Source organism: Eucalyptus grandis, chromosome 8, assembly GCF_016545825.1.
Source record: "Eucalyptus grandis isolate ANBG69807.140 chromosome 8, ASM1654582v1, whole genome shotgun sequence".
NCBI lineage: Eukaryota > Viridiplantae > Streptophyta > Magnoliopsida > Myrtales > Myrtaceae > Eucalyptus > Eucalyptus grandis.
In genome coordinates this window covers 50,371,425-50,476,367 of record NC_052619.1, presented here as the reverse complement: position 1 = coordinate 50,476,367, position 104,943 = coordinate 50,371,425, and the positions used below count along the sequence as shown (strand labels likewise).

Sequence of the window (104,943 nt, the reverse complement as noted above, 5' to 3'; positions counted from 1 at the left end):
GGGGGGAGTATTGGAAATGATACAAATTACTCTTCTCCAGAGTTTGTATTTGCTGACTCCTAGGGATACTTGAATGTCAATGACGGCATCTTTGTCTCAACACGTTCGACATTTCTTTCGATTGGCCTTCCTCATTTGTGGCCATGTATGTATGATTGATGGTTGTTGATTCATTTTCAACGCATTCCTTCTGTGGAATTTTCTTCTGTCTTTGACTATATGACCATTAGCAGCATTGAGCAAAGTCATGTACTTCAAGCTTCTATGGAATCTGAGATGGACAATTAAAACCTCAAATTCTCTGATGGCAATTACTTCTTGGGAGAGCATGCGTCTGGAGCACGAAGTGAGGTTTCTAGGCCTTAAGTCATCATCAGAATAGGAGCTAGAGATCGTTTCAACTGTCTGGATTAGTAGTCAATTCAAAGGAAGATAAGAAATTTCTTCTTTGTGCTTCTTGGCTCGTTGAAGCTAGAAGTCCTATTAATGAACTCGCAACATCCTGCCTTGAGCTATCATATTATGCATACTTCAAGTTCGATAGTATGTCTGTGCCTATTACGTCCCATCCTTCGTCTCCTTTTAAAACAAGATCTTTTCTGTTTGCCCTTGCTTTCTTGAAAGGGTGTCTTCGAATTTGGCGAGTTCACACGATGTGCCAGCTTCAAATGCTTCTTGTCTCACTAAGTCAAAGGGGATGATATTCTAAGACACGAAATGAGTGAGTCGAAAAGACAAACATGTTTAAATTTAACATCTTGTTTTGACAAAAGTTTTTGGTAATGAGATTTTTTTTTTCAAAAGTATATATCTTTGGGGGGAAGAAAGCATGAGGAAGCCCAGCCCTTAGTATTCTCATTGGATGATATTTTCTTTTCATGGTTGGATAGCATCACCGGGCTAGTTTGGAATACCGCTTTATGCTCTCAAAACAAAATATTAGAACCGTATATTAGATTATTGGAATGGAAAATGCAAAGTAGCACACTAAATATGATAAGAAACATGAAATTATAAAAACAAGCAAAACTCATGAAAACTCCTACGGGAAATGAGCACTTTGATAGTGTTGGCTCTGAAATCAAGCACTTGAGAGCTCTTTGCCTCTAGTAGACTCGAAGTATTTGCATGAGAGGACCACTTCATGGAAGCTACGGAAGTGTAACCCATGCAACCAAGAACGATGCTTGCGAGGTAAAGCCCTTATGAACAGTTTTATCATTTCTTCTTCGGCTAGCTAAGGGTAGGTTTGCATCATAAAAGCCTTCCACCGCCTTGCATATGCTCAGAAATCCTCCATTGGTCTTCTTCTAAAGTGAACCAAGTTCTCGTAAGGCAGTTCAGTTCCAATCTGGTTTTGGTATTGATGAAGGAATGTGGAAGACAGCTTGTTCCAATCCCTCATGAGGTTGATATTTGTTGTGACGAACCATTACAATGCAGGCCCTGTAAGGCTTTCTTGGAAGGCTCGAGTTGTGAATGACATTGGGCTATAGTACTAACTCATTTCAGCATGGAGATATTACAAATGGGCCACGAGGCAAGTCGTGCCGTTATACTTGCGGAGATTAGGTATCCACATTTCTCCGGGGGTCATGATACTATGAGGGCAAGACGGGCCTACAGTATCCTAGTTAGGCCATTGGTTTTCCCATTGCATATTCATTGCAATGGTAAACTCCGTTGCTTTAGGAAAACTAGATTCTCTTGAGTTCATCTCGTTACTTTCTTCCGGGTCAAAATTACCAAACGAGGATAAGGCGTTTACGTCATCCTCATGGTTAGGTGACAAGCTTAGCAATTGATTGGGGGACAAGTTATGGCGGACAAAGACGAATGCTCCCTCTTCTAATGGTCTTAGGATCCTCAGGGGATGCTCGAAGTGCGGGTGTGGCGACTCATTGATTGCTAGGTTTTGCCTACGTTCAATGGTAGGCGTTGACTCGTGCTGCTTAGGTTTTCTTTTCTTGACTTCAGGACCTTTTGAGTAAAGATTTTCGTTTTGCTAGTTGGATTTTGTCAAGGGAAGTAGGAGATGGTGGAGCTTCGCTCCCTAGGTTGATGGGGGTCAGCATTCTTTGGACCCTAGCTCTTGCGATAAGCTTGAGAAGCCGTCCCATCATGCTTCAGCTCTGAGTAATGTTGACTTCATCTGCGGGCTCCTTGCCTTTCCTAGTGGGAAGCTTCTCAGCAATAAGATACTGCTCAGTCATCCATTTATCATGCAATGCTTTATCAACATCCTCTTCTCCAGTCTCTGCGACTATTGGCTCCTCGTGCTCCGCAACTATCAGTTCTTCGTAGGGCAGGGCGATGTTGGGGCTAATGTCAATATTATACTCTTGAAGAAAAACATCAATTAGTTCCTCCCAGGTTTTAAGGAGATTAATCTTCCTTACAATGTACCATCGCAAGACGGAGCCAGTCAGGTTTGGTTGGTATGATTGAATCATCATTCGGACTAGGTAGGCTTGCAAGTAGGTCTCTGGGTGAGAGGTATCAGCATACTTTTCGCATTCAGGTGCCTTGAGCTCTTCAGGGAACTTAATGCCGGCGTAATTAGACAAGTCCATGGGATCTTGCTCCTGCAGATGGCTTAGTTTTTTCATGATCTTTTCAAGTTGTCTATCTTGTTGGTTATCTTCTAGCAAATTCGCAGGTGCTAGGAGTACGCTTAAAGCAGCTACCGAGTTGGGTTTGACTTGAGTGGATTCCATTTGCTTTGAAAATTGTTGAAGGATAATGGACATCTGCCCTACGCCTTCTTCAATGCTGGCAAGGCGATTTTGTACATCATTCTGATCAAGCCCTATTATGTGAGGCCATTCGCGTGTGGCTGATAGTCGGCGATTCATAATTACCTGTTATCGCAAAAAATCATGAATGAGCATGAAAGTAGACAAAGATTGACCCATGGCAATAGTCTAACTGCTTTTACTTATCAAAAGAGGATTTTATAGACCGCCAACTTCTGACATCTAAAACTTCGAATTGAAATGACAGAGTGAAATACTAGATATTAAACAAAGGTCTCTAAACAATGGGACAAAACTTTTACAATATTAACACTAAGAGGCACATGATTGCCATTTTATATACGACGGGGAGCCTTGTTCTTGCGCAGATGCTTGCTTCCTCGGATTGGTTCTGAGACATGTATCCAGCCTATTCCCAAATCTCTTTGTATAAGCTCTGCTTGCTCGTGCCGGTTGCCCTCGCTGATTGGGTGAGGGATTGATGGCTTCAATTTTGTCGAGATACGATAATTGTGGATGTAAGAGTTAGAGGCATGGTGGGCTTTTTCCTGTCCCTCAAGCCTTTTAGGAACCACGATTCTTTTGCGATGGCACTTGCTCCATGTTTCCTCAATAATTGCAATCTCGAATGCGTAGTCACGGCTTTGATGGGTAAAACGGAGTGGATGTATTTTCATCCTGGAAAGCGGCGGGATCTCCTGAAGGGCTCCATACTGTCAGGCCACCCTATATGGGTAATAAGGGGTGCCACCAGTGAGACCAAGCAACGGAATTGGATGGCTACGTCTGTAAGCCAAGTGAGCTCTCTTTTCATGAAACCAACTGGCACACCATTGGAATGTCTCAGGAATGGGGTTTCTTAAGAAATTTATCCAGTTAAAACAGTTTTGGTTGTGAATATACGGTTCTAGGATCACAAATTTCTGTAATGGATTTTCGAAATCATTTTCGGATGATTGCATGAGGCATCGAAATTCGCTTAGGTGAGAAAAGAACCAAACTTGCAAAATTTCCGGGGAGGCCCGCATGATTTTTTCCGTGTTTTCCTTAAAACAATTAAGAGATAAAACCGTTTTGGCTAAAATCATGTTGACGCAATTTTGCCCTCTCGAGACCGATCAACCACCCATGCCATTGAGGGACTTATGTCATTTCTTTGATGGGGAAAAATGATGAACTCGAAAAAGGCTAGAAGGAAAATTTCACTTTTGGGTCATGGGTTAATTTTCAAAACAGGCAATCAAAAATGCTAGTGGGCAGGTGTTATGGTTGTTTTCAAGAGTTTGCCTCACAACATGGACTTCAGTTCTTAAAAACGGTGCTAATCCACGCAACGGGTCAATGCTTGTTGGTGGCCTAACAAGCCAATTCTTAAGAAACTTTCTAGTGATGATGCTATATTCTTCCAAAGTTGGGGTTAGCTCGAACCTCTCGAACATAAAAGTGGATGTCCTCGGGCACCAGAAATGTGCCATGGCTGCAGGACTTCAGGATGAACAGAGATTTGGAACAATGATAGGAGGTGACCGATTTTGGCTTTCACGTGCTCTTGGGAAATTGGTCCAATTGACCCCACCATCTAAAGAGCTCTGTTTTAGGAGCGGGAATAAATTGGATATTGTCTTCTCCCATCGCATATAAACTGGGACTTGAAAAACCTACCCTAAATTGCCATGGGCCAATAAAAAAGACTGAGTAAAAGTAAAGAAATTACTTTGCTTTTAAAGAAAATGGCAAACACAAGAACATGCGCATGGGATGTGCGGCTCGATTTCTAACTGAAAAGATTTGTTGAAATAAAAAAGGTATCCGCCCATTGTAGTCTCGCTTTGGCAGCGTACCCTCTTAACCTCGGCTAAAGAAATTCGGGGAAAGGAAATGCAACCTCTACAACGCAGTCTCACGTTTGAGGCCGTATCTTTCTTAACACCATCCTAGATTTCTTATGGCAGCCCGTGTCCGGCGGCCGAGTTGTGTGCCATGTGTAGTGTTAAAACAGTAAAGCATGCATAACAGTTTATAATCACAAAATATTTTATTTTAACATAATAAAATAAAAACTACTAACCTGTATAGAAAGAAAACCAAATTAGCAAAGCATTTAAACAAGATAAAAAAGGCCTAAGTCTTCAAATCTCCAGCGGAGTCGCCAAGCTGTCGCGACCTTTTTTTTTTGCGCCCCCCGTGGGGTGGGCACCTTGCGGAGGCTAATGGTTCGGCTATGTTTATTAAGCGTAGCTTGGACTCTCCCAAGTCTACCAATTCACGACTTAATGGTTTGATGTTTTTAACTTGTGAGTTAATTTTAAAACGGAGTCGCCACTAATCGATTTGGGGTGGGTCGATTAGAAACCCAAGTGAAGTATCGGGAGAAATACTCGCTCTTGCGCAACTAGAAAAATTAGGATCGGGGACTTGATTACACTAGTTAATCACTAATGCCCTTTCGGTACCTAATCTTGTTTAAACTCTAAGGCTTTTTGGATTTTTGAGGGTTTTCCATGCAATTGTAGAAGAAAAACATTTTTGGATCATTTTCTCATTTTTTGGACATAAAAGCATTTTTTTGATCTTTTTTTTGAAAATAAAAATCATTTTTTGGCTTTTTATGACTTTTTGGCTTTTTTGGGAAAATATGGATATTTTTGATTTTTGGTTTTTTATTGGAAAATAAATTATTTTTTTGATTTTTTTGATTTTGAAAATATTATATTATATTATAATAATATAAAAACGAACCGGGTCGGATCTCGGGTTGGGTCCGACCCGAGTCGTCCACTCAAGATCGCGGGCCCAGCCTAGGATTTTTTCCTTTTAAGCGAAAAAGCCCAAGTTGATTTTGGCCCACTTCACAAAAAATTGCAGCCCAACACTACCTAGCCCACGCGCGCAGGCCCAACATAGGGAAACCCTACTCAGATGGGGGTTTCGCTCGACCCGACTCAGACTCGATGGGCACCTCTCTCTGCTCAGGTCTTCACGGTGCTGGTGAGGGCGGCTAAGGCGTCAAGATGCAAAGGGGAACGGCGGACTGGGCGTGACTGGAGGTGGTGGTTGGCGTCTACCGTTACCTGTTTTACGGTGGTGGCGCGTTCTACGGCGGTGGCGCGACAAGGCGGCGAACGTAGGCGGTGACAAGGGTCTGGGTGCGGTGACAACGACGGGGGAGCAACGACGGCCCTTCAACTTCCCGATTTGGCGTGGTGCAGCAGATCGATCGCGGCAACGTAGTTGGGCACAGCTTGAGGCGGCTAGGGGTTTCGGCAGAGCTTGGTCGACGACGTCAGGAGGGACGGTAGCGACGGCGGGTCCTCGGCTTCTTAGATCTGGCACCAGGACGACCTCCTTCTCTGGCCGACCTCACTCAGCCCCAAACCTCCTCCTCTCCGGCCGACCTCTGATTAGATTTGGGCTCGCTCGCTCTCGAACCTCCCCCGAATTCTCTCGGTGGGAAATTATCGGAGCTTGCGTGCCTTCGACCTTCCTCGGTGTGCTTGTCCTCCTCTGGCCTTCGTCGGGGGGCCTATTTATAGGCGGAAGGGGTGCCGGTCGACGGAGGTTTGGTCGTCGGTTGGCATGTGCCGATCGGCCTTGGGTGCGGCCGAACCAGTGTCCCGTCGCTATCTCACTTCGTCACACGTCGTCGTCGCAGCGCGTGGTCTGCAGAAGCGGAGGAGGAAGGAGGAAGGAAGAAGAAGAGGGGAAAAAAGGCCTCCTTGCGTGGGCCGAGCCAAAGGGGCCCACACAAGAGAGAAGGAGGGGTTGGGCTTGCAGGCCTAGCCCTGATGGGCTGCTCTCTTTTTTATTTTTTCTGTTTTTATTTATTTTTTGTTTTATTATTATTTATTATTCGAGAAACAGGACAAAATAAAAGAAATTATAACCTAATTAAAACCTAATCAAAATTTTAGGTGTCAACAAGTATTAGATACAAGTGTACAAGTTTTGCACAATTCACTTGCATGTGTGACTCCTTCATCAAATTCCTCATGTCATAAATTTGGGTTACATGTGAGAGGGGCATTAAAATATTAAGGCTCCGTTTTCGGAAAATATGATGCTTCTAGAAAATATTTTCTAAAAATCATTTTTCACATAATAACAATATTTTCCAATATTTGGCTAAAACATGAAAATGATTATACTTTGTTAGGTATTCTATTTGATTTTCCTCTCGTGCACTCATTTTGATCATTTTTTATTTTATTTTATTTTATTTGTTCCTTTTTATTTTTTAGAAAAATCGAATTTTTAATTATTTTCATTTTGCATTCCTCAATCGATTGTCGACCATGGTGATAGCCGGCGAGCTTGCGCTCAAGCCTCGCTGCCCTTTGGCGATGCTCGAGTATCACCGATTTGATGAGGCCCAAGCCTCATGGCCCTTTAGCAACGCTTGAGTGTTGCAAATCTGGCGACGCTGAGCCTCACATTGACAACCGGCTAAAGAAAAAAAGGAAAAATAAATAAAAATTAAAAAATTTAATTTTAAAAAGAAAAGTAATGCAAAATAAAAAAAATAACTAAACAGATTAGTGAAAGAAAGAGTAGTGGAAAATGTTTTCCTTTTCAAAAAGTGGAAAACATTTTCCTCACTTTTGAATGAGTTTTTTTTTTTTTTCCATTGGTGGAAATGTTTTCATTGACTAGTTTATTTTTTGTGAAATGAACATTGAAAAAATTAGAAAACGTTTTTCTGGAAATTATTTTCCATGAAGGCTCTGTTTGTTTTGCGAAAAATTATTTTTAAGAAAATATTTTCAGAATTTTCTAGCATTCATTTCATGGAAAGTAATTGGTTGGGAAAAATATTTTTCATGAAATGAAAAAGTCTTCTAAAATAGAGAAAATATTTTCCTCACATGCTCTCTCTAATCTCACATCCCTACAAGCCCGCACTTCTTTCTTTTATTTTTATTTTTTCATTTTTAAAGAATTTGAATTATTTTTTCTTTTTCTTTTCTTTGTTTTCCTCTTCTTCTTTCTCAGTTGGTCGCCAACCTCCTCACTTGCTTTCTCTTATCTCACACCCTTCCAAGCCCCCACTTCTTTATTTTTATTTTTCCAAAAAATTAGAGTTGTTTTTTCTTTTTCCTTTTTCTTTTCTTCGTTTTCCTCTTCTTCTTTCTTGGTCAATCACTGGCCTCTTCACTTGCTTTCTCTCATCTCACATTCCTAAAGCCCGCACTTCTTTCCTTTATTTTATTTTATTTTATTTTATTTTAAATTCGAGTTATTTTTTTTTTGTTTTCCTCTTCTTCTTTCTTGGCCGATCCCCAGCCTTCCCACTTGCTCTCTCTTATCTCACATACCTACAAGCCCCCACTTCTTTCTCTTTTTAATTCTTTATTTATTTTTCTTTTCTTCTTTCTCAGCCACTTGCTAAACACAGCGATGGCGACAACCGGCCATAGGCAAGGCTCTAAGTCGGTGAGCTTGAGGCTCACCAATCTAGCGAGGCCCAAGGTCAGCGAGCTCGAACCTATGGCGAGGCTCGCACTCATTGGCCTTGGGCCTCTCCAGATTATAGAGCAAGAGACTCTCACTTGCCGATTAAGTAAGCCCTCGAACTTGACACCGACGCTTGCTGATTTAGCGTGCGGAGAACCCGGCTCGCAAGAGGTGGGTGAGCCTCGTGCTTGTTGGTGAGCTTGAGGCTCGCCTATGGCGGGCTGGCCATCGCCATGGCCAACAACTAGTTGAAGAAGAAGAGAAAAACAAGGAAAATGAAAAGAGAAATAAAAATATTTTAATAATAGATTTTTAAAAAATAAAAATAATGAAAATTCGATTTTTAAAAATAAAAATAATAATAAAATTATTGAAAAAGAGTGTATGAAGGAAAATATTTTATATTTCATTTTTAAGATTCACCAAAATCCCAAAAAATAATTATATTTTCTTGGAATATAGCTTTCTTGAAAATATATTTCAAAAGCGCCACCTTTATCGTGAAACGAGAGAAACATTAGAGAGTTGGTATTTTCTATGCTTTATCGAAGTAAGCTAAACATGAGTAGGCAATCATCAACGGAAAAGGAGATGGTCTGCCGTGGGCTATGCTAATTCTTTCCGTCTTGTCTCTATCCACTTAAAGAAATGTGAGAAGGCAATCATCATTACATCGTAGCGAGGAATAGTAGCATGCCGAAGTAAACATTGGTTGATGAAATTGATTTGTGTAGCTTTTATAAAGCCGTTTCCTACCATGCCACAGCGAAATAGGACCAAGTTAAATAAAATTACCATTTGAAGTATTTTTATGATGTTGTTGGGATTGTCAAGGACTAGTTAATTGCTAATGTTGTCCTCTATCGACTATGACTATTCCTATTTGATCAGATTGTGTGATTACGGAATTACAAAGGTTTGTGACTTTTGAGAGTCATTATCATTAAAGTTTGTATGTATGAGGATAAATTATTAGACCAAGCCCCCCATTCTCATTAAAGCTTAGTAAGATTTTGAATTCCTTTGTAAAAATGAGAAATTATTTCGTGAGAAATTATAGGGTAAACACATGTGGGTCATTGATTGTAATTGGAGATTGAAAAACATTGAGAATGTTTTAATAACTCAAGTGTAAATGTAATCTTCATTGTATCGTTTAATTTATAATGTAATTGTTTGTTGTTCTCCCCATGAACATAAGTCATATCGACGGACTGAACCATGAAAATTCGGCATTCGATTTATTTTTTGTTATGTTAAATTTATTATTCGATCACTTATTGTCGTAGCATTGTCCTTCCTCTTGGAGATCTTCTTGAAAAAAGAAGAACATGGATATGGCACGTGGAACCGGACGCAACTCCCTAATGTTGAAAACGTATGATTTGTTAATAGATTCGCACTTCTCCAATGCTAGAATGTCTCTCCCACTTTGATTTTATCGGATGGCGTAGCCCTAGGATACAGATATGGTCTAAGAGAATCACCGATCCTAGTAAATCCATTGTTACCAGACTCACTTGCTTTGAAGAAATGTTTCACCTCGGGCTCATATTTGATCATGATCTTATGTGGTTAGGGTGTAAATATTGTAGGATCTTCGAGAGAAAAGGAGAGAGAATTAGTATGACATCCTGAATTTCAGGTTTTGATTTCGATTGAATAAGATGGGCCTTTCGTCAATGTGACTATAGTGTTTTCTCCGAGTTGACCACTCACGAGATAATTGGCCTATCTGGTGAAGCCATTTGGGGATTTTAAACGTAATAGACTTGAGAATTCGGCCAGAATTGATTGCTCGATCGTGCTTCAGTCACGCAAGGGTCATTACGGCATTGTCAAAATCGATAAGAGATCGGAGATAGGTCGATTCAACTGAGATATGTGATCAAATGTGGGTGATGCCACCTGATTGCAAAATTCTCATCGATCGGCACTAAACCGATTTTCTGTCGTTTTGGTTACCCTGTGCCCATATTTGAAACATTGAGATTTTTACGACCATTGAGAGTCGCCAATGTGTCGGATGGGTTCATTGTGGTTCGAAGAAAATCGACCACGGGTCAATTGCACCAAAAATTTCTAGAAGCTACCCGATAGGTAAGATTACACTAAAAGTGTGTTTGATTGAAAATAACCGCGATTGAATTCGATTTCAGAAATTGGAAGTCCCGTCGTGTCATGAGTCATTCTAAGAACGTCGACTCACCTTTTGAGAAAATTTTGGAGAGTTCGGGATTTTTCAGGGAAATTGGGATAGACGATTCGGAGAACGAGCGGAAATTCATATTGGTCAATTTGAAGAGATATTTGGCATCTGGTGTAAGTGAATCGGTGAATTGAAGTTGTTTGGGCTTTTCTGATTTCAAATCGGACCTCAACCGAATTTATTTGTTCAGAAAATTGAATGTCAAGAAAATTGATTCAGAATTCGGTTTTGAGATAAATGCGTGAGATAAAGAGGCCGTCTTATCTTGGTGTTCGTTTAGACTCCAAATTTCGGATTGGATGAAGAGTTTGGCCCGGAATGACCTTTTGTCAAAGCTGTTTTATAGTCGATTAAAATTTTAATCTCAATTTAGTTTTTTAGGTTATTCTTCTTTTATTTCTTTTGGACCTGCGCTCTCTCCCCTTCCACGCACGTTCTCTTTTCTTTTTCCTCGCGCGTGATTACCATCCACACATTTCTCTCTCTCTCTCTCTCTCTCGGTTCATGCCCCACCGACGTCTCTCTGCAAAATTCAACTCTACTTTCCCCTGTTTGACCGAGTCCTTACTTATCCCTTAAACAAATATCTCTCTCTCTCTCTCTGGGCGACGTGGACGAACACCCTCCCCTGTCCCATTCGGTTTTTGCTCTGTTCGCTGTCCCCCTCATCAAGACCGAAGGAGTCTTCTTTCCTTTTGTGCTGTTGCTGTCCACTTCCCTCGAATCACTTACCCCACCGAAGCCCCATCTTCGTCCGTCGCCATCTCCACGCGCTGCTTCGCTTCAAGTCAACGACAACACCTCTACTGGACCGAATTTGCTGCCTCACTCGGGCCCGTCTCCATGATCTTGAAGCCATCCTCACGACCACCTACATCGGCCCACCCTTGAAGCCGTTTAGCAGCCTAGTTCAGCGGGTCCAGCAGCTCGCTCCAGCAAGTTTAACGGTCACAAGTTGGTCCGGTTCATGGCCGTTTTGGCCACGGGCCGCTCTCCACTCCCGGTGACTGGATCCAACCTGAGTCATGCTCAAATTAGCCCCGTGTCAGCCCGTTTCGGTAATTTCCAGAAAGGGTTATAAGGCTTGCGTGGCAATTTTGGGTCCGTCTTGACCCCAATTGGCGGAATCGCTTCGGAGAGAATCGAGCTTCGCCTCGTGCTCATCGTTTTGATCCGAGCTAATCTTAATTCAAGTGAGTTTTGCTCACTAATGCCTTCTTAGTTTGCTAATTATACTTAAGGTTGATTATATTTAATTAAGTGCAATTATGTGGTTAGATTAGAGTAGATTAGTGATTATTAGATAATTGTGATGCATGTTAGTCAATCGGATTGTGCAATTAGCGAGTAGACACGTAATACTATTTATTGGATGCTTCTTGGGATTTTTCCCGACCCTTATCGGGTGTTAATTAGGCAATTCGGGCCTAAGTGAAATTTTTAGGAATTAAATATTAATTTTCAAAATTAATTATTTAATTATTTATTTTCTCGAAATTCAACCGGGATGACCAGTGACCGGAATTTTATGCTGATTGCAGTGGGGCTTTCTGTTTATTTAATTAAGCACTGGTTTGTGGAAATTTAGTGAGTTGATGAGTATGTGGGGATTTATCCCAAAATTGATTAGCGTTGGTATTCAATTAGAATTTGACTGTGAAAGGTTGAGAGTAGAACCTCGAAAGCTGCCAAAGTATGGTCGTGCCAGTGGGGCCGAGTTTTGCAACTGAATTTGGAATTGGTCGCGTCCGTTGGGTTATAAATTGCCACCTCACAAAGGTCGCGCCTGTTGGGCCATAATCTGCCACCTATTAAAGGTCGCGCCTGACAAGGCCGTAATCTGCCACCTATCAAATGTCGCACCTGATAAGGCTGTAATCTGCCACCTAGCAAAGGTCGCGCCTGATAAGGCCATAATCTGCCACCTATTAAAGGTTGCGCCCATTAGGCCGTAATTTGCCACCTAAAGTGTGACATCCCGATTTTCCAATTCTATTTTCAATAAATTGAGACGGGCATTTTGTTGGCACGCATATAGTTCTTTTCCTTGAGTCGGCCACTCATGTGAAAACTAGTTTATTAGGTGAAGCCGTTAAAAAATTCTAATGCACTAGACTTGAGAATTTGACCAAGAATCGACCTTTCAACCGAGCTAATCTGCAAGGGTCATTACGGCACAAATAAAAATTGATTAGAGACTGGAGATAAGTCGACTCGACAGAGGCATGTGATCAGGTGTGGGTGATTCCACAAGATCGCACAATTCTGGTCGATCGGCACTAAACCGACTTTTCTGTCGATTGGGTACCCTGTGTCCGTATTTGAAACCTTGAGGTTACCCCAACAACCGAAAGTCGCCAATGTGTCAAAGATGTACATTGTGGCTTGAATTGATCAACCACAGGTCAAATGCATAAAATTTTTTAAAAGCTGCCCGATAAATCAGGACGTGCTAGTATCGTGCCGAAGTGAAATTAACCGTGAAATTGAGATCGAATTCAGAAATTGGAAGTCATGGTGTGTCACAAATCATTTTAGAATCATTGACTCGTCTTCGGAAGATTTTTTTATGCAATCAGAGTTTTTTAGCAAATTAAATCAGAGAATGGCTAATTTGGCTCGAGAAATTAGTAGGCCCGCCCTTGATCGTGCTTTTGGGACTTAAGTTGATTCTATAGACAAGTGAAGATGTGAATTGAAGTGTGGTGACATTGGATTAATTTATGGACTTTAATTGGACTCAATTGGAAGAGAATTGATTGGAATTGAAGGAATTGTTGTACAAGATTTCATGCCTCGGTGGAAAATGAAATTGAACCTATTGGAAGAGATTGTGGGAGATTGGAGATAGTGGAAGATGACATCACCTTATGTCATGGTGGTTGGGGCCAAGTGATGGGAGCTTGACAAGTGGAAGGTAGAGATTTGATCTAAAAAAGGCACCCATCAACATCATCTTCAACCTCTAGCTTCTTGGAATGGGAAAAGAGGAGAGAGAGGGGGATTTCGATCGGACCTGCCCCGACGCCACCCCCTTCGCCTGCTCGGTCACTTGCTCACCGCCGCACGTCGCCGTCGCCGGTGCCGCTCGTCCGCGCACGCGCGCTCGCGCGCTTGCTGGCCAGCCGTCATGCGTTGCTTCTCCCTGCTCGCACGGCCCCGAGCTTCCAGCACCTTCGTTCAATTGCTGCCATCGTCGCTAGGGCCACCGGAAAGCCGTCGGAGCCATCGCCAGCAACCGTTCGAGCAGCCACCGTCCTCCTTCGCCGGTTTCGCACCCGAACCTTTGCCGAGCCACCTCCGTTTGACCTCAAACATCAGCTGGTTTTGTGGGTATGGCATCCCGGTTTTGGCCAGCTTCCCGACCCCGAATGCTTGGCCCACTTTGAGAAAAGTTGTTCCCCTCGGCGTCCCCGTCGTTTTGGTCCGCCCAGCTCGCTAATCTGGTGAGTTTAGCTCACTAAATCTTGATTAGACAATTAATGATGCCCTAAGTGTGCTTAGTCTAAATTAAGTGAGTTTAGGTGGGTAGTTTAGTATATTAAAGTATGAATTGGATTAAGAGATTTGTTTAATTTAAATGGTGCTTAATTAAGGCTAAGAGAAGGTTAATTAATGATAAGCCTTGAGGGGACATAATAGGATTTTAATTTTGAATTATTTAATTGTTTCAAATTCTGGAATTTACAATATTATATTATATTCCGAAATTTATATTAAAAAATGGAAAAATTATTTTTGACCCCAATTGCTCATAATTTCGTGCCGATCACTGCTGTGTATTTAGAATTTGAATTTGATGACTGATTGTGGCAAATGGAGTGTGATTGCGATAAATATGGATTCTTTTTATAAAATCTCAAGTGTCAAAATTTGATGGAAGAACGACCGTGATTGACCACCTATTAAAGTTTGTGCCCAGTGGGGCCATGATTGGCCACCTATTAGAGGTCGTGCCCATCGGGCCGAGATCTACCACCTAATTAAAAGTCGTGCCGAGTGGGGCCGTGATTGCCACTGGTCGTTAAACCTTCCTATAGGGTCGTGATTAGAAGCAGCGATTGATTTGCTAGAATAACATGTAATTGGTCGAGTCGATTAATCGCTGAGACGATCCAAGTGGTTGAATTGTTCTGATAATGTGATTGTGCCACAGTTGTTTGATTATCATAATTACACGTGGTTGAATTATATAAACTGTGCTAACTTGCAGATGAAGACTAATGCGAGGTAAGTTTTCTTGATGTTGTGGCTAGGCCACTCGGGGCGTATTTTCTTTCTAATATGGGTTTAGGGGGTTGAACTTGTTGAGACAATGTCTCATCCCGGTTGTGAGATTAAAATTTCAGGTCCCTGGTGGACGGAGCGGACATATAACTTTGGTTGGCCTTGAGGAGTTGCAGAGGTGAAGTCATAAGGATTGGAGAACGTGTCCGACTTATAGGTCATAGGACAATTCCTTTTTAAGAGCCGGTCTTTTGTAGACTTTTGGCCGTAGATCTCTGTTTGTAATTTTGTTGAATTATGAAAGTGTTATGTTGTGGTTTTGCTTCCTGCTTTTTTATCCCGTATTTCATTGTCAGGGGTTTTATAATACGTTCCACTTGCGCACTAATAAATGAATGGGGTCGGCGACACTCTTGGGAATGTCGCATTTGCATGACCATGGTGGGATGTTGGCGCGCTCGAGGTTTAAGGCATGACATAAAGAATAGTCGAGTGGGACCGTAAGCCATTGAATATTAAAAGTTGCCGAGTGGGACTGTGTTTTCCCCCTATTCTTAAGTTGTGTCCTAAGGACCGTGATTTGTAATTGGGAAATGAGAAGGAATAATTGAAATGACCGGAAGTGGTATTGTTGACATGAAATCGACTAGATCGATTGATCATTGTTTTGATCTGATGTTGTGAATTGATTGATTGAATGGAAATGACCGTGAGTGGTCTTGTTGGCGTGTAATCGACTAGGTCGATTTGATCGATGCTTTGATCTGTGATGTGATTGCTTGGGTGCCTATTTGATCTGTGCTAATATGCAGGTGGAATCTGAGGTCAAGGTAAGTCCTCTGGTGTATGTTATGCATAGGCAGCCCTAAGGTGTATTAGTTTACTAATCGGGTCTTAGAGGGTAGAATTTGCTGAGAGGTGGTCTCAATGGTTATTGAATAACCATTTCAGGAACTTGATGAGGAGCCTGAGGAGGAGGAATCTAAAGAGGAGAACCCTAATGTGGAACTAGATGAGAATGAAGATTTTGGAGAAGAAGATGACCATGAGGAGGATCCTGAGTATGACTCGGATGAGAACTGAGATCCCATCCTGTTTTGTCAGACCTTGATTATATATGGATAAGGGTTAGATCATACCCCTGTGAATATTATTGCATTATATATTATGAGGTGCTTGTATAAAAGAGTAGTTGAGAATTTCAGTATGAAAATATATGGCTTACTTTTCTATCCTATTGTTTTATTGTTTTGGGATTTATAACTGTTTCCGCATGTACATGTATAAATGAAAGGGTCGGCGATACATAGTCCTGGGATATCGCATTTTTAAAATCAACCAAAAGTATGGGATCTCCGCGTGCTTGAGGATCGGGGCGTGACAATTAGTTCATCTATACTCAATTGAAGAGAAGGGTATTTATATCTAAACAAAATGCATAGAAAAGAAAATAATATAATCTAATAAGGAAATCAACAATTTTAGAAAATAACAAAATATTAAATAACATCCCCGATATCTAATGATATTTTTAAAAGTATTATCTGATAGAGAATTCTCTACCATCCATAAATATACAACAGCATAGGGCATGCTTCACTCCCTATTAATATCAAAAGAGCAAACACAACCTTCTTTTCTCTCCTTAGTCATGCAATTGTAATCAGGCATGCGCGGCATTAGTCACTACAAGAATATCCTTTGGAGATCTTCTCAAAAAAAGAAGAATATGGATTTGGCACATGGAACTAGATGCAACTCCCTAATTTTGAAAACATATGCTTTGTTGATAAATTCCCGCTTCTCCAATGCCAGAATGTCTCTCCCACTTTGATTGCATCGGATTGCGTAGCCCTAGGATATAAATGTGGTCCACGAGAATCACCGATCCTAATAAATCGGTTGTTACAGAACTCACTTGCTCTTCAGAAATGTTTCACCTCAGGCTCATATTTGATCATGATCTCATGTAGTTCCTTGCCACCTCTACTTCTCCAAGAGCAATCACAAGCGGAATGTCGAAAAGACATAAATATTCTAGGATCTTCAAGAGAAAAGGAGATAGAACCAATTCATCTATACACAATTGAAGAGAAGGGTATTTAAACCCAAACAAAATGCGCAGGAAAGTAAATAATCTAAAGTAATAAGGAAATCAACTATTTTATAAAATAAAGAAATATTAAATAATCTCCCCAATATCAGATGATATCTTTAAAAGTATTCTCTAATAGAGAATTCTCTACCATCCAGAAAATTTACATCAGCACAAGGCATGCTTCACTCCCATAAATAAAATAAAAAAAGTTGCGGTTCCCCTTGGCAATTACGAGCTCAGATCTCATCCCAAGTCAACCACTTTTTGGGGATGTTGACTAGTAGCTAATAAAAGACGGTGCCGGCCTTAATTAGGCCGCAGTTTTAGTGCTTATACGGCTTTAACTTCAGATTAACAAAATGGCGAAGCTAGTTCAAGGTCAAATGATGAAATTTTGTTCTCTGTACACGGTCTTATTTTCAATACACCCCATATGCCTACTTATATTGGAGTACTAAGTGCCCTACAATAGTCAAATTAGATTAAGCTCGAAAGAAATGAAACCATTGTCCACCTTCCAGAAGTTCTCATGGCCGTGGACACGAGCATGGCTACAGTAAACAGCGTTTTTTTTTTTTTTTTTTAATTGTTAATATGATATGTTATCGTATTGTTAGACTGATATAAAATCTCATAATTTGTTGTTCTTCCCATCTTTTCCCACTTTATACAGCAGGTATTTCCCAATGCTTTGATTAGCTGGGCTTCATCCAGTGACCACAACTTGAGCTCTGAAAAAAGTATCATAGCGTCAAGGCAATTGCCATCGCAGTGTTTGTAGGAATAATAGCATTGCCGGCGTAAGGATTGGTTTATCAAATTGATTTGTGCAGTTGTATAAGGCCTTTTGATACTACGCCATGACAAAATATGACCAGATTAAATTAAAATTATCATCTAATGTGTCTTGTAATGTTGTTAGGAGTGTCGAGGGGTAATTAGTTGCTAATGTCATCCTCTATTGACTGTGACGATTTTAATCTGATTATATCGAGAAATTATAGAATCACACAGGCTTGTGGCTCTTGAGAGTCATAATCTTAAAGTTTGAACATTTGAGATGATGGACTAGCAGACTGAGCGCTTCTTTTCTTGTTCTAGAGACCTGAAATATAATTTGCTTTAGCTGCATACCTATGTAGCACCATTTGTGTTTCCGATTGTGTTCAACTAGCATTTCAGGTAACCATCAACTAATTTGACTGGAAATCGGCTTACTTCCTTTTTCTTATAAACTTCATATGCCATTGCAAAATTTCTATAACAAAAAATTAGAAACGCTTCATTTCATACGGCAAGAGGGGTAGGGGCATGAATGAGATGAAGGTACTATCGTATACCAATATACAATTTGTATAGGTGCATGTAGCATTTGAATTAAACGATGCAATAGATATTACATCTACACTCGAGTTACTCAAATACTCTCAATGTTTACCAATCTCCAATTGCGCCTAATAACCCACATGTGTTTAGCCCCACAATTCCTTACGAAATAATCTCTCAATCTTACAAAAGAGTTCGTAAATCTCACCAAGCTTTAATGAGAATGAAGGGCTTGGTCTACTAATTTATTCTCATACATACAAACTTTATTAATAATGACTTTCAAAAGTCACAGACCTTTATAATTCCATAATTACCCAATGTAATCGGATAGGAATCGCCATAGTTGATAGAGGACAACATTAGCAACTAACTAGCCCCCGACTCTCCCAACGACATCACCAAATACTTTAAATGGTAATTTTATTTAACTTGGTCCTATTTCACTATGGCATGGTAGCAAACGGGGGTATAAAACTGCACAAACCAATTTCATCAGCCAATCTTTACATCGGCAATGCTACTATTCCTACGGACGCAATGATGATGATGATTGCCTTGTCACATTTCTTTTAAGTGGGTAGAGATGGAGAGGATTAGCATAGCCCACGGCAGGTCATCTCCTTTTCCATTGATGATTGCCTAGTCATGTTCGATATAATACAATTGTTTCTCTCAAGTTGTCGTAGCCACATTTGCGGCCAAGTGCTCCGCGAGCTAATCCATTAATTAAACCCATCTCTTTTAAAATACTCCGACAACGCCGCCCATGATTGAAGATTTCTACACGGTTAAAATCGAACTTACGAAGTTGCAAAGGAAAAAAGTCGTACGTCTGAACGTCCTTCCCTTCGGTCAAACCACGACGATTAACAACTTCGATGATATCCTCTCATGTCCCCTCGACGCCTATATATATATGCATGCAAATAACATACTCATCTCATTCTCATCGCAAACACAACACAACACGAAGGTGACACGACTTCACCTCACAGCACATTCATATCAAATCTTTAAGTAACGACATGTCTTCGGCCCGCTTTGTCTTGCTCTCGCTCTGTTCCGCCCTCCTCCTCCGGGCCACCCTCGGCGCCGACCCTCTCTTCCACGTCTGCTCCACCCCCGAGGACTTCACCGCGGGCAGCCCGTACGAATCCAACCTCAACAAGCTTACCAGCTTCCTCTACACCAAGACCCCTTCCTCGGGCTTCGGCCCTGGCTCCATCGGCCAATACCCAGACCAGCCCTATGGCCTCACGCTGTGCCGGGGTGACACATCGCCATTGGACTGCGAGGCCTGCGTGGCAGACGCTGTCGCCGAGATCCGCCGCCGCTGCCCTCGCAACAAGGGGGCGATAATCTGGTATGACAACTGCATGTTCAAGTACCTTGACACTGACTTCTTCGGCCAGATCGACAATGCCAACAAGTTCTATATGTGGAACCCGAAAAGCGTGAGCGACCCGGAGGCGTTCAGCGGTAAGGTAAGGGGGCTGCTGACCGGGCTGGTCGAGGAGGCTTACACGGTGCCAAAGCTGTACGCGACTGGAGAGATGGGACTGGAGGAGAAGACGAAGCTGTACGGATTGGTGCAGTGCACGAGGGATCTGTCGGCGACCCAGTGCAAGGAGTGTCTCGAGGGCGCAATCGGCGAGCTTCCGAGCTATGGCAACGGGAAGGAAGGTGGGCGAGTGGTTGGCGGGAGCTGCAACTTCCGATACGAGATTTACCCTTTTGTCAATGTTTAAGAGTCCTCGCTCAAGGACCTAAATAGGTGTGGTTTAATGATTCCCTAGCTAGGGTGTTCCCAGTGTAATACATGGTAAATAAAGTGAAGGCGAGTTTGGGAATTTTCCTGAGACTCTTTTATCATTCGAATGGTTTATATAGCTGTAAATAAAAATTTGATGTCTTCATCAATATGTCATGAATAATTTCTTACATAAATGTTCTTGCTATGTTTTAAGTTAGCGTAACTGGGGCTATCCACGAGTCTATATTTTGCAGTTGTGGCAACATAGAAATTACAGTTCTTGTGTATATATGATGATAATCTGACCATCCACAAGTTGATACGTAAAACTTTTTAGTCTACAACGCCATTTTGCCAATATTTTGTATGTGGAAAATGTTTCCGGAATGGTTGGTGCAGAACCTATTATTATTTTGGAAATACATTTCCCGTTCGTGACCATTCAATACCCTAGGTAAAGAGAATTTCCATGGTTGTGTTCAATTATTGATATATCCAATCATATCCTCTCTCTCTCTCTCTTTTTTTTTTTTGAAATGTATTACTATGACTCGAATGTTTACTTTTAAAATGCCAAACAAATAACTTACATGCATCGCGCGATTCTTTAAGTCTTTCGTATAGAATAAGTAAAGCCTAGTAGAGTTGATCTCTTCTCCATGGTCACCAACACTATTGAGTAAGGTTTATATTTTCCTTCGATCAGGATCTTGGTGGGCACATGCTCTTACACCACCCACGTGTAATGTTAAATACATAATCCCAAAAATAAAAAATAAAAAGAAGTGAAGGAAAAATAGAAATCCACAATTCTTACTCCCTACCCTTTGGGAGAGAGGTTCCTTCGATCAGGATCTTGGTGGGCACATGCTCTTACACCACCCAAGTGTAATGTTAAATACATAATCCCAAAAATAAAAAATAAAAAGAAGTGAAGGAAAAATAGAAATCCACAATTCTTACTCCCTACCCTTTGGGAGAGAGGGAGACCTTAGGGAGAGAGGGAGGGAGAGAGAGAGAGAGACCGGGGGTGTCTTTGACAATCCTAACAGAGAGGTAGGGAGTAGGGGCGTGTATGGTCCGGGCGGGCGGTTCCCGATCTAAAACTGGGAACCGCCCGCTAAGGACCGGTTCTGAAAAATTGGAACTAGGATCCACTCGTTTGTTGCATGGATCCACTGGGAACTGCATCCGCCAGTCCGGTCCGGTTCCCGAGTGGATCCATGGAACCGATCTTGACGCGAAACAATTTTGGTTTTCAACATAGAACGACTACGTGACATCAAAGCAAGCCAAATAAAGAAAAACCAAATTTAAGTACGTGGAACAAAGATTCATTTGCTGCAACTATAAATGCAACCAATGAAGGAATGGATGTACGTAAGTTGATATAGAGGCGGAGAGAGTAGTAAATGTTCAGGAAAAATGGGTCTCTCCTAAAGCTATGAACTAGACATATCCCTCATCGGGTTCGGCAAAATATCACAAGTTGCACAAACAAATCAAAGGAGGTGAAACTAAACAAGACTTTATTGAATACATCACCTTCATCATTATATTAATATATAAACTAAACAACCAAAAAGCATAAGAATTTCCCAATATTCAGCTTTGTATTCATCTCGGCAACATGAAACAATTGCCAAAAAACAATTGCTTTGTATTCAGTTTTAGTAATTTTTTTTTTTAATATTAAAAGGGAACCGGTCCGGTCCGGTGGGTGGGCGGGTGGATTCGCCCATGGAACCGGGAACCGGACCGGTTCTCACCAGTTCCCAAAATTGGAACCGGGAACCGGACCGGTTCCCACCGGTTCCCAAAATTGGAATCGGGAACCAGACCAGTTCACTCAAGAACCGCCGGTTCCGAGCGGTCCGGGCGGTTCCTAGGTATTTGCACACCCCTAGTAGGGAGACGTGGGGCGGGTTGACTCGGCAGCGGCGAGGGCTTCAATGGTCGGGATGGCGGCTTCCTGAGGCTGGCAACGGCGCTCGGCCAAGAACATTTGACTACATGAAAAAGAGGGATAATAACCGAAGGAGTCATAAACTTCTCAATTTTGTCAATTTAAACTTAAGCCTTTATGGGAAATTTTAATGTAATTCTTCCGACCAATTGTAGCCGAAAATTGCTGACATGGCATTCGATCAACATGAGCTATCCTACATGGCAAGCTGATGTGGAGTTATTGGGGATCACCATGTAGTAATATTGGACGGTAATTTCTGGAAGAGTTACATTGGAATTTCAAGTAAAAATTTAAGGTCATATTGACAAAATTAAAAAATTTAGAATCGAATTGGCATTCATATAATAAAGTTATGACTAATTTTGATAATTTTATCCCAAAAAAGGAGAGTAGGGTGGGGGGATTTTTAGCCTTGAGAAAATCCACTCATGCAGACTCCAAATAATTATCGCGAAAACGTAAATCTATATACCCAAAGGTAGATTCGACTAGTCAAGAAAATGAATATTGTCACCACTTGACCAGCCACCTCTTGGGACAACCGAGGCTTAGTTATTTGAGTTTATAACACATAATTCTAATATGAAAGTCTATGAAAAAAAAAAAATATACTCACTCGTTGTGAAAAACCAATAATTACAACTAAAAATGTGCTCGTTTTATCGACCGATCTATGACATTTTATATTAATCTATAATACGATCACTAGATATGATCATATCGAGAAACAATAAGAAGAAGAAGAAAAAAACTGTCTACCATAGTTATTCACGTGTCCACGGCCATGAGAGTCTACATCTTTCCGGGAGCGGAAATGGATTTACTTCTTTTGTCCTTATTATAATTCGACTATCATGGGCCTACGTAGCAATCCGTGACATGAGGTTCCATGCACCTTCTTGAGGATAATACCACTAAAAAGAATTGTCTCATATTGAATTATCCAAAGATATACTCGAAATTCCGAAGGGACAACTGTTGACTTTTGAACTAGTTTTCATTTCGTCATTTTGTTTTCATTATGATACCTACGTAGCAACGAAATGTGTGACCCTTCTTCCTCTTCTTTTTTTTTTTGTAATAATTGACGAGATAAGGAGCAATTTTGCCCCATGACCGCAACTATTCTTCTGTAGCGAATTGAAATTTAATGGAAAAGTTAGTGGATGGCTGCCATTTCTGGTCCTCGACATAGGTGGTGCGCTTTGCTGGTCCTCACCATCCACTCGAATCAAAAGCCAATACCGAGAAAGACCCACCCCCTAAGAAAAAGAAGAAAAGTACAAAAATAAGAAACTTCGATTTCTAGAATTCAAGCTCAGTAATTGGTCGTGCCTCAAAAGTGGACTAAAAAAGCAAGTAAAAAACAAATCACTTGCTTAGTGGTTCAAGAATAATGGCTATTAGGCCGAACCTGCGAGTCGCGGCAGCTCTCGGTCGAATCTTCACCTCACTTTGGCTTGACAGATTCGATCATACTACAACCAGAGCTTACATTTTTAATGTGATTTCTTATGTTCACTTAATTGTTTCTTGAAATGTGTTCGATTCTTACTCAAGTAGAATATATTAGAAAATGCAAGAATTCATATTATTTAGACAGCTTTGCAAAATATGACTTTTATAAATTCATCAGCCTCTCAATATATGTGCATGTTTCACTTTTGATAACTATGTCATGCGCACCTATGTGATCCATTTGTTTATCATACCCTTCGAGTATTTGCATAGATCCTCTAAATTCAAGATCCAAAAATCTATTCACATTGTCAAGATAACTCGCTTAATATTAATTAAGATCAAGGATTGAAGCGATTGAATATCGACATATTATTGCTCTTTGAGGATTGACTCAATTGCCTTTTCCAACTTATCCAGCACTTCATTTGGTACTTCCATGATGTACAAGGAAAAACATGTTGTCTTTGGCTACTTTTTCACTCTCGGTGCCAATCAACATCGTTTATCGTCCACAAACAGTTTGTGACGGTGTTATTGGTTGAAACATCTCTGGAGAGTTGATAAGGTTCGTGCCACTCAATTGAATAGTCAAAGTCAACATTTTCAGCTCTATTATATATATATGCATGCAGCATACTCTTCATATTCTCATTGCAAACACAACACGAAGGTGACACGACTTCACCTCACAGCACATTCATATATGTTGACACCTCATTTAAATTTAGAAGATAGAAATAGAAGATAATCTTTGATTAGAGGAAAACTTTTTAAAAATAATTTTGAATTCAAAAACTCAACCGTGTAATTTTAGAGCCACTTTGTTGTTGAGAAGTTGAGCGAAAATCTTCACCGGCGGAAACAAATTTGAGTTTTCACTTTATAAATAGAGGGTGCGAGACGTGAAAATGGGAGGGGGCTTCTCTTCGTCTTTCGTCGAAGAAAAAAAAAAAAACTGAAGGGAAAAAAAAAAGTGTGGGGAGGCTTCTCTTAGTTCGAAAATCAACACAAAAGAAGAAAAAAGAAAAGTTTTTTGAGAAGAGAAGCAAAAGTCAGCAGCAGCAGAAGGAAAAACTTCTGCTGAAATTACAGCCGCTACAGTGATCGGCAGAGAGAAGTGACGTGAGGGAGAGAGAAAGAAAAAAATAATAAAGAAAAAAAGTTGTGCACTGTTGATCTTCTTCATGGGTTTCCTTCTCCGCGAGTCCCCACGCCGCTCCGCTGCAGCCCATGCCGCCGCGCCCCTGCGCCGCCCGCTGTCAGCCTCCATCTGCGAGCACCCGTGCTAGCCCTGCTGCTGACGCTCGTATCCGGACCTCCGTCATGCCTCCACAGCCGCGAGCACCCCCACGACTCTGCAACCCGCTCGCCACCAAATCTCGTCGGTGCCTTCACCGCTCTGCCCCCGCGCCGGCCACTGCACCATCAACGCCGCTCGGAGCCCGACGACCATCGCCCTGCCCATTGTACCAGTCGTTGATGCTGCCCCGATTCACTGTAACGCCGAGTTCCCACGCCGGCTGCCGCGCCAACTCAATCGACGCCTCCGCTCGTCCGTCCGCGACCCACACCAGTGCCGGCGACGACGATTGAAGAACAGTCCCCGAAGTCGCGATGCTTCCTCTGATGCCCCTGCTCTCCATCCGTCGCCAACGCCGTTGATCCAGCACCTCCGCTGCAACCTCGAGCAACCAACGTCCCTGCATCTCCACGAGCACCGCCAAACTCCCCTCCGACGAAGTCACTGCCTTGCTGCACCACGACGCCATTGCTCCGCGCCTCTGTTCTTGCCCGAGTCACTGATCATCATCGTCACTCGCCCACTGTTCCAAATTCCGCCGCCGACGCCCGCGACTCGCCCACCGTTGGAGTCCTCCGCCTGCAACGCCCTGTCCGCGAAGCTACCGCCGATTCAGCTCCGACCGCGACACCCCTGTTCCGCCGGTTGTCCCTGCTGCCCGGGTGCCGCCCCGTTCCTGTCGATCCGCCTTTGCCGGAGTTCCCTTTGCCAAACCAACGATCAGTCCTGGCCAGCCGTACGAGCTGCCGAGCTTCTCTTTTGGAAGCAAAGGGAAAAGGAAAAAAAAACAAAAGAAAAAGAGAAAAGCAAATTAGGTAGTTTGTTTTTCTTTATTTTATTTATTTTGTTATTATTGTTCAATTTAGAATATTGAGATGTGTTTTTTTTTTTTTTTTATAAATCTCGTAGGCATTAACTACATGTATATTATCCCAAATTATGGTAATTATTAATTTGACCCGTAAGACGCGGGACATTTTTTTTAATTACTTTAATTTTTAGGAATTTTGATAGCATTTCAATTGTTAAATCATTATAGAGTTAAAATAATTGTTAATTTAATCCGTGAGACAACAGATTATTTTTTTTCGGTTATTTTAATTCTTATCTTCATTCTTTTAAAATAATTACTTGTTTGGAAAGATTAAAAAAATCAAAAAAATCAAAAAGTACATAAAAATCTAAATATTGCATTAGAGCATTTAGGTTTAGTAAATTAAGACTGTATTTTTAGGGTTAGTAAATTAGAATTGCATTTATAGGATTATAATTTTTAGATTATACTTTTAGATGGGTGATTTTTGTTAGGCTAATTTTAAATAATGTTGGCATGTCTTGATTTTTTATATAGCTTTTAAGATAAGATATAGTTTAAGTTAAATTGATTCCTAAAATAAATTAGAATATCATTCACTTTAGTTAGTCTAATTAGTTTTTTTTTTAATTCCAAATTTCAATAAAAAGAATCCAAAAATATTAGGTACATATTAATTAATTTGCATAATAGGTTTAATTAGAATTTGTTTATTAGTAAAATATTGTCATATCTAGAACTTAGGTGCTTAGGTCCATACACATTTCATATTAAAGCAACACACTTAGATGTTTTTAGATTAAGTCAATTTTCATTTAGTAAAACAAAAAGAGGAACAAAAAATGTTATGCATGCCATATGAGTTATAGTTTAATTGTTTTAAAAAGAAAATACTAAAAGATGATCATTGCACCATTAAGTTACTTTCTTTTCAATAAAAAACATTATGTCATTAAAAAAGAAAGAAAAACTAAAGATCATTTCCTTGGTTAGTTAATAGGTTAATTCATAATTAATCTCATTTCATATCATCATTATTTAGCATATGTTGCATATATGCATTAAAAAATGAATCATCATGAAAAAAAATCATAAAAGAGTATGCATGTAGAAATACCATGTCATTCATCCCATATCACGTAACACATGCATATTTAGGATTATATAAATTAGATTGCATACATATAGTGATAAGTTTAAGTCATACCATATGAATTGCATCTCGCATGTCATTAAAATAAATTCATGCATATTAAGTTAAATTAAGATTGCATATAATTAACATTTTTGAAAGAAAAAGAAAAATTAGGTGTCATGTCATTTAGAAATCATGTTTAGGACATGCATTTTTATTAGCATTTTTTTTTATTTGAATGTTATTTTATTGATTGTGCACCCACATGACCACAATTTGTATATCAATAGCTTAAGTTTAAATTAATCAACATTGTCTGCAAAATATTTTTAAAATTAAAATAAAAAGGTACCGAAAGGGCGAAGACTAATTTAGCGTAACCATGTTCCCGGACCTACTGAATCTCTAGTTCGCAATAGTAAAGTATTCTCTCATACTTTACTTGGGTTTCTAACCAGTCCTAATTGGTTAGTGGCGACTCTAAATTGAGTATAATTACATGTTTGAATAAATTAATTTCTTAACATCAAGTCGCGATTGGTATGATTTGAGAGGGTCCGTGCCAAGTCTTCGGATTTAGTAATCCATTAGCCCTTTCGAATAATTCACCTTTAAAAAATTCGGGAAGGTCGCGACTATATCAAATCTTTAAGTAATGACATGTCTTCGGCCCGCTTTGTCTTGCTCTCGCTCTGTTCTGCCCTCCTCCTCCAGGCCACCCTCGGCGCCGACCCTCTCTTCCACTTCTGCTCCACCTCATGGTAAGGGGGCTACTGACCTGGCTGGTCGAGGAGGCTTACACGGTGCCAAAGCTGTACGCGACTGGAGAGATGGGACTGGAGGATAAGACGAAGATGTACGGATTGGTGCAGTGCACGAGGGATCTGTCGGTGACCGAGTGCAAGGAGTATCTGTAGGGCGCAATCGGCGATCTTCCGAGCTGTTGCGACGGAAAGGAAGGTGGGCGAGTGGTTGGCGGGAGCTGCAACTTCCGATACGAGATTTACCCTTTTGTCAATGTTCAAGAGTCCTCGCTCAAGGACCTTGGCGTGGTTTGATCATCCTCTAGCTAGGGTGTTCCTAGCGGAAAATACGGTAAATAAAGTGAAGGAGAGTGGGGAATAAATCCGACTCTTTCATTATAAGAAAGAAATTGTGTAATATTCAAGACGAGAAAATAAGATATCTCTTTCATTCCCTATCCAATGACCAAAGTTTTGAGCTTCATATGCTTTCTTGTTGCAGTCGTTTCTAATTTAACTTCCTTTCGTGCATCCCATATGTGAAATTTTAACTACTATAGTCTTGGCTGAATTTTGTGTTCTCTTGAGCTTAGTCCAGATAATCCTGTTAAGGTCAGACCTACCTCACTTAACTCAGTCCAATTATAATGCAATTTATGTGGGCTTAATATTACTAAATGATAATGCTTCAGATGTGCAGATGCTATTTTTATTTAGGAATCAGGATGAATCCATAATTTTTCTATGCGATGAACAAGAGATGGTTTGGAGAAACTCCAACTAGGAAAATAAATATTGCCACCACTTGGCCAACCACCTTTAGCTACCATAACTAACTAGTATAGAACATCATAGTACATGGATTTATGACGTTGTAAAGGCGTTCGCTCTATATAAATGAATTTAGATTCAAAATTTCCTTAAGCACAAAATTTTAATTTACGACATTTTGCTCACCTTAACTGAAAAGCAAAACGTTCTAAAATATTTTTTGTCTTTTACAATGTCATTTTTTTTATAATTGTAATCAAGTGCAAATGGAATTGTTTTGTGTATTTTGTGATATTTTACGATGACCAATGGTGTTTTAACCACAAGTATGTGGAAAACGTTGTAAAAGTGAGAAGTGCCAAAAAAGTTCTAAACCTTTTGTTTTTGTGTCGATTTAGTCATAAACATTTTTATGTTGTGTCAATTCAGTCGTTTCTGGCCAATTTTGACCGGATTTTGCTGACTAGATGATGGCCGGCTGACGTGGCTTAATTGGTGCTGATATATACAACTTTTAATAATATTTTAATATTCTTTTCTTTTTATTTTTTATTTTTTTATTCTCTTCTTCCTCCAGCCGGTCGCCGGACCTCGGCGACGGCCAAAGGCGACGGCTAGTGAGGTCGACCTCAACCTCGACCTCGTCGGCCACCTCGCCATTTGATGAGGGCGAGCCTCGATGCCGCACGAGGCTGCCCTTGTGAGGAGGCAGCCTCGAGTTGATGAGGTGGTTGTGCCGCATCGCGAGCATGCCCTGCTACATGTGGGTCCCATCAAAAAGCACCATCCGGAACCTCTGCTGCTCCCTCTCCATGGCGCCGGCACCGCCCGGGTTCTGGTTCTAGTTACCGAGGGTCTTCACCATCTTCATGTCCACCACCTACACGATCGGCTTCACCTCGCTCTCCCAAACGAGCTCGCACTCGCAGATCTTCCATATTGCGCCCTTCGTCAGGTTCACCACCGCCGACATCTCTCCGAACTAGCGAGAGGGGGATGCCGCCATTGCTAGGGTTATGGTAGAGATGGGTGAGAGGAAATTGATCGCGACGGATTGAAAATCGATAGCTCAAGCGAAGCCGCCTCCTCGCGCCGAGCTGGTGGGGCTCGCCGCCCAGGCCTCGAGGGTAGCCTCGCGTCAGGTGGGCGAGGCTCGCCCTCACCGAATTTGGCGAGGTCGAGCTTCGTTGGCCTCGACCCTCACTAGATCCGACGAGGGCGAGCCTTGCCACCCAGCGCAAGACCGCCCTCGCGGGCACTAGCGAGGTGGCTAGTGAGGTCGAGGTCAAGGTCGAGGTCAACCTCGCCAGCTGTCGCCTCTGGCTGGTGGCCGAGGTCCGACGACCGACTAGAGGAAGAAGAAGAGAATAAAAAAAAAAAGAAAAATATAAAAAATAAAAATAAAAATATTAAAATATTATTAAAAAGTTGTTCACATCGGCGCCGATAAGGTCACGTCGGCCGGTCGGCGTTCAAATCAACAAAATCCAGCCAAAATTGGTCGGAAATGACTGAATTGACACAACTTAAAAAGGTTTATGCTAAATTGGCACAAAAAAAAGTTTATGACTAAATCGGCACAAAGACAAAATGTTTAGGACTTTTTTTGACACTTTTCCCCGTTGTAAAATGTAAGATCTTATAATTTATGGTGTCATGACATTTTAGAATACACAAAAGTATTATTTTTTCTTTAATTGAATGAGGCCTCGCTGATTTTCATAACTATACTACAGCGTTATAAAACAAAAATAATAGATTTATAGTACCATCAAAATCACATTCTATAATTTCAAAAACTCTTCCAGTTGCCCACTCTTTGAAAAAGTTTCATGCGTTCATAATTGCAAAGTCCTTATTCCAAACCTATAAGCCGTAGATGATCCCTCTTAAATTATGGATGAGACAAAGGGCTTTGGTTGATTCAGCAAGTTGCTGATTCGCATGCCTTCGAAAGTGCAATATACGCTCTCCGAGAGAACTACTATATTCAATAAGGCAAAATGACGCAAATAATTTACATACGTTCTTGTTGGAAATTCAAAAACATTTGAGTATTTCATTACTGGGTGATTTGTTGCCAGAGGTGAGATAGATAATTCTTCGTAGCATAGATAATTGGCCAAGTCATAACAAGATCAGAACAAAATTGAGATAATCAGCGACACTGACTAAGAGGACGCTGGAAACGTGTGTGATTAACCGACATCACCAATTCTCTAGAATTTTCAAATTCTGTTTTGCCCAGTAAACGCAATTTAGCAGTCAAATGAACGTCATCTGCTATTGTCTCAGGGGATGTTATCATGCTCTGCGAATCGGTCATCAGTAAAATTATAAATTTGTTACATTATTTTATGTGCTGATGTTGGAAATCATTGTATTAAGCAAAAATAAATAATTACACAAGAAATATATTCGTTTCTATTAAAATATTGCGGATCACTTATATACGTGCTTTATGTGCTTTTGATGTACATGCGGATCTCTTTTTACCTATGTGCTTAAACTTTTGGGGTGAACTTTCTAATATGGTATTAGACTTAGTTTCTACTCCAATTTTATGGTATTAGACTCATTTCTATTAAAATATTGCGAGTCACTTGTTTGCATGATTTACATACTCGTAGGCTACGTTCGTTGTCTGGATTTCTAATAAAGATAAGACTGGATATGATAAGATATGAAATTCATGGGTTTTATTATATCTTATCTATTGTTTGGTAATTGCAGCAATAAAATTGCGTATATTCGCATCATATCATGTACATTGTTTGGTATAAACGATATATAATTTATAAATGAACAATTTTTTTTACAAATAAAGACGGTGAAAATATCTCGTGATAATTTTAATGTTTTCCAATTTCCAATTACACCAAATAACCCACAAGTATCGAATCACATAATTTCTTTGTAATAATTTTTCAATCTTTCAAACGAATTCGCAGATCTTACTAAGCTCTAATGAGAATTAAGGACTTGATCTGCCAATCTATTTTCATGCATACAAACTTTAATGATAATTACACTCAAAAGTCACATACCTTTGTAATTCCGTAATTACCCAATCTAATTGAATAGGAATTGCCAGAGTCGATAGAGGAGAACATTAGCAATTAACTAGCTGCCGACACTCCCAATGACACACAAAAATACTTCAAATGGTAATTTTATTTAACTTGATCATGTATGGCATGATAGCAAACGGCCATATAAAACTGCACAAATCAATTTCATCAGCCAATCTTTACATCGGTGACGCTACTATTCCTCCCTACGGTATGATGGTTATTGATTTTTTCACATTTCTTTAAGCGGGTAGAGATGGAGAGAATTAGCATAGCCACGGCAGCTCATCTCCTTTTCCGTTGATGATTCCCTAGTCATGTTTAGCATACTTTGATGGAGTCATTAGACCTAAAGCAGACCTACATCTTCCTGTATAATTTACCCTTTTAATGCCTATTGAAGGTTCCTGCGTCAACTTAGTTACACAAGTGAGAACAATTCCTTGCGAAAATGGACCTTCTCTCCCCCAAAATGAATCCGATACATAAGACTACTTCACGAGCCATCTTTGGTTCAATATAATACGATAGTTTCTCAAGTTGTCGTAGCCCACATTTGCGGCCGAGTAATCCGCGAGCTAATCCATTAATTTAAACCCATCTCTTTTAAAAAACTCCGACGCCGCCCATGATTGAAGGTTTCTACACGGTTAAAATCGAACATGTGAAGCTGCGAAAGAAAAAGTCGTAAGTCTGAAAGTCCTTCCCCTTGGTCAAACCACGACAATTTCCACCTTCGAAGATGTCCTCTCATGTCCCCTCACCGCCTATATATATATATATATATATATATATATATATATGTGCATTCAAATAACATACTCATCTCATTTTCATCGCAAACACAACACGAAGGTAACACGACTTCACCTCACAGCAATTCATATCAAATCTTTAAGTAACTGTTAAGGAGTATAAATCAAAAACACCGACTGATATTAAAGGAGAAAGAACAGAAGCTGAGATTGATATTAAAGGAAAAAGAACAGAGGCTGAGATTAGAAAGAAGGGAGAGCTGCAAAGCAACAAAGTAGATAACACAGACTGGAGAAGACACGACAACTCAAATAAACGATCGTGATGAAGAGTGATATGGATCATCATCAATGGTGAAGAATTTGTGATGAAGACCGACACGGATTGCCAACTCATGAAGACTCGTGAGCAGTTATTCAGTTGAGAAATAAAACAGATTGAAAAATAGTCTTGTGAAAGTTAGTTTTTCTGTTGTATCTTCGTCTTCTTCAATAGGAAAGACATATAAGGAGTCTTAGCAGAGTCATTTTGAGCTGAGCGAGAGTATGCAAGAAAATAGATAGGAGATTCCTGAACATGAATGTTCTATATTTTTTACAGAAGAAGAAGAGATAGAGAGGAAGAGCATGTGTACAAATCTTGCTTGTTCATTGCCGATTCAAGATATACAGAGTATGTATTACAATCATATAGAAACAAATGAAATCAAAGTTTCTTGATTGATCCTCCTGGGTCTTCGACACATCTCTCCTTCTTCACATTGTCAAGTTCTTTTTAGTTCTTCGCCCTGTTCCTTCATCTTCACAGCTTCAATTATGTTTCTTCATCTTCATATCTTCAGTTATGTTTCTTTATCTTCACATGGTATCAAAGCGGTAGATCATACCTGTTAGAAAGGCCTATTTAGCAATCATTCATCAAATCAAAGTGAAGAAACTGAAGTTGCAGCAGATCGTAGTATCACGGTAATTGAGGTTACTATCATACTATCTTTGCCGTTATCATCTTCTTCAAAGCTGAAGTGAATAGAATAATGGCAGGGAGAACACAGAAGTATCCTTTCCCAATACATGTGAACATCTCTAATTTTGTCACAATCAAACTTGCCGAAGATAATTTTCTGTTATGGCAAGCACAGATCCACAGATTTTTGAGAAGTCAGGAACTCTTTGGCTTCATTAATGGTGATATTCCATCACCTCCTCGAATGCTGCAGATTGAAATAGAAGGGTGTGAAACTGAAGTTATTGTTGGAGAAATCCTCTTGAAGTGTTTTGAAGTTGACAAAACGTTTCCATCAGTCTAGTCCGAAGGCTTGCGACTCGCTATTTAAAGTCTGAAGACCTCCGGACAGCCGACTCAAGACTCAAAGTCTATCCTCATTGACAGCTTTCTAATCCGTTGAAGAAAGGCTATCCAATCCTGATGTTTTATTAAGGATGTGACCTTATCGACTAGAGAAGATCTCTTTGCTGGATATGACATGATGGAATCCTTTATTTGATCATAATTGATTCGAAGATTAAGGATCCGATGATTGGCAAAGTATACTTGGAAGGTTCTACTTATGGAAACCGAGATCCTGATTGTATGGGCGAACATGATTGATGGGCTATCGACATGTTCCTTTAATAGCTCGAATGATCTTCCTAATTAATTCCGTCTAACGGGTAGATTGGAGGAATTCCTTTGGTAAGTGCCAACGGGTATGATGGCATGAAGGAGTATATAAGGAAGACGTTCTAGTTGTTCGAGAGTGTGCATGATAGAAGAATTCCAAAGTCTGAAGCTCCTTGTTCTTAGTCAATTCATTTGTTGAGCGAAATCTTGTAAACAAAAGAGAGTCTATATTTGTGAGAAACCTTGAGGAAGTGTGGTAGAACATCTACACTTGTGGAATCAAGGAAAACTCTGCTGTAACTTCTTTTTGTTCATAGTGAAATCCAGCCCCGGTGGGCTGTCGGTGCGGAAGAGTGGATGTAGGCTTGGAATAAGACGAACCACTATAAACCTTGTGTTCAATTTTCTCTTCCTTACTCTTTACTTTACTTTGATCGTATTTTATTAATCAAAAGAGAACTTCCTTTCTATCGTTTGCCTAGAATCGCTTCCGTATCTCGAAAAATTATTTGTGCACCTATTCACCCCCTCTAGGTGCTTATACTAGCTATCTCAATTGGTATCGAGCACTGTGTACTCACTTTGTTTGAAGTGTTTTACTTCAGTTAAAGATCCATGGCTAGTATGTTGGCTTTAGGGCTGGTAGAAGGGCAAAACAATACCAGACCGCCTTACTTTGATGGAAAGGATTACAACATATGGAAAAACAAGATGAAGGCGTTCCTAAGATCAAAGGATCCTCTGGAATGGGATGTTGTAGAAAAATGAATCATTCCTAAAGCTGCATCTGTCTCAGAAAGAGGAAAATATACTGTTGAGTCTAGCGAAATGACTCAGGAAGAGATAATCAAGAGACAAGCTCTTGAGGCAAAAGCAATTTATTCTTTATATTGTGCTTTATCTCCTACTGAATATAACATAATATCTTCTTGTGTTACAGCTAAAGAAGTCTGGGATAGATTACATATTACCTATGAATGAACCAATCGAGTGAAAGAGACTAGAATCAACATTCTCCTCGGTCAATATGAATCCTTCAAAATGAAATCGGGAGAATCTATAACGATATGTTTAGTCGTTTACAGAAATCGTGAATGGTCTTGAAAATCAAGGTCAACCAATTTCGATCCCATGAAGGTAAACAAGCTATTGCGTGGACTCTCCAAGGATTGGAATCACATAAAGACCTCAATCGAGAGACCCAAAGAATCATGCCACTATTTGTTGATGAGTTGGTCGGGACTCTTCAATCTTATGAAGTGAAATTAATCAATGAAGACGAAGACCCTAAAGGTAAGAAATCCATTGCATTAAAATCTAATGATGATTCTGATGTTACAGATTTTGAAGACGATATGGATGATGAGGAGCTTGCTCTCATGATAAGAAGATTCGAAAGCTGAACGAAAAGGAAGAAGATTCAATCCAAAGAAACAAAGTTTTCAAAAGCAAATGAGACTAAGTTTGTTGAGGATGATGAATCAAACAAAGATGTAGTCTGTTTTGAATATAAGAAAAAGGGACACATCAGACCCAACTGTCCTCTTCTGAGGTAGAAGAAAGGAAAAATTGAAAAGTATCGAAAGGCTCTTAAAGCGAAACCCGGGTGATACGAGTGTGAAGAAAGTGATGATGATTATGCCAATATATGTCTAATGGCACAATCGGATTCAGATTCAAACTCCGAGACAGATTCAGATTCAGAAAGTGAAATTGAGGTAAGTAACTTCAAAATCCCTATTAAAGTTTCAAAATACATTGATGAATTGTGTTTTAGTCTTAAGACTTCTCTTAAAAGAATTTCCGAACTCAAGAAGGAAAATTCTGCTCTAAAACAACAGGAAAATATTTTGAATGGAAAAGTGAAATGTTTAGACAAGAATGTTTCTTCTCTTAAAGAAAGTGAAGATAATCTTTTAAAAGAAAATGCATTCTTGAAAAGTGATATCTCAAATATTTCCAAAAGATTTTCTATAAGATCCGAGAAACCGGAAAAAATTCTCTCTCGTTCAAAGACCTTATTTCAATAAATCTGGTTTGGGAATGACTCTTGAAACCATTCCTTTAATTGATTTTCCTAAAGTGAAGGAAAGAATCAAACAAAGACCCACAAGAGATGCTTACAAAAATCATTTTAAAAGGATCTTTGTAAAACCAGATCGCAATGCTCTCGGATGCTCAAAGTGCAATAGTGCGAGATCATTTTGAAAAAGAATGTCCTATGATTTGGAAACCTGTTAAAAGGTATGGGCAAAAACTGCATATCATACTAACACCAATGGACCCAAGAAAATATGGGTACCAAAGAAGGTTTGAGTTTCTTTTTTAAATGCAGGTCACTATCAAGAAAAATGTAAAATGGTATCTCGGATAGTGGATGCTCAAGACACATGACAGAGACTCAAATTACTTCATAATGCTTGTTCGAGTAAATGGTGGAAAAGTCTCTTTTGGAGGAAACAACAAAGGAAAAATTGTGGGATTTGGAACTGTAAAGATTGGAAACCTCACAATCAGCAATGTTTCCTTAGTGGAAGGACTTAATTACAATTTGCTCGATTAGTCAACTATGTGATACCGGTTTCAAAATCAACTTTCAAGAGAGAATATGTTCAGAATTAGTAAAGATTCTACTCAGTCATTCATGGGTCGAAGACATGGAAATATCTACCTCTTGGATGTGAAACCAGATGAATCGCAATGTCTAATCTCAATCCAAGACGAAGCAAACTTATGGCACAGAAAGCTTGGGCATATCAATATGAAGCAGATAGCCAAAATTTCAGCAAAGAAGCTTGTTCGTGGTCTACCCATTTTATCATACCAAAAGTCTGATCTATGTACACCATGTATATTGGGAAAACATGTAATAAATTCCTTTAAACCAATAAATCAAGTTTCCACTAACCGTGTACTGCAGCTTCTGCATATGGATCTTTTTGGACCAACCAGAACACAAAGCATTGGAGGTAAGAAATACTGCCTAGTAATTGTGGATGACTACTCACGATTTACTTGGGTATATTTATTGGCAAGTAAGTCTGAAACTTTCTCTTACTTTAAAAAAATTTGCTAAAAAGGTTCAAAATGAAAAAGGGCTATGTTATTTCAAGTATAAGAACAGACCATTGAGGTGAATTTGAAAATCAAGATTTTACAAAATTTTGTGATGAATCTGGCTTTCAGCACTTGTTCTCCTCTCCATTTACTCCAAAGCAAAACAGAGTTGTGGAAAGGAAGAATAGATCTCTTCAAGAAATGGCTAGAACTCTTTTAATAGAAAGCAATATCTCTTCACGTTTTTGGGCTGAAGCAACTTCTACATCATGTTATATTATTAATAGAGTTTTTCTAAGACTTATTCTCGAAAAACCCCTATGAACTATTCGAAGAAAAGAAGCCTATTGTTTCATATTTTCATGTATTCGGATGCAAATGTTTTATACTGAAAATGCAAATGATCGAGTTGGTAAGTTTGAAGAAAAGTTAGATGAAGGCATCTTCCTTAGATATTCAACCACAAGCAAAGCGTACGAGTCTACAACAAGAAGACTCAAACAAAGGAAGAATCAATGAATGTTAAATTCCAAGATTCTATGCAAAATGAATCCATTCAGACTCATCTTGAAGAATTTGAACCTGCTCCGACTCTACAAAGTATAAATCTCAGAAATAGCTCGAGAATTTGAAGGACCAAGAACAAGTGACTGTGAAGATTCAAGTGAAGGAAGTGACCATCAATCGACAAATTAACCAGAAACTGGAAACATAAGTCCAGTCATCCCAAAGATCTTATTATTGGCGACATCAATGAAGGAATTCGCACAAGATCCAAAAGGCGCGAAGAGTCTAGTGTCAGTGGCTCTTATTTCTGAAATAGAACCCAAAAGCATAGAAGAAGCTTTATCCGATGAAAGCTGGATTGAAGCTATGCAAGAAGAGCTCGTGCAATTCAAGATTAATGATGTCTGGGAATTGACTCCTAAACCAAAAGGTAAGTCTTTATTGGAGCTAAATGGGTTTTCGGAACAAGATGGACGAAAGGAAAAGTCATAAGAAACAAGGAAGACTCGTGGTCAAGGGATACACACAAGAAGAAGGGATAGACTATGATGAGACTTACGCACCAGTAGCAAGGTTAGAAACAATTCGATTATTACTTGCTTTTGCTTGTTATAAGAATTTCAGGTTATTCCAAATGGATGTCAAAAGTGCCTTCCTAAATGGATTCATCCATGAGGAAGTCTATGTGGAACAACCACTTAGGTTTGAAGACCCAAGGAAACCGACTCGGTATTCGACTCAAAAAGCCTTATATGGCTTAAAACAAGCACCTCGAGCTTGATACGACGGTGAGTAAGTTTTTAATTGAAAATGGTTTTGTTAAAGGTAAAGTAGACACTACTCTTTTTATTAAAAGAGAAAGCAAGAGTTTTATGCTTGTTCAAATATATGTCGATGATATTATTTTTGGATCCTCTAATGAAAATCTGTGCAAGAAATTCTCTAAGACTATACAAGATGAATTTGAAATGAGCATGATGGGTGAGTTAACATTCTTTCTTGGACTTCAAGTGAAATAACTGAAGGAAGGAACTTTTATTCATCAAGAAAAATATGCTAATGATCTTGTTAAAAAGTTTGACCGACAATTGCAAAAAGGCTGATATACCAATGTCAAGTTCCTTGAAGATAGACAAAGATGAAGGATGAAAGAAAGTTGACCAAAAGTTATACAGAGTATCATCGGTTCACTTCTTTATCTTACCGCTTCTAGACTCGACATCTTGTTTAGTGTTTGCATTTGTGCCAGATTTCAAGCGACCCTAAAGAATCTCATTTAAATGTTGCAAAGCGTATTATCAAATATATTGCATCAACTTCAAGCTTTGGTCTCTAGTATCCTAAAAGGGGAGACTTTACTCTTCTTGGATACTCAGACGCAGACTTAGCCGGATGCTGAGTTGATAGAAAGAGCACCTCAGTACACGTCAACTACTTGGAGGCAAGACAAAGGTGTCTTGGTTTTCAAGGAAGCAAAGTACGGTAGCTCTCTCACGAGCAGCGAGTATGTAGCTCTCGGAAGTTGTTGTTCACAAATTCTATGGATAAAACAACAGCTAAGAGACTTTGGAATTGAAGATTCATGCACGGAGATTAAATGTGACAACACCAGCGCAATCAATCTCACCAAAAATCCAATTCTTCACTCAAGAGCAAAGCATATAGAGATTCGACATCACTTCATTAGAGATCATGTTCAAAATGGAAAAATTACGATTTAGTTTGTTGACTCAAAGAACCAACTCGGATATATTTACAAAGCCTTTGGAGAAAAATCAATTTGAAATTATCCGTTCCGACTCAACATTTTGAGGTTTGAAGAAGTTAAAGTCTAGAGACTCTCGGACTCGACAAATAAGACTTTGACCCAAGACTTTGATTGTAAGTTATTCTCTCTCTAATCTCATCTTGAAAAGGTACGTTCATCAACCGTGTTTGATTATTGTTATCTCAACCGCTATCTTTAATTGACGTGATTATTGCAACGTTTCCTTTTGAAAAAGGAGTTATTTTGAAATGACCATTTTTCGAAAAAAGACAGTTATTTTTAAGGCATCTTTTCACTTTCCATTACGACGTTTGGTATCCCCTCCTTTCGACTGTCTTATATACAGTCGGTTTCTTTTCGCTTAATTCCAAACCCTAAAAAGCACCAATCTTCAATTCCTGTTTTCCTCTCTTGTTTAATCTTCGAAAAGTTGTCATCTTTCTTGGGAAAGTCAAGCAAGGAATCTTTCAAAGACTAAGAAAGATGTCGTCTTCAAGAAAGTCTTCGAGGATCGCAAAGGGGGACCACGGCGAATGAGTGAGGGGCCTATGCACGTCGATCTCACCAAGAAGAAGTGTCTCCAAATCAGCAAAGCAGAGCCCACAACATTCTCGCAGCGCGTCTCCTCCATCTAGTCCTCAAGGTGTTGATCATCAACAAAAGGAAGAAATCGTTGAAGATGCAGATCTTGTAAGAGTTCAAAGGCCCTCTTTTATTTATAAGCTGTATCGTGCTTTAAAAGGGACTAGTACTCCATTGAACTATGTCGATGATTTTCTTAAGGACAAAGGATATGGAAATGAATATATCTTTTTGCGAAAAATGGAAAGTTTGGGAATTGCTCGTAAATGGGTGGCAGAAGAAACCCTTGCGAATATCCCAAGTGATCCTCGTGATTGGGGATTTAATCCGATAGATGGGAATGATGATGACAAATTGTACATCCAATTTCAACCGAGAATGGGTGTTGCGGTGGAAAATCGTGGAAAAAGGGGAGAGTTGTTTAGATCGAAGGAACATAAGGATCTATACTCAAAATTGCTGAAGCGTGGGGTGATAAACCCTAGGAGTGTGGATTTTGATTTTCTGGATGCTATGAATGTGAACTTGAGGGAAAAGTTCGGTTATCTTCAACTTGAAAAATTCTGCTCTGACACCACAGAGGCCTATCCTTAACTAACTGCATATTTCTATTCAAATCTTAGTTTCTTGGATGCGAATAGATTCTCTTTCAGTGTCAAAGATCAAGACTTTGTAGTGGATATGGATATATGCTAGCAGATGTGTTAGGAGTTGAGAGAGGAAGATATCAACGGATCAAAGTTTCTATTGCTCGTGCTACATTGGAACTTGTTGAGGACAGGAGAACAGAGGAAAATATTTCCTACTTAAGGATGAGTGCGTTCAACATTTTGCTTCACAAGATTGTGATCAATTGCCTCAGACCGAAATCAACTTCCAAGACTGATGTTTCAAGTTCAGAGGCAAAGCTGATGTATGCTATCATCACTGGGAAAATGTTTTCTCTTCCTCACATTGTTATGTTCCACATGTATAGAGCAGTGATGAAGGATAGAGGTCAACTTCTTTATCCAGGTATTGTGACGAAGTTATTCAGACATCTGAACATTCAGCCTCCGCAAATTTTATGTGCTCGATCATGCGATCATATGGTGGTAGGACTGAAAATGGTGACTAAAATGCGTCTGAAGGAACTAAGCAAGGCGTTGGAGAAATTCAAGGAGAAGACTCCAGTCAAAACTCATCAAATCTCTTCTGCAGCAAAAAGAAAAGGGAAGGAGCCCATGGATGCTCCATCCAAGAAAAGAAGAGCTCTCATCGTTGATGATGAAGATGATGAGGAAAACATAACTATTTCTGCAATAGCATTGAAGAATCTGAGTCGTTCTGTTCCAGAGAAAGACTAAGAATAGTGGACCAAAGAAAGAGAAGAGAAAGAAGCCGAGGAAAAAGAAACGGAGGAAAGAGAAGAAGAAGAAGAAGAAAGAGATGCTAAGAAAGAGAGAGTTGAAAAAGAAGAAGAGGAGAAAAGAGATCAAGAAGAAGGAGAACATGAGGAGAACTCTTCTCCACCTGAAGGCATGGAAACAGGGGGAGATCAAGAGAAAAGAGGAATGTCCTCATATCCTGCAACCAGTGAGGGAGTCAGTCGCTCTCCAGTAGATCCAGAGGACATCTATGCCTCTCAATTTCCTGAGGAAGGTCATGATGTTTCATCGCCAAATCTGCGTGATTATGCTGATCTGCCATCGTCTGCATTTACTCCATTAGATCGTGCCGACGCCAGTACGCAGACCGATAATTCAGCAGATTTTCGCAGAGTTATGGATATTCTCTTGGAGATGCAAGGTCAGATATATGCATTGGGATGCGAAGTTCAGAACTTGCAGAATGCAGGTCAAGCTTCTTCGGGTTCATTGAATGATTAGATCCAAGCCCTTTCTTTTCAGATTCAGGCTAATGCTAAGGGTGAGGATGTTGCACAACTAAAGGAAGACTTGAAAAGGTTGGAAGGCATCGTTCAGTCAATGGGAGATTTCCAGCTTGTTCGTGTTCCCAAGCATTCTTGACTCCACTCCATTTTCATCTCAACCTTTTTTATGCGACAAAAAGGGGAGAGATGCGAGATTTGAAAACTTTGAACTTAAATTTGTCGAGCTTTTGGCTTGTTTGGTTTGTTTTGATGTTTGACTTGACTTGCGTGTCTGGATGTGGACTGAATTTGGGATTTGGATTTGATTGCTTATATTATTAACTACTATTGATATCTTATGGATGGCTTTATTGCATACTAGACTAACCTATTTTCTGTGGTTGCGATTCTAGTGTTATTCATTTAGTTATTTATTTCTATAGGATATGCATATGTGTTTGAGAAATGTTTTGCGTCAAAGTTGTCCAAATCTGCAGAAAGTTTTGTCACCATCAAAAATGGGGAGATTGTTGGATAAATCCTCTTGAAGTGTTTTGAAGTTGACAAAACGTTTCCATCGATCTAGTCTCGAAGGCTTGCGACTCGCTATTTAAAGTCTCGAAGACCTCCGGACAGCCGACTCAAGACTCAAAGTCTATCCTCATTGACGCTTTCTAATCCGTTGAAGAAAGGCTATCCCGAACTGGATGTTTTATTAAGGATGTGACCTTATCGACTGGAGAAGATCTCTTGGCTGGATATGACATGACGGAATCCTTTATTTGATCATAATTGATTCGAAGATTAAGGATCCGATGATTGGCAAAGTATACTTGGAAGGTTCTACTTATGGAAACCGAGATCCTGATTGTATGGGCGAACATGATTGATGGGCTATAGACATGTTCCTTTAATAGCTCGAATGATCTTCCTAATTAATTCCGTCCAACGGGTAGATTGGAGGAATTCCTTTGGTAAGTGCCAACGGGTATGATGGCATGAAGGAGTATATAAGGAAGACGTTCCAGTTGTTCGAGAGTGTGCACGATAGAAGAATTCCAAAGTCTGAAGCTCCTTGTTCTTAGTCAATTCATTTGTTGAGCGAAATCTTGTAAACAAAATAGAGTCTATATTTGTGAGAAACCTTGAGGAAGTGTGGTAGAACATCTACACTGTGGAATCAAGGAAAAGCTGTGCTGTAACTTCTCTTTTGTTCATAATGAAATCCAGCCGGTGGGCTGTCAGTGCGGAAGAGTGGACGTAGGCTTGGAATAAGCCGAACCACTATAAACCTTGTGTTCAATTTTCTCTTCCTTACTCTTTACTTTACTTTGATCGTATTTTATTAATCAAAAGAGAACTTCCTTTCTATCGTTTGCCTAGAATCGCTTCCGTATCTCGAGAAATTATTTGTGCACCTATTCACCCCCCCTCTAGGTGCTTATACTAGCTATCTCAGTTATAAACCCAGATTACACTGATTGGACAAAGACTGATCAGCTGATATCATCCTGGATAAGCGGAGCTGTTTCCGAAAACATTGTGAGCCTAATCATTGGCTTAGAAACATCTTATGAGGTATGGCAAACCTTGCTAAATAGATTTACACAAAAATCTGTGGCTAGGGAATTTGAGTTGAGAGGAAAGCCGCAAGCTTGTCATAAACGAGATCGATCTCTGGTGTATCTTAGAGAATATAAATCGATCTGTGATCAACTCAATGCTATAGGAAGCCTATAGATGAAATAACAAAGCTATTTGGAGTTTTGGAGGGTTTAGGATCTGAGTATGAAAATTTTAAAACCACTATCTACTGTTTAAAACCTCAACCAGATTATGATGAGGTGATATCTCAGCTAGAAAGGTTTGAAGAGAGGTTACAAAGGTACTCATTGAGTTCATACAATCCCAATCTGGCATATTATAGTCAAAGAAAAATAGAAGTTCAACAAATGGAAGAATTTGACAGAGAACCTATGCAGTACAATTCTGGTTTTGGAACTTTAAGGGTGAACAGTCGTGGAGGCCGTAGCTCTGGAAGAGGAAGATTCCCTAACAATAGAGGTCGAGGCTTTAGATATCCTAGAAGAGGTTCAATTTACAGACGAAACAATATCAATTACATACAAGAGGGTCAGAGAGTTAAACAATTTCACAACCCCTCTGGTTTTGTTACTAATCCAGGATTTTGCCCTTACACTGGTTCCTCACAAAGATATCAAGAAACAAGATCCTATCCCAACTCAAGTCTAAACTTTCCCAAAGATTTATAGGATGAGAAATCAGCTGACAGCATGAGATTAGAATGTCAAATTTGCAAGAGACCAGGACATGATGCTTTACATTGCTGGTATCGTTTTGATAATTCCTATCAAGCTGAGGAAATCCCAACAGCTCTAGCAGCGATACATCTCAAAGACTCCAAAGGAAATGAGTGGTATCCAGACACTGGTGCAACTACACATATCACGGCCGATCCTGGTATACTTCAGAATCCTTCTAGATATACCGGTTATGACACTATTATGATTGGTGATGGATCATGTTTACCTATCACCTATACTGGTAACACATTACTACACACTGAAATGAATTCATTGCCTTTAAATGATGTGCTAATTGTCCCTGATATAAAGAAGAATCTTCTGTCAGTATCTAGACTAACAGATGACTATCCATGCTTATTTGTTTTTGATAAATTTGGTGTCTATGTAAAGGACAATTGCACCAACGCAACTCGCTGCTCGTGAGGAAAATTAAAGGACTCGTATCAAGTGAATTCACGTTACAACAAAAGCATTCCTAACCCGAGACACACGAAAGCAGTAGGAGAGGATACATGGCATCAACGATTAGCACACACTAATTCGAATGTCTTGAAGTACCTGCGGAACCAACAACTGATTCAGTGCAGTACTAGAATGCAAAACATGTGTAGTAGTTGTTAAATTGCTAAGACCACAGCTTTGCCATTTCCTTCATTAGAATCTGTATCTACTATGCCCTTACAGAAAATCCATTGTGATATCTAGGGACCTTCACCAGTTACTTCTTTTCAGAATTTCAAATACTATGTTCTTTTTGTAGACAATTTCTCTCGGTTTAGCTGGTTATATCCATTGAAATTGAAGTTAGACTTTTATAATGTCTTTGTTCTATTTCAAAAGCAAGTAGAGAATCAATTTGAGTCGAAAATCAAGATATTTCGGTGTGATGGTGGAGGAGAATTCATTAGCCACAAGTTTCAAACTCATTTGCAGAACTGTGGTATCAAACAACACATCTCTTGTCCTTACACACCTGAATAGAATGGCATTTCTGAGAGGAAGCATCACCACATTGTTGAACTAGGTCTTGCCATGCTTTATCATGGCAGAGTTCCACCGAAGTATTGGGTAGATGCATTCATAACAGCTAACTATATTATCAATATACTTCCAACACCAAAATTGCAGATGCAAATCACCTCACGAAGATTATATCAACAAGAGCCAAGTTATGATCATCTCAGGGTGTTTGGATGTGCATGTTATCCATGTTTACGACCCTATGCTCAGCACAAGTTTGATCCAAGATCACTAACATGTGTGTTCATTGGATACAGTGAACGTCATAAATGTTACAGATGTCTTGTGCCTACAACAGGTCGTGTGTATATTAGTAGACATGTTCTATTTGATGAAAACTCTTTCCCTTTTACTAAGACATGTTTAACAGAGTATGCACCACTCACATCACTCTATCGGTTATGGGCAGAAGAGACTCAACTTATGGAATCAGGAAGCAAAGAAATAGCTCCTGTTTTCTTACAGACTTATGCAGAACATTTGCAGACTAATGCAGATATCACTACAACTGATTCTCAACCTTCACAGCAGGTTACAATACCATATATTGATCATTCATCATCACTATCAAATGTAACCCAACCACATGGTACCTCTATAACAGCAACACAAGATGAAGTCTCTTCACCAGTACAGAACCAAGACATGTCTTCATCTGAAACATCAACATCCGATAATATGAGTGTTGAATCTGAACATGCCATTCTTCCTCATGCCTCACAAGCAACAACTTCGAGTCATTCTATGCAGACTCAATCAAAGTCTGGTATTACAAAACCTAATCCCAGGTATGCATGCCTTGCTGTATATGAAGTACCCACTAAACCAAGATCAGTTAAATAAGCTTTAGCACATAAAGGCTGGTATAAAGCCATGACAGAAGAAATGGATGCACTTTATCAGAATAGAACTTGGGAATTAATCCCTAGAACTAATCAAATGAATGTGATTGGTTACAAGTGGGTGTTTAAAACAAAACTTGCATATGATGGTAGTCTTGATAGACCGAAAGCTTGACTAGTTGCTAAAGGTTTTCATCAAGAAGAAGGAATAGACTTTACATAGACTTTTAGTCCTGTTGTCAAGCATGCTAAAATTCGAATAGTTCTCTCTATTGCAATGATGAAACACTGGCCGATTCATCAACTCGATGTTAAAAATGCATTTTTACATGGTACCCTTAATGAGACAGTTTACATGGAGCAGCCTCCTGGTTTTCAAGATCCCAAGAAACCTCATCATGTTTGTCTCCTCAAGAAGTCCCTCTATGGACTTCAACAAGCTCCCGAGCCTGGTTTGACAAGTTCAGAACTTCCTACTTGAATGTGGATTCTTTTGCAGCTCAACCGACCCATCCTTATTCGTATTTCACACCGGTACTGATACGATTCTTCTACTACTATATGTTGATGACATTGTCTTAACCGGAAGTTCCTCTCGCTTGCTTTCTAATCTCATCCATTCTCTCGCCTCAGCTTTCATATGAAAGATCTTGGTCCACTACATTACTTTCTTGGCATTGAAGTTAAACATACTTCGATCATCTATTTCTTTGCCAAACTAAATATGCTATTGATCTTCTTACTCGAGCTCATATGTTGGACCAAACCTATCTCAACTCCTCTCGTCGTAAGACCAATCATTTTGAAAAATGATTCTACTCCTCTATCCAGTCCTATTGAGTATCGAAGCTTAGTTGGCGGTCTTCAATACCTGACTTTAACACGTCCTAATATTGCATATGCTACGAATTCATTATGTCAAAAATTACAGACACCTACTATTGCAGATCTTCATAAACTCAAGAGGGTTTTGCGATATGTTAAAGGTACCATCAATCTCGGAATTTTCATTCATTCTCGAAGCTCCTTACTTCTATATGGTTTTTCGATGCGAGTGGGCTGGATGTACCGAAACCAAAGATCAACAACTGGTTTCGCACATATCTCGGCTCTTATCTCATTTCTTGGACAGCTAAAAAGCAATCCACAAATCATCGATCCTCTACGTGAAGCGAGTACCGTGCTCTTGCTTCCACCTCTGCCGAACTTACTTGGATCAGTTTTGTTCTTCGTGACATAGGATGTTCTCTCCCTCGTCCAACACATCTCTTTTGTGACAATAAATCAGCCATTGCTCTTACTGCCAACCCAGTTTTACATGCTCGCACTAAACATATTGAAGTGGACTTCCATTTTGTTCAGGAAAAGGTCTCCTCAGGGTCACTACGTGTAAGATATGTTCCAAGTGTTGGAGAAATCTTCTTGAAGTGTTTTGAAGTTGACAAAACGTTTCCATCAGTCTAGTCTCGAAGGCTTGCGTGACTCTGCTATTTAAAGTCGAAGACCTCCCGGACAGCCATACTCAAGACTCAAAGTCTATCCTCATTGACAGTCTCTAATCCGTTGAAGAAAGGTTATCCGAATCGGATGTTCCGTCAAGGATTTAATCTTATCAACTGGAGAAGATCTCGTGGCTGGAGAAGACGTAACGGAATCCTTTGATTGATCGAGATTGATTCGATAAATTGAAGATTCGATGATTGCCTAAATATTCTTGGAAGGTTTTACTTATGGAAACCGAGATCCTGATTGTATGGGCGAACATGATTGATGGGCTATCGACACGTTCCTTTAATAGCTCGAACAATCTTCCTAATTGATTCCGTCCAACGGGTAGATTGGAGGAATTCCTTTGGAAAGTGCCAACGGGTATGATGGCATAAATGAGTATATAAGGAAGAAGGTCTTAGTTGTTTGAGGTGTGTGCGATAGAAGAATTCCAAAGTCTGAAGCTCCTTTTTGTTTAGACAATTACTCTGAGCGAATACTTGTATACAAAAGAGAGTTTATATTTGTGAGAAATCTTGAGGAGGTGTGGTAGAACATCTACACTTTTGTGGAATCAAGGCAAAGCTGTGCTGTAACTTCTCTTTTGTTCATAGTGGAATCCAGCCAATAGGCCGTCGGTGAAGAAGAGTGGACGTAGGCTTGATATAAGCCGAACCACTATAAACCGCGTGTTCAATTTTCTCTTCTCTCGCCTTACTTTGATTATCGTTTGTCTCAAATCCATCAACTGTCTAGTATTGTGCAATTATCGAAGAAAAATCTTTTATATACCTATTCACCCCCTCTAGGTACTTATACTAGCAATATCAATTGGTATCGAGCACATGTACTTACTTTATTTGAAGTGTTTTACTTCGTAGTAAAAGATCCATGGCTAGTATGCTAGCACCGGGGCGATGGAAGGGCAAAGCAATACCGACCACCCTACTTTGATGGAAATGATTACAACATCTGGAGAACAAGATGAAAGCTTTCCTACGATCAAAGGATCCTCTGGAATGGGACGTTGTAGAAAAGGAATTACTCCTACCACCGCATCGAGTCTACGAAAGAGGGAAAGAAACTGTTGAGACCAGCGGAATGACTCGGGAAGAGATAATCAAGAGACAAGCACTCGATGCAAAAGCAATTTACTCCTTATATTGTGCTTTGTCACCAACGAATATAATAGAATATCTTCTTGTGTTACAGAAAAGAAGTTTGGGACAGATGCATATCACCTATGAAGGAACAAATCGAGTGAAGGAAACAATAATCAACATTCTTCTTGGTCAATACGAAGCCTTCAATGAAACCAAGAGAATCTATAACCGACATGTTTAGTCTTTTTACGTATATCGTGAATGGTCTTGAAAATCAAGGTCAACCAATTTCGATCCCATGAAGGTAAACAAGCTACTGCGTGGACTCTCCAAGGATTGGAATCACATAAAGATTTCGATAAGAGAGACGCAAAGAATTATGCCACTATCTCATCGTCGACGAGGCGATTGGAACTCTTCGATCTTATGAAGTGGAACGGATCAATGAAGATGAAGATCCAAAAGGTAAGAAATCCATTGCATTAAAATCAAATGATGATTCGATGATACAAATTCTGAAGATGATATGGACGATGAGGAGCTTGCTCTCATGATAAGAAGATTCGAAAACCGAATAGAAAAGGAAGAAGGTTCAACTCAAAGAAACAAAGCTTTCAAAGACAGCGGACCAAGTCTATTGATGATGAGGAACCAAGCAAAGATGTAGTCTCGCTTTGAATGTAAGAAAAAGGGACACATCGTACCCAACTGTCCTCTTCTGAAGAAGAAGAGGGAAAAGCTGAAAAATTTCGAAAAGCTCTCAAAGCCGAAACCTGGAGTGATACGAGTGTGAAGAAAGTGATAATGAATATGCCAATCTATGTCGATGGCACAATCGGACTCGACTGGATCGACTCGGACAGTGAATTTGAGGCAAGTAATTTTAAAATTCCTGTCAAAGTTTCTAAATACATTGATGAACTGTGTTTTAGTCTTAAGACTTCCCTCAAAAGAATTTCCGAACTGAAAAAAGAAAACTCAGCTCTAAAACAAAAGGAAAACGTTTTAGTAGAAAGAGTTAAAAGTCTAGACTTGATTTGTTTCCACTCTTATAGAAAATGAAGATAATCTTTTAAAAGAAAATGCTCTTTTAAAAACAGACTTATCAAATATTTCAAAGAAATTTTCAATAGGTCTGAAAAACTTGAAAAAATTCTTTCGGCTCAAAGACCTTACTTCAATAAGTCTGGTCTAGGTATGACAGCAGAAAACAATTCCCTTGATTGATTTTCCTAAAGTAAAAGAAAGAATTAAGAAAAGACTCTCGAGAGAGGCTTACAAAAATCATTTCAAGAAAGTTTTTGTAAAATCTATAGGTAGAAATGCTCTCGGATGTTCAAAGTGCAACAGTCCAGGATCACTTTGAAAAAGAGTGTCCTATGGTTTGGAAACCTTTAAGAAAATATGGGCTAATACTGCTATGTTACTAACACCAAAGGACCCAAGAAAGTTTGGGTACCAAAGAAAGCTTGAGATTTTTTTAAATGCAGGTCACTTTCAAGAAAAAGGTAAAGTGGTATCTTGATAACAGATGCTCAAGACACATGACGGGAGACTCAAATTGTTTTATAAAGCTTGCTCAAGTAAATGGTGGAAAAGTTTCATTTGGAGGAAACATCAAAGGAAGTATTATGGGATTTGGAACTGTGAAAATTGGAAATCTCTCAATAAGTAATGTTTCCTTAGTGGAAGGACTCAATTACAATCTTCTCGGATTAGTCAATTGTGTGATACTTGGTTTCAAGATCTTCTTTCGAGAAGGAATATGTTCTGGAATCAATAAAGACTCTACTCAGTCTTTCATGGGTCGAAGACATGGAAACATCTATCTTTTGGATGTGAAACCAAATGAATCGCAATGTCTTATCTCAATTCAAGACGAAGCAAGCTTATGGCACAGAAAGCTTGGTCATGTCAACATGAAACAATTAGCCAAAATCTCATCAAAGCAGCTTGTTCAAGGACTACCCAACTTACCTTATCAAAAGACTGATCCATGCACTCCATGTATTCTGGGAAAGCAGGTAAGAAATTCATTTAAGCCAATAAATCATGTCTCTACTAATCATGTACTGCAGTTGCTGCATATGGATCTCTTCGGACCAACTAGAACACAGAGTATTGGAGGTAAGAAATATTGCATAGTAATTGTGGACGATTACTCCCGTTTTACTTGGGTATATTTCCTTGCAAGTAAGTCCGAAACCTTCTCGTATTTTGAAAAATTTGCTAAAAAGGTTCAAAATGAAAAATGATGTGTTATCTCAAGTATAAGAACAGATCATGGAGGTGAATTTGAAAATCAAGATTTTACAAAATTTTGTGATGAATCTGGCTTTAAGCATGTGTTCTCCTCTCCATATACTCCTCAGCAAAATGGAGTTGTGGAAAGAGTCTTCTTAAGACCTATTCTAGAGAAAACCCCTTATGAGTTATTCAAAGATAAGAAGCCTATTGTTTCATACTTTCATGTATTCGGTTGCAAATGTTTTATATTGAAAAATGCAAAAGATCGAGTTGGTAAGTTTGAAGAAAGATCGGATGAAGGTATCTTCCTTGGATATTCTACATCAAGCAAAGCCTTCAGAGTCTATAACAAGAAGAGCCAGTCTGTGGAGGAGTCAATGAATGTCAAATTTCAAGACTCAACGCAAGATGAATCAAGTTAGACTCATCAAGAAGAGTCTGAACCTGCTCCAGACCTTCCAAAGCTTACAACTCAAGAAGCATCTCAGATTCTGGAAAACCAGCATTAGGTTGTTCGTGAAGATCCAAATAAAGAGAGAGATCATCAACCAGACAAATCAACAAGTAACTGGAAGCATAAGTCCAGTCATCCCAAAGATCTTATTATCGGTGAAATTAATGAAGGAATTCGCACCAGATCCAAAAGGCGAGAAGAGTCTAGTGCTGTGGCTCTCGTTTCTGAAATTGAACCAAAGAGCATAGAAGAAGCTTTATCTGATGAAAGCTGGATTGAAGCTATGCAAGAAGAGCTCAGATAGTTCAACATTAATGATGTCTGGGAATTGACATCCAAACCAAAAGGTAAAACTGTTATTGGAGCTAAATGGGTGTTCAGGAACAAGATGAATGAGAAAGGAAAAGTCGTACGAAACAAAGCAAGACTCGTGGCCAAGGGATATACGCAAGAAGAAGGAATAGACTATGATGAGACTTACGCACCAGTAGCAAGGTTAGAAGCTATTCGACTATTACTTGCGTTTGCTTGTTATAAGAATTTCAGGTTATTCCAAATGGACGTCAAAAGCGCCTTCCTAAATGGATTTATCCATGAGGAAGTTTATGTGGAACAACCACCAAGGTTTGAAGACCCAAAGAAGCCGACTCGGTCTTCGATTGAAAAGGCTTTGTATGGTTTAAAGCAAGCACCTCGAGCTTGGTACGACAGATTAAGTAAGTTCTTAATACAAAATGGTTTTGTCAAAGGTAAAGTAGATACGACTTTATTTATCAAAAAGGAAAACAAAAGTTTGTTACTTGTTCAAATATATGTGGATGACATTATTTTCGGATCCTCTAATGAAAATATGTGCAAGAAATTTTCTAAGTCTATGCAGGATGAGTTTGAAATGAGTATGATGGGAGAGTTAACATTCTTTCTTGGTCTTCAAGTAAAACAATTGAATGAAGGAACTTTTATTTATCAAGAAAAATATGTTAATGATCTTGTCAAAAGGTTTGGACTGGAAAAGTGCAAAAAGACCGACATACCGATGTCAAGTTCTTTGAAGATAGACAAAGATGAATAATGGAAGAAAGTTGATCAAAAGCTGTACATGAGCATCATTTGTTCACTTCTTTATCTTACGCTTCTAGACACGACATTTTGTTGAGTGTTTGCATCTCAAGCTAGGTTTCAATCGGATCCTAGAGAATCCCATCTCAAAGGTCTTTGCGAAACGTATCATTAAATATGTTGCTTCATCATCAAGCATCGGTCTTTGGTATCCTAAGAAGGGAGACTTTAATCTTCCGGGATATTCGGACTCGATCTGGCCGGTTGCGAGTTGATAGAAAGAGCACTTCGGGAACTTGCCGCTTGCTTGGAAGGGGACGGTGTCTTGGTTTTCAAGGAAACAAAGCACTTTGTGTCTCTTTCAACAACATGTAAGCGTAGTATGTAGCCCTTGGAAGTTGCTGTTCACAAATTCTATGGATAAAACAACAGCTAAGAGACTTTGAAATTGAAGACTCATGCACGGAGATTAATTGCGACAACACCAGCGCTATCAACCTCACCAAAAATCCAATTCTCCACTCAAGAGCAAAGCATATAGAGATTCGACATCACTTTATTAGAGACCATGTTCAAAATGGAGATGTTTCAATTCAATTTGTTGACTCAAAGAACCAACTAGCGGATATATTCACAAAGCCTTTGGAGAAAAATCAATTTGAATCTATCCGTTCCAGACTCAACATTTTGAGGTATGAGGATATCAAAGTCTAAAGACTTTCAGACTCAGACATACAAGACTTTATCAGTAAGATAGTCTCGGTACGATCATCTGACTGTAAGTCTTTCTCTCTTTAATCTCATCTTGAAAAGGTACGATCGTCAGACTGTGTATAAATTGTTGCTATATTTAATTGACGTAATTATTGCATCGTTTCATTTTCAAAAAGGAAGCTATTTTTGAAATGGCTATTTTTGCGGAAAAAGACAGTTATTTTGAAAAGGCATTTTTTATTTCCTTTGAGACGGTTCGTTTATCTCTCCTTTTTAACCGATCGTGCACTGTCGATTCCTCTTCACTTTACTCTCAAAAACCCTAGAAAGCATCGATCCTCCATTCCCGTTTGTCTTCTTTGTTTAATCTTCAAAAAGTTGTCATTTTTCTTGGGAAAGACAAGCAAGGAATCTTTCAAAAACTGAGAAAGATGTCATCTTCAAGAAAGTCTTCGAGAATCGCAAGCAGGGGACCACGGCGAATGAGTGAGGGGCCTACGCACTTCGATCTTACTGAAGAATAAGTGTCTCCAGAACAGCAACCGAGCCCACAACATTCTCAGCAGTGTCATTCTCCTCCATCTAGTCCTCAAGGCGTTGATCATCAACAATAGGAAGAAATCATCGACGATGCAGACCCTGTAAGAGTTCAAAAGCCCGCTTATATTTACCAGCTATATCGTGCCTTAAAAGGAATTCATACTCCTTTGAACTATGTTGATGATTTTCTTAAAGACAAAGGACATGGGAACGAATATATCTTTCTGCGAAAAATGGAAAGTTTGGGAATTGTTCGTAAAGGGGTGGCTAAGGAAACCCTTGCGAATATCCCAAGTGATCCTCGTGGATCAAATCTGTAGATGGGAATGATGATGACAAATTGTATAGTCAATTTCAACCGAAAATGGGTGTTGCGGTTGAAAATCAAGGAAAAAGGGGAGATTTGTTCAGATCGAAGGAACAAAAGGATCTGTGCTCGAAATTGCTGAAGCGTGGGGTAATAAACCCTAGGAGTGTGGATTTTGATTTTCTGGATCTTTGTGAATGTGAACTTGAGGGAAAAGTTCAGTTATCTTCAACTTGAAAAGTTCTACTCTGACACTACAGAGGCCTATGCTTTGAATTAACTGCATATTTCTATTCAAATCTAAGCTTTTGGATGCGAATAGATTCTCTTTCAGCGTTAAAGACCAGGACTATGTTGTGGATATGAATATGCTGGCAGATGTGTTATGAGTTGAAAGAGGAAGATATCAACCAATCAAAGTTTCCATTGCTCGGGCCACATTGGAACTGGTGAAGGACAGGAGAACAGATGAAAAGAGCACCTACTTAAGGATGAGTGCATTCAACATCTTGCTTCACAAGATTGTGATTAATTGCCTCCGACCGAAATCAACTTCCAAGACCGATGTTTCAAGTTCGAGGCCAAGCCGATGTATGCCATCCTCTTTGGGAAAATGTTTTCTCTCCCTCACACTTTGTTATGTTTCACATGTATAGAGCAATGATGAAGGACAGAGGTCAACTCCCTTATCCAAGCCTTGTTACTGAAGTTATTCGGACATCTGAATATTCAGCCTCCGCAAATCTTTTGTGTTCGACCATGCGATCATATGGTGGTAGGTCTGAAAATGGTGACCAAAATGCGTCTGAAGGAACTGAGCAAGGAGTTGGAGAAATTCAAGGAGAAAACTCCTGCCAAATCTCATGAAATCTCTTCTGCAGCTAAAAGAAAAGGGAAGGAGCCCATGGTTGCTCCATCCAAGAGAAGAAGAGCTCTCCTCGTTGAGGATGAAGATGATGAGGAAGACATCACCGTCTCGCAATGGCTTTGAAGAATTTAAGTCGTCTGTTCCACGAAAGAATCGGAACAAATGATGAAAGAAGCAGAGGAGAATGAAGAAGAAGAAAGAGAAGCTGAAAAAGAAGCAGAGGAGGAAAGACTCCGAAGAAGAAAGAAGAGAAGAAGGAGAACCCGAGGAACACTCTTCTCCACCTGTAGGCATGGAAACGGGGGAGATCGGGAGAAAGGAGTGAAGTCTTCATATCCTGATGCAAGTGAAGGAGTCAGTCGCACCTGCAGACCCAGAGGATGTTTATGCCGCTCAGTTTCTAGAGGAAGGTCATGAAGTCTCATCACCAAACCTGCGAGATTATGCTGATCTACCGTCGTCTGCATTTACTCCATCAGATCGAGCCGAAGCAAGTACTCAAACGATAATGCATCAGATTTTCGCAGAATCATGGATATTCTCTTGGAGATGCGAGGTCAAATTTATGCCTTGGGTTGTGAGGTTCAAAACTTGCAGAATGCGGGTCAAGTTTCTTCCTGTTCATTGAATGATAAGATACAAGCCTTCTCTGTTCAGAATCAGGCCAATGCCAAGAGTGAGGAGATTGCACAACTGAAGGAAGACTTTAAAAGGCTGGAAAGCATCGTTCAGTCTATGGAAAATTTCCAGCTTGTCCGCGTTCCCAAGCAATCTTGACTTCATCTCAACCTTTTTAATGTTGACAAAAAGGGGGAGAGATGCAAGATTTGATCAAACTTTCAATTGTTAAACTTTTAACTGTTTGTTGGATTGTTTTGTTGTTTGAACTCTGTTTGACTTTGTTTTGTGTCTAGATGAAAACTGAACTAGACTTGAACTTGACTGCTTCTATTAACTAGTATTGATATCTTATGGATGGCTTTATCGTACACTAGACTAACCTATTTTCTGTGGTTGCAGATTCTAGTGTTATTCATTTAGCCATTTATCTTTATAAGATATGCATATGTGTTTGAGAAATGTTTTGCAAGTCAAAGTTATCCAAATTTGCGGGAAAGTTTTGTCACCATCAAAAAGGGGAGATTGTTGGAGAAATCTTCTTGAAATGTTTTGAAGTTGACAAAACGTTTCCATCGATCTAGTCGAAGGCTTGCAGACTCGCTATTTAAAGTCTGAAAACCTCCGGACAGCCATACTCAAGACTCAAAGTCTATCCTCATTGACAGTCTCTAATCCGTTGAAGAAAGGTTATCCAGAACTGGATGTTCCGTCAAGGATTTAATCTTATCAACTGGAGAAGATCTCGTGGCTGGAGAAGACGTAACGGAATCCTTTGATTGATCGAGATTGATTCGATAAATTGAAGATTCGATGATTGCCTAAATATTCTTGGAAGGTTTTACTTATGGAAACCGAGATCCTGATTGTATGGGCGAACATGATTGATGGGCTATCGACACGTTCCTTTAATAGCTCGAACAATCTTCCTAATTGATTCCGTGCAACGGGTAGATTGGAGGAATTCCTTTGGAAAGTGCCAACGGGTATGATGGCATAAAGGAGTATATAAGGAAGAAGGTCTTAGTTGTTTGAGGTGTGCGCGATAGAAGAATTCCAAAGTCTGAAGCTCCTTTTTGTTTAGACAATTACTCTGAGCGAATACTTGTATACAAAAGAGAGTTTATATTTGTGAGAAATCTTGAGGAGGTGTGGTAGAACATCTACATTGTGGAATCAAGGCAAAGCTGTGCTGTAACTTCTCTTTTGTTCATAGTGGAATCCAGCCAATAGGCTGTCAGTGAAGAAGAGTAGACGTAGGCTTGATATAAGCTGAACCACTATAAACCGCGTGTTCAATTTTCTCTTCTCTCGCCTTACTTTGATTATCGTTTGTCTCAAATCCATCAACTGCCTAGTATTGTGCAATTATCGAAGAAAAATCTTTTATATACCTATTCACCCCCCTCTAGGTACTTATACTAGCAATATCACCAAGCGACTATCAACTTGCTGATATTTTCACAAAATCTCTGCCTCGCCTTACACATTTTCAGCTGTGCATCAAATTGGGTATTGGTTCTCCACCCATTCCCAATTTGAGGGGGGATGTTAAGGAGTATAAATCAAAAACACCGACTGATATTAAAGGAGAAAGAATAGAAGCTGAGACTGATATTAAAGGAAAAAGAACAGAGGCTGAGATTAGAAAGAAGGGAGAGCTGCAAAGCAACAAAGTAGATAACATAGACTGGAGAAGACACGACAACTCAAATAAATGATCGTGATGAAGAGTGATATGGATCATCATCAATGGTGAAGAATTTGTGATGAAGACCGACACGGATTGCCAACTCATGAAGACTCGTGAGCAGTTATTCAGTTGAGAAATAAAACAGATTGAAAAGTAGTCTTGTGAAAGTTTGTTTTTCTGTTGTATCTTCGTCTTCTTCAATAGGAAAGACATAGAAACAAATGAAATCAAAGTTTCTTGATTGATCCTCTGGTCTTCGACACATCTCTCCTTCTTCACATTGTCAAGTTCTTTAGTTCTTCAGTTCTATTCCTTCATCTTCACAGCTTCAGTTCTGTTTCTTCATCTTCATATCTTCAGTTCTGTTCCTTCATCTTTACCCAGATCGACAATGCCAACAAGTTCTACATGTGGAACGTGAACAACGTGAGCCACCCGGAGGCGTTCAACGGCAGGGTAAGGGGGCTGCTGACCGGGCTGGTCGAGGAGGCTTACACTGTGCCGAAGCTGTTCGCGACTGGAGAGATGGGACTGGAGGATAAGACAAAGCTGTACGGATTGGTGCAGTGCACGAGGGATCTGTCGGCGACCGAGTGCAAGGAGTGTCTCAAGGGCGCAATCGATGAGCTTCCGAGCTGTTGCGACGGGAAGGAAGGTGGGCGAGTGGTTGGCGGGAGCTGCAACTTTGTATACGAGATTTACCCTTTTGTCAATGTTTAAGAGTCCTCGCCCAAGGACCTAACTAAGTGTGGTTTGATTATTCCCTAGCGGGGGTGTTCCTAGATAGTAAATAAAGTGAAGGCGAGTTTGGGAATTTACCTGAGACTCTTTCATTAGTTTAATGGTTTATATAGGCCGTTTGCAAATAGAAATTTGATGTCTTTATCAATGTGTCATGACTGATGTCTTATACAGATGTTATCATTATATTTTAAGTTAGCATAACTAAGACTATTCACAAGTTTATATTGTGGGACTGTTATGACATAGAAGTTATAGTGTACGCGCGTGTATATATATAATGAAAATCCAATCATCCACAAGTTGATGCATAAAACTTTATCATCTACAAATTATATGGCATTTTTCATCGCCATTTTGCCAATGTTATGTATGTAGAAATGTTTTCGGAATGGTTGGTGCAACTTTTTTCTTTTTTTGGACGGTGGTGCAGAACATATTATTATTGTGGAAGTACCTTTCTCGTTTGTGACCATTCAATGCCCTAGGTAAAGAGAATTCCGGTGATTGTGTTCAAATATTGATATATCCAATCATATCATGTGCTTGGCCGAATTTTGTATTCCTGGGTTTAGTCCAGATAATCCTATCAAGATCAGAGTTACCTCACTTAACTCAGTCCAATTATAATGTAATTTATGTGAGCTTAATACTACTAAATGGTAATGCTCCTAATGTGTAGATGTAATTTAATATTTTTGTTTGGGAGTCGAGATCGATCAACAATTTTTCTATGCAATGAATGGGGTCACCAATAATTTGGTGTCACCAAGAGAAGTTTTGAGAAATTCCCACCAAAAATATAAATATTGTCACCACTTGACCAACCTCTATCATAAATAACCACATGTAGAACGCCATGGTATATGGATTTCCAACTTTGTGCAGATGTTTACTATATCTAATCTAATTTAGGTTCAAAATGTCCTAAAGCACAAAATTTTAAAATTTACGACATTTTGCCCATCAAAACTAAAAAGCAAAACATTCTAAAGTTCTTTTTGTTTTTTACAATGGAAAGGAAAGGACAAGACCACCTTTCATACATTTCTACTGGTCCAGAATTCGAATGTCATTTTTTTTTAAAATTGTAATCAAGTGCAAATGGGATTCTTGTGTATTTTATGATATTTTACAATGACCGATGGTGTGTTCACCACAAGTAAGTGGAAAACGTTGTAAAATGCAATATCTTATAGTTTATGGTTTCATGACATTTTCTAATGCATAAAGTATTAGTTCTTTTAATTGAATGAGACCACGCTGATTTTCATAACTATACTACATTGGCATAAAACAAAAAACAATAGATTCTATAGTATCCTAAAAATCCCATTCTATAATTTCGAAAATTCTTCCAGTTGCCCACTCTTTGAAAATGTTTCTTGGGTTCAAAATTGCAAAGTCCTTGCTCCAGACCTATAAGCCGTAGATGACACCTCTTGAACTAGGGACGGGACAAATGGATTTGGTTGAATGGACGGGTGACTGATTCACATGTCTCTAAAAGCACAAGATACGCTCTACGAGAGAATTACTGTCTTTAATAGGGAAAATGATATTAATAGTTTACATACGATCATGTTTGAAATTAAAAAACGTTCGAGTATTTCATTATTGCATGATTTATTTTATTATGCCAGAGGTGGGATACATAATTCTTCGAAACATAGACAATTAGCCGAGTCGCATCAAAATCAGAAGAAGTTTGAGATAACAGCGACGCTGACTAAGATGACATTAGAAAGTAGAGATGTGCATGATTACCTAAAATCACCAACTCTTTAGAATTATTAAATTCTGATTTGCCTAGTAAACGCAATTTACCAGGAAAATGGAGTGTTATATACTATTATCTTAGGGGATATTATCCTGGGTCGTGCTCTGATGAATCAATCATCACTAAAATTATGAATTTGTTACATTATGTTATGTGCTAATGTTGGAAATTACTGTATTTAGCAATAACAAATAATCACACAAGAAATATATTACGTATCACTTGTCTATGTGATTTTTATGCTTTTAATTTACATATGGATCTCCCTTTGCCTTTGTGCTTAAACAATTGGTTAAACTCTTTTATATGGTATTAGAGGGCGAGCAGCGTCCAACGGTGAGACTCATAGCGGCGTCCGGCAGCATGACTGTGTGAACTGTAAAGTCTGAATGAAGAGTTAATTTGGGGCTCATCAAGGTCATCTCGACATCTTCTACTTCTTCCTTTTGGAGCCCTAAAGTAACCGGTTCTGTAACCGGTTCCGGTTCATTTTTAAGTTTGACACTTGAATCCCTAAAAGTAATTATATTTTCTTGGAATATAGCCTTCTAAAAAATATTTTTCAAAGCGCCACCTTTCTCGCGAAACAAAAGAAACATTAGAGAGTTGGTATTTTCTATGCTTTATCGAAGTAAGCTAAACATGAGTAGGCAATTATCAACGGAAAAGGAGATGGGCTGCCGCGGGCTATGCTAATTCTTTCCGTCTTGTCTCTACCCACTTAAAGAAATGTGAGAAGGCAATCATCATTATATCGTAGCGAGGAATTTAGCATTGCCGATGTAAACATTGGTTGATGAAATTGATTTGTGTAGCTTTTATACAGCCGTTTCCTACCATGCCACAGCGAAATAGGACCAAGTTAAATAAAATTACCATTTGAAGTATTTTTGTGATGTTGTTGGGAGTGTCGAGGGCTAGTTAATTGCTAATGTTGTCCTCTATCGACTATGACTATTCCTATTTGATTAGATTGTGTGATTACGGAATTACAAAGGTTTGCGACTGTTGAGAGTCATTATCATTAAAGTTTGTATGTATGAGGATAAATTATCAGACCAAGCCCTCCATTCTCATTAAAGCTTAGTAAAATTTTGAATTCCTTTGTAAGAATGAGAAATTATTTCGTGAGATATTGTAGGGTAAACACATGTGGGTCAATGAGTGTAATTGGAGACTGAAAAACATGAATAACTCAAGTGTAAATGTAATCTTCATTGTATCGTTTGATTTATAGTGTAATTGTTTGTTGTTCTCCCCGTGAACATAAGTCACATCACCTGATTGAACCATGAAAATTCGGCATTCGATTTATTTTCTTCGTGTTAAATTTATTATTCGATCGCTTATTGTCGTAGCACTGTCCTTCCTCTTGGAGATCTTCTCGAAAAAAAGAAGAATATGGATGTGGTACGTCGAACCGGACACAACTCCCTAATGTTGAAAACGTATGATTTGTTAATAGATTCCCACTTCTCCAATGCTAGAATGTCTCTCCCACTTTGATTGCATCGGATGGCGTAGCCCTAAGATACAGATGTGGTCTAAGAGAATCACCGATCCTAATAAATCCATTGTTACCAGACTCACTTGCTTTGAAGAAATGTTTCACCTCGGGCTCATATTTGATCATGATCTTATGTGGTTAGGGCGTAAATATTGTAGGATCCTCGAGAGAAAATGAGAGAGAATTAGTTCATCTATACTCAATTGAAGAGAAAGGTATTTATATCTGAACAAAATGCATAAGAAAGAAAATAATGTAATCTAATAAGGAAATCAACTATTTTAGAAAATTAATAAAATATTAAATAACATCCCCGATATCTAATGATATTTTTAAAAGTATTATCTAATAGAGAATTCTCTACCATCCATAAATATACAACAACAAGGGCAAGCTTCACTCCCTATTAATATCAAAAGAACACAACCTTATTTTCTCTCCTTAGTCATGCAATTGTAATCAGGCATGCGCGGCATTAGTCACTGCAAGAATATCCTTTGGAGATCTTCTCGAAAAAAGAAGAATATGGATTTGGCACATGGAACTAGATGCAACTCCTTAATGTTGAAAACATATGCTTTGTTAATAGATTCCCGCTTCTCCAATGCCAGAATGTCTCTCCCACTTTGATTGCATCGGATTGCGTAGCCTTAGGATACAGATGTGGTCCACGAGAATCACCGATTGTAATAAATCGGTTGTTGTAGAACTCATTTGCTCTTCAGAAATGTTTCACTTCAGGCTCATATTTGATCATGATCTCATGTAGTTTCTTGCCACCTCTACTTCTCCAAGAGCAATCACAAGCAGAATGTCAAAAATGCGTAATTTTTTTATGATCTTCAAGAGAAAAGGAGAGAAAACCAATTCATCTTTACACAATTGAAGAGAAGGGTATTTACACCTAAACAAAATGCGCAGGAAAGTAAATAATCTAAATTAATAAGGAAATCAACTATTTTAGAAAATAAAGAAATATTATCCCCAATATCAGATGATATCTTTAAAAGTATTCTCTCATAGAGAATTCAGCACAAGGCATGCTTCACCCCCAGTTGATATCAAAAGAACAAACACATTCTTCTTTTCTATCCTTAGTCATGCAACTGTGATGGGTCATGGGCAGCATTAGTTACTGTGAGAATATCCTTTGGCCGATTCTCACAGGGTGACGCTGCAAGATTCTAAATTCCATCGAGCGTGCAACGGAGGGAAAAAAAGAAAAGAAAAGAAAAAGTTGCGGGTCCCCTTGGCAATTGCCAGCTCAGATCTCATCCCAAGTCAACCACTTTCCATTGGGGGGGGAGGTTAGCTACTAGAAGACGGTGCCGGCCTTAATTAGGCCGCAGGTTTAGTGCTTATACGGCTTTAACTTCAGATTAACAAGATGCCGAAGCTAGTTCAAGGTCAAATGACGAAATTATGTTCTCTGTACGCGGTCTTATTTTCAATAAACGATAAATAATTCTTTTTTAGGTAACCCCCCATATGCCTACTTATATTGAAGTACTAAGTGCCCTACAATAGTCAAATTAGATTAAGCTCGAAAGAAATGAAACCAGTGTCCACCTTCCAGAAGTTCTCATGGCCGCGGACACGAGCATGGCTACAGTAAACAGCGTGTTTTTATTTTTAATTTTATATTATTGATATGATAAGTTATCGTATTGTTAGACTGATATAGAATCTCATAATTTGTTGTTCTTAACATCTTTTCCCACTTTATACAGCAGGTATTTCCGAATGCTTTGATTAGCTGGGCTTCATCCAGTGACCACAACTTGAGCTCTGAAAAAAGTATCATAGCGTCAAGGCAATTGCCATCAGAGTGTTTGTAGGAGTAATAGCATTGCCGGCGTAAGGATTGGTTTATCGAATTGATTTGTGCAGTTGTATAAGGCCGTTTGATACTATACCATGACAAAATATGACCAAACTAAATTAAAATTACCATCTAATGTGTCTTGTAATGTTGTTAGGAGTGTCGAGGGGTAATTAGTTGCTAATGTCATCCTCTATTGACTGTGACGATTTTAATCTGATTATATCGAGTAATTATAGAATCACACAGGCCTGTGGCTCTTGAGAGTCATAATCTTAAAGTTTGAACATTTGAGATGATGGACTAGCAGACGGAGCGCTTCTTTTCTTGTTCTAGAAACCTGAAATATAATTTGCTTTAGCTGCATACCTATGTAGCACCATTTGTGTTTCCGATTGTGTTCAACTAGCATTTCAGGTAACCATCACTTAATTTGACTGGAAATCGGCTTACTTCCTTTTTCTTATAAACGTCATATGCCATCGCAAGGTTTTTATAACAAAAAATTAGAAACGCTTCATTTCATATGGCAAGAGGGGTAGGGGCATGAATGAGATGAAGGTACTATCGTATACCAATATACAATTTGTATAGGTGCATGTAGCATTTGTATTAATTTGAAAAAAGTTTAGTTGACTTTGCAGAAATATCCCGAGAGAAAATCCGTTAAGGGGCTCCACTTCTACAATTAATCTTTGAATAAGTCTACCAGATAAGCTAGACTTCCGGGGCAAATGGTGAAAAGAAAAGTTTACTAAAAACATCATGGTTTGACTAGCTAGCAAATGAAACCTCGTACATGTTTGTGTTCTTCTTCACATGTATGATTCTAGAAGACTTTTTTTTTTTTTTAAAGAATATTCTAGAAGGCATTATGAATTTCAGTGCATTTTTTCTGTGTGGGTCCACACGTATTTTTCAACAGTTACTCAAGTCTAGAAGTCCCTACAATGACCATGCAAACGAATTAATCTCACGGGAAATTGATAGAACGTTTAATTCAAAAATTTAAAATGATAGATGAAGAGAGACCGTATGCTTATGAAAAGAATATGAATCTCATGAGCAAACGGCATTTAAAGCTCATCTCCTTTTCCATTGAAGATGGCCTTGTGATGTCTGCAACATCAGCAATTTTTACCTTACTTTGACAAGTTTCTTCAGCTCAAAAGTGGACCTACATCTTCCCGCATAACTTACCATTTTAATGCGTAGTGAAGTGTTCTGCGTCAGCTTAATTACACCGCGTGCGAGAATGGACCTTCCCCACAAAAAACAATCCGATACATGAGATTACTTCACGAGCCATCTTCGGTTCAATATAATACAAGGTTTCTCGAGTTGTTGTAGCCCGTATTTGCAGCCGACTGCTCCGCGAGCTAATCCACTGAATTTAATCCCATCTCTTTTAAAATACTTCAACGACGCCGGCCACGATCGAAGATTCCTACACAATAAAAATTGAACATGTGAAGTTGCAAGGTCAAACCACGTCGATTCACACCTTCAATGATATCCTCTCAACGCCTATATAGATGCATGCAAATAACAGACTCATCTCATTCTCATCACAAACACTGTACAAAGGTGACATAGCTTCATCTCACGGCACATTCATATCGTATCCTCACGTAACGATATGTCTTCGGCCCGCTTTGTCTTGCTCTCGCTCTTTTCCGCCCTCCTCCTCAGGACCGCCCGGGAGACGGCCCGCTCTTCCACTTCTGCACCTCCGGAAACTTCACCGCAAACAGCCCCTACGAATCCAATCTCAACAAGCTCACCAGCTTCCTCCACACGAAGACGCCTCCCTCGGGCTTCGCCCTCGACTCCATTGGCCGACACCAACACCGGGTCTATGGCATCGCACTGTGCCGAGGTGATGTGTTGTTAAGGAAATCCCTTATGATGTTTTGAAGATGACAAAATAAATCAAAGGCTACTAACATGTTTAATGGTTAAGGAAAAGACCATGCAGATGTTAGAACATGTAGAGGATATTATCAAAGTCAGAAGACGGCCAGAAGACTGAACGTAACACATGTCCAAAATATATTCTGAAGATTTCCAGACTTCTGTGTCAAAGTCTGAAGACTGCCAGACTCGAGACTCAAAGTCTGAAGACTGCTAGACTCAAGACTCAAAGTCTGAAGACTGCCAGACTTTAGTGTCAAAGTCTGTTCTACATCGAAGTCTGCTCACTCGACAAATTCCAGACGAACGTGAATCTGAACCAGAGACAGACTCTATACGAAGTTGAACTGGGTACAGACCTTAAAGCTAAATCTGTTCAGAAGTAGATATGTTCAGACCCAGATTGTAAAGTCTAGAGACTCAGATAGTAAAGTCTAGAGACTCAGATTGTAAAGTCTAGAGACTCATATTGTAAAGTCTACAGACTCAGACTTTACATCCAGATTCAATGAATCGTAACTCAAGCCCAATCATACAACGGCTAGTGATCTGGTTTGGATTCCACATCAAGATTGATTTGATTGATTCAATCTAATTGATTGACGATTGGATCTTGAAGACAAGAACTTTCTATACGAAGAAGCTTTACTTATGGAAACCAAGATTTCGTTTGTATGGGCGATCGGAATCAATTTGGGATTTTACCTTTGTCACTCAACGGCTACCAAATCTTCTAGATACAGAGCTGTCCAATGGGTATATTGGAAGACGATTCTCCGGGATACTGTCCAACGGGTAGTTTGGAAGTGGAGGAGTATTTAAGGATATCATGGACCGATGAGCAAGTAAGAGACGGAGCGTAGAATTTATAATTCCAAAGTCTGAGCGACTTTTGATCATATACTTGTCTCTTGAGAGCTTAAACGTTTGTAATCGTGAGAGAAATACCAAAAGAGTGACTTAGTGAGATAGTGTGATCTACTACTAAGTGTTTGCACTCGAAGTTGTAATCTCTTGTTGATTGCATATTGGAATCCAGCCAAGAAGGCTGTTATCGTGGGAGAGTGGACGTAGGCTTGGATTAAGCCGAACCACTATAATTTCTGTGTTCTTATTCTCTTCCCTAACTCCTTTATTTTATTCATACTAGCACTCTCAATTGGTATCAGAGCTAAGTGTTCGGTTTATAAAAGTGTTTTTACTTTTGAGCTAAAGATTCTTTTTATGGCTAGTATGTTGGCACCAGGTCTTATGGAAGGGCAAAGCAACACAAGGCCACCATATTTCGATGGAAGAAAATACAAGCAGAATGGCCAGAAAAGAACAAAAAAAGAAGAAGATGATGAGCAAGAAAAGTTATGCTTGATGGAACATTCAGAATCTGAGTCCGACTCGGACATAGACTCGTAATCAAAGTCTGATTCGAACCGCACTCGGAATTCGATGAGGAAATCCAGGGGGAGAAATCAAATCCAAAATAAAAGGAAAAGAATCGTGATCATCTCAAAAATGCAACAAATTGAGGGGGAGCTTTGATCAATTATGGAAAAATCTTTTTGGATTGATTGTGATCTTGTTATGAAAAGAAGGAAGGTAAATGTGTCAGAATTTATTCTAAAAAATCCGGTTAGTGCATCTTTTATTACCTTTTGTCATTAAACAAATCTCTTATTGATATTATTATGACAAAAAAAAGGTACGTGCATTTTATGATGCATCCGTGATTTTTATTGAATATTTGCTGATATATATTATCGAAGTGAGCTATATTGCATATCTTTAATATTCGATAAAAGCTGATTTTTGGAAATTATATGTCATATTCTCTACGTGAATCCATTATTATCGCTTTTTGATTATGACAAAAAGGGGGAGAAGTTATGAATATGCATATGTGCTGATTGGTTAATATTATATTATCTATGGCATAATATTGAGCTGCGATTATTTTCTAAATATTATTATGCTCAATTTATTTGCTATCTTCTGATATCCTTTGATTTAAATTAAAAGCATGTTTACAAATCTGCATATTCAGAGATTGTTTTGTCATCATCAAAAAGGGGGAGATTGTTAGGGAAATCCCTTATGATGTTTTGAAGATGACAAAATAAATCAAAGGCTACTAACATGTTTAATGGTTAAGGAAAAGACCATGCAGATGTTAGAACATGTAGAGGATATTATCAAAGTCAGAAGACGGCTAGAAGACTGAACGTAACACATGTCCAAAATATATTCTGAAGATTTCCAGACTTCTGTGTCAAAGTCGAAGACGCCGGACTCGAGACTCAAAGTCCAAGACGCCGGACTCAAGACTCAAAGTCTCGAAGACTGCGGACTTTAGTGTCAAAGTTGTTCTACATCGAAGTCTGCTCACTCGACAAATTCCAGATCGAACGTAAATGCTGAACCGGAAGACGGACTCTATACGAAGTTGAACTGGGCAGTGCAGACCTTAAAGCTAAATCTGTTCGAAAGCAGATATGTTCGGACCCAGTTGTAAAGTCTAGAGACTCAGATAGTAAAGTCTAGAGACTCAGATTGTAAAGTCTACAGACTCATATTGTAAAGTCTACAGACTCAGACTTTACATCCAGATTCAATGAATCGTAACTCAAGCCCAATCATACAACGGCTAGTGATCTGGTTTGGATTTCACATCAAGATTGATTTGATTGATTCAATCTAATTGATTGACGATTGGATCTTGAAGACAAGAACTTTCTATACGAAGAAGCTTTACTTATGGAAACCAAGATTTCGTTTGTATGGGCGATCGGAATCAATTTGGGATTTTACCTTTGTCACTCAACGGCTACCAAATCTTCTAGATACAGAGCTGTCCAATGGGTATATTGGAAGACGATTCTCCGGGATACTGTCCAACGGGTAGTTTGGAAGTGGAGGAGTATTTAAGGAGATCATGGACCAATGAGCAAGTAAGAGACGGAGCATAGAATTTATAATTCCAAAGTCGAGCGACTTTTGATCATATACTTGTCTCTTGAGAGCTTAAACGTTTGTAATCGTGAGAGAAATACCAAAAGAGTGACTTAGTGAGATAGTGTGATCTACTACTAAGTGTTTGCACTCGAAGTTGTAATCTCTTGTTGATTGCATATTGGAATCCAGCCAAGAAGGCTGTTATCGTGGGAGAGTGGACGTAGGCTTGGATTAAGCCGAACCACTATAATTTCTGTGTTCTTATTCTCTTCCCTAACTCTTTTATTTTATTCATACTAGCACTCTCATGTGTCACCCTCAGTCTGCAAGGCCTGCGTGGCAGACGCTGGCGCCGAGATCCAGCGCCTCTGCCCTCGCAACAAGGGGGCGATAATGTGGTATGACGACTGCATGTTCAAGTACAACGACACCAACTTCTTTCGCCAGATCGACAAAGCCAACAACTTCTACTTGTATAACGGGAACAAAGTGAGCGACCCTGCGTTGTTCAACCTCAGGGTAACGGAGATGCTGACCAGGCTGGCTAAGAAGGCCTACTCGATTCCGAAGCTGTACGCGGCGGGAAAGAAGCGAGTGGACGGTAAGACGACGCTGTACGGATTGGTGCAGTGTACGAGGGATCTGTCGGCGGCTGAGTGCAAGGCATGTCTAGAGGGCGAAATCGGCGCGATTCCGATCAAGTTCAGTGGGCAGGAAGGTGGGCGACTGGGTGGCGCGAGCTGCAACTTTCGATACGAGACTTACCGTTTTTTTAGTATTTAAGATTCCCCGCTCGAGGACCTAAGCGCGGTTTGATTATCCTCTAGCTAGGGTGTTCCTAGTGGAAATCACGACAAAAAAAAGTGAAGTGGGGGATTATATCTGACACTCTTTCGTAATAAGAAAGGAACTGTGCGATATCTTCAAGACGAGAAAATTAGATATCTCTTTCATTGCCTATCTAACAATTGAAGTTTTGAGCTCCATATGCTTTATGGTTCTTCAATTAAAGAATGCAATCTTTTCTAATTTGACTTCCCTCTTGTGCATTCCATATGTGAAATTTCGGTTTGGCCGAATTTTGTGTTATCTTGGGCTTAGTCCAGATAATACTATTAAGATCAGAGCTTCCTCACTTAACTCAGTCCAATTATAATGCAATTTATGTGGGCTTAATACTACTAAATGATAATGCTCCTAATGTGCAGATGTAATTTAATAGTATGTTTCTTTAGGCTGGATCGATCCATAATTTTTCTATGTAATGAATCGGGTCACCAAAATTTGGTGTCAACAAGAGATAGTTGCCATAAATAACCAAGTATAAAATGTCATAATATATGGGATTTTAACTTGATGACTTTCTATAGGCATTCACTATATCTAATCATATTCAGGTCCAAAATGTCCTAAAGTGCAAAATTTTAATTTACGAAATTTTGCCTATCATAACTAAAAAGCAAAACATTCTAAATTATATATATTTTTCTTTTGTAATGCCATATTTTTATTTAAATGTAACCAAGTGCAGATGTGATTTTTTTTAATGTATTTTACAATATTTTACAATGACCAATCGTGTTTTCACCATAAGCAAGTTGAAAAACGTTGAAGATCTTATAATTTATGGTGTAATGAAATTTCATGATATTTTAAATTATTAACTCTTTTAATTGAATGAGGCCACGCTGATCTTCAAAACTATACTACAATGTCATAAAACAAAAACAATAGATTCTATAGTACTATTAAAATCCCATTCTATAATTTAAAAAAACTCTTCCAGTTGTCCACTCTTGGAAAAAGTTTCTTTTGTTCATAATTGCAGAGTCCTTACTCCAAACCTATAAGCCGCAGATGATCCCTCTTGAATTAGGGGCGAGACAACAGGCTTCGGTTGATTCAACATATTACTGATTTGTATGTCTCTACAAGCGCAAGATACGCTCTACGAAAGAACTACTGTATTCAATAGGAAAATGACACATAAATTAGCGACCCTTACAAAGAGGACACTAGAAACGTGCATTATTACCAAAAATCACCAACTCTCTAGAATTATAAAATTCTGATTTGCCTAGTAAACGCGGTTTACCATTCAAATGGAGTGTTATCTGCTATTATCTAAGGGGATGCCATCCTGGGTCATGCTCCGATGAACCAATCATCACCAAAATAATAAATTTGTTACATTATTTAATGTGCTAATGTTGGAAATCACTGTATTTAGCAATAACAAATAATCACACAAGAAATATGTTCGTTTATGTTAAAATATTGCAGATCACTTATATTCGTGGTTTTTATGCTCTTGAGTACATGCAGATCTCTTTCTACCTTTGTGCTTAAACTTTTGAGTGGACTTTCTAATATGGTATTAGATTCAATTTCTGTGTGCAACTCCCAAATCATCAAATTCCTCTTGTTGTAAATTCAGCTTGCATGCGAGAGAAGTGTCAAAGTATCCAACATCATTTGTTTATAATATCTATATGCTTTTTATTAACATGTGGTTTCTATTCATCTATCATTCTAAGTTTTCCGATTGAACTCTCAATCAATTTCCCGTGAGACAAATTCATCTACACACTCATTGAAGGAGCTTCTAGACCTGACTTTTATTGAAAATTATGTCTGAACCCACAAAGGAAAAATGCATTGAAATATATGCAAGATGTAACCACGTAATGTCTTCTACAATTAAAAAAAAAAAAAAAAGTCTTCTACAATCATACATGTGAAGAAGAACAAAAATAAGGACGAGGTAGTATTTGCTAACTAGTCAAACCTTTCGACCAAAAGGCCAAAAAAAAAAAAAAAAAGTCAAACTTCGATGTCTAGTAAACTTTACTTTTCGCCATTTGCCCCAGAAGTCTAGCTTATCCGGTAGACCTATTCAAAGATTAACTCTAGAAAGTGGAACCCCTTAACGGATTTTCTCTCGGGATATTTCTGCAAAATCAATAAAACCTTTTCAAATTGATACAAATACTACATGGACCTATACAAATTATATATTGGTATACGATAGTACCTTCGTCTCATTCATGCCCCTTCCCCTCTTGCCGTATGAAATGAAGCTATTTCTATTTTTGTCATAGTAAACTTGCGAGAGCATATAAAGTTGAGAAGAAATAGGAACTAAGCCGATTTCCAGTCAAATTAAGTGATGGTTACCTAAAATGCTAGTTGAACACAATCGGAAACACAAATGGTGCTACGTAGGAATGAAGCTAAAGCAAATTATAGTCCAGGTTTTGTAGAACAAGAAAAGAAGCGCTCCGTCTGTTAGTTCATCATCTCAAACGTACAAACTTCAACAATTATGACTTTGAAGACCACAGACCTGTGTGAGTGTATAATTACCCGATATGATCAAATTAAAATCGTCACAGTCGATAGAGAACGACGTTAGCAAGTAATTACCCCTCGACACTCCTAACAACATTACAAGACACCTTAAATGTTTATTTTAATTTAAATTGTTCATATTTTGTTATGGCATAGTATCAAACGGTCATATAAAACTGCACAAATCAATTTCATGAACCAATCTGTACGCCTTTAATGGTACTATTCCTACCTACACTATGATGATGATTGCCTTGTCGCATTTTGTTTCTTTGCATATGACACTTCTTTCAGAGCTCAAGTTGTGGTCACTGGATGAACCCCAACTACTCAAAGCATTGGCAAATACCAGCCATATTAAGTGGGAAAAGATAAGAGGAACAGCAATTTATGAGATTTTATATTAGTCTAATTATACAATAACATATCATATCAATCAAAAGGAAAAAAAAAAAAACACCGTTTATTGTAGCGATGCTTGTGTCAACTGACCACGAGAACTAACATCTTTCCGGAAGGTGAATTATGGATTAATTTCTTTCGGGCTTAATCTAATTTGAATATTGTAGAGCACTTAGTACTCCAATAGAAGTAGGCAATAGTACTATTAGAGAGAATGGCATTATATGGGGATATCTAAAAAAGAATTACTTATCGTGTATTGAAAATAAGACTGAGTAAAGAGAACGAAATTTCTTCATTGGACCTTGAATTAGCTTCGCCATTTTGTCGTATCTGAAGTTAAAGTCGTCTAAGGACGAAAACTGAAAATGGTAGGGGTGTGCGGCCTGGAAGTACGGCCGGCACCGTCTTTTTTAGCTCCTACTCAACCTCCCTCCTCTAGAAAATGGTTGACTTGAGATGAGATTTGAGCTCGTAATTGCCAGGGGACACGCAACTTTCTTTTTTTCCTCCGTTGCACGCTCGATAAAATCTAGAATCTTGCAGGGTCACCCTCTTGGAATCGGCCAAAGAATATTCTTGCATCGGCCAAAGGATATTCTTTTTTTCCTCCGTTGCAGCATAAAATCTAATGGACCATTTGGTAATGCCCTAGTTTATTTATTTTTAAATTTTTTTATTCACGGAAATAAAAATATAATAGAAATCTGTTTATATAGATTTTTATTCTCAGTAATAAATTTGTTTCCAAAAGTAGATTAGGAATAGAAATAAAAACAAAAAAAAAAAAATTACTTATTTGTTCCTAGAACAACTCAAGAAACAAGTCTTTTCTTTTTTTTTTTTTATTTTTATTTTCTTTTTTTCTTTCTTTTTCTCTTCCTCCTATTCTTCCCTAGTCGATTGCTTGCCAAATGAGGCTCAACAACCTCACCGGGTGCCTCACTTAGCCACAGTGAAACTCGACCAATCGACACTAACCTCATGGTGCCCAATCGAGGCAGAGCCTTGCTAGTGGCTTGGCGAGGTTGCCTTGCCTAACCCGTCAAGGTGAGGTCAAGCCTCGCTATGCCAAGATGAGGCTCCCCCAAGGCTAGCGACTTGCTAGAGGTAGAACAAGAAAAAGTAAACAAAAAAAAAAAACATGTAATAAAATTATTAATAAATTAAATGAAATTATAAGTCACAAAATATTTGGGATTGCACTAAAAGCATTTTTGTTTTAGAAGTAAAAATTTTGTTTAGTTATCAAATACATTAAAATGCTTAGAAACTTATCAAAGGAATAGAAATAGAAAAAATATTTCTGAATAAAAATTGTTTTCGAAAACAAAAACATTACTATACGCACCCTAATGCTATGCATGATCGATCATAATTGCATGACTAAGGAGAGAAAAGAAGGTTGTGTTTGTTCTTTTGATATCAATTGGGAGTGAAGCATGCCATGTGTTGATGTATATTTGTGGATGGTAGAGAATTCTCTATTAGAGAATACTTTTAAAGATATCATTAGATATTGAGGATGTTATTTAATATTTCGTTATTTTCTAAAATAGTTGAGTTCCTTATTAGATTAGATTATTTTCTTTCCTACGTACTTTGTTAAGATATAAATACTCTTCTCTTCATTTGAGTATAGATGAATTGATTCTCTCTCCCTTTCTCTTGAAGATCCTCTCCTACTACAATATTCACGCCCTCAACACATAAGATCATAATCAAATATGAGCCTGAGGTGAAATATTTCTTCAGAACATTTCTTTTGTGCATTTTACAATATTTTACACCAGCTGATCAAAAAAAAAAAAAAAAAGTGGGAAAACGCTGAAATATGTAAGATCTTATAATTTATGGTGTCGAAATTTCATGATATATAAAACTATTGATTCTTTTAATTGAATGAGGCCACGCTGATTTTCATAACTATACTACAATCTCATACAGCAACAAAAATATATTCTATAGTACTATTAAAATCCCATTCTATAATTTCAAAAACTCTTCCAATTGGCCATTCTTTGAAAAAGTTTTATTGTGTTGACCCCTCTTGCATTAGGGACGAGACAGGACTTCGGTTGATTTAACAAGTTACTGATTCGAACATCTGCACCAGCACAAGATACACTCTACGAGAGAATTATTGTATTCAACAGGGAATATAACACAAATAATTTATGCATGATCTCCTTTGAAATTCAAAATCATTCGAGTATTTCATAACCGCGTGATTTGTTTTATTATGCCAGAGGTGGGTTAGACAATTCTTCGTAGGATAGATAATTAGTCAAGTCACAACAAAATCAGAAGAAGTTTGAGATAATCAGCGACGCTGACGAAGACAACGCTAGAAACGTGCATGATTACCTAAAATCACCAACTCTCTTGAATTATAAAATGCTGATATGCCCAGTAAACGCAATTACCAGTCAAATGGAGTGTTATTTGCTATTATCTAAAAGGATGTAATCCTGGGGCATGCTCTAATGAGCCAATCATCACTGAAGTTATAAATTTGTCACATTATTTTACGTGTTAACGTTGGAAATCACTGTATTTAGCAACATCAAATAATCACACAAGAAATATATTCATTTCTGTTAAAATATAACTCATCATTTTTCTACATGATTTACATGCATTAATAGAGATACAAGATACGTGCTTAAACTCTTGGGTGGACTCTTTAATATGATATCAAAGTGAGGTTCTGCCCCAATTCATTTTGCGTGTGCAACTCCCAATTCATCAAATCCCTTGGGTCGTAAATTCAGCTTGCACGTGAGAGGGGTGTTAAAGTGTCCAATATCATTTGCTTGTGGGATTCATATGCTTTTCATTAACATGTGATCTCTATTCACCTATCAATTTGAGCTTGAAAATTGAACTTTCCATTGATTTCCACAAGACAAATCCATCCACGCGGTGAAGGACTCCTAGACTTGAGTATATTGAAAAATATGTCTTGTCCCACATAGAAAAATTGCATTGAAATATATGCAAGATGTAAGCTTGTAATGCCTTCTAGAATCATAATTGTGAAGAAGAGCACAAATATGTACCAGGTAGCATTTGCCAACTACTCAAACCATGGTGTTTAGTTACTCTACTTTTCACCATTTGCCCCAAAAGTCTAGCTTATGTGATAGACTTCTCCAAAGATCAATTCTAGAAAGTGGAGCCGCTTAGCGGACACTTTGTAATTTTCTCTCCGAATATTTCTGCAAAAGCAGCTAAACCTTTTTCAAAATAATACAAATACTACGTGAACCTATACAAATTATACATTGGTATACGATAGTACCTTATCTCATTCATGCCCCTTCCTCTTTTGCCGTATGAAACGAGGCTATTTCTAATTTTTTGTTATAGTAACCTTGCGATAGCATATGAAGTTTATTAGAAAAAGGAAGTAAGATACATGATTTCTGTTCAAATTAGGGGATGGTTACTTGAAATGCTAGTTCAACACAATCGGAAACAGAAATAGTGCAACATGGGAAAGCACCTAAATGAAGTTATATTTCAGGTTATTAGAACAAGAAAAGATGCGCTTGGTCTGCGAATCCTATCTCATACATACAAACTTTAATGATGATGACTCTCAATAGAAATAGACCTTGTGATTCTATAATTATCCAATCTGATCAGATAAAAATCGGCAGAGTTGAGAGAGGACGACATTAGCAATTAATTAACCCTCAACACTCCTAACAGCATTACAAGAATACTTTAAATGGTAATTATAATTGAACTTGGTCATATTTTGTTAGGGCATAGTATCAAACGGCCATAAAAAGCTGCACAAATCAATTTGATAAACCAATCTTTACACCGGTAATGCTAATCAAAGCATGGCAAATACCAACAGTATAAAGTGGGAAAAGATGGGAAGAACAGTAATTTATGAGATTTTATATCAATCTAACAACGCAACGACATATCATATAACTAAATAACTCATTTACTATAGCCATGCCTGTGTCCACGGCCACGAGATTTGACATCTTTTCAGAAGGTGCACAATGGATTCATTTCTTTCGAGCTTAAGCTAATTTGACTATTGTAGGGCACTTAGTACTCCAATATAATTAGGCAATAATACTATTAGTCTACTAGAGAGAATGGTATTATGTGGGGGTTATCTAAGAAAGAATTATTTATCGTGTATTGAAAATAAGACTGAGTACAGAGAACAAAATTTCCTCTTCTGACTTTGAACTAGCTTCACCATTTTGTCTTCTCTGAAGTTTTTTTAAAGCGCGAAAACTGCGGCCTAATCAACGCCGACGCCTTCTTTTATTAGCTATTAGTCAAAGTCCCCTCCCCTAGAAAAGGTTGACTTGGGATGAGGTCTGAGCTTGTAATTGCCAAGGGAAGCCGTAACTTGTTTTGATTTTTCCTCCGTTGCACGTTGGATAGAATCTGGGAAAAGTGAAAAAAAAAAAAAATCATAAGCATATTACTTTAGTACAAATTTAGTACTAAACCTTTCAATTTAATCAATTTAATCATAAATATTTTTATATTGATATTAATTTAGTCCAGCTAGCCAATTTAGATCGAAAATTACTGACATGAACGCTAGTGGTCTAACGTGATATGAACTAACGTAAAATATATTTTTTATAATTTTAATTATTTCAGAATTTTTAAATATTTTTTTTTTTTTCTTTTTCTTCACCCTTTGGCCAATGAGATCACCGATCGATCATCGCCGGTCATAGGCGAGGGTGCAGGCCCCACCTAGATCCAAATGAGGTTCAAAACCCTAACATGTTGGCTGACAAGGGCTGTGACACCTTCGCATGTTGGCCAACGAGGGCCATGACCCTTGCCTAGATTTGGATGAGGGTATGACCCTTGCTTGTGGCCAACAAGGGTGCAACGCCTCACCTGGATCTAGGCGAGGGCCCAATGCCCTTGTAGACCAACAGGTGAAAGTTTCAGCCATTGCTTGGATCTAGGCAAGGGTAGACATACTCGCTTTTGGCCAAAGAGGGCACAATGGGCCTCACCCAAACTAGCCTATGGCCACCAATGGTTGGTCGACAACCTCACCTACCAAGAAGAAAAATTAAAAAAAAGAAAAAAATATATTAAAAAATTCTGAAAAATATTTAAAAATTATAAAATTTGTCAATGTCAACTATTCTTGCAGTATAGGACTATTGGTATCCATGTCAACAATTTCTAGCTTAAATTGGCTGAATGAGCTCAATTGGTACCAACATAAAAAGATTTATAATTAAATTTGTCCAATTGAAAATTTTAAAACTGAAAACCAATGCAATAGATTTATGACTTTTTTTTTATACTTTTCCCAATAGAATTGAGAATCTTCCAGCATCACCCTCTTGGAATCAGGCAAAGGATATTCTTGTGGTAAATAATGCCATACATGACTAATCGCAATTGCATGACTCAGTAGAGAAAAGAAGGTTGTGTTTTTTCTTTTAATATCAACCGGAAGTGAAGCATGCCTTGTGTTGATGAATATTTATGGATAGTAGAGACTTATCTATTAAAGAATATTTTTAGAAATATCATTAAATATCATTATTTCTAAGATAGTTAATTTCCTTATTAGATTAGATTGTTTCCTTCTTATGCATATTATTTGGGCATGAATATCCTTATCTACTAAAGTTAGTTGACTAAAGATGTAGTATTTAGTGATATTCTTTCCATCTCTCTAGAAGATCATAGAATATTTACACCCCAACCACATAAGATCATGATCAAATATGAGCCCAAGGTGAAACATTTCTTCAAAGTAAGTGACGTTTGTATCCTAAGGCTACGCCATCCGATGCAATCAAAGTGGGAGAGACACTCTGGCATTGGAGAAGCGGAAATTCATTGACTAAGCACACATTTGCAACATTAGGGAGCTGCATCCGGTTCCGTGTGCCAAACCCACATTCTTCTTTTTTCTAGAAGATGTGCAAGAGTAAAGACAATGTTGTGAAAATAAGCGATTGAATAATAAAATAAACATAATAAGAAAATAAATTGAATATCGAATTTACATAATTCAATTAATCGATGTGACCTTAATCCACAGGGAACAATCGATTTTATTATGAATTAAATGATACAAAATATATTACATTCACACTCGAGTTATTCAAATACTCTCAATGTTTACCAATCTCCAATTACGCCTAATAACCTACATGTGTTTAGCCCCACAATTCCTTACGAAATAATCTCTCAATCTTATAAAATGATTCGTAAATCTCATCAAGCTTTAATGAGAATGAAGGGCTTGGTCTACTAATTTATTCTCATATATACAAACTTTATTAATAGTGACTTTCAAAAGTCACAGACCTTTATAATTCCATAATTACCCAATGTAATCGGATAGGAATCGCCATAGTTGATAGAGGACAACATTAGCAATTAACTAGCCCCCGACTCTCCCAACGACATCACAAAAATACTTTAAATGGTAATTTTATTTAATTTGGTCCTATTTCACTATGGCATGGTAGCAAACGGGGGTATAAAACTGCACAAACCAATTTCATCAGCCAATCTTTACATCGGCAATGCTACTATTCCTACGTACGCTATGATGATGATGATTGCCTTGTCACATTTCTTTTAAGTGGGTAGAGATGGAGAGAATTAGCATAGCCCACGGCAGCTCATCTCCTTTTCCATTGATGATTGCCTAGTCATGTTTTAGCTTACTTTGATAGATTCATTAGCCCTAAAGTGGACCTACATCTTCCTGAATAATTTACCCTTTTAATGCGAAGTGCAGCTTCCTGTGTCAACTTAATTACACGAGTAAGACAACATTTCCTTGCGATAATGGACCTTCTCTCCCCTTAAAATCAATCCGATACACGAGACTACTTCCCGAGCCATCTTTAGTTCAATATAATACAATTGTTTCTCTCAAGTTGTCGTAGCCACATTTGCGGCCGAGTGCTCCGCGAGCTAATCCATTAATTTAAACCCATCTCTTTTAAAATACTCCGACAACGCCGCCCATGCTTGAAGATTTCTACACGATTAAAATCGAACTTACGAAGTTGCAAAGGAAAAAGTCGTACGTCTGAAAGTCCTTCCCTTTGGTCAAACCACGACGATTAACAACTTCGATGATATCCTCTCATATCCCCTCGACGCCTATATATATATATATGCATGCAAATAACATACTCATCTCATTCTCATCGCAAACACAACACGAAGGTGACACGACTTCACCTCACAGCACATTCATATCAAATCTTTAAGTAACGACATGTCTTCGGCCCGCTTTGTCTTGCTCTCGCTCTGTTCCACCCTCCTCCTCCGGGCCACCCTCGGCGCCGACCCTCTCTTCCACTTCTGCTCCACCCCCGAGAACTTCACCGCGGGCAGCCCGTACGAATCCAACCTCAACAAGCTCACCAGCTTCCTCTACACCAAGACCCCTTCCTCGGGCTTCGGCCTTGGCTCCATCGGCCAATACCAAGACCAGGTCTATGGCCTTGCGCTGTGCCGGGGTGACACATCGCCATCGGACTGCAAGGCCTGCGTGGCAGATGCTGGCGCCGAGATCCGCCACCGCTGCCCTCACAACAAGGGGACGATAATCTGGTACGACGACTGCATGTTCAAGTACCTTGACACCGACTTCTTCGGCCAGATCGACAATGCCAACAAGTTCTACATGTGGAACCTGAAAAACGTTAGCGACCCGGACGCGTTCAACGGCAAGGTAAGGGGGCTGCTGACCGGGCTGGTCGAGGAGGCTTACACGGTGCCAAAGCTGTACGCGACTGGAGAGATGGGACTGGTGGATAAGACGAAGCTGTACGGATTGGTGCAGTGCACGAGGGATCTGTCGGCAACCGAGTGCAAGGAGTGTCTGGAGGGCGCAATCGGCGAGCTTCCGAGCTGTTGCGACGGGAAGGAAGGTGGGCGAGTGGTTGGCGGGAGCTGCAACTTCCGATACGAGATTTACCCTTTTGTCAATGTTTAAGAGTCCTCGCTCAAGGACCTAAATAAGTTTCGTTTAATTATTCCCTAGCTAGGGTGTTCCTAGTGTAATACATGGTAAATAAAGTGAAGGCGAGTTTGGGAATTTACCTGAGACTATTCATCATGCGAATGGTTTATATAGCTGTAAATAAAAATTTGATGTCTTCATCAATAATTTCTTACATAAATGTTCTTGCTATGTTAAGTTAGCGTAACTGGGGCTATCCTCGAGTCTATATTTTGCAGTTGTGGCAACATAGAAGTTACAGTTCTTGTGTATATATGATGATAATTGACCATCCACAAGTTGATACGTAAAAATTTTTAGTCTACAACGCCATTTTGCCAATGTTTTGTATGTGGAAATGTTTCCGGAATGGTTAGTGCAGAACCTATTATTATTCTGGAAATACATTTCCCGTTCATGACCATTCAATACCCTAGGTAAAGAGAATTTCCATGGTTGTGTTCAATTATTGATATATCCAATCATATCCTCTCTTTTTTCTTTTTATTTTGAAATGTATTACATATGACTCGAATGTTTACTTTTAAGATGCCAAACAAATAAGTTACATGCATCGCGCAATTCTTTAAGTCTTTCGTATAGAATAAGTAAAGCCTAGTAGAGTTCATCTCTTCTCCATGGTCACCAACATTATTAAGTAAGGTTTATAATTTCCTTCAATCAGGATCTGGGTGGGCACATGCTCTTACACCACCCAAGTGTAATGTTAAACACATAATCCCAAAAATAAGAATAAAGAGAAGTGAAAGAAAAATAGAAATCCACAATTCTTACTCCCTACCCTTAGGGGGAGAGAGAGAGAGAGAGAGAGAGAGAGAGAGAGAGAGAGAGACGGGGGGCCTTTGACAATCCTGACAGAGAGGTAGGGAGACGCGGGGCGGGTTGACTAGGCAGAGGCGAGGGCTTCAACGGCCGGGATGGCGGCTTCGTGAGGCTGGCAACGGCGCTCGGCCAAGAACATTTGACATTCACATGAAAAAGAGGGATAAGAACTGAAGGAGTCATAAACTTCTCAATTTTGCCAGTGTAAACTTAAGCCTTTATGGGAAATTTTAATGTAATTCTTCCTGCCAATTGTAGGCGACAATTGCTGACCTGGCATCCAGTCAACATGAGCTATCCTACATGGCAAGCTAATGTGGAGTTATTGGGGATCACCATGTCAGTAATATCCTACGGTAATTTCTTGAAGAGTTACACTGGAATTTCAAGCAAAAATTTAAGGTCATATTGACAAGATTGAAAAAATTAGAATTGAATTGGCATTCATATAATAAAGTTATGACTAATTTTGGTAATTTTATCTCAAAAAAGGAGAGTAGAGTGGGGGGATTTTTAGCCTCGAGAAAATCCACTCATGCAGACTCCAAATAATTATCGTGAAAACGTAAATCTATACACCCAAAGGTAGATTCGACTAGTCAAGAAAATGAATATTGTCACCACTTGACCGGCCACCTCTTGGGACTACCGAGGCTTAGTTATTTGAGTTTATAACACATTATTTTAATATGAAAGTCTATGAAAAAGAATACACTCACTCGTTGTGAATTGATGTGTTGCGTCACGTGTCAAAAACAATTTCGTTATGAAAAGCCAATAATTACGACTACAAATGTGCTTGTTTTATCGACCAATCTATGACATTTAATATTAATCTATAACACGATCACCAGATATGATCATCTCGAGAAACAATAAGAAGAAGAAGAAGAAAAACCGTCTACCATAGTTATTCACGTGTCCACGGCCATGAGAGTCTACATCTGTCCGGGAGTGGAAATGGATTTACTTCTTTTGTGCTTATTCTAATTCGACTATCATGGGCCTACGTAGCATTCCGTGACATGAGGTTCCATGCACCTTCTTGAGGATAATACCACTAAAAAGAATTCTCATATTGAATTATCCAAAGATATACTCGAAATTCCGAAGGGACAACAGTTGACTTTTGAACTAGTTTTCATTTCGCCATTTTGTTTTCATTATAATACCTACATAGCAACGAAATGTTTGACCAAGAAAACCGCGGCCTAATTAAGCTCAATGCCGTCTTTTTTTAGCCATTTGTCAACCTACCATTCTAGAAGGGTTGACTTCAGATCAGATCTGAGTTCATAGTTGTCAATTTTTTTTATTTATTTTTCCTTTGTTGAGCATTCAATAGGATCTGGAGCAAGAGGGCTATGATTGTTACTTTGATATTAACTGGGGTTGAAGCATGCCATGATCCTCAAAAGATCATGATCAATTATGAGCTCGAGGTGAAAATTCAACTTTTTTTTTTTTTTTGTAATAATTGACGAGATAGGGAGCAATTTTGCTCCCTGACCGCAACTATTCTTGTGTATCGAATTGAAATTTAATGGAAATGTTAGTGGATAGCTGCCATTTCTAGTGGTCGACATAGGTGGTGCGCCTTGCTGGTCCTCACCATCCACTCGAATCAAAAGCCAATACCGAGAAAACCCCCCTAAGAAAAAGAAGAAAAGTACAAAAATAAGAAACTTCGATTTCTAGAATTCAAGCTCAGTAATTGGTCGTGCCTCAAAAGTGGACCAAAAAAAGCTAGTAAAAAACAAATCACATGCTTAGTGGTTCAAGAATAATGGCCATTAGGCCGAACCCGCCAGTCGCGGTGGCTCTCGGTCGAATCCGCCAGTCACGGCGGCTCTCGGTCGAATCTTCTCTGCACTGGCCTCACTTTGGCTTGACAGATTCGATCATACTACAACCAGAGCTTACATTTTTAATGTGATTTCTTATGTTTACTTAACTGTTTCTTGAAATGTGTTGGATTTTTATTCAAGTAGAATATATTAGAAAATGAAAGAATCCATATCATCTAGACAGCTTTGCAAAATATGACTTTATAAGTTCATTGGCCTCTCAATATATGTGCATATTTCGTTTTTGATAACTATGTCATGCACACCTGTGTGATCCATCTGTCTATCACACGCTTTGAGTATTTGCACAGATCCTCTAAATTTAAGATCCAGAAATCTATTCACATTGACAAGATGATTCGCTTAATATTAATTAAGATCAAGTATTGAAGCAATCGAATATCTTTGAAACATATGACATATTATTGCTCTTTGAGGATGGACTTAATTGCCTTTTCCAACTTATCCAGCACTTCATTTGGTACTTCCATGATGTACAAAGGAAAAACGTGTTGTCTTTGGCAACTTTTTCATGCTCGGTGCCAATCAACATCGTTTATCACCCACAAGCAGTTTGTGACGGTGCTATTGGTTGAAATATCTCCGGAAAGTTGACAAGGTCCATGCCACTCAATTGAATAGTCAAAGTCAACATTTTCAGCTCTATCATTCTAGCCTCTTACTTTCCTTCTTCCCTTACTCAATTAATCATCATTTTCTTTCTTCAAGGAGCCAAAACCTCCCTAGTCTTTAATCTGTACAAGAGTCACAAGTATGTTTCTCTCCAGATCAATCCCTCTGTTCCTCCTTTCTTTCTTCCTTCTTCTCGACACAAGCTTCAGCGCTGATCCGCTTTACCATATCTGCTTCGGCAAAGATAACTACACTTCCGGTAGTCCTTTCAAAACCAATCTCGATAGCTTGCTCACTACTCTCGTTTCCAAGGTCCCTCCCAGTGGGTTCGGAACCGGCTCAAGCGGCGAGGGGAACGATCAAGTGTACGGGCTAGCCCTTTGCCGGGGTGACGTATCGAGCTCCGACTGCAAAAGTTGCGTCTCCGATGCAGGCCCAGAGCTTCTGCAGCGTTGCCCTGAGCAGAAGGGTGCTATTATTTGGTATGACAGCTTTCAGCTTTTAACGACTCATGGAGTCCGCTTTGAAGTGTAATAACCGATGCCAAACCGACTGAAAAAAGTGATAATTTCAAACTACACTAAAGGTTAATTTCTGCTTAAAATGGCTTCAACTTCAACTATATCTAGTCTAAAACATTGTTCTCTGTGGTTGGTATAAATTAAAAAATGCTCTTTATGTAAACCAAAATTGGTTTAACTTTTCTAGCCATCAATTTGCTAGGTTTTCAATCAAAAGATGTTCAATTTTTTTTTCAAATAGATCATTAATCCAAAAGTAAAAGGCAGTGTGACTCGTTTGTTTGAAAAGCATATGCTCTGGAAGCATAAATCAAGTATTTAAAAGTAAGTAAATCATCCGGTTCCATTCTCAAATTAACCAATTCCATTTTCCCTCGATTGCTCCTATACTTTCTCTTCCTCATCCTAATTATTATTACTATTTTTGCTTTGCTTCGACACGATATTTCATATGTCGATTCATGATTCTCTCAATTGGCGCGCTTAGGTATGACAATTGTCTCCTCAAGTATTCCAATGTGGAATTCTTCAGCAAGATCGACACCAAGAACAAGTTCTACTTGCTCAACGTGCAGGACGTCGACATGGACTTCATGGAATTCTACAGGAAGATCAAGCAACTGCTGGGCAACTTGACGGACGAAGCCGTGGCTGGTCCCAAATTGTATGCGTATGGCGAACTCGGGCTCGGAGGGTACAAGACACTGTTTGGCTTGGCGCAGTGCACGAGGGATCTATCCGCAGATGACTGCAAGACGTGCCTCAAGGGCGCGATAAGTGACCTGCCGAGCTGCTGCTATGGCAAACGAGGGGGCAGAACCGTTGGGGGGAGTTGCAACGTTAGATATGAGCTTTACCCTTTCGTCGATGTTTAAGATTGTTTGAAACTCAGTGATCTTCGCTAATGGATGCAACAGGCATGTATGATGCATCAAAGTTTGAAGAAATTAAATCCAATAATTGATGAATCTCATGAGGATGTTTAGTTTTTCAGGTTCAAACTTTTGTAACAAATTTCTTGTTTTTTCCTAAAAGTGTTCACTCTAACTGAGCATGCAACAAAAGAAAGTGGTCTTAAACTTCAATATAACACCTTCTAAATCCTACATGAGAGAGAGAGAGAGAGAGGAGAGAGAGAGGGAGGGAGGAGGGAGGGAGGGAGGAGGAGGAGGTTGTGTGGTGATATATCAATGGAGACTCAGTTTAAGTTACCAGTTAAGTATCTCCTTGTGAGGGATTGGTTATGGACCTACATGAATTTATTTGTGGAGAGAGAGAGAGAGAGAGAGGGGAGAGGGAGGGAGGGAGGGAGGGAGGGAGGGAGGAGGAGGGAGGTTGTGTGGTGATATATCAATGGAGACTCAGTTTAAGTTACCAGTTAAGTATCTCCTTGTGAGGGATTGGTTATGGACCTACATGAATTTATTTGTGGATTGAGACTCAGTTTAAGTTACCAGTTAAGTATCTCCTTGTGAGGGATTGGTTATGGACCTACATGAATTTATTTGTGGAGAGAGAGAGAGAGAGAGAGGGAGGGAGGGAGGAGGAGGAGGTTGTGTGGTGATATATCAATGGAGACTCAGTTTAAGTTACCAGTTAAGTATCTCCTTGTGAGGGATTGGTTATGGACCTACATGAATTTATTTGTGGATTGTTGCCAATGATATAAAGCATTAATTCTTGGACTGAGTTGGGGGAAAATTTAGCTATAAATTGACAAGGTCGTCAATATGGATTGGAACGGATTGGAATACAAGTTATTATTAAACACGTGAGTTATTGTTGACAATCATAAAAAATATTATCGATATCAATGCATCAATGATCATTAATCAATTATCAATATACAACGATGTATGATTGGTGATTGTCGACAAAGATATCAATTAAAAGGGACAATGGATTACTGATTGAAACACAAATAGAAGGTTGGATACTTAGAAGGCGCCGGGATGCAATTATGAAATTTGGAATTTAAAATCATTGGCGAGCAAAGCTACAAAGGCCAGTAAATCGTGAAGCAAGAATGGACGAGGCGACATATATGGACACAAAGGATCAAAATGCAACTTTAAAAGGGAAACCACTTGAAAATATGATCATGGCATCATGAGAGCATGGGCACAAGATTCACAAACAAGATTCTTGGAGATGTGATGATATATGGTTATAATTTTGTAGGAGAATTTTTCCTAGATGATTATTGTGTGAACACTATAAATACTAACGTTTCTATATTGGGGACCTTCTACGCACCAACAAAAATACATATTAGCTTTCAATGATCTTTACATTCTTTTATGGTGGTTATAGTTTTCAGACTCGCATCTTTGATTAAATTCTAGCGTGTTTCTTAGTTGTAGTTTTCAAATTCATGCCGTTGCTTAAATTCTGGCATGTTTCTTTTAACATGGGAGCCTCATCATCGATTATATTTCAGCATCGCATCTTCACGTTCTCGAGTTTTGTCATTGATTAAATTTCGACAGAGTTAACATATATTTTGGTTCCGTTTGGAGCACTTATGTCCTCAGATTTTGTCATCGATTAAATTCCAACATAATTTGTATATGTTTGGTTCTATTTGAAGTAAAGTTATAATTTCTCTCATCTACCTATGATATTTCCTATCTAGAGTCGTCATTGAACCTATCTCCTCTAGTAAAATTGAAGAGCACTTTTTGATGAAAGATATTTTGTCATAGAGTCAAATTCCAAAGAAATAATTGTCATGATAATTTGCATAAAATTAATGAAGATAAAGTATTGAAGCAATCAAATTTCTTTGAACTGTATAATATATTATTGATCTGTGGGGACAGACTTAACTGCCCTTTCCAACTTATCCCAATATTCCATTTGGTACTTCTATGATGTATAAGGAATAACATGTTGTCTAGGGCCACTTTTAACTCTCGGTGCACATCAACATCATTTATCATCCACAGGCTGTTTGTGATGGTGTTATTGGCTGAAATATATATGGAGGCGTTGAGAAGGTTAATGCCACTCAATTGATACTGCTTGGTGGCAAATCTATCTATAGTGTGTTGGCACAAAGGAATATCCATCATTGGCCGATCTCGTGCATGTGAGCTGAGTTCATGTATGCTCTAAGATTAGCCATTTCAAAGAAATGCGTTACCACAATAGGTGTGTAATCATCCACATCATTCCAATCATACCAGTATGCTTGAATCAACTTGTGTATGGAGTATCACAACAATCGTTACGATGAGTCCATGCCCTCTTAACTTTGTTCAGGTTGTATGTGAAACTTGACTTAACTGTCGAGGATGACAAAAGAGCACGGTGGATTTGAATACCTTGGTTTCTCCTAGATTGAGAGAAGGAATGTAAAATGTCTCATAAATAGAGAAAGTTTTCTTTCGAACCTTTGTGCTTTCACATTGATTGAAAATTCCATTCATCAGAAGTTCAAATCAGTGTAGTGAGGTTCTATCTAGTCGTTTTCTTAAATTTCCCCATAACATGACTAGGAATTATAGTAGTGAAGAAACAAGCCAAAATGCACGCATGGGTACTGTTCATCGCCTCTCTTCCTATGGGGATTTGAACTGAATCTCGCCGGCTTCATCTGCTCGATCCGGCCGATCCAGACCTCCGATTGGCGTGAAAATTGGGGGTTCAGCTCCTCTGGGAAGGCCCTCGCTCCTCACCGAACGGATTCGAGTCTCTTCATCTCTGCGGCGAGATCTGAGCAGCCTCTCCACGAGAATCGCCCTGCTGCTGCGCTGCTCGGCCCCTTGAGGTGCGGTGCTGGTGCGGTGCTGGTGCGGCTCGGGTCTGCTAGCAGAGGTTCGCAAGCATCCCAGCACCCTCAGGTAAGCCTTCCTCGACTCTGCTCCTGAACGATTGCTGGTGCTCCCCTGTCCCGACCCTGCTGTGCCGCGCCCTGCACCGAACTGCTGCGTTGCTCGACCCTTGAGGAGCAGTGCTGGTGCGTCTCGGGCCTGCTAGCAGCGGGAGGAGGGCGTCAGGTAAGCTGCCTTGCTCTTGAACGAACTGTTGGTCCATCCACCCTGCCCCGTCCTTGCTGCTTCCGACCAACCCGAGAGGTGTGAGGCGTCCGACCGGTTAATCTCTCGCTCTCTAGATGGCTGCTGTGTAGAGGTCTGGGTTTAGCTGGCTGGGTAATGTTATGGCTGCTCCAATGGCTGTGGGTGGTGAGCCGAGTAATACGGCACAATTGAGAGATGAATCGGAGAGGACTTCTAGCCCCCTCAATCGAGACAAGGAGGCCCGGGCCTCCATGCTCACGGGCAAGGCTCCTGCACTAGCAGAGACCTCAAACCGTGGTCCCAAAGATGTAGGCCGGGATAGGCGCTCAAGAGGACGAAGTAGAGCGAGGTCGGCTTCCAAACGGCCCCAAGCCTCACAAAAGCAAGTGAGAAAACCAGACGCCCCGGCTCTTCGGACATGGGCAAATGTTGCGAAACTTGCAGGGAAAGGGTATGACCTTACCTTTGTTCCTCCCTCGTTTGAGGATGATATCCCTGTGGTGGATCTTCCTGAAGAAGTGTTAGATGCGGTGGATCCCAAATGGCATGAGTGTCTGGTTAGGTATTATGTAGAAAAGAGTTTGCCGTTCCAGCTCACGGAGAACTCGCTCAAGCTATGTTGGGGACCGAAGCTTGTTGAGGTTTTCGCCGATGACCAGGGTTTCTTTTTCTTCCGCATCCCTGACCCCGAGTTCCAAAGGAAGATTTCGGAAGAAGGTCATATAACGGTTGCAAGGGTTGCACTTGTTTTGCAACAATGGAAGCCGCTCCTAGAGTTGAAGAGGGAGAAGCAAACCACGGTGCCAGTGTGGATTCGCTTGAAGAACCTACCTCTTGACCTATGGACAGACCCAGCAATTAGCGCCATCGCGAGCACCATTGGCAAGCCGTTATTTGTTGATCAACACACGGAGCAATCTCAAAGGATCTCTTTTGCAAGAGTTTGTGTGGAGATTCAAGTAAACAAGCGAGGTTCTACTTGACCAAGGTAAGACTAAACGGAGTTGTTCGGTCGATTGCCATCGAGTATGAGTGGAAGCCAGCGGAATGCTTGAAGTGTGGCTCCTTTGGGCACAATTGTGCAGCCTCTTTGACTGGTCGGAAGGCGGTGCAAGGCCAGAAGCAAGTTCAGCCCATCCCCCCCCCCATCAGTGGAGGCCCGCCCCTCTGAGACTTCACCGATGCTGGTGGTAGATCTGAATGAGGCTGAATTTGGATGGAAACAAGTCAAGGGGAAGAAGAACAAATCTCCCCCCCCCAAGGAGACATATTTAGACCATCCGGCCAGCTCTGGAGAAGAGGAACCATCTCTCAAGCAGACAGCAGCAGCTCTTAAAAGCTTGCCATCAACCTCTACCCGGAGGGCTCAGAGTGGGCTTCAAGCACTAATCAGGGTGGATGACCACACCTCGACAATGGAGGAAGATCCCATTAGCCATCCAGATGCGGGCCTGGGGAGTGGAGCGGAGTTGAATGAGTCTGTCAACCACCTTAGCTCAGATGATGATCTTCTCTCGCCTTGTCAATCGCCGAAGGCCCCTCCAGGTCTATCGCCGAAGGCTCCTCCAACGAGAAACAGGGAGGAGAATACCCACGACAAGCCCCCGGTGCTTCCCCCAGACCCACCTCCTCCATCGGCTCGAACGGCTCCCACTCCGAGCCGTCACAAGCCACCGAAAAGGAGGTAACCCTTCCTCGTTTCCTCTTTTGTACATATGTATATAGGATGCTGGAATATTAGAGGTATGGTTGATTCGACTAGGCAAGCGGAGATTCGTAGTTTTATTACTTCGAACCACTTGTGCTGTGTTGGTTTGGTGGAAACTAAGGTGCCACAGGATCGCTTTAACTCCATATCCGAAGCTCTATTGAGAGGTTGGTGTTGGACTGCAAACTATGACTTTTTCCCCAGGGGTAGAATTTGGGTCGGATGGGACCCCGTGAGAGTCAAGTTTGAAGCCTTCTCTCTTACCAAGCAGGCAATTCATGGGAACCTTGAGAGCCTAGACTCTGTGGTGGCTTGCTATGTTTCTTTTATTTATGGAGATCACTCTTTTTCGCTGAGGAGACCGCTGTGGGAAGACATCATCATGAAAAGCACCCATCTCCGAGACACTCCTTGGCTTGTCTTGGGGGACTTCAATGCTATTAAGGATCCATCGGACCGGGTCGGTGGCTCCGAAGATTGGCTCCCTTGTTTTAATGAGTTTGGACAGTGCTTGGAGCAAGCTGAGCTGGAAGACTTGAGGTTCGTTGGTTTTAGATACACTTGGACTACGTCTTCAGGGCATTCTAGGAAAGCAAGGAAGATTGACAGGGTTCTAGTGAATGCCAAGTGGAGCTTGGATCTATCTTACTCAGAAGCCTCCTTCCTTGCTCCTGGAATCTCGGACCACTCGCCTATGGTGGTGAAGGTACTTAATCCGACTCATCGAAGGAAGCCCTTCAAGTTCTTCGACTTCTGGATGAAGCACCCGGAGTTCAATGAAATTGTCTCACAAGTGTGGGATGCGCCGGGGAGTGGTGTCCCTATGTATAAGCTTGTCTCTAAACTCAAGGCTCTCAAATATCGGCTCAAGCAGCTCAACAGATTCCTTCTCTAATATATCTGCTAGAACTCTTGATGCGCGGAAGATGATGGAGGCCACTCAAGCGAATTACAGCTAAATCCCTTCTCTCGCTAACCTTGCCGAGGTGGAGAAAAGCCAAAGGTGTATCTTTGCGAGTTGCGCTCCTCGGAGGAGTCCTTCTTCAGGCAAAAGTCCAGGGTCAGATGGCTCAGGGAGGGAGACCGAAATACCAAATTCTTCCATCAATATGTCAACAAAAGACAGTTGAGGAACAGAGTCCTCTCCGTCCTCGACTCTTCGGGGAACATAGTGACGGAGCCACGGCTGGTGCAACAAAGGTTTGTAGAGTTCTTTGAGGACCTCTTGATGCCGCAAGGGGAGATTATTAGACCTTCGCTAGAGGACTTGAGGGAGGTTATTCAACATCCACTTTCGGTTGATCAGGCTGCACTTCTTGCTCAACCAGTTACAGAGATGGAGATCCGGAACACTATCTTCTCTTTGCCTAAGGGAAAGGCTCCTGGGCCGGATGGCTTCACAGCGGAGTTTTTCAAAGAAAACTGGGACACGGTTGGTCCTTTATTAACGACTGCAGTGTTGGATTTCTTCAACTCCGTTAAACTCTTGAGGGAGGTTAACAATACCATCTTGGTAATGGTTCCGAAAGTGCTCAACGCCACTTCTGTGGAGGATTATAGGCCTATCGCCTGCTGCAACACTATCTACAAGTGTATTACAAAGGTGCTAGCTAATCGGGTGGCCCTAACTTTGAAGAACACGATAGGCCCTTTTCAGACTAGTTTGCCTTCCAAAGGATGAAGGAGGGCTAGGTGTTAGGAGGCTCCAAGATTGCAATAAAGCTTCCATGCTAAAGCATATTTGGATCTTGTTTTCCGACAAGGAAGCGCTATGGTGTAGATGGGTCCACTCCACGTTCTTAAAAAACAAGAATTTTTGGGTTGCTAGGAAGCCAACATCTGGATCCTGAGCCTGGAAGAGCTTGTTGACCCTAAGAAGGAATTTCAGGATGGCATTCTACTGGAAAATTGGCGATGGCCAAACAACCTCTCTGTGGTTTGACAACTGGCACCCTAGAGGGCCCTTGAACCTGTTCTTCTCAGATTCTCTTATCTATAGCTCAGGGCTCTCTAGACAAGCTTGTGTTGCTGACCTCTTCTCATATGCTGGCCAAGCTCTCAGGTTGGTGCTTCAATCGTGGGGGCAACCTCTTCCGATCCTGACGAATGACCCGGATCGTTGCTGTTGGCGAGAAAGCTCTTCGGGCCAATTCACTATGGCATCGGCGTGGAACTTCATCAGGAAGAAGAGGACGCAGGTCCACTGGTACTCCTTCGTATGGGACAACGCCATAGTGCCTCGATATCAACTCAATCTTTGGCTCATGGCCAAGCGTAGGCTTCCAACCCAGGACCTCCTTCTGGCCTATGGTATAATTGGGAATGCTGCCCGTGCGTTTTGCAAGAATGTGCCTGACTCTCTTGACCACTTGTTTTTTGACTGCTATGTCACGGCTAGCGTTGCTTTCTTTTGGGCGTCCAGATGCAATTTACCCCGGCGCAACAGAGGTTGGGGGGAGAATTTCAGATGGGCAACTACCTATTTGATGGGGAAAGATTTCTATAAGTGCATAGCCCGTTTTTCCTTTGGCGCGTTGTGTCACATCATTTGGAAAAATAGGAATGACATCATCTTTAGAGACCAGCCTCTCTCAATTCCGGCCATCAAGAACCACCTCTTCAAAGTGGTCCGAGACAAGGCTATCACCTTCAGGAACGTCGAAGACAATTTCATAAACAGAAGGCTGCAGAGAAGTTGGAGCCTAGACCCGATTATTTTCAATGGGGACCCGTAGGTCCTTGATCTGACGCTGGCCTCCTCTTTGCTTTTGTCTCTGTTTGATAGCCGGTCGAGCTAGCCGTGCTTAGTTTGGCCTTGTTGTTGTAGTTGTTGTGCCGCCTCTGCGGCTTTTGCATCTCGTCACCCTTCCACTTCTTTTGTTACTACATTTGGAGTGCAAGTTACTGGTGTCGAGATCTTTTTGTACATTTGGCTCTTCTTAATATATTTCTTACCTTTTACCAAAAAAAAAAAATTATAGTAGTGAATCAAGGACGTATCAAGTAAACGTCCACCTCTGCTCTTATTTTATCGCAAAATCATTGATTGGTCGTGCTCGCCAACTTTGTTGAATCGTGCGATACATACGAAGAAGAAAAAGTCAATAGTTTCTGCACATGGATGGTGATCACCACCAACTTCCCTTGGAACAAATCCTAACCTCTCCGGTCAAAGCACAGAACACCGCAACGCCGGGTCCTCGGTCATCAAGCTCGATCCAAACGCCAGCTTCATCGCTCAAGAGGGGGGTGTTGTCTGTCCGAACCGAGTCGTTGTTACATGAAGATCGTGAGTAGTCCGATGATCGCTCCTTCGCGTTATGACAACTTCAATGAATGGGTATTGCCACAAGAGGGATAACATGGAATGCAAGCCAAGTCAACGAAGGGAGAAAAACAAAAGATTAACGAGTCGATTAGATCTCCAAATCTGGTGAACAACCTGTCACGAGCCAAGAAGCTCTTAAGATGTCAAAATCAACCCCGATCAACAACTCGTGAAAGATAATATTACTTACTCTCTGTATCCACTTTCTCTGCTTCCTCCTATCTCTATATATACAAGCGCCCTCGCCAAGACAGAGCTGCCAATTCAGGACCTCCCATTGGGCCTCTCTTCTCCAATCCTGTGACAAAAATTAGAAATGGCAACTCTCCGATCATTGACTTGCTTCGTCGTAGCGGCGTTGCTGATCGAACTAGCCGCGGCAGCTAGCTACACGGTCGGAGGCCCGAACAGCGGGTGGGACACGGCTACCAATGTCCAGACCTGGGCATCATTCAGAAGTTCTTAGCAGGAGATACTCTGGGTGAGTAAATATCCCAATGCTCCACTTGGGATGATCGGCATTCTTGATTGTATCTCAAGGGTTTTACTTGTGACTTTTTATTCAACTTGTGGTAACATTTGCAGATACCTTTATTCTTTCTAGAAGTGTGAAGTACTTGAGAAACAATGCCATTCAAAATTGGGATATTACGGACGTCCATGATTTGATTCTCTATAGAAAGAAACAAACATATACGATAGCCCATCATGCTATTTTTAGGGGGAACCCAATATATTTTGTATTCACTTCTACAAATAGACTTTTTATTTGAGTTTCAATGCCATCACGGGTAGATCATGTTGAATCTTGCGGAAACGTGGTACAAATATAACTCATGAAATATGACTTTCACTATTACAATATTTCTTGACAACACATACAATACTCGGACAACTCTATACAATTTCTCTCACACTCGCATACTTAGCACACGACACACTCTCAAGACCCCTGCACACACACCCACTCACTCTTTATCTCTCTACGCTTACACTACACACACCTCATGCATGCACTCCATACCACTACACTCGCACACACAAGAGGCAAGAACCCCTATTTATAGGAGGCAAAGTCGGCACGTTCACCGACTTCCCTCGCCAAATATCTCTTCTTCTTATTATTTTATTGCTATCTCTTCTTCCTATTATTTTATTGCAAGTTGTTGACCCATTTGTCAACAATTGAGGCTTCTCTTTGGACAAGAAAATTGGCTGTAGATTACGGTTGAGGAATTGTCTGGAGAGAGAGAGAGAGAAATTTGGAGGAGTAAAGAGAGAGAGAGAGGTCTGGAGAACTCCAGAGAGAGAGAGAGGCGGTGCTTTTTCTAACACTCCCCCTCACCAACTACTCTCTCTTAATTTAGATATAGTAGCCATGCCGATATTGCTTTTGGACTCTTCAACTATCTTCCTCCATTCAGCATATTGTGAAGCTTCCTCATATGTGGATGGCTCTATGGCTCCATCTTCAATTGTTTCTCTTGCTGTGACTTTCCATCGGACTTTTTGAAGCTTGGGTTTCTGCGGTGTCAATTCAACTTGTGCTTTAGTCTCCTTTTCCTTCATTTCACTCAATTTGGTCTCTGTATTCAACATATCTCCTCTAAGAATTTTGAGATTGGAACTCATCCGATCAACCCTCTTATTCGTGACTTTCATTTCATGCTTCAACCGATTCAATCCCATCCGAAGCACTTCAATGTAGACCTCTTGGTCCTTTTCCTCATAAAATTTCTTCCCCTTGATCTTATTCCACCGATCCTTGCACCACAAGATGTAGGGTGTAGATGGCCTCCTTTTCTCAAAGAAACCTTTCTTTTTCTCCTTGTCTCTCTCAGTATGACCAATTGGGAATATCATAGCGGGCTTGAGGTCCTGAAGCTTTTGCAACTTCTTAAACTCACATCGGAACTTCTCTAGCTCCCTTTCTTTTGCCTTGAGCTCTCAATCCTTCTGCCTTATCATCTCATCCCTTTTCTTCAACATATTCTCCATCCTTGCCTTCTCAACTTTTAGCTTCCTTATCATCTCCTACATCTCTTGCAGTTTCTTTTCACGACTGCTTGTTGGTGTTGTTAGTTGATTCCTTGAATTCTCCCTTGGCTTGCTCTTATTCGGGGTCGTGATAGAACCTGTCGAATTATCCAACTCAATTATACAAGCGATTGCAAGCTCTTCTCATTCCTTCACTGCAATAGGCGCTTGAAAGTCCCATTCTTCTTCGCTTTCAATCTCCTTCTTGCAAGAAGTGACGACATTTCCTTCTTCCCGCCTGTACCAACAGAATATGGCAATATATCCTACCTTGCCACAAACGTAGCACCATTTGCTACGACTTTTGTTGCTCTTGTCTTCATCGTCATTGTCGTCGCGATCTTGACGAGCTCCCCCTAGCTGATAACCCTTCTCATCTAGTTGCCTCCGCCAATCTTCATGACTTTTCCATGGTTTGCCATCTCTTGCACCTGCTCTATTTCTATTATGTCCCTTGAACCCTATTTTATTACTAAAGAGGGCACTTTCATCCTCTTTAATTGTGACCTTAGGGATTTGTTTATCTAAGGCCTCTTGATTGGCCAATATATTTTTCAACTCTGTTAGAGTTGGCTCATTTGCCCATCCACGGGTTGCCATAACAATACCGTTATACTCTAGTCTTAACCCGTGAATTATTATTCTTCTCATTCTTGTCTCAAAGATGGCATTCTGAGGATCTAATTTTGAAATTTCTTCGCAAATAGATTTAACTTTAGAAAAGTATTGACTTACCGTCATACTTTGTTGCGAGATTGAAAGGAGCTCGTTCTCCAGGCATTGTAACTTGGCATCATTTGTCCTCACAAATAGCGTCGCCAAATTATCCTAGGCCTCCTTTGGGATCTTCACACTCTTTATGTATTGCAATAATTCATTTTCAACAATCACAGTTAGAATGTAAAGAGCCTTACCTGATTTGACATTCTACTTTATCAAATCACTATCATTTGTGGGTGGTGTGGTGTTGTTGCCGCCAACAATATCCCATAAATCTTGTCCAAGCAAATAATACCGCATGTGGGTACTCCAATTATTATAATTGAAGTTGTTGAGCTTCTCTATGCCGTTTACCGAACTCGAGAAATCTGCCATCGTGACTTGAGTATAATGCCCCGCACTATACCAAGTAAACCTGGTCCTAGACCAACCGACTTCACAATCCTAGATTGTGCACTGGTAGAACTCCTGCATGCTCTGCTCCTTGGCTCGATGATCCTTGACCGCCTGCTCACTTACAATGGTCCCCGACCACTGGTTCACTGTCTTCGCATGGTCTCCGACAACCTGCTTTGATATCACTTGTTGAATCTTGCGGAAACGTGGTACAAATATAACTCACGAAATATGACTTTCACTATTACAATATTTCCTGACACCACATACAATACTCGGACAGCTCTACACAATTTCTCTCACACTCACACGCATACATAGCACACAACACACTCTCAAGACCCCTGCACACACAGCCACTCACTCTTTATCTCTCTACACTTACACTACACGCACCTCACGCAGGCACTCCATACCACCACACACGCACACACAAGAGGCAAGAGCCCCTATTTATAGGAGGTAAAGTCGGCACGTTCACCGACTTCGGTCACCAAATATCTCTTCTTCTTATTATTTTATTGCTATCTCTTCTTCCTATTATTTTATTGCAACTCGTTGACCCATTTGTCAACAATTGCGGCTTCTCTTTGGACAGGAAAATTGCCTGTAAATTACGGCTGAAGAATCGTCTGGAGAGAGAGAGAGAGAGAGAGAGAGAAATCTGGAGAGTAAAGAGAGAGAGGTCTGGAGAACTCCAGAGAGAGAGAGAGGCGGTGCTTTATGGTGTAATGAAATTTCATGATATTTTAAACTATTAATTATTTTAATTGAATGAGGCCACGCTGATCTTCATAACTATACTACAATGTCATAAAACAAAAACAATAGATTCTATAGTACTATTAAAATCCCATTCTATAATTTAAAAAACTCTTCCAGTTGTCCACTCTTAGAAAAAGTTTCTTGTGTTCATAATTGCAGTCCTTACTCCAAACCTATAAGCCGCAGATGATCCCTCTTGAATTAGGGGCGAGACAACAGGCTTTGATTGATTCAACATATTACTGATTCGTATGTCTCTACAAGCGCAAGATACGCTCTACGAAAGAACTACTGTATTCAATAGGAAAATGACACACAATTTATATACGATCTTGTTCGAAATTCAAAATCATATGGGTATTTCACAACTGCGTGATGTGTTTTACTATGCCAGAGATGGAATAGATAATTCTTCGTAGCATAAGAGTTGCCACATGATCAGAAGAAGTTTGACACAATCAGCGACACTTACAAAGAGGACACTAGAAACGTGCATGATTACCTAAAATCACCAACTCTCTAGAATTATAAAATTCCGATTTGCCCAGTAAACGCAATTTACCAGTCAAATGGAGTGTTATCTGCTATTATCTAAGGGGATCCATCCTGGGTCAAGCTCCGATGAACCAATCATCACCAAAATTATAAATTTGTTACATTATTTTATGTGCTAATGTTGGAAATCACTGTATTTAGCAATAACAAATAATCACACAAGAAATATGTTCGTTTCTATTAAAATATTGGGGATCACTTATATATGTGGTTTTTATGCTTTAGATATACATGCAGATCTCCTTCTACCTATGTGCTTAAACTTTTGAGTGGACTTTCTAATATGGTATTAGATTCAATTTCTACTCCAATTTTTTTTTTCATGTGTACAACTCCTAAATCATCAAATTCCTCTTGTTGTAAATTCAGCTTGCATGCGAGAGAAGTGTCAAAGTATCCAACATCGTTTGTTTACAATATTTATATGCTTTTTATAAATATGTGCTCTCTCTTCATCTATCATTTTAAGTTTTTGGATTGAACTCTCAATCAATAAATTCGTCTACACACTCATTGAAGGAGCTTCTAGACTTGACTAATTATTGAAAAATATGTCTGAACCCACAAAGAAAAAATGCATTGAAATATATGCAAGGTGTAACCACGTAATGTCTTCTACAATTTAAAAAAAAAAAAAAAAAGTTCTACAATCATACATGTGAAGAAGAACACAAATAAGTACGAGGTAGTATTTGCTAACTAGTCAAACCTTTCGACCTAAAAAAAAACTAGTCAAACTTCGATGTTTAGTAAACTTTACTTTTCACCATTTGCCTCAGAAGTCTAGCTTATCCGGTAGACCTATTCAAAGATCAACTCTAGAAAGTGGAGCCCCTTAACGGATTTTCTCTCGGCATATTTCTGCAAAATCAACTAAACCTTTTCAAATTGATGCAAATACTACATGGACCTATACAAATTATATATTGGTATACGATAGTACCTTCGTCTCATTCATGCCCCTTCCCCTCTTGCCGTATGAAATGAAGCTATTTCTATTTTTTGTCATAGTAAACTTGCGATAGCATATAAAGTTTATAAGAAATAGGAAGTAAGCCGATTTCCAGTCAAATTAAGTGATGGTTACCTGAAATGCTAGTTGAACACAATCGGAAACACAAATGGTGCTACGTAGGAATGAAGCTAAAGCAAATTATAGTCCAGGTTTGTAGAACAAGAAAAGAAGTGCTTCGCCTGTTAGTTCATCATCTCAAACGTACAAACTTCAACGATTATGAGTCTGAAGACCACAGACCTGTGTGAGTGTATAATTACCCGATATGATCAGATTAAAACCGTCACAAACTTCAACGATTATGACTCCGAAGACCACAGACCTGTGTGAGTCTATAATTACCCGATATAATCAGATTAAAATCGTCACAGTTGATAGAGAACGACGTTACCAAGTAATTACCCCTCGACACTCCTAAGTCCTAACAACATTACAAGACATGTTAAATGTTAATGTTAATTTAAATTGGTCATATTTTGTTATGGCATAGTATCAAACGTCATATAAAACTGCACAAATCAATTTCATGAACCAATCTGACGCCTTTAATGTTACTATTCCTACATACACTATGATGATGATTGCCTTGTCGCATTTTGTTTCTTTGCATATGATACTTATTTCAGAGCTCAAGTTGTGGTCACTGGATGAACCCCAACTAATCAAAGCATTGGCAAATACCAGCCGTATTAAGTGGGAAAAGATAAGAGGAACAGCAATTTATGAGATTTATATTAGTCTAATAATACGATAACATATCATATCAATCAAAAGAAAAAAAACACCATTTACTATAGCGATGCTTTTGTCGACTGGCCACGAGAACCGACATCTTTCCGGAAGGTGAATAATGGATTCATTTCTTTCAAGCTTAATCTAATTTGAATATTGTAGGGCACTTAGTACTGCAATATAAGTAGGCAATAGTACTATTAGAGAGAATGGTAGGGTAATCTAAAAAAGATTACTTATCGTGTATTGAAAATAAGACTGAGTACAGAGAACGAAATTTCTTCATTTGACCTTGAATTAGCTTCGCCATTTTGTCGTGTCTGAAGTTAAAGTCGTATAAGCACGAAAACTGCGGCCTAAGTACGGCCGGCACCGTCTTTTATTAGCTCCTACTCAACCTCCCTCCTCTAGAAAATGGTTGACTTGAGATGAGATTTGAGCTCGTAATTGCCAAGGGGACACGCAACTTTCTTTTTTTCCTCCGTTGCACGCTCGATAAAATCTAGAATCTTGCAGGGTCACCCTCTTGGAATCGGCCAAAGGATATTCTTGCAGCAACAAAAGGAGCATTTGGTAACGCCCTAGTTTATTTATTTTTAAAATTTTTTATTCACGGGAATAAAAATATAATAGAAATCTGTTTATATAGATTTTTATTCTCAGTAATAAATTTGTTTCCAAAAGTAAATTAGGAACAGAAATAAGAAACAAAAAAAAAAAAATTTACTTCTTTGTTCCTGAAAACAACTCAAGAAACAAGTCTTTTCTCTTTTTTTCTTATTCTTTTCTTTGCTTTTCTTTCTTTTTCTCTTTCTCCTCTTCTTCCCCTAGTCGATTGCTTGCCAAATGAGGCTCGACAACCTCGCCGGGTGCCTCACTCAGCCACAGTGAAACTCAACCAATCGACACTAACCTCATGGTGCCCAAGCGAGGCAGAGCCTTGCCGGTGGCTTGGTGAGGTTGCCTCGCCCAGTCAAGGCGAGGTCGAGTCTTTCTTGTCGCGACCTCTTTTTTTCTTTCGGCGCCCACATCGGGGCGAGCGCCTAAGAGGCTAATGGCTCGGCTGAATTTATTAAGCCCAGACTCTCCTAAGTCCACCAATTCACGACTTAATGGTTCAAGTTTTTAACCTGCAAATTAATTTTAAAACGGAGTCGCCACTAATCGGTTTTGGGTGGGTCGATTAGAAACCCAAGCGAAGTATCGGGAGAAATACTCGCTCCTGCGCAACCAGAGAAATTAGGATCGAGGACTTGATTACACTAGTTAATCACTAATGCCCTTTCGGTACCTAATCTTGTTTAAACCCTGAGGTTTTTGGATGTTCGAGGGATTTTCCATGCATTTTGGGAGGAAAAACATTTTTGAGTCATTTTCTAATTTTTTGAACGCAAAAGGGATTTGTTTGGTATTTTTTTGGAAAAATACAAGTCCTTTTGGCTTTTTCTGAATTTTTTGGCTTTTTCATGAATTTTTGGCTTTTTTTGGATTTTTGGCATTTTTTTTGAAAATATGAAATATTTTTTATTTTTTGATTTTTCGGAGAATAAAATATTTTTTAATATATTTTTTAATATTTTTTGGAAAATAAAACATTTTTTAACATTTTAAAACATTTTTCGGTTTTCTGGAAATTAAAATATTTTTTAATATTTTTTTGAAAATAAATTATTTTTTATTTTTCCTTTTTTATTAAAATATTACATAAAATAATAAAAAGCCGACTTGGCCGGATCCGAGGGTTGGGTCCGACCCGGGTCAATGACCCAAAACGCGGGCCCGACTCGATTTTCTCCTTTCTTTTTTATTTATTTATCAAAACGGCCCGATGGCCCGTCGTTTTGGGAGGGATCCAGCCCGACCCGTTGACCCGGCAAAACCCCACCTGGATCCGGCCCGAATTCCAGCGATGACCTAGTTCCCGCGAGGAACCCTACCCAACCCGGCTCCGGCACACGACCCGACTCGCAGCCGCCCCCGGATCGCAAACCCTACCCGATTTTCCTGGTCCGGATCCGCCGCGACCGGGAAAATCGCAAACCCTAGGGTTTGCGAATCCGCGGCGCCAGGGGAGAGATCGAAGCGATACGGCGGCGACGATGGCCACGGCAGTGACGGTGACGACGATGGGAACCACGACGACGGCGACGTCGACAGAATGGGGTTGCGATGGGCGGCGGGAATGACGGCGACGACAGAATTGATCTACGACGGTGGCGGCCACGGCGAGGGGCGGGCACCGATGGCAACGACCGTGGCGGACGACGACGGCGTCAGCGAGGCTTGGGCTCAGTTGATCTGATCGGGGCTCTCTCTCTCAGGCTCGGGCTCGCTCTTTGAGCTTCGGAGGAGAGGCAGCTCGTGGGGGACAGCAGCAGCAAATGGTGTCGGGATCTCAATCGGGGCGAACGGCGGTGGCACAGCGTCTGGCGGCAACAACAGCAGCAAAAAAAGACCAGATCTGAGCCTCCACCGGCCGGATCTGACTTTCTCGAGGTCGCTTGCCGCCTGCCTTCCCCGAAGTCTCTCGGTGGAGGGTGGGCTGAGCTCGCGACTCGAGCTCTCTCCCTCGCTCGCCCTTCAATCCTTCCCGATGTCTCTCAGTGAAGGATCTCCGAGCTTGTGATGCCCTCCGACGATGCTTGCGGCCACCTATTTATAGGCGAAGGAAATCTGGTCGACGGAGGGGCTCGGTCGCCGGCCTCCGCTTGCCCACCGGTTCTCGCTCGCTGAACCGGTGTCCCATCGAGCTTTCCAGCGGCTCGCTCAACATTAATGGCGCCCGATCTTATCCTCTCCGGGCGACGTCGGCCTACTCCCCCTCGGCCGTAGGCCGTCCTTTCGCGCGCGTCGCCGGCCACCACACGTGAGATGCCGGCGAGGAAGAAGACAAGGAGAAGGGCCCGGGCTTAGCCACGCGGCTAGGCCTCGCGGGCTTGCGCGAAGGAAAAGAGAGGAAAATGGGCTGCTGGCTTATGTTTTTCTTGCTATTTTATTTTTTTGTTTTTTTTGTGTTTTTATTTGGTTTTTGTTCATTATTCCGAAAAGGCAAAATAAAATAAAATAAAAATTAATTAATAAACCTAATTAAAATTGAGGTGTCAACATTTCTAAGCCAGGACGAGGCTCCCCCGAGGCTAGCGACTTGCTAGAGGAAGAAGAAGAAAAAGTAAAAAAGAAAAGAAAAAAAGAAACATGTAATAAAATTATTAATAAATTAGATGATATTATAAGTCACAAAATATTTGAGATTGTACCAAATGCATTTCTGTTCCAGAACTAAAAATTTTGTTTAGTTATCAAATACATTCAAATGCTCAAGAACTTGTCAAAGGAACAGTTTTAGAAAAAATTATTTTTGAACAAAATTTGTTTCCAGAAACAGAAATGTTACCATATACACCCTAATGCTGTGCATGATCGATCGTAATTGCATGACTAAGGAGAGAAAAGAAGGTTGTGTTTGTTCTTTTGATATCAATTGGGAGTGAAGCATGCCATGTGTTGATGTATATTTGTGGATGGTAGAGAATTCACTATTAGAGAATACCTTTAAAGATATCATTAGATATTGAGGATGTTATTTAATATTTCGTTATTTTCTAAAAAAGTTGAGTTCCTTATTAGATTAGATTATTTTCTTTCCTATGTAGTTTGTCAAGATATAAATACTCTTCTCTTCATTTGAGTATAGATGAATTGATTCTTTCTCCCTTTCTCTCGAAGATCCCACAATATTCACGCCCTCACCACATAAGATCATGATCAAATATGAGCCCGAGGTGAAACATTTCTTCAGAACATTTCTTTTGTGTATTTTACAATATTTTACACCATAAGCAAGTGGGAAAACGCTGAAAAATGTAAGATCTTATAATTTATGGTGTCAAAATTTCATGATATATAAAACTATTAATTCTTTTAATTGAATGAGGCCACGCTGATTTTCATAACTATACTACAATGTCATACAACAACAAAAATATATTCTATAGTACTATTAAAATCCCATTCTATAATTTCAAAAACTCTTCCAATTGGCCACTCTTTGAAAAAGTTTTATTGTGTTGACTCCTCTTGAATTAGGGACGAGACAGGACTTCGGTTGATTTAACAAGTTACTGATTCGAACATCTGCACCAGCGCAAGATACACTCTACGAGAGAATTATTGTATTCAACAGGGAATATAACACAAATAATTTACACATGATCTCGTTTGAAATTCAAAATCATTCGAGTATTTCATAACCGCGTGATTTGTTTTATTATGCCAGAGGTGGGTTAGACAATTCTTCGTAGGATAGATAATTAGCCAAGTCACAACAAAATCAGAAGAAGTTTGAGATAATCAGCGACGCTGACGAAGAGAACGCTAGAAACGTGCCTGATTACCTAAAATGACCAACTCTCTTGAATTATAAAATGCTGATATGCCCAGTAAACGCAATTACCAGTCAAATGGAGTGTTATTTGCTATTATCTAAAAGGATGTAATCCTGGGGCATGCTCTAATGAGCCAATCATCACTAAAGTTATAAATTTGTTACATTATTTTATGTGTTAACGTTGGAAATCACTGTATTTAGCAACAATAAATAATCACACAAGAAATATATTCATTTCTGTTAAAATATAACTCATCATTTTTCTACATGATTTATATGCACTTAATAGAGATACAAGATACTTGCTTAAACTCTTGGGTGGACTCTTTAATATGATATCAAATTGAGGTTCTGCCCCCAATTCATTTTGCCTGTGCAACTCCCAATTCATCAAATTCCTCGGGTCGTAAATTCAGCTTGCATGTGAGAGGGGTGTTAAAGTATCCAATATCATTTGCTTGCAGGATTCATATGCTTTTAATTAGCATTTGATCTCTGTTCCCCTATCATTTCGAGCTTGAAAATTGAACTTTCCATTGATTTCCACAAGACAAATCCATCCACACGGTGAAGGACTCGTAGACTTGATTAATTATTGAAAAATATGTCTTGACCCACATAGAAAAATTGCATTGAAATATATGCAAGATGTAAGCTTGTAATGTCTTCTAGAATCATAATTGTGAAGAAGAACACAAATACGTACCAGGTAGTATTTGCTAACTACTCAAACCATGATGTTTAGTTACTTTTTTCACCATTTGCCCCAAAAGTCTAGCTTATTTGATAGACTTCTCCAAAGATCAATTCTAGAAAGTGGAGCCGCTTACCGGACACTTTGTAATTTTCTCTCCGAATATTTCTGCAAAAGCAGCTAAACCTTTTTTCAAAATAATACAAATACTACGTGAAACTATACAAATTATACATTGGTATACGATAGTATCTTATCTCATTCATGCCCCTTCCTCTTTTGCCGTATGAAACGAGGCTATTTATAATTTTTTTGTTATAGTAACTTTCCGATAACATATGAAGTTTATAAGAAAAAGGAAGTAAGATACATGATTTCCGTTCAAATTAGGGGATGGTTACTTGAAATGCTAGTTCAACACAATCGGAAACACAAATAGTGCAACATGGGAAAGCACCTAAAGCAAATTGTATTTCAGGTTATCAGAACAAGAAAAGATGCGCTTGGTCTGCGAATCCATTATCTCATACAAACAAACTTTAGTGATGATGACTCTCAATAGCAATAGACCTTGTGATTCTATAATTATCCAATCTGATCAGATAAAAATCGGCAGAGTTGAGAGAGGACGACATTAGCAATTAATTAACCCTCAACACTCCTAACAACATTACAAGAATACTTTAAATGGTAATTATAATTGAACTTGGTCATATTTTGTTAGGGCATAGTATCAAACGGCCATAAAAAGCTGCACAAATCAATTTGATAAACCAATCTTTACACCGGTAATGCTAATCAAAGCATGGCAAATACCAACAGTATAAAGTGGGAAAAGATGGGAAGAACAGTAATTTATGAGATTTTATATCAATCTAACAACGCAACGACATATCATATAAATAAACAACTCATTTACTATAGCCATGCCTGTTTCCACGGCCACGAGATTTGACATCTTTTCAGAAGGTGGACAATGGATTCATTTCTTTCAAGCTTAAGCTAATTTGACTATTGTAGGGCACTTAGTACTCCAATATAATTAGGCAATAATACTATTAGTCTATTAGAGAGAATGGTATTATGTGGGGGTTATCTAAGAAAGAATTATTTATCGTGTATTGAAAATAAGACTGAGTACAGAGAACAAATTTTCGTCTTTTGACCTTGAACTAGCTTCGCCATTTTGTCTTCTCTGAAGTTAAAGCGCGAAAACTGTGGAAAGAATTATTTATCGTGTATTGAAAATAAGACTGAGTACAGAGAACAAATTTTCGTCTTTTGACCTTGAACTAGCTTCGCCATTTTGTCTTCTCTGAAGTTAAAGCGCGAAAACTGTGGCCCAATTGACGCGGACACCTTCTTTTATTAGCCATCAGTCAAAGTCCACTTAAAGTCCTTGCTCAAAAAAAAAAAAAAAAAAAAAAAAAGTCCACTTAAAGTCCCCTCCCCTAGAAAAGGTTGACTTGGGATGAGGTCTGAGCTTGTAATTGCCAAGGGAAGCCGCAACTTCTTTTAATTTTTCCTCCGTCGCACGTTGGATAGAATCTGAGAAAAGTATTAAAAAAATCATAAACCTATTGCATTAGTTCAAATTTAGTACTAAATATTTCAATTTGATCACTTTAATCATAAATATTTTCGCATCGATACCAATTCAATCCAATTAGCCAATTTAGACCGAAAATTGCTGACATAAACGTCAATGATCCTACGTGATACAACTGATGATGATGTGTATTTTTTTTAATTTTTAATTATTTCAGAATTTTTAA

The 104,943-nt window shown here is 39.5% G+C and overlaps 6 protein-coding genes across 6 annotated transcripts; all 6 read left to right on the top strand.

The window, feature by feature from the left end:
- The first annotated feature begins 19,037 nt into the window (after positions 1–19,037).
- LOC104439842 (cysteine-rich repeat secretory protein 38) lies at positions 19,038–19,865 on the top strand. Its single transcript, XM_010052859.3, has one exon. It carries the CDS (start codon positions 19,096–19,098, stop codon positions 19,816–19,818), a length of 723 nt encoding a protein of 240 aa, XP_010051161.2. The 5' UTR covers positions 19,038–19,095; the 3' UTR covers positions 19,819–19,865.
- Positions 19,866–28,695: 8,830 nt separating this feature from the next.
- On the top strand, positions 28,696–57,386 carry LOC104439852 (cysteine-rich repeat secretory protein 38). The gene is made up of 2 exons (XM_039300085.1): positions 28,696–28,971; positions 56,894–57,386. Exons 1-2 carry the CDS (start codon positions 28,696–28,698, stop codon positions 57,227–57,229), a joined length of 612 nt encoding a protein of 203 aa, XP_039156019.1. The 3' UTR covers positions 57,230–57,386.
- Positions 57,387–62,905: 5,519 nt separating this feature from the next.
- LOC104456549 (cysteine-rich repeat secretory protein 38) lies at positions 62,906–68,002 on the top strand. Its single transcript, XM_039300084.1, has 3 exons — positions 62,906–62,920; positions 64,052–64,243; positions 67,520–68,002. The coding sequence occupies exons 1-3, from the start codon at positions 62,906–62,908 to the stop codon at positions 68,000–68,002; spliced, it is 690 nt and encodes a 229-aa protein (XP_039156018.1).
- A 10,157-nt stretch (positions 68,003–78,159) lies between these two features.
- Positions 78,160–79,065, top strand: LOC104439863 (cysteine-rich repeat secretory protein 38). The gene has a single exon (XM_010052877.3). It carries the CDS (start codon positions 78,237–78,239, stop codon positions 78,957–78,959), a length of 723 nt encoding a protein of 240 aa, XP_010051179.2. The 5' UTR covers positions 78,160–78,236; the 3' UTR covers positions 78,960–79,065.
- A 3,323-nt stretch (positions 79,066–82,388) lies between these two features.
- LOC120286686 (cysteine-rich repeat secretory protein 38-like) lies at positions 82,389–83,802 on the top strand. Its single transcript, XM_039299070.1, has 2 exons — positions 82,389–82,770; positions 83,297–83,802. The coding sequence occupies exons 1-2, from the start codon at positions 82,430–82,432 to the stop codon at positions 83,682–83,684; spliced, it is 729 nt and encodes a 242-aa protein (XP_039155004.1). The 5' UTR covers positions 82,389–82,429; the 3' UTR covers positions 83,685–83,802.
- A 6,626-nt stretch (positions 83,803–90,428) lies between these two features.
- LOC104417121 lies at positions 90,429–91,274 on the top strand. Its single transcript, XM_010028441.2, has one exon. The coding sequence runs from the start codon at positions 90,429–90,431 to the stop codon at positions 91,272–91,274; it is 846 nt and encodes a 281-aa protein (XP_010026743.2).
- The last annotated feature ends 13,669 nt before the right edge of the window (positions 91,275–104,943 follow it).

Excerpts from the sequence above, each read along its gene's own strand:
- LOC104439842 (XM_010052859.3), top strand. The coding sequence starts at position 19,096 with ATGTCTTCGGCCCGCTTTGTCTTGCTCTCGCTCTGTTCCGCCCTCCTC.
- LOC104456549 (XM_039300084.1), top strand. Across the intron at positions 64,244-67,519 it reads TCGCACTGTGCCGAGGTGAT|CACTCTCATGTGTCACCCTC; the intron begins GTGTTGTTAAGG and ends TATTCATACTAG.
- LOC104439863 (XM_010052877.3), top strand. The coding sequence starts at position 78,237 with ATGTCTTCGGCCCGCTTTGTCTTGCTCTCGCTCTGTTCCACCCTCCTC.
- LOC104417121 (XM_010028441.2), top strand. The coding sequence starts at position 90,429 with ATGGCATTCTACTGGAAAATTGGCGATGGCCAAACAACCTCTCTGTGG.
- LOC120286686 (XM_039299070.1), top strand. The coding sequence starts at position 82,430 with ATGTTTCTCTCCAGATCAATCCCTCTGTTCCTCCTTTCTTTCTTCCTT. Across the intron at positions 82,771-83,296 it reads CAGAAGGGTGCTATTATTTG|GTATGACAATTGTCTCCTCA; the intron begins GTATGACAGCTT and ends TGGCGCGCTTAG.
- LOC104439852 (XM_039300085.1), top strand. The coding sequence starts at position 28,696 with ATGCCGCACGAGGCTGCCCTTGTGAGGAGGCAGCCTCGAGTTGATGAG. Across the intron at positions 28,972-56,893 it reads CATATTGCGCCCTTCGTCAG|ATCGACAATGCCAACAAGTT; the intron begins GTTCACCACCGC and ends ATCTTTACCCAG.